The sequence below is a fragment of the Dermacentor variabilis genome, chromosome 4 (assembly GCF_050947875.1).
Source record: "Dermacentor variabilis isolate Ectoservices chromosome 4, ASM5094787v1, whole genome shotgun sequence".
In the NCBI taxonomy this organism is placed as follows: domain Eukaryota; kingdom Metazoa; phylum Arthropoda; class Arachnida; order Ixodida; family Ixodidae; genus Dermacentor; species Dermacentor variabilis.
In genome coordinates, this window is record NC_134571.1 from 148,302,391 (window position 1) to 148,424,403 (window position 122,013).

A 122,013-nucleotide genomic window follows, 5' to 3' on the forward strand; every position below is an offset into this window, starting at 1 on the left:
GATAAAGTGTTGCGGGGACAGCAAGAATTCGCTTTACCGTATCTAGACGACGTAGCGATATTCTCCGCATCCTGGTCTGAGCATATGACACACTTGCGGGCAGTGCTAACCCGCCTGCGCGAAGCAGGCTTGACAGTAAAGGCTCCTAAGTGCCAGTTAGCACAGGCCGAGGTTGTCTACCTCGGTCACGTGATTGGTCAGGGTCGTCGCCGCCCCTCTGAAATAAAAGTGGCCGCTGTGCGAGACTTTCCGCAACCGCGCACCAAGACCGATATTCGGTCGTTCTTGGGTGTCGCCGGCTACTATCAGAGGTACATCCCTAGGTACTCTGATATCGCGGCTCCCCTGACGGATGCTCTAAGAAAAACAGAGCCTCAAACAGTCGTCTGGGACGAGACCAAGGAAAGAGCTTTTAGCGCCCTAAAGAGTGCCCTAACAAGCCAGCCTGTGCTACGATCGCCAGACTATACAAAAGGGTTCATTGTTCAGTGCGATGCTAGTGAGCGAGGCATGGGCGTTGTACTGTGCCAACGGGAAAATGGAGAAGTAGAACACCCCGTCCTGTATGCTAGTCGTAAGCTGACCAGTCGTGAGCAGGCGTATAGCGCCACCGAGAAAGAGTGTGCATGTCTCGTGTGGGCCGTTCAGAAATTGTCATGCTATCTAGCCGGCTCGAGGTTTATCATTGAGACGGATCACTGCCCTCTCCAATGGCTGCAGACCATCTCTCCCAAAAATGGCCGCCTCCTGCGCTGGAGCCTCGCTTTACAACAATATTCCTTTGAGGTGCGTTACAAAAAGGGGAGTCTCAACGGTAACGCCGATGGCTTAAGTCGAAGCCCCTAACGTAGGAATCAGCCTCAAAATTGTTTGTTACTGATGTTTTTCTTCCTGAGGCAGGATTTTTTTTTAACATATTGCTTTTGTTTAGTGTTTCAAAGTGATGATATGCTTTCTAGTGCAATTTTTCAATTTGTGGACGCGTTCTGAGTGATGCTAGACTACTGTAAGGAACTAGGCAGTGGTATAAAAAGGGGAAAGAGCCTGGCAGGGCTTAGTGAGGGTTGTGCCGTGCTTGCTGACTGAGCGGTTGAGTTTCAGCGTAGTTCTAACGCTTGCCGGGAACGAGAACAAAAATGTGAACTCTCCCGAAGTCACTTTGCAGTGTCCCGTGCGAACCTGAACAAGAGAACGAGGCCTTCTCTGTGCGCTGCGCTCAAGAAACGTCGAGGGACGCCCGACTTCGGTTATGAGCATCATCGAGCGACATCCCTCCGGACAGCGGATGCAGTCCCCTGTCCATCGGGATCTCCTTCCCCCGGCGGGGCGGTCTGTTGCGTTTCGCCTGCGACACGTGGTTTTGCCGGCGCGACTGCGGCGGGGCGGCAGACATTTTGGCCCGATCGTCGTCGCCGCAACACTCATCGCCAGGTGTTTCCAGGCGCGTCTGCGGCGATGCGACCGCCTAGGGATCATCCTCGCATTCCAGTCATTGTGCCCGAAACAGGCGATGCCAAAGCAGGGATCTCATTCCAGTCATTGGGCCCGAAACAGGCGATGCCAAAGCAGGGATCTCGTTCCAGTCATTATGCCCGAAACAGGCGATGCCAAAGCAGGGACCATCCTCTCATTACAGTCATTGTGTCCGACCGGCAGCGCCACGACAGGGTGCTACGAGATCGTGCTCGACATGGTACTACGGCATCGCTACGACAGTGTGCGTCACCATTAGCCCATTGTACATTCACGTGCTCGTCTTTTGAGGGGTTCCTTCTTGCCCTCAACTGCGAGAGTATAAAAACAGCTGCCCCCGGACGCCAAAGGGAGGGCTCCGATTTCTTCTGTTGAGTGAAGTGCTCTCCCGTCTCTCTACTTCGGTCAAACCTGACCACCAACTCTTTGCGATGTTAAAATAAACAAGTTGTTTCGTTGTTACCAGTCGACTCATGCTTTGCCGGGACCTTCGGATGCTTCCAGTTGTACCCCAGGCCGCCAGGCCAACGCTACCCTTGGGGCTTGCGACCCAGGTACAACCACGGGCGTCAGCGCCGAGTTCCCAACAGATCGTACCAGCGGTCCGATCTCAAACAGCCGCAATGGTGACTGCCACGAATTTGCCTAGGCGCAAGACAAGTTCGAGGAGCCTTCGCTCAAAGGGCCTGACCTTCCCGTTTTGTCGAATATTAACTGTCCTTTTCATAATTGACCGTATTGAAAATGTGGCGCAGAGCAACGCAGAAACCAAGTGGAAGGAAAAAAAATTGGGAGGGGGGGGGGTTTACATGCCAGAGAGAGAAGAATACAGGAAGGCAGGGATGTTAACCAGTCAATAGTCTGGTTGGCTACCCTACACTGGGGGAAGGGAGAAGGGGAAGAGAAAGAAGGGGGAGAGAAGGTGTAGATACGTGTACGGACAGCACTTCAGTTAAAGTCGCTCGAGCAAACCAGAAGTGCTGAGAAAACACAAAAGTGCCTTCACTGCCTTCTGAGCCGATGATCGGTCGGGGCTGTGCTCTAATATTGTCTGTTCACTCAGAGGACGATCGTCTAGTTTCCTCAATGTGTCGGACAAATACTGTCTTTGTGCTTGAAATTGAGGACAATGGCACAATATGTGGTCAATGTTCTCCTCGCATGCGCAAACATCACAGGCAGGACTATCAGCCATTCCAATTAGTGCTGAGTAGGCATTCGTGAAGGCCACTCCAAGCCATAACCGACACAGAAGAGACGCTTCACGCCGGTGCACACCGGCTGGAGGTCTGAGTTGAAGTGATGGGTTTAGTCGGTGCAGTCTTGTGCGCCTTGTATGTACGGTAATCCACTCCGCTAAGGAGATCGTGCGTGCCAGAATGCCAAGTTGTCTCGCGGCGTCGGTCCTTGAGAGCGGAATGGGGACGCAGCGGTCTTCTTGGTTTGACGTCCGAGCTGCCTTATCGGCGTCATCATTACCAATGATACTGCAATGACCTGGTATCCACTGAAAAGAGATATCATGGCCTTTTTCTCTTAAGTGGTGGACAAGTTCCCCGATTGCGCACGTGAGCTGATCGTGAGTTCCATGTCGGAGAAATGAATGCACACATTGCAAGGCCGGCCTTGAATCGCAGAAGACTGCCCATTTTCTGGGACTTTCAGTATTTATCACTTGAAGCGCGTCGCGGAGAGCCGCGAGCTCTGCAGCTGTAGACATGCCAAAACAACAATGTGATTATGAGGCCTTAGTAACCTTAGTACCTTAGTAACTTGCGATTCGCTGATGATATTGCCTTGCTTAGTAACTCAGGGGACCAATTTCAATGCATGCTCACTGACCTGGAGAGGCAAAGCAGAAGAGTGGGTCTAGAAATTAATCTGCACGAAACTAAAGTAATGCTTAACAGTCTCGGAAAAAAAACAGCAATTTACAATAGGCAGCGAGGCACTGGAAGTCGTAAGGGAATACATCTACTTCGGGCAGGTAGTGACTGCGGATCCGGATCATGAGACTGAAATAATCAGAAGAATAAGAATGGGCTGGGGTGCGTTTGGCAGGCATTCCCAAATCATGAACAGCAGGTTGCCATTATCCCTCAAGAGAAAAGTATATAATAGCTGTGTCTTACCAGTACTCACCTACGGGGCAGAAACCTGGAGGCTTACAAAAAGGGTTCTACTCAAATTGAGGACGACGCAACGAGCTATGGAAAGAAGAATGATAGGTGTAACGTTAAGTGATAAGAAAAGAGCAGATTGGGTGAGGGAACAAACGCGAGTTAATGACATCTTAGTTGAAATCAAGAAAAAGAAATGGGCATGGGCAGGACATGTAATGAGGAGGGAAGATAACCGATGGTCATTAAGGGTTACGGACTGGATCCCAAGGGAAGGGAAGCGTAGCAGGGGGCGGCAGAAAGTTAGGTGGGCGGATGAGATTAAGAAGTTTGCAGGCACGGCATGGCCACAATTAGTACATGACCGGGGTTGTTGGAGAAGTATGGGAGAGGCCTTTGCCCTGCAGTGGACGTAACCAGGCTGATGATGATGATGATGAGGCATGCCGTAGTGGGGGACTCCGGAAATTTGGACCACCTGGGGCTCTTTAACGTGCACCCAAATCTAAGTACACGGGTGTTTTCGCATTTCGTCCCCATCGAAATGCGGCCGCCGTGGCCGGGATTCGATCCCGTGACCTCGTGCTCAGCAGCCTAACACCATAGCCACTAAGTAACCACGGCGGGTATGGGTTTACTGCAATAAAGCGTCTGTTCCACACCTGCACCCCTCTCGTGTGTGTTACAACAATGGCAGGTTGAAGCCTTCAAGCTCATGAACCAAGCATAGAAAGAGTCTAGAAACAAGGGATGCAGCTTCCCATCGCATATGAATTGTTTTTGTTAAGGAGGCCAACTTAACAGCAAATTTTCTAGGCGCGACAGAAAACACATAAGCTGCCGCATATGATTTAACCACAAAAAGCTTTATTTGGTACTTAGGGTTAGCTCTATTCCATTATATGCCGAAAACAATTTTCTGACACGCGAAATGGGCTCACTCCGCGCTCGATATGATATGCCAGTTTGTTCAAATATAGTACCAAGCAATTTCACTCTGTCAAGAAGCGGGGCTTCTTCTGAGAGTGTATCACGGAACTACCAAATGGCAAGCCTAAACGCCTTGACGGATTGAGCATAGCACCTGAGGTAGCTACACAGTCGTTGAAAATCGTCAAAGAATGCTCCAAACTGCAGGAGACACAAAGTAACAAGGAGATGTCGTCTGCATGGGCCGAAATATTATAGTGTCCCTTTAAGTTAGAGGAAAACCCATTATGCTGGTGCACAAAGCTACTGCACGTAGAAGCTAGTCTAATGACAATATAAGTAGGGATGGAGACAAAGATCCCTGCCCTATACACCACGGTTGACGTCAGATTTCGCGACACATTTCACAATTTCAAATGAATTCACGAATGATTGCAGAGGTCAAATATAATATTGATTAATCCAACGGGGAGGCCAGTGCACTGCAAAGCTGAAAGAAAGTAGTCATGCTCATCACGAATAAATGCTTTGGATTGATGACCGATACGAAGACGTCACTTAAAGACTTCGCACTAGCATAGGTAAAGAGATATGGAGTGACAGAGCGATGTGGATATTGTTCGTCCAGATACAGCAGATGCTTGATAATTATTTATTATTAGATAACAATATCGAACCGTCTAGTTAAAATAGTAGCGACAAGTTTGTAGTCCGTATTTCATACCGTTATTGGAGCCACGAATTGGGATAACCGGGGAGATAGTTGGGTTTCGGGCCAAGAACGATGCGGCCTTCCTTAAGTGACAACGATGCTACAACTTCAACAAAGAACAATTAACAAGTGCTGTTACATATTTCCCGAGTATTTCAAAGGAGGATGAGTAAAATCTTGCGAATAATCCATCAAGGCCGGGCGCTGATCTCTTGTTCATCGCTGACAGCGCTGCGAAAACTCACTCTATGGCCACTGGGCCACAAAGAACAGTCTCTGGTAGATGTGGCGTTGCAAAGGACGCAGCGAAAGGAGTCCGGATACCATGATGAAGGAGTTGGACATTGCAGCCAAGTTCAGATGTAAGTAACAACGAAAACGTCGTTCAAGCTCTTGTCTAACAATGACTAAGTCACTTGAAGATGGACAATCTCGAAGGATTAGCTCTTTTGCAAAAGAACGATAGTGTCGTCGTGTATTTCCAATGCGAACTTTCCCCTACACGTTTACGTCAAGTCTAGGTGTCATTAATTCCGGATCTGAAGTGCCATACTTGTTCTCTAATATCTTGTGGTAACGAACTCGTTGCATATAGGGGTGTTCTCACAATAAAATAGTGTTAGCTCCACCTGCTTGAACGATCATCCTACGACGCAGGACATCACTCAGCTTTTTCGTGATGCGGACAGCCCTGGCGCTACCTGAACAACATGGATCAATTAAAATTTTACGCCAAGAATTTTTGAATAAGTGCCAGGACCATGAGGCAATACCACATCATACAGCAGTGCCCAATCCATGCACCACATCCAATCATCAGTCAAGTGATCGTTAAACACTTGTATAGTCTTATAGGTAAGGAAGCGTGGTAACTGAATGACAAGGGCATCGCGAGGAGCAGCTCACCATAGACCACAAAGTGAGACATGGTGTCAGAGCAGGAGGGATTCACACTCTGACCAAACGACTAAGCGATCTGACCCGCCGCCCGGTAGCAGCAAACAATTCATTGTGCACACAAATTCATGCTTTCGATCGACAGCTGCAGTCCCTCGTCACCCCGGCTCCCGCGCATATTAGCTTGAAGTACCCTGGCCAGTGCCTCTAACACCAAGCTGAGAATTCGGGACGCAGTTAAAATCACCCAGGAGAACGGAGTGCTGGACTTCACTAAAATAATTGTCAATGGAACGAATAAAATAGAGACAGTGGTCCTGTGCATGGTCCCTGTTCGTAACCAACCAACTCTGTTCAAAGCAGTCGATAGTAACACGGGTTGGAAGAAAACATGGCAGAACAATGGAAACAGGTTTGAATAATACATACGCTCCGTAACTTGTATTATTGGCAACTCCAGAATACGTTACTTGTGCTAGCAACACTGTCCAAATAAACAATGATGGTTACGACATGCAGGTCCACGGCGGCGCTCTCGCTTGGAATACTGTGCTGACGTTTATCGTTTGCGGAGTCGAGTCGAGGTGTTTCGTCAAAAGGGTCCTTGCTGCCGATCACCTTATTTAGATTGGTCTCAGGGAGTTCAGCGACGATGATGATCGACTTCGGACTTTCCGAGGTAGTTCCCAATTCTGCTGCCGTGCTTGCGGAGAGAACTGCATTAATGAGAATATTCCTGCTGCTTAACGCATTAGTGAGGCTGAAGTAGAAAACTATAAACAAAACCAAATGAATCATGCTTACGAAAATTCAGAGCACACACAAGGGACAAAGAAGGAAATGCACACAGGAGTGCTGTGCACGTCACGCCTGCTGCGTCTCGAGCACGATCATAACACACAGCGTTATGATCATGCACCGGCCCCGCAACGCCATTTGCCGACACCCATCACAGGGTTTGGATTTGCAACCCCTTTGTGGAATACACAATGTTACGTTTGGTGCACAGTTTGGTGGTGCGGATTAAAAGGGAAGCATTCCCCTAAGGCACCGAGCGCCAGGGAAAAACCCTCGCCAGAGCATCTACGCGTTAGGCATAGTGAAGGAGTGTTAGGGCATTTTGGGAAATGACATTCCTTCTGACGAAGTTGTGTCTTTCACCTCTTTTTCCTTGATATCACAGGGACAATCTGGATGTGTCCGCTGTGTGTTACCCGCTCCCCGTTCGTGCTCGGTGACGTTGCGTGTGCTCTGCGCTAACCTTCCCTCCTCCGAGGCAGAGTGCTACAGCCCTCCTGATTGGCCGAAAACGACATTATAGGTCTCCTTAGCGTCTGATTGGCCAAAGGTGACATCACCTGTCTACTAGCATCGGATTGGAAGAAGGTGACATGGACCGCGGGAGAACAGAAGGAATTTAAAACCAGACGGTCGCTTTGTTGGGAGAATGGTATAGCTTGAGCTCGAACTGCGCTCACCTCATCTTCATTGCCATGTTCTTGTAAACAATGTAAATGCAAACGCACGTTGTAAACCAGTCCTGAATGTCAGGCCAAAGCCTACGTTCTGTACTCCATTAGAGTGTGTGAAGCCCCGCGTCTACAGACTCCGGGTCGCAACAATAGGGATATCGTATAGTAAGCACAGACTGCAGGTGCAGCTGCGAGGTTCCAGCCGCATCCCGATGAGGCCGCCCAAGTGTTTCCATCGATCGCTGCACCAGAGATCGCTGAGCCTAGTCATATTCAATTATGCATTGTTGTTATTTTAGTTACTTCAGTTATCGCATAGAATTGCCTACAAAAATTACTAGCGGAAACTCTGGCGCTCAAGTCGTTGAGCTAGCTACCACGGGATGGTAGTTAATACGTGGATTTGTCTAATCTTTGTGCTTGTGGTTTCAGAGTCTCTTGCGGCTTTATTTACTACGCTTTATATGCCATTATTGGCCCAAATTTTAAACCCATCCTTTTTTTTTCTAAGCGAAATAGGGAATAGTCTGCGTACATGCACAATTACTGCGAATTTCGGCATCTTTTGTCGCATTACATTGTTAGAATTATCAATGTGCAAATTCAAAAGGCCGTTTCAAGCCATAAGGGTGAAGTTTAGGCAAATCTATCCACTAACTATTTAACCATCATTCCCATGCTGGACGAACACCATGCTTGCAGCTTACGCACACACTAACGCCAGAGTTCCTTCTATTAATTTTTGTAGGAGACTATATACCCAATCAGCGTCAAGCGCCATGTCTGCTGAGTCACGGCAGTACACACTCCCTTTTTCTGGTGTGTTCTCATGCAGTTCTGTTGTGCAGTAGCGTAGTCAGAAATTTTTTCGGGGGAAAGCGGGGGGAGGGGGGGGGAGGCTTATGTTGCAGCTTGGCCTCCTCCTTATACAATTTGTTAAGGGATCAAATACATGAATAATAACTGCATTGCCATTTCCAAAGATTCTGCAAACGAATTCTTGAACGCTACGCACTGTAAAGACAAGAAAAATATGTATTAATTTTTCATAAAAGATTATACACGTATGTCCAAAAAATTCTGCCCGAAATAACTGATATCAATGCTTCCATGTTTTTTGTCGATTTAGTAAGCAAAGAAAATATCACACGAACTTTAGAACTATATCAGTTTGAAACCAGCAAAGCAGTGCATGCCGCTGATATGAAAAATGTAAAGGCCGTGAAATGAACAAGTTGAACCCGCCGTGGTTGCTCAGTGGCTATGGTGTTGGGCTGCTGAGCACGAGGTCGCGGGATCGAATCCCAGCCACGGCGGCCGCATTTCGATGGGGGCGAAATGCGAAAACACCCGTGTACTTAGATTTAGGTGCACGTTAAAAAACCCCAGGTGGTGAAAATTTCCGGAGTCCTCCACTACGGCGTGCCTCATAATCAGAAAGTTGTTTTGGCACGTAAAAACCCCATAATTAAAAACAATTAACAAGTTGAAGACAAATATTTTAATGAAGTTTTGAAGAAAGGGGGTTAGCCGAGGGGCCAGATTTTTATTAGTGATGTCAAAGAAGCCAACAAACACTGACACCGAGGACAACATAGGGGAAATTACTTGTGCTTAATAAATGAAATGAAGAAACGATAAATTAATGGAAATGAAAGTGGATGAAAATATAACTTGCCGCAGGTGGAGAACGATCCCACAACCTTCGCATTTCGCGTGCGATGCTATACTAATTAAGCTACTGCGGCGCCGTTTCCCCATCCACTTTCTTGGGTATTTATGTTTCCTAGCAGAACCCTGGGAGTGTTAGCCAGCGCCACCACTCATAGACCTTGGCGGCGGACGTGGAACATATTTCTGCCGCAGACGTCACGAGAACGTGATCTTTCTTTTTGGGTGAAGGCAACCGGTCCAATAAACCCACACATGCTGCTTGAATGCATCACTGTTGCCGGATTCGAGATCCTCGTTATGTAATAAAGGAGAAGAAATGGGGTTAACCGAGGGGCCCGATTTTCATTAGTCATATCATAAGAAGCCAACAAACACTGACACCGAGGACAACATAGGGGAAATTACTTGTGCTTAATAAACGAAATGAAGAAACCATAAATTATCGGAAGTGAAAGTGGATGAAAGAACAACTTACCGCAGCTGGGGAACGATCCCACAACCTCCCAGGGTTATACTAGGAAACATAAATACCCAAAGAAGTGGATGGGGAAACAGCGCCGCGGTAGCTCACTTGGTAGGGCATCGCACGCGAAATGCGAAGGTTGTGGAATCGTTCCCCACCTGCGGTGAGTTGTTTCTTTATCCATTTTCATTTGCATTAATTTATCGTTTCTTTATTTCATTTATTAAGCACAAATAATTTCCCCTATATTGTCCTCGGTGTCAGTGTTTGTTGGCTTTTTATGATATGATTAATGAAACTTTGTCATTCAAGAACTTTGTTTACATTTTTTGTACATATGTAACGGCCAGGTAAATATCTCAATGAGGCTGTCCTGTGTTCCAATGTATTGCAGGAGCAGCTGTCACCGGTCGTGTATTGTAATTGCACTGAAATTATAGTCGCAACAGCGAGCACATATAAAAAGCAGGAGCTCTCGAAAATATACGAGGGCGAGTCAAATGAAAGTGAGCCAAACGGAGCACTTCACTTAAAAGTAATCTCCATGAGCATTTAGACATTTGTATCAGTCACTAACGAGTCGCGTGATTCCCGTTTCATAAAACTCCTTGGGTTGCTGTTTCAAAAAGTCTGTAACTGACTCTTTCACATCATCGTCCGACACGAATCTGGTTCCCTTGAGCTGTTTTTTCAACTGCCCCAAAATGTGGAAGTCGCAAGGCGACAGGTCTGGGATGTATGGCGGATGTTGCAGTGTTTCTCACTTGAACTTTGCCAGTTTTGTATTAACCACATCAGCGACGTGGGGACGGGCATTGTCTTGGAGCAAGATGATCCCATTCTTCAATTTTCCACGTAGTTTCTTCTTCATTGCGACACGCAGGTGATCCGGCGTTTCACAATATCGGAAACGGTTGATAGTCTCTCCAGGTTTAGCAAATGCAATGACTATTGGCCCCTGACGATTGAAAAAAAAAAACTCCAACACCTTTCCGTCGGAAGTGATGGCATTTCCTTTCTTTGGGGGTGGTGAATTTGACTATGTCCATTGTAAGCTTTGCCGTCGTATTTCAGGCTCGTCGTAGTAGCGCCATGATTTGTTCCCGGTCACAATTGCAGACAAAAATCATCACCCTCATTCTGATACCGGATTAGATGAGTCAAGACAGCGCCAAACCTCTACATCTTCTGGCGGTGGTTTAAAATATTGGGCATCCATTGCGCACACAGGAGCCGATAACCAAGATGTTCATGAATTATGGTGTGAACCAGACCGTGACTGATGTTTACACGCTCTGCCAGTTTATCGATGCTTATCCTCCGTTCTTGTCTAACCAGCTCATCAACCTTTGCAATTGTGTTGGGGGTGATTGCACGGTGGCTTTGGCCCGGTCTTGGATCATCTTTGCAACTTTCACGTCCCTCTTTGGACCGTTTGCTCCAACTCTTCACAGTGACTAATGAAATGCAATGTTAACGTACTCGACAGCCATACGGCGACTATCTTCTTTTCAGGAAACACTTTCACCTGTCAGAAACCTCAAGACAGCATGCTGTTCAACTTTTGGAGCCTCCATTATGTCACGCAACCATGTTCAACCCGTGTATCAGACCATTAAAGAGCATTTATCCTCACACTTGCATGTCACTTTTGTAAATGAGAGATGCCTGTGTGCTACGGGCGTGCCTTGCAGATGATGAACCGAACCGTTATTGTGCGGGGTGAGTCAGCTCACTTTCATTTGACTCTCCCTTGTACATAAGAAATGAGAAGATACAGATTGATAAAGGGCAAAGAAGTGCCACTGGAAACAAAGTTCACTGCACCTATACACAAAACCTCGCAACAAGATATTTAAATGTACGTATCAGTCTCCAATAAATCTACATATCTAAGAAAAATTCACGGTATATAATGCATCAAGCAAGGCACATAAACATGTGGCGCAATCATAGATTCCCAGGTCCGAAAATCTAAGGCCCGACGCAACCCCCCCTCTCCTCCTCCCCGCTTCACTTGCTCGAGATGTATCGCGCGCGACGGAAGGCGAAGCGCTTCCTCCCCGCTTTTCTCCCTCGCGCAGACGAGACTGAGCCACCATCGTCGGCTTGCACATGCCCCCCCCCTCCCCAACGGTTTCACTCGCACATGCAGCATGCGGCGCGCGGTCACGATGTTATCGCTCATGGACTTTCTACGGAACAAGAGGGAGACGGCGACGACAGGAATCCACTGGAGTGTCCATATAATTGCTATCGCAATAATATTACAGTATCCGGCAATTGAAGCATCCCGTGGCCCATTACTTTCCGCGAAAAAAGTACTAAAATCGGACTTTCACCATGCGACAATTAACTGCGCCACAGCAATGTCTTTTCCTTCTTTTGTGGGGTGGGGGCACCGAAATGAAAAAAATAACGCAAAGGAAAGCATCTTGGCCACAATCGAATGCCTACTTTGGGCACCTACCGAAAGAATACCGAAGAAAACGATAGACGCTTGGTCCACAGAGAACAATACGCATAGTGGTCGGTTTCCCGGCGAGACCAGACCTTCCGGAGAGGTTTCTCTCAAGCGGACGCGGTGCAATCCGTCGAGTCCCCACAGTGATGGCGGCGAGCGTCCATTGTTTCTTTATCTAATCTGCTAGCCAGAAAGCGTCGAAAACTGCCAGGCGAAAAATCCACTCGACCAAAGAAAAAAAATTACCGACGATTACGTTACTTCCTAATGCGAAATTTGAGCGCAGCAAATAAGCTGTTTCACCTTTTCGATAGATTGAGGCAAAGAAATCGAGCAACACATGTATGCGCTATCACAGAATTTTTTTTTATTTTTCACACGTATTCCTTTAACAAAGACTCCACTAACAGTTCTTGACAGTCATGAAGGAAGCTTTGTGGTCGGAGAAATAGACTGATATATGTTCGACTTGGTACACCAATGCTTGATTCTCAAAGACGAGATCTATACAAGTGCCTCGCGAGGTTGTCACAGCCGTGGGACGCGTTATGAGCGAGAGGAACGGGATGTTCTCCCGCATAAGTGTTAGGAAATTGCTGTTTGTCTTTATGTCAAGCCGCCACCGATCTGGCTCTCTGATTGCCACCGCACAGGGCGAACGGCAGCGGCAATTTCGGCTCGGGCGGTGCACATATACAGATCCGCCGCCACCGATCTGGCTCTCTGATTGCCACCGCACAGGGGTTGCATTGGAGGAGGAGCGAAGAAAGGAATTAAGTTCGAGTCGGCGATTTGACAACCGGAGACTCGCAGGAAGAGGGGGGAGGGGGGCGGCGTGTACACCCAGCGGCAAACGATGGGGGCAGAAGCGCGCGCAGCAAGCGGACAACACGATAAAGGGAGGAGGGAAGAGATAGCAGCGACTGACTGATGCCGCTGACGCCGATAGTGAGTCAACCCCAGCTGCGGAGTTGGTTTCAGGGACAACGCCGCCGATGCCGACACAAACAATATGATACCCTCGCTTCCGCAGCGCTAAGAACCAGGTCTAGCCGTGGGAAGGTGGTCACGTATTCGTCGACGTGCCGGGGCCTACGTGAAATAACCGGCGCGTCGGCAACTGAAGAGCACCCTATCCGCCACACAAGAATAGGGGGGGGGGGGACCCTTTCCTCCTCTTTCTGCATGGCGGCGACGGTGTTCTATGCAGTCACGTTATCTTGACTCTCTAGCGGCGTCAGCGGCATCCAGCGGTATCAGTCGGTCGCTGCTAGCGCTGGGGGGATGAAAGGGGGGCGGAGCTGGTTACGAGGCCGACGACAACGCCGACGACGACGCGAAACCCAGGAACGGACGCCAAAGAGCTGCGCTCTAAAATGAGCGCGCACCGAAGTGCGCCGCGCGGTGGTCGGGGCAACACGATAAAAACGCAAGCGCTCTTTCTCCGGCAGCCCGCGGGTAGCGTGAATAAAAAAAAAGGAAGATACTTAATGTGTCCTCGCGAATAAAAGTCAAAGTAAAAAAATAAATAAGAACATATTTACGTACCTTTGCTGGCTTTAGTGTCTTGACATTGATGGTTCGGGACAGGTGAAAAAAAAAATGTTGATATTCTTTTCTGTGACATGACGGCCCAAATGAACCACCACAACGCTTTGTCTCATAGGAACTCGCAGCGTGCTTTGTGCACTTCTCTGATAGCGTGTTTATTTGGGTTGTCTCATTGTATGGTACGATGCACGACTTGATGTACGACGATGTACGACCTGAGAACAGGTAATGCACCTTTGGCGTCAAATATTAATAAGAAGATTAAACCCACAAAGTTCCGGAACTGAAAATCTAAACCACGACCTTGGAAATGTCAATGCATCAAACGCATCAAACGTTTATGAGAACGTTTTTACCTATAAAGTTTCGGAATTGAAATCCATGCGCTCCATAGATTCCGCGGATTCCGCAGGATGCCGCGACGAGCCCTCTCGCCATCGAAACGCCCTTGAAACTTTGTGCTAGGGTGGGGCTCCTGCGTTATGTTATTCCAGGTGCATGAGCGTTACCACGAAATCCAGATCGAGTTCGCCATGTTCGCGCCGAAATGACCTTTCAAGCGTGAAGAAGGCGTTCTAGACAAAATCCGGAATGATTTCCGGCACCGGGGGTTGTTTTGATCGGCAGTGCATGACAGCAGGAAAAAAATTTCTGGGGGGGAAGGTCTGAAGCCCATAAGCCCCCACCTCTGGCTACGCCCCTGCGAAAAGGTGCTGAGCCATGCTTCCTTCTTGGGCTACAAAAAATAGCGCCTTCTTACTTCAGAACGTCCCCTCCCCCCCCCCCCCACTCCTACCTTTCGCTCTGGCAATGCGAGGTGTAACCGGTGTGTGTTAAAACGTCGGTCAACTTTGCGAGGGACCTCATTACGAAGATACAGATATTGGCCGACGAACTCAATAGGCACTTCCGTATACACCTCTTTCTTTTCAGCGACAACCGTGGTGCAAGATTCTTCTAGAACTTGTCCATAAGCACCCAACTAATTAATTTTCAAATATTTCTCTGTAATAAAAAACAATGATACTTTCCGCAATGAGCGGTGAACTTTAATTCAAGCACATGACTAATAAATAAGCACGGAGGTTTACAACTTAATTATCACCAATGATCTGACAAGGTTTTTTTTATATTTCTTTCGGGACAGTTACCGCATGCTCCTCGAGAGTTTCTTGCATTTTCCCCATTTCGATGAAATTGACGGACCTGTCCAGCTGAACGACTTCCATTGCATAATTTTTCTAACAGCTGGTAGGGCCCTATTAGGCGGGACAATAGGAAGGTTTCCTGCGCAGTCCTACTCCCTGTTTTAGGGGGATGTCACATTTTGAAAGAGTCATGGAGGAAGAAAAAACTATGGAGAGGCCCTGACGTCACTCTCTGTACAGCTCAGTCACGCCGGAAGCTGGCGTTACTGCACCATCTTGTCGGGGCAGATTCTCCTCTCTCGTTTACATTTCTCGCCTGCGACACGCAACCAGACCGGGCTGCGCTGACGTGCGCGCGCCGTAGTGATATCCGACCAACGGATCCAATCGCGGTTTGTGAATACCATTGCGACACCGTTGCCCGAGTCATTTCGTCCGAATATTGTGCTCTAGCGTCGAAAGGAGTTCATAATGAACTCCGCAAATTATACTGTGAGGCCGGTCTCCGCTTCTTTTAGCGGCTTTCCTGAGAAGAAATCTGTGCATTCTCACTGTGCTGCAATAATGGACAGGCGATGACGGGCACAACATTTTACGCACATCAAGGCCTACGGTTAGCCCATCTTCAGTTTATGAGAACAAACACGTTTTCTGTCCGTGGCTTTGTATGACTTATTTTGCTTTATTGACCAAATTTCGGACGGCCGCGCACCGCGAAGATTTGACGAGCCACGGCGCGCCGGCAAAGAAAGACGCCAGCCGAACACTACGCGCGTATGCCTGTCACTTAGCGTGTTGACCGGGCCTACGTGCGAAGCCGTCAGACGCGCGCGCAAGCGTGCGTTCTTCTGTCGAGCCTTGTTCACCCTTGCACCGCATCCGCCAACCATTCACTTCCCTGCGCCCCTAGAGCACACAGATATTTGCGGTAAGAAGGCTTAGTCCCTTAATTACCCACAACAGCCGTTTCCTATCCTTTCACATGGCTGTTTTGCGTGCTGCACATGCATCAACCACTGTCAAAAGCCGGAACGCTGCACAGCTGTCACTGACCCGCCGTATAGACGGCAAATATACAAGCTCTGTTCTGAAAGTAGTAGGACTGTTTTTTTCCTGGGCGAACGGGCGGACAAGAGGCGGTCTGCGCGCGCAGGATCGGTGATGGGAGATATTGGGAACGATGGGGAAAAATCGGCAGTCGGCTCTCGACCGTTCAAGAGAGCAAGTCGCTTGTACTGTGAATCCCTGTCGAAACGCCTCGTCACGGAGAATCATGGAGGGTTTATAGATCAGCGATACGCGATTAAATATTGTGTAAAGCTTGGTAAAACGGACAAAGAGACTAACGACAGGATTAAGGAGGCCTACGGTGATGCTGCCATGGGTAGATCAGGTGTTCTTGAGCGGCACAAGCTGTTCCGAGAAGGTAGGGAAATAGTGGAAAACGACGACAGCTCCGGACGCCATTCGACCAGCAAGAACAACGAAAATGTGTCGCGAGTGAAAAATTAACTGAACAGTGATCGTAGGATCAGTATCAGAATGATTGCTCATGACTTGAGCATTCCTCAAACCCAAGTTTTTGAGACCGCGACCGAAAACTTAGCCATGAGGAAAGTGTGCGCGAAGTTCGTGCCGCGAGTGCTGCCAGAGGAGCAAAAGGCCAACCGGAAAGCGATCTGCCAGGATCTGCTTCATCACGTGAATGAGGACCCCGACTTTTTGGACAATGTAGTAATCGGTGACGTGACATGGGTGTTTGATTACGACCCGGAGAGCAAGCGGCAGAGCTCAGAATGGCACGCCCCTTTTCTCCCACGCCCCGGGAAAGCACGAATGAGCAAATCCAAGCAAAAGTCCATGCTCATCACGCTTTTTTGATCGACATGGAGTCATCCACAAAACGTTCGTACCACTCGGACAAACAGTTAATGCAGTTTTTTACGTGGAAGTCCTCAAAAGACTGCGAAAACGCACTGCTCGTGTCCGCCTAGCCATCGCCAACAATTGGCGGCTGCACCATGACAACACGCCGAGCCACACAGCGTTCCGCGTATAGTGGAATATCTCGCCCAGCACAAGGTGGCAACGCTGCCTCAGCACCCCTACAGCCCCGACTTGGCCCTGCCAGACTCTTTTCTATTCCCCAGAATAAAATCGACGCTCAAGGAGAAGCATCACGGATCGGTAGAGGCGGTTCAACAGGCCGTGACGAGGGAGCGAGACAGCATTCCGGTCCAGGCGTTCCTGGAGGCGTACAAAAACTGAGAAACTCGTTGGCCAGCAGTGTGTAGATGCGGAAGGGTGCTACTTTGAAAAATTCTAATCGTTTGTACTATTCCCATGAATAATGCAGGGTGTCTACCAAGTTGACATTTCCAAATTCCCTGAGTTTTCCAAGTTTTCCCTGAGTGCCTTTGCAAAATCCCCTGAGTGATGCAGAACTATGTTTTACGTCAAGACGAGCTGAAACCATACCGCCCGATGTTGTCACTCTCCAGTAAGCATAGGAAGAAAAAAATTAAATATACTTAATGCAATTTGAATACTAAGGAGTAGTGTTTGTTATTCAAAAAGAGAATAGAAGGGAGGGGTTAGTAAAATGCACAGCAAATAAAATGTCTTCGAAAAAAAATTGTAAATTCAGTCCTACATTCTCTACTACGAATAAAAAAGGAGATGCATACAAAAGCAAATATTTTCGAATATGAGCTATTTCTATCAACTGATAGCAAGCTCAGTGGTATGAGGCCCGAACTTGTCACAACTGAGGTTCTCCCTCAACAGCTCCTAAGTCAACCTCAACTGTCCTGACATACTCTCAGCCCGCGCATGACACCTCAGTGTTGTGTTTCACTGCTTTAAACAGTTCATTTTGGTTTTGATGAGGGACACTTGAATCTCAGCATCAGCCATCGCATTGCTTTTTGAGCTCAAGGTCCTTCGAAACGGCGGCAGCACGCTTCCTTTCCCGTTCATTCCTCAATGCGCAGATCCTTTCTGTTCTTGTGCTCCTTTCGCCACTCAATTGCCCCACAGACAATTCGAAGTATCCTCTTGGTCAGTTGCACAGTCCACGTCCGAGTTTTCGGACTCCATAGGGGCCGCGAAAACTTCCAAAAAAGCGGGCAGTTGGAAAAAAAATAAATGCATGTCATTTACTGCCCTTAAGGGCTCAAACCGCCACAGAAATTCGAAAACGCTCTGAAGGCCTGTCGGGTACACGTATTAGGCATATCGGTGCTCGTACTGGGACAGGAAATGCCGGGTACACACGTGTATAATTAAGGAATACATACTGAATCCCATGGCAATAGCCCCTTCCTACACTTGTTATGCTTCACTGCAATACTTTTGCGTATGCTTCACCAAGTAACGTTTGTGTACGGACGCGAAGCTAACTTTCGGAAACCGATTATGCAACTCGCCGTACTTTCCAAGCTTCTAAGCCAATCGCGAGGATCGCAAGGGCGGAGTCCGTACCATGGCTGACAGCAGCGAATTCTTTCAATAAAAAACACGGTACCCAACGGCAAGAAGCTTCATAGGGAACGTCGAAGCAGCTAGGCCTAGCGTTGCCGCAGTGGTGGCTACGGCTGCCAGCGGATCTGCGTGCGAGAGCGCCGGTTTGAAGCGGCGAGGTAATCAAAATGACAGCAGTGGTTGCTTTAATGCCGTTTTGGACCTGCGGTCACGGCAGAACGTCCAGAAAATCGGACGGCGAAGAGTTCTTGCGTCCGAAATTTCAGACGTTCTGATACATTGACTCTATGGGGTACATTGTGGCGCCGCGAAGCCGTCCAAATTATCGGGAATCCGGAAAGTCGGTCGTTGACTATACACTGGCAACTCCTCCAGCCGATGACAGGTCGTCAAAAACGATTCACTACGATTCCTGTCTGTTACTCGAGCCAGCACTACCGCGACTTTCGACCCTTTCAATAAAATTACAGCTAATTTTCCCTGATAGAGGCAAAAATTCCCCGAGTTTTCCCTGAGTTTTTCCAGACTACTCAAGATCCCTGAGAATTCCCGGTTTTCCCGGTTGGCAGACACCCTGTAATGTTTTTTTTTTTTTAATGAGTCCTACTACTTTCAGAACAGACCCTGTATTCCCAGATCATCCTTCGTCCGTGGCGTGGTGAGTGGTGCAGGGCGTTGCATACGCGCTCGTTTCACGCTTTTTACTCCTTCCAGTCCCACCTGGCCACAACGACAGCCGGGAGGGCACGGCCTAGGTAACACTGCGGAACAAAACAAGGAGACACGCAAACCTGCACACGCGACGCGTTCACCAAATCATCCATGGAAAGAGTACTCGACGTCATGGCTTGACGTAGCCCGCTAAGTGCTTGGCGAAATCTACCGCTAAATTTAGCTATTTTGACCCACAAAATAGTGCTATGCCAAGAGCCAAACCATGGTGCGATCGTTGGTGCAGTGCTAGTAATCACATTTCTTGAACAAGCTTTGCACCTGCAGCCACCAAAAAAAAATATAAGATATGTAAGTAATACACACGATACGTTTACTGCATAGTTAAATACTAATAAAAAGATTCCTTATTACCGAAGGCTTCAAAAAAAATTCATGTTCGGTCAACGGGACTCTCGAGACTATAATGCGTTAGCATTAGTTTTTCCCTGTTTTCGCCCCCTTTCTCCCTTTCCCGTTTTGCGCGGAATGATCAGGCGTGCTAGACTCTTCGTCGCATAGCCTCGGCATTTTTCCGTCAACACTCTTGTACAGGCTCTCATGACTCTCGTTGAAGGCGCGAGGTATATATTGTTCCCATCAACTATACAGAACACAAATGCAGCCACTAACGCAAAAAAAATTTGAGCGCGCGACACGTCCCTGGTGGGAACGAAGTGCGCCTATACTGACGGCCGAGCGCCAACTGTGCGGACCGCACACCAGCGCGCTGCACCGCCACCCCACCTACTTTCATTAGGGAGTTTTAGCGTGCCGGTATACCGCTAAACGCAGGAATATCAGGCGGAATAGCGGGTGAGCAAAGCCGCAAACGTGAGTATCCTGCACGATGGTGGCATAGAGTTCGAGCAGACAAACACAGATTCGTTGCTGCAGTTACGAAGTATATTCTACTTCGCTGATTATACAAGTATTCAACAGCGGCGTAAGCGTGAACACGATTACGCCGCTGGCGAAAGTTTACGCTAGCAGCGAAGTAGAACACAATCGTTACTGCCTATGTATAGTAACTAACAGCATATTTGTAAAATCTTAACTTAATAAACGAATGTTACGTACTTTTTTTTTTTTGCGATACAAAACATGCTTTGTGGTCCGTTATCTCGAATTTCTGCAGCAAGTTGTTGCCTGTAATTTCTCTAATACCTACTTTTTTTTTTAACGAGTCTTTTGCCAATATTGCTTTCAGCAAATATCTATCTGCCTGTCTGGTTTGAGAACGATCATCAGCCCTCAAAATGTTTGCGCGAACACTCGGATGCATGTTCCTGATAAAAGAAAGGCCTGGTGAATACAGTAAGCATAATTAAGGACCTTATTTCAGCCTACATATACAAGAACATGTAACAGGACCTGACAAACAAACACATATAGCACCACTTCATAAATGTAATTGCCTTGCTTGTAAAATAGCGTCAACAAGCATATTTTAGCTGCACGGGATAGTAGTAACGATTTATTTATTTATTTATTTATTTAAATATTTATTTATTTATTTATGATACCCTCAGGGTCAACAGACATTACAGAGGGGAGTCGTACAAAACACAGAAAAACAACAATATTTTAACTACAAGAAGCAGCACAATGTTTCTAATTGTGCCATAGTAGTTATGAAGAGGCAAAATACATGTTACAAAAAATACTATATATATACAAAGAAGCAGTGCAGTTTTTCTTATTATACAATAATAGCTATAAAGAGGCAGACAAAAACAAGATGTTACAGAGCATTGGTTAATGAAGTCACAAATGTTTCATGATCTGAAATTGTTACTACCAATTTGGGAAGGCAATTCCAATCATTTGATGTGTGTGGTATGTAGGAATGATTCTGTTTTACACAACTGAATGCCAACTTTATGAGCATGATCCAAACGGTGCGAAACGTAATGGGGAGGAAGTATTAGTAAATCACGCAAGTAGGGATGATGACACAGTTTGTGAAAAAGGCTTAAGCGAGGCATCGCACGTCGAGAAGCAAGCGTAGGTAGATTAAGGTTAGCTTTCATTACCGTGATGCTAGCGATTCGACTATAATTAGAGAGTATAAAACGGACCGAATTATTTTGCACCATTTCAAGCGTATGTACCAAAGTGTTATAATGCAGATCCCAAACAGAAGCGGCATATTCTAACTTAGGGCGAATGAGTGTTTTATATAGCATTAGTTTGAGAGACGAAAGTGATTTTGCAAAGTTACGACGAAGATATCCGAACATGCGATTAGCGTTGCAGACAACATGAGAGATGTGAGTATCCCATGTTAGATTGGTACTGATGTGAACTCCGAGGTACTTATATGAAGATACGCTGTCGAGTAGTGAATTATTTAAGTGATAAGTGGGTAAACTAGTAATATTTCTAGACACTCGCATGAATTTGCATTTTTTAATGTTTAGTTCCATGAGCCATGTATTACACCACTCAAAGACTGCGTTAATGTCAGCTTGAAGAAGAGCGGCGTCATTTGAACTTGTTATTTTTCAGAAAATTACGCAATCGGCAAACAAATGAACGGATGAGGAAACGCAGGATGGTAAATCGTTAATATAGATGAGGAAAAGAAGAGGACCGAGGACTGAGCCCCGCGGTACACCAGAATGGACTGTGCATTCTTCAGAATTCGCGCTTTTAGCTGAAACAAACTGAGAACGGTTAGCAAGAAAACTTTCAATCCAGATTAAAATACAGGGATCGAGCTTAAGTAGTCGTAATTTATAGATGAGCAGTTTGTGACATACTTTGTCAAAGGCTTTAGCAAAGTCAAGGAAAATGCAGTCAGCCCAGGACCTATTGCCAAGAATGGTGTTTAGTTTGTGTACAAAAAGTGTTAGTTGGTTTTCACACGAGTATGATTTGCGAAATCCATGCTGTGATGGTGCGAAAAATGAATTCGACTCCAAAAATGTAGCAAGATGAGAAGCCAAGGTACGCTCTAGTATCTTACAAGGTATACTTGTGAGCGAAATCGGTCTGTAGTTTAGAGGAGAATGCTTATTGCCTGATTTATGAATTGGAATTACCTTCCCGACTTTCCACTCGGATGGAAGAAAATCATCGTGCAATGATTGCTGGAAAATTTTAGTTAAGATGATTGATGTGTAACAAACTGTGCTTTGAAGGAATTTCACATTAATGTGATCACTACCCCGCGCAAAGGATGGTTTTAGTGACCTAATGATGCTTGCGACATTATCATAGCCGATAATGAGAGGGAAGATTTAGATTAGACGTGATCATGTAAATAGGAATGTGCCTATCTGTCAATTCAGTCACTTTATTAACAAAGATACTCCAGTTTGACTGAACATTACGGCATTCAAGTTCACGCAAGTATTAGTCAAGGAACACTGCGAGTTCATTATTCATTGAAAGAAAGTCAGCCTTGTTATAATTTCTGAATGTCTTGATCTTTTTTATCAGTTTACGTCGCACGAGGCAAACTTTAAATGAAAGTAGGCAATGATCGTTTGTACCTGGCAAGCATGTTAGGTCGGAAATGAGATCGGGTCGGATAGTAAAAACAAGGTCAAGTGTATTGGAAACAGACGTGGTTATTCTTGTTGGTTCCTTAACGATTTGGGTCAGCGAAAAGGTATTGCACAATTCCAAGAAGTCTTGCGCCATAGAGGAGTTAGGATACACTGTGGGGGGGATCATTGTACCACATATTTGGCATATTAAAAATTGGCACTGTGGTGTGACGAAAGCAAACACTATGAATGGCATCGTGCAAATCGCTCACAAATGTTGCAGTGAAATTCGGGGGGCGATAGACGACACCCACAATTATTTTTTGATGTGCTAGTTTATGATTTGCTAGTTTAGTATGGGCATCGTTAAGACTGCCCATACAATCTCCAAACTGGATGCAATTTTAATGCAATTTGAAGGCAGCCTTTTATTTATCGCCAGCAGTACACCGCCTCCTTGGCGCGTATCGCGGTCACAGCAGTAAACAGAAAAATCACACGAGTTCATGAATAATTCATGGTCCCCGATGTGTGGATGAAGCCATGTTACGGTTAAAGCGATAATGTCCGGCCTGCACGCTCGATGGCCGATTCCAGTGCAAGGCGTTTGTTGATAATGCTTCGGATGTTAGTAAAAAGAACTGAAGTATTCGATAGGTTGCGTTTGTTGACCCTGTCGCGTTCCTATCTCACAGAGCGAGCAGGGGACGTCGACTGCCCAGGCGCATGCTCTGTATTGTCTGCAGCTCTGCGTGTTCATGACGGCTCGTTTTCTTTGACACATTGACTGATCGAGTCACAGACGTATTGTTTCTTATTTATTAACTTTTTGTAACGCACTTGGTAGGCGGGTGCGCCAGGTTGATCTTTAGCAAACTGCAATAGTTTGCGCCTCACTTCACGTGTGGCTGCACAAAAGTCTTCGCTAACGCTTATATTTTTCTATTTTAGTATTGCTCTTGCCGAAATAACTTTTTCTTTTAATTTGAAATCAGAAAATTTGACGATCATAGGGCGGCATTTGTTTTGCGAATATGATCCTAAGCGATATGTGCGCGCTCGATCGCGTTGTCCGACAGGGCGTCAAGCGCACCTGCTATGATGGACTTTATCTTGGACGCGGATTGTTCCCACGATTCTTGAGAATCTGGAATGCCTCGAAGAATTATGTTGTTGCGTCGGGAGCGGTCCTCTTGCTCGTTCAGGTGGGATTCTAAATGGCCAAGATGGGCGTAAACCGACTTCACTGAGTCCTCTACGTGATCAACAGCGCGCTCTAGGAGCTCAATCGATTTAGTTTTCGTTTCAAGCTCATCAAGCCTCTTCTGGATTGATATAACTTGAGCTTCGATTTTCTTTTGGCTCGTCCTTATGTCTTTAACATCAGTTGTCAACTCGTTCTGGACTTTAGCGGAATGAGTTGAGCGCGTATGAAGGTATTTAATGAGGGTAAATATGACTCATCTTTTCGGAAGGGTCATCAGGCAATGAATCCATATCGAGCAGGGCTTTAGTTCACCTGTCAGGGCCCGGATTTGCTTCCACATCACCAGAATGAAGGAACAAAAAAAAAGCATCGAAAAACAATCACAGGCAACGTTAGCAAGCACTTCCGGGCACGGAAGCAGGACCAAACAACGATTATTATTTTTCTTAGCGTACAAAGAATATGGCTTACAGACCTGTAAAAGTGAGAAGCGTGGAAATTGAAGCATACTGCTCCTGGCCGTGCCTCCGTGCCCACTGAAGAAGCCGTTGCACCGCCGTCCATTTATGTCCGCTCCTGGCTGTGACGTCATCGTGCAAGGAGACCATGCGCAGAAGGATGGGATGATAGCGCTTGCATCTGGCCTTGATTTCGTTTGCGGCTGAAAGTCAGGCAGTCGGTAACTGCTGTTGCGGGACGGGAACGGCCATGCACGTGTGGAACATGGCGATGCTTGCACCGACGACGCTTGCAGCACCAGAAAAGAAGCCAGGTAAGCCTGTTAAAGGCAGAAGCGCGGAAATTGAAGCATACTGCTCCTGGCCGTGCCTCCGTGCCCACTGAAGAAGCCGTTGCACCGCCGTCCATTTAGGTCCGCTCCTGGCTGTGACGTCATCATGCAAGGAGACCATGCGCAGAAGGATGGGACGATAGCGCTTGCATCTGGCCTTGATTTCGTTTGCGGCTGAAAGTCAGGCAGTCGGTAACTGCTGTTGCGGGACAGGAATGGCCATGTACGTGTGGAACATGGCGATGCTTGCACCGACGACGCTTGCAGCACCAGAAAAGAAGCCAGGTAAGCCTGTTAAAGGCAGAAGCGCGGAAATTGAAGCATACTGCTCCTGGCCGTGCCTCCGTGCCCACTGAAGAAGCCGTTGCACCGCCGTCCATTTATGTCCGCTCCTGGCTGTGACGTCATCATGCAAGGAGACCATGCGCAGAAGGATGGGACGATAGCGCTTGCATCTGGCCTTGATTTCGTTTGCGGCTGAAAGTCAAGCAGTCGGTAACTGCTGTTGCGGGACGGGAACGGCCATGCACGTGTGGAACATGGCGATGCTTGCACCGACGACGCTTGCAGCACCAGAAAAGAAGCCAGGTAAGCCTGTTAAGGGCAGAAGCGCGGAAATTGAAGCATACTGCTCCTGGCCGTGCCTCCGTGCCCACTGAAGAAGCCGTTGCACCGCCGTCCATTTATGTCCGCTCCTGGCTGTGACGTCATCCTGCAAGGAGACCATGCGCAGAAGGATGGGACGATAGCGCTTGCATCTGGCCTTGATTTCGTTTGCGGCGCAAAGTCAGGCAGTCGGTAACTGCAGGTGCGGGACGGGAACGGCCATGCACGTGTGGAACATGGCGATGCTTGCACAGACGACGCTTGCAGCACCAGAAAAGAAGCCAGGTAAGCCTGTAAAAGGTAGAAGCGTGGAAATTGAAGCATACTGCTCCTGGCCGTGCCTCCGTGCCCACTGACATGTGACGTGACTGCGAAATATATTCATTTCTTCCGGTAAAACTATGTCCAATACATGTTAATTTGTGGTGACAGCGTGTCATGCAGTGCTCACTTTCAAAGCCCCTTCCTAGTCCTTAAATGAAAAAAGCAGACACAGAACAAAGGCTCACTCTCTAGGCTTCTTCAAAAAAATAATGAAAGGGAAGGTCTAATATGACTGAGACTTTCAAAAAATCACAATTTCACCCGAAAGGCAAATCATCGATTGCGATAGCAAACTATTTGACAGTTGACAGTTATACGTATAAGGATAGTATTTTTATCGGCCGTATAAGTTAACAAGCATGCTGTCACGCGCGCACAGGCAAACATGGACACATCTCACTCGATGACCGCAGACACTCGATGTTAAAACGTTGGCATGTGGAAGAGCGGCGGCCGCAGCAAGTGAATGAACCTTCGTGCTGCTTCTCGCTTCAACACGAACTAAGTGGCGAGAACAGCGCACATGAAGCCATCAGCCTTCGGCGCGCCTAGACTCTGTACTTATCTCATATCGCTTTCAAGAAATGATGACAACGGCATGCTTTGTTGGTCCCCGCAGGGGCGTCTGCGTCAGCAGGCGTTTGGTGTGTTGGACCCTCCCGCGAGGATTGGACCCTCCCGCGTGTAGCCGTGCGCAGCTTAGCCGTGTCCGGGGAAAGGGGGATCCTGGGGGTTGAGCCGATGCCGGGTGTTCGTACTTTAAGGCCCCCCGGCGGAGGCAACACACTTCTTTGGCCTCTGCTTCACGTAGACGGCACCCCCGGACTGACCCACCCGGGGGAAATCGGCAGTCGCCTTTTCCTGTCCTCCTCTCCAATCTTAGTCTTTCTCTTTCGCCTTTTTTATCTTTCCTGTCTTCTCATCACTTCTCCTCACTTCCTAGTTTCCCGGCGGGGAGAGTTAACCTTGTGTGGCTAGCCAGCCTTGGTTATGCCGTATTTGGTTACAGCAGCGATGTACGGCTGGCGTTGGCAGTTTCTCTAGGAGGAACTTCTGTCACGTCCCCCTGTTGGGCTCCATGGTGGGTGGTCGGCATCGCGGCCGAAAACCCAACTGCACTTATGGAAGACGCTTTTCCTAAACTCCTTGATCGCCCTCAGAAACGAGGGCGCACCGAAGAGGTCTTTCAGTTTTTCGGACGCCAAGTCCACAATTTTCCTCCTTTTCACGTGATCCACTCTGAAAAACCAGCTAAACCAGTACGAACTATCTCACCATTTCTTGTTTCTAAGACACTGACTGAAGTCTTTGCTCCAGGTTATAAGGCGTCGAGGATGGCAAGTGGTGATCTCCTCTTGGAGCTCCGCAATCAAACATTATTAGAAATTGACAAAACTAGTGTCATTTTGGGAAACCCAAGTAATTGTAACCCCCCACCGCACGATGAACACAAGCCGCGGTGTTGTCTCGGACGGTGACTTGCTGGAGCTCACTGAGGATGAACTCTTGGAGGGCTTCAGTGACCAGAATGTTATCAATGTTAAAAGAATAAAGATCAGGCGTGACAGCAAAGAAATCAAGACCAAACACCTTATATTGACTTTTGGCTCAAGTATTCTGCCCGAGTCTGTAGAGGACGGGTACATCAAGCTCCGTGTTAGGCCATATGTGCCAAATCCCCTCAGATGTTTCAAATGCCAACGTTTCGGCCACAGTTCGCAGAGCTGCCGAGGCCTTCAAACCTTTGCGAAGTGCAGTGCCCACGAACATACTTCTGAAGCTTGCATGAACAGTCTCCATTGTGTAAACTGTGAAGGGGAGCACGCCGCATACTCGCGGTCGTGCCCATCCTGGAAAAAAGAGAAAGAAATTGTCACGATCAAAGTAAAGGAAAATATAACTTTCAAGGAGGCACGCAGGCGGGTATCCTACCTGCCCAAAAACACATTTGCTTAAGCGGCGCGTCAGGGGGCAGCGCCACAACGGTCTCCGGCGGCTGTCCGACTCACACCCAGTGAGGCGGCAGTAACGCCATCCCCCCCCCCCCCCCAGGCGGCTGCAGCTAGCGCTGCTGCGCCTACCGAGCAGACGGGGCCATCTACCTCCGGGCAGGTGCCCCCGAAGGCCTCGTCCAATGTGCCGAGGCCTTCACGCCAAACAAAGCGCTCGGAAGAGCGCATGTTCAGAGCCTCGCAAGAGGCGATGGACACAACCACCAGCAAGACGGCGCCACCAGCGCCTAAGGAGCGGCGAGGCACTCTCGACCGCTCCAAAAGAGACAAAACTCCCGTCACGGCGCCTGAAAAAGGCCCGTGAGCTAACCTCAGTCTCTTAAGCACACAGCACCCAACACATATAGCATAATGGATACACAAATACTACAATGGAATGTGAGAGGGCTTCTCCATAACCTCGATGACATTAGAGAAATAATACACAAACACAATCCGAAGCTGCTGTGTGTTCAAGAGACACATCTCAAACCTACCAATACAAATTTTCTTAGAAACTACACCATCTTCCACAAAGACCGTGAGGAGGCTAATGCCTCCGGTGGTCCGGACAAGGCGGTAGCTTGCCGACCCGTCGCCCTTAACACGGCCCTTGAGGCAGTGTCAGTTCAGGCTATTCTTTTTAATAAACTAGTAACTGTGTGTTCCATATATATACCGCCGAACCAGCGTCTCGAAAAAAAGAGACTTTTATATGCTCATTGACCAGCTCCCCGAGCCCTATATACTCGTGGGAGATTTTAATGCTCATAACACAATGTGGGGAGACTCTCGATGCGACGCGAGAGGCCGACTCATTGAAAATTTCCTTTTAACCTCCGGTGCGTGTCTCTTTAACAAGAATGAAACAACGTATTATAATCCACATCATAACTCGTACTCATCAATAGACCTGGCGATCGGCTCCACTTCCATCTTTCCTGATTTAGAATGGTATGTAATTAAAAACCCATTCGGAAGTGATCATTTCCCAGTAACGCTGAACTTCGTAAACAGACATGACTTACGTCCACACTTCCCTCGCTGGAAATTGGCCTCAGCTGAGTGGGAACGTTTTAGGGAATCCACCCACATATCACGGGATTTTATAGATAATTTTACTATAGATAATGCTGTTTCATACTTCACCGCTTTTACCATTGATGCCGCTGAAAAGTACATTCCTCAAACAAGAGGCACTTCATCCAAAAGACGGGTCCCCTGGTGGAATGACGATTGTAGAGAGGCGCGGAAGAGACAAAATAAAGCTTAGAGCAAACTACGCGAAAGTCCTACAGCAGAAAATCTAATAGAATTTAAATAGGTTGAATCGCAGGGAAGAAGGACGCGACGACTGGCAAAGAGGGCAAGCTGGCAAAGGTTTCTATCTGGTATAAACTCGTATACTCAAGAATCTAAAGTATGGGATGGGCTGAAAAGCCCTAAGGGGCAAGAAATTCATCCGTTGCCCCTAGTAAACGGTGAAGCAAACCGCTTGGAAGACCAAGCAGACGCACTTGGCGAACACTTCCAGCACGTTTCCAGTTCTAACCATTACTCCAAGGCATTTCTAAAACACAAACAAATAGCAGAACACAAAGCTATCGACCGCAAATGCAGACAGAATGAACCCTTCAACGCCCCTTTTAACATCGCAGAGTTGAGAGCCTCCCTGACTGCATGTCAGAGCTCCGCACCTGGACCAGACAGGATCATGTACGACATGATTAAACACCTCCCCAGTGATACTCAAATTACTCCGCTAGCACTTTTTAACACAATATGGGCTGCGGGATACCTCCCTACCGCATGGAAAGAAGCGTCGGTTGTTCAGATTCTTAAACAGGGCAAAGACCCCACATTAGTAACAAGTTATCGCCCAATTGCCCTCACAAGTTATATATGCAAACTTTTTTAAAAAATGATAAACCGTCGACTTTTACAGTTCCTTGAATTAAAGAAATTTCTTGATCCGTATCGGTGTGGTTTTAGAGTAGGACGATCTACAACAGATCATCTAGTGCGCATGGAAGCAAACATTCGCGGCGCCTTCGTGCATAAACAGTCCTTCTTATCCATGTTTCTCGACATGGAAAAGGCGTACGATACAACTTGGCGCTACGGTATCCTGCGTGACCTATCGACGCTGGGCATCCGCGGCACTATGTTAAACATTACAGAAAGCTACCTGCACAACCGTACATTCCGAGTGAAAATAGGTAATGCGCTGTCGCATGAATTCATACAGGAAACTGGGGTACCCCAGGGAGGCGTACTGAGCTGCACGCTCTTTGTAGTTAAAATGAACACGCTTCGTAAAACATTACCGCCATCTATTTTTTATTCCATCTACATAGACGACATACAAGTAGGTTTCAAATCTTGCAACCTAACAGTCTGTGAGAGGCAGGTACAACGGTGCTTGAACAAAGTCTCCAAGTGGGCAGAAGAAAACGGGTTCAAAGTGAACCCAAACAAAAGTTCTTGTGTTCTTTTCACCAGGAAAAAAGGGCTTGCTGTAGATCCCGCTGTTGAAATACATGGGCAACGAATACCCGTAAACAAGGAACATAAATTCTTAGGTGTTATACTTGACTCAAGGCTTACATTCGTCCCACACATAAAATATCTTAAAGCAAAATGTCTTAAAACAATGAACTTACTTAAAATCCTATCCCACACAACATGGGGTAGCGACAGAAAATGTTTATTGAATCTGTACAGGAGCCAAGTTCGATCACGACTGGACTATGGCGCCGTGGTTTACCACTCTGCCGCCCCGAGTGCGCTAAAAATGTTAGACCCCGTCCACCACCTGGGTATCCGCCTGGCCACTGGCGCCTTTAGAACAAGCCCTGTCGAAAGCCTATACGTAGAGTCAGATGAGTGGTCACTCCATTTTCAGAGAACATACATCAGCTTCACCTACTTTCTTAAAGTGCGCTCTAATAAGGAACATCCATGTTTCACGACAGTAAACGACTTGACGTGTGAAACACTTTTCCGTAACAGACCCTCCATGAGACTTCCTTTGTCATTGCGTGTAAGAGAACTTGGAGAAGAAATGGATGTCCCGATACTCGAACATCGCCTAATGGCTCCTGCTAATCTATTACTGCCCTGGGAGTGGCAGGAGATAGAATGTGACATATCCTTTGTAGAGGTCTCGAAGCACGCTCCTGAGCTTGAAATTGCTATGCACTTCCGAGAGCTTCAATCGAAATACTCCTGCTACAAATTTTACACAGACGCGTCCAAATCCCATGCTGGCGTAACCTACGCTGCTGTTGGTCCCTCTCTTTCTGAATCTGACGTGTTTAACCTCCTAACAAGTACCTTCACTGAAGAAGCCTATGCAGCACCGTCTGCAGTAAAACATATAAAGACACTGAAACTTGACAGAGCAATAATATTCACAGACTCGTTAAGTCTTGTAAAAGCACTCATTTCTTTGCAAAAGCATACAAATCCTGTCTTCAATGAACTCTACACACACTTATGTAACATCTACTTATCACATAGACATGTAGTAATATGCTGGGTTCCTGGCCATAGAGGAATCTAGCGAAATGTGCTTGCTGACGAGATGGCCAAATCAATGGCATCGCAGGGTACTCGTTCTGCTGCAGTCCCTGCCACACACATGAAGCCTTTCCTCAGAAACAAACTGCGAAGCCACTGGCAACGCTTGTGGGACGCAGAAACGAGTAATAAGCTTCACGTAATTAAGCCTAAGTTAGGTTTCTGGCACCCAACAACGAAAACACAAAGAACAGACGTCCTGTTGACTAGACTAAGAATAGGACACACGTTCGACACTCATAACTTTCTCCTGAACGGTAACGAGGTTCCAACCTGTGGTAGATGCGGTGACAGGCTTTCTGTCCTCCACGTCTTCCTGGAGTGCCGGGAAGCCGAAAGAGACAGGAGGAAACATTTTCCTTTTGCATACAGCCATCTCGTCCCTCTGCATCCGGCCATGTTTCTTGGTGTAGAACCGATTTTTAAGACCAAAGCAGTCCTCGCTTACTTGAAAGATGTTGTGCTACACGTGACAAGCCCAATTATTCCGCATTGCATCCTCTTTCCAGAGGATACATCTACGACAGTGTTCTTTGTATAGCACATACCTCTAGGTCCTTGGCTTGTTGCGTACTCCAGGGTAGCGTACCGTACTGCTGCCGAGAAGTAGCGGCGCCTGCCTATCGAAGCTCGACCGACATTAATTATTGGGTAGCGTGGCGTTGTCGGCGGGCTGCAGACATCCGGTAGATCATGGCGACCAAGCAGGGCGAGACGATTTGCTAGTGCGAAACTTGCACTGTTTATTCAAAGGTAGTTGAAAGAAAATAAGAAGAGCATGAAGTAAGAAGTATCAAGTAAGAAGTATGAAGTCTCTCAAAAGTACATTTCGGAGTCCCTTAAATAGGCTCTCTACAAGTGTGGGCGGGATCTTGCTTCCGTCGATGACACGTGACAGGCACGGAGAGAGGGCCCCTCCTCCTGCAATACCGAGCACGACAAGGAGAAGTCGATCCTCTTTTCGACGAATCCGGGGAGAAGGTCGGGTGAATGACCTCTCCGGCGCCGTGGGGTCCGGCCAAGAGAGGGTAAGGGGGATGACGTAGTACCCACGGTGCCACGACCATGAGAGGTGAAGGGGATGAGGTAGCACCCACGGTGCTACGACCATGAGAGGTGAAGGGGATGACGTATCACCCACGGTGCCACGACCATGTAGAGGGTAAGGGGGGACGATCTGTCGCCCGTGGGCTCCGGCCCAGAGGGTAGGGTGAATGACCTGTCGCCACGTGGTGTCAGACGCCAACCCTAACAGCATCTCCGGCGGGGGAGGAAGATCTCGACGTGTAGGGGCCAGCAGCCGCTCTACGTGGGATCGGCGTTTCGGTATCAGGATTCCCCGTAGAGGTCACGAACCCTTCGTTCGTAGCAGGTAGATTCTTCCGGGGAGTGGTCATCCGTCCTCGTGGCGCTCTTGTGACTTTTCTCCTTGGTCCCGTCCGGTGAAATTGGTCTTTGCAAGCAGGTCTCGCAACTTTTCGTCTCCTGCGTGGGCAAGCAATCACCCCAGAACAGTGCCGGACCCACAACCACAAAGCAGCGAGCACAAGGCCACTCTCCCCCAAGGCACACCCGGCTTTTAACAAAAAAGAAAACCCGCTACACCTTTCCCATTTCCTACGCCCGTTCTCCCCCCCTCAACACTAAAACCAGCCATTTCTTGAAAGCGATAAGACGTGGTTATTAAAATCAGCTAACAATCGGCTTCACTTCGGAAAAACATATGAATGCACAAAAAAAATGCCACGGAAACCCGGATGAGCATGAGGCTTTCGATACTCTAGGGCAACGACTTAAACCGTTGGCACTGCCGTTAAGCTTACCCTTCTTGTAGCGAATATCGAAGGTGTACTGTTGAAGAGCCAAGCTCCAGCGCAAAAGACGACCGTTTTTCGTAGACATGGACTGCAGCCATGTGAGGGGACAGTGGTCAGTCTCTATGGTGAATCTTGAGCCAGCAATATAGCAAGCTAGCTTCTGTACCGCCCAAACTACGCAGGCGCATTCCTTTTCTGATGCACTGTATGCTTCCTCACGAACTGAAAGCTCTCTACTGGCGTACAGTACACGATGTTCGTTCTCGTCATCTTTCTTTTGACAGAGCACCACCCCCATACCCCTGTCACTGGCATCACACTGAAGAATGAATTGCTTAGAGTAGTCGGGCGCGTTCAACACTGGCTGACTCGTTAGTGCGTTCTTGAGCATACTAAAAGCCTTTTCTTTTGCGTCATCCAACTTTACCGTTTGTGGTTCTGTCTTTCTGAGAGCATCCGTTAAAGGATCCGCAATCTTGGAATACCGCGGAATATATCTTTGGTAATAACCCGCCAAGCCAAGGAATGATCTGACGTCCCGCTTGGTGCGTGGTTGCGGGAAGTTGTCTATCGCGATCAGTTTAACCTCGGAAGGCCGACGGTGGCCTTGCCCTATTACATGACCTAGATCAGCTACCTCCGCGCGCCCTAATTGGCATTTGGGAGCCTTAACAGTTAAGTTGGCCTCTCGTAGCCAACACAACACGGTTCGCAGGTGTTGCATATGGTCCGCCCATGATGAAGAAAAGATAGCTATGTCATCGAGATAGGGAAGTGCAAAATCCTCCATTCCTCGTAACACCTGGTCCATAAGGCTAGAGAAGCAATATGGCGCATTCTTCAATCCAAAACTCAGGACTTTCGGACGAAAGGTTCCCATCGGGGAAATAAACGCTGCAAGCCTGCTTGCCCTCTTGGTCAACGGAACCTGCCAATACCCTCTGACTAAATCGAGCGTAGAAATGAAATTAGCACTGTTCACTTTCTCAAGCCTTTCCTCGATATGTGGTATTGGATAAGTCTGGTCCTTCGTGATTAAATTGAGCCTGCGGTAGTCGATACATGGCCGCGGCCCTTTTCCTGGGACCTCAACCAAGATAAGAGGCGAGGTATAATCACTCTCTCCTGGCTCGATTACACCCAGCTCTAACATCTTGTTTACTTCAGCGGTCATGACTTCACGTTGACGAGGCGAAACGCGATAAGCTTTCGAACGAACAGGGTCCGACGAGGTTAACTCGATATCGTGAACGATCGCAGTCGTCCTGCCCGGTGTGTCTGAAAATGCGTCTTTAAATTCAAACACAAGTTCCCTCAGTTCGGCCCTTTGATTTGGATTCAACTCCGCCTGTTCTACTAACTTATCAATGGTCTCGTCAATGTCTTTTGTCTCCTTCACTGCTGCTAACTCTGGAAAGTCGACAGGCATTTCCTCAGATTGGTTATTCAACGAGGGTTTCTCGATCATTCGCTTTTCCCCAACTTCGAAGCGTCGCGTACGAGCCGTCCTGTCATAGTAATGCTCAGCATTGTTTTGTGCTATACGCATTTTTTGCTCAGCAATCACTGTGGCAGGGCTTACGTTTAACAACTTTCTCCTACATTCTGCCTCTCGCGACATTTCAGGCTCCGCTGCTTTCCTGGTTTTTTCATCAGCTGGCGTACTTTCCGCCTCATACCCTATAGGGCTATCCTGTTCAGTACTGGTTGACGAATCAGCTGTCAAACCTGTTTTCTCCACCACTGGACATTCGTACACTGCCTTGGAACGAGTTAGGGCTTGCACTGTTCCCTCACTAAACCCGATTCCCTTGCGTCGTAGCAAATCCTCTGATTGGTTAGAAAACAAATATGGATACTGCGGCGGGAGATGTGCCGAGACGGCGGCTTCAGTGTCCAGTACTCCGAAAGGGCCTTCAATACGAATTTTGGCCACCGGGAGACAAACACTGGAGGCCTCTACGGCTTGCCTTATCGAAGCACATTCCCCCGTGAACTGGCCTGCCTCTACGTAAGGCGGATGCAGTACGTCCATTGTGGCTGCCGAGTCGCGAAGCACTCTATACGGTTTGCCGTTTACCACGAGGTCTCGAATTTACGGTTCTAGCAAGTTCAGGTTTTCTGCGTTACTACTTAGTGACATCAACACTAGTTTGGGATTTCTGCATCCCACAGAGATATGCCCCGTTTTCCGGCAGTTGTAGCAAACTACTGGTTTCTTGGCCTCGAAAGCCTTTTTCTTTTGCTTTTCTGCCCTCTGTTCGGGTGACTCCTTTTCTCCTTCGCTGTTCTCGTCACTACTTTTCACTGAATCTGACCTTTCCTTTGATTTATTCTGATTCGACTTCGACCAACGCTCTGGCTTGTCGGCTCTGTATTTAGTCACCTCCTTCTTAAGAGCTTCGTTGCCTTCGAACGCACGGCGGGTTACGTACTCCTCAGCGAGATTGGCCGCTCTCGTGATAGTGTCTACGCCTGGCCTATCCTGAACCCAATGCTTGATGTTTACTGGCAGCCGGCGGTAGAACTGTTCTAAAGCAACGCACTGCATTGTCTCTTCGGCATCGCCGAGTGCACCCTCTTCTCTGAGCCATTCCTTCAGGTTTACCTCCAAGGTGTATGCAAAATCTGAATATGACTCACTTTTGGTCTTCTCGACTTCCCTGAACTTTCGCCTGAATCCTTCAGCTGATAACCTTTACTTTTTAAGAAGATTTGCTTTGACTTCATCGAAGTCCTCTGCTTCTTCTTTCCCCATGCGGGCGATTATATCAGCTACCTCACGTGGCAGTAACGTAAGCAAGCGTTGCGGCCACGTGTTTCTTGCGAATTTTGCCTTTTCACACGAGCGCTCGAACTGTACCAGAAAAAGACCTATGTCCCCTCCTACTGCGTAGGGTGCCATCAAGTCTGTCATTCTGCGCTCGCTTTCACGTGCCTCTGTGCTAGGTCTTTCGCTATTTTGTGCTTTCGGAAGCTCAATCTCTAGGCGTTTCATTTCGAGGTCGCGCTCTTTCTTGGCCTCACGTGCTGCCCGTTCGCGCTCCTCTTTTTCCTCTAGGCGCTTACGCTCTTCTTTTTCCTCTCTTTCTTTAATGCCCTCTAGGCATTCCGTCAGTTCCTCGTCGTCTGCCCCGGTCGCTTCGATAGCCTCGATGATCTCCGGCTTTCTCTCTGATTCGGCAATTTGGAGGCCCAACTCTTTGGCCAAGTTCAACAATTCCGGCTTCTTTAGTGCCTTCAAGTTCATGGCTGCCCTTAGTGCTGCTAAACCTTCACTCTATAGAACCTTGACGTACTCAAACTTCCGTCAACGGTTTAAAGAAAAATCACTGCAATGTACTATCCAAAAAATGCGTAAAAGCCAAGTGATATCTCAGTGAAGAAAAGCCGTGCACTCACCATATGCAGTCATGATCCAGACACCTTCCTTCCGAACGTTGTTGCCAGGACGAAGAGGCTACGATCTCGTAGTTGTCGTCCAAGTTGGAGTCTCCAGGATTCCGTATCCCAATCGCTGCCAGCCAGTTTGTTGCGTACTCCAGGGTAGCGTACCGTACTGCTGCCGAGAAGTAGCGGCGCCTGCCTATCGAAGCTCGACCGACATTACTTATTGGGTAGCGTGGCTTTGTCGGCGGGCTGCAGGCATCCGGTAGATCATGGCGACCAAGCAGGGCGAGACGATTTGCTAGTGCGAAACTTGCACTGTTTATTCAAAGGTAGTTGAAAGAAAATAAGAAGAGCATGAAGTAAGAAGTATCAAGTAAGAAGTATGAAGTCTCTCAAAAGTACATTTCGGAGCCCCTTAAATAGGCTCTCTACAAGTGTGGGCGGGATCTTGCTTCCGTCGATGACACGTGACAGGCACGGAGAGAGGGCCCCTCCTCCTGCAATACCGAGCACGACAAGAAGTCGATCCTCTTTTCGACGAATCCGGGGAGAAGGTCGGGTGAATGACCTCTCCGGCGCCGTGGGGTCCGGCCAAGAGAGGGTAAGGGGATGACGTAGTACCCACGGTGCCACGACCATGAGAGGTGAAGGGGATGAGGTAGCACCCACGGTGCCACGACCATGAGAGGTGAAGGGGATGAGGTAGCACCCACGGTGCCACGACCATGAGAGGTGAAGGGGATGAGGTAGCACCCATGGTTCCACGACCATGAGAGGGGAAGGGGATGACGTATCATGCACGGTGCGTAAGGGGGGACAATCTGTCACCCGTGGGCTCCGGCCCAGAGGGTAGGGTGAATGACCTGTCGCCACGTGGTGTCAGACGCCAACCCTAACAGGCTTTCAAGGTCTCTGGTGAGGCAGAAGTGCTCCAGACATTTTAGCATCTCACGTATTTTATATATTAACGCGATAGCGTTAAGGAGCTCGTGTCGCAGAAAAGCCGGTGTCGTCGGCGTCGGTGTCGGCGTCCGCGGCGTTGGCCGTGAGCGATAAATCACGGCAGGCACTTCATAAATAAAAAGCAACCTCCAAGATGGGCTGGGTAGGAATCGAACCAGGGTCTCCGGAGTGTGAGACGGAGACGTTACCACTGAGCCATGAGTTCGATGCTTCAAAGCGGTACAAAAGCGCCTCTAGTGAACGCGGTGTTGCCTTAGCAACGAGCTGTTTCTAAGGCTCAGGCGTGCGTCGCTTGCTCAGGCCCACATTTCGTTGTCGCGCCGAACGCTGCGTTGCTCGACGCTCACCGCGTCCGATGCGGTGCGCGTAGTCGCTGCGCCGTAGCCCATTGTCTTACACCCCTTGGCGGGTCGACGGGAACGCTGTCATGTTCCACTCTTGAAGGCGAAGCTTAAGCGTCCTCCAATTTTGCATCATTCTTTCTCAATGCCTTCTAATGTTCATAGTACAGGTCAATAGTCATTCCCATAATTTTATTACTCCTACATTTTGTGGAATTTGCATCAACTCTTTTAGGCCCCTTTACAGCCACGGCACATTAAGATCACAGAACCCATCTGTCCACTGCGAACTCATTAACATTAGCATGGTGCTCTTTGGCCACACCTGGCCCTTGCACCATTCAACATCAAACATCATCATGCTTTATTGGTGCTGCCTGCCGCCCCGGACTGCCTTGCTTTGTACTACACACGAACCTCGCTATAACGAAGTTGAAGGGGGAGCCGAAATTAGTTCGTTATATCCATTCCCATTCACTGTGATGTATGCCCAATGGGGTGCACCAATGTAAACAGGGCAAGAACACGGCCTTGGTCTACACAGCCACGCCAGCGATTAAATTTGAATGAAACAACAAAAGAATATTCGACCTCTGCAACAGACGACTTAACATCTGACGCGACAGCCTTTAGATAGCTGCCTTCTATTCCATCTTGATGTTCTTTCACGTCCGCTTTCCGCTTAGCTCTTTGCGGTCGAGCAGCGCATGGTAAACAATAGAAGGTAAGCAAACTCCGTCGCGCCGGCTTGACTTCGCCGCCTCGTGGCCTCCGAGATTTCACCGATGCCATGACCGATACCAATTAAATCTCGGAGACCGCGCCCAGCTGCCAGCCCGCACGGCGCGCCGCAAGGAGAGGGAGAAGTGAATGCACGGCGTGGGCGTGACCCCCGAGGGTGCGCGAGGAGGTCTCTGAGGCCAGGCCCAGCGGCGGACGCCTGTGTGGCGTGCCGTAGAGAAAGGTTGAAGTGAAATGCACTAATCCTTAGCACCGCCGCGCGTAGCTGTGCAGCATGGCGTGGTTCGCGCAGGCTTGCGCGTGACCCCCACGAGATTGGGCCGAGGAGATCTCGACGGCAACGCCCAGCTGCGCCTGCCTGCGCAGCGTGCATAAGTGAATGCACTAATCTATTCCACCGCCGCGCGTAGCTGGGCAGCGAGGCGCGTATCGCGCAATCAGGCACGCGCAAGAGAAACAGAAGTCAGTTTAGAAGTGCGATAGTGAGCTACTGCTTGTGCGCAGGCGGGCAGCTAAGCGCAGCGGTGAGAAAGACCAGTATTCTTCGACAACGTATTAGACGCGGGAACGCGGGAGTATTGAACTGCCGCGGCGAACAAGTACCGAACCCCGCGGGAAGTGATGTACTTGGCGCGCAAAGCTCGGGTTTCGGAGACGACTCTATCTCGTTATATCCACTGACAGGACAATTTCACTTTATTAAAACGAGGTTTTAAATATATGAATCTGTATGGTGATTTCAAGGGTAATTTCGTTTACTTCGTTATTTCTATTATCTCGTTATATCCCGTTTCGTTATAACGAGGTTCGAGTTATATCTAGTGCTTGTTTGCACTATGAATGCTACCAGCCATTCGTGCAAGACAGCACCTTTGTATACATATCTACAAATATATTTGCAGAGATAAGTACCAACCAAGCAGCAACTAGCACCAGCAACTGCCATGCCAAACCTGGGAGGGTAGGCAAAAAAAGTTTTACTTTAGCGCATGTGATTAAACCGGTGTGGCACATTGTCCCATCATTTTATAGCATTTGCGCCCCCCCCCCTTTAATATATCTCATGTCACAAAGATGGTTGCATTCACTGAACACCTTAATCGTTAAAAAAAGAAACAATTGAGACTATTTGATTTCTGAATCAAAGTAGGTTACCACAGGTGCTGCAGCTGCTGAGTGCCACAGGAAAAGTTAAAATAGTGACAAATAGGTTTGCAAGCATATATCTAATTAAATTCTGTGTATTAGAGCATAGTCGCCAATCTGCATCGATGTTGAGAGCCAATCTCAAGAAGTCAGCACACAATAATGTCTAAACTTTGCTGTTAAGGTAAATAAAGCATAGTGGAAGTCTACAGACCCTACACTATTTACTTCCGTGTGAACTTGAAGAGAGCAAATGGATTAGAGGACGGCTACTCGTTTGGGCTGACGTGGGCCAAATGCCATGATTTCCGTTGCATTCAGAGGTCCTCAGCAAAACTCGAGAAAAACCACTTTTCAGGTAAAAAGAATCTGGTTGCGCAGTACCAAGGACGAAGCTAAGGTAGCATCAAAGGAGAGGACGGATCATCAATACAGATAGAGAAGGTGGGAAAGGGCACTTGATGATGAAGAATGATGTTCTGGAGAACAAAATAGGCAACATTACTTGCAGAGGAATAATGTAAGGCTGAAGATTAAGCGAAGTGCATTGTGAAGTAGGTGCCAGATACTATGACCCATAGTGGTGGCTGCCTGGTGATCTCGGAAGGAGTCCGCACAAATCAATGCCAATGCCAATAGGGCTTGGTAGAGGCTGTGGTGAAGCACGGGAAAGACTTGGAGGGTTTTCCTTCAGCATTTGCAGGGAATGTAGTTACATATTGGCAGATGAAAGGGTACATTCCGTGCCAATAAAAGTGCTCACATACGTGCTTAAATGTTTTTCAGAAAGCTGGCCTGCACACGCTAAGGGTCAGTACAGAATGGCCCATATCGGCGTATAAGTTTGAGCAGATGCCAAGGAAACATCAGCAACCATGTGCGGGTGCTTGCAAAGTAGCGCGGTAGTAGAGCAGTTCATTGTGGAAAGAAAAATGGTGTGCTTGGCAGCTCAGTCTATTGCAAAATAAAGGCAACCATGTGTCAGCCAAGCAAGCCAAAAGTCAAGCAAACCATATTAAACTTCTTGGGTTGATGTTTATATGCAGGGATTGGGAGTTTATATTGGTTCCCACGTTGTGCCAATACTTAGTGGAATATACCTGAGTAGGACTGATCGTGACCCTGCAAATTGTCTTGGAAGATGTGGTGCTAAAAACGATGCACTATATTGACGATTATCTTTTTGTTGAGGCGAACAGCTGTGTCGGTACTAGTGTGAACGCGCTCAAGCTATTTAACGAGAAGGGTAGTGGTTTGAACTTTACTTTTGAAATACCTAGGGAATTGTGCATCCAGTGTTTTTTATCTAGATATTCTGATTGGGCGCGATTACACATATTTGTTGTATCCACCGAGGTCTGTGAAGCCCATTCTAGATTTCCGCTCTGGTAACTCAAAGTTAGTGAAGAACGGTACTGTCACGTCTTGTGTGGAGTCTGCTTTTCACAAGTCACGCATGCGTCGAATGACTGTAGTCTTTTTCTAATCAACTCATCCGACTCAGGCAGTCAAATTATCCGGTGAGTACTTTGGCTTCCCTCAGCAAAAGATTAGTAAGGAAGTGAAAACCGGAAATAAAGGGTGCCGTGACCAGAGCAGCTAACACAAAAGAAACGCCAGTCACTAATATTATGTATCTGCACGCTTTGTCTCACTGCATGAAGAAGATGGGAAGCCGATTTGGTGTAAATGTCATGTTTTCAGCAAAAAATAAGTTGGGCCATATCAAAACAGCACTAGAAAGAAAGGTTGAAGGAGATACACAAAAATGAAGCGATTGTGGTGTTAAACACTGTAACAGGTTGGTTGAGTGTGGAAAGGGTGTAGTGTGTCACATTCCTCTGTCCTGCGGGAAGTGGTACATCAGCCAAACCAGACAGTGTTTGAATTACAGATTAATGGGCCACAGAGCTTCATTGAAAAGGCTTCCAACACCTAACTTGTGCCTACATTTCAAAGAATACAAATGCAAACCGTTGCTGAAAGAAACTAAGGTGTAGTCAAGGCACAAAGATAGGACTACGCAGGGGATTGCTGCAGCACTCTTTATTCAGAAATCCAGTGAGATGTGTGTCGCTGTCTGTGATGCTGCACAAACTAGAAATAGATTATTTTGGCACTATCCTTTCAGCTTTTAAATGTGTTTGTGCTACGGTATATGTATGTCTTTCTGACAATAAACTACAGTCACTAGTCTGTGCTTGTATCGCGTTCCTTTCTCGCCCCTTGTTTCTTTATATTTTTTATGAGCGTGGAATACCAACTCATCCAGCATTCAGTATGTCTAATAAACACCATTGCGGTGCATTCTACGGGGCCTTATGGTATAGGGGGAGAAATAAGTAGGCCGAGGCTCAATGAGTCGGGTAGCAGTGGGTATTGGGCTTGTGACTACTCGGCATAGCAGCTGCCAGCAACCATAAAGAGGGCAAAAGAGGCAAGAAAAGCTTTGCTCAAAAGAAAAAAGAAAAAAAATGACGTAGCACGAGTATCAGCATGACTGATGCTGTGTTTTGCACGAATGACAGCATGGAGGGTGCTCAAGGTGTTTGAATGAGCCATACAAAATCTTCGCAAGAAGAAAGTGACACAGAGGAGATATAAAGCAAACCAGCAGTTTATAGTGTACCATTATGTGCAGAAGCCATTTTTTTGAAGAAGGCAATGTACTCTGTCTTGCAATCGCTGCCTGTTGGTAGGAAATGACCACCTGGATGGTAGAGGACACTTGGGGACACGAAGAAAGGGAGAATTTCCATTGCTTGCACTGGAAGCAAAAAGCATGTGCATGTCAAAGTTTGAGGAAGTAAACAGAAAAACTTACAAATTGATCAAGAAAAGCATGATAATTCAAGGCAACAGGTTGGTTAAAAAAATATTAATAAACTGCACTGCATCAAACAATGGGCCTCAAATTAGGACCTGTAGATCTCTCAAGTTCATGAAGACATTTCTACACTTGGTGAAGTCATTGTTGTAATCAAAGAATCACATTTCTATTTATATACACAACAAAGCCCACATAGTACCACAAGCAGCCAGTGCGACTAAATCTGCACCCAGTGGAAGGTGCACCTTCAACACTCATTTTTCTTTTGTTCATGATGGTAACATAACAGAACTCAAGAAATCTTTTTACAGCAAGGGTGTTAGTGTGACTAGAAGCCCTCAAAAATGTTGGGTGCCTGTTCTCACAAGTTTTCTGAAAAATCTAGATCAGTCATTAAGTTTACATTTTACAAGAATGTGTTAACTGTTAGCACTTCATCATCATCATCATCAGCCTGGTTACACCCACTGCAAGGCAAAGGCCTCTCCCATACTTCTCCAACTACCCCAGTCATGTACTAATTGTGGCCATGTTGTCCCTGCAAACTTCTCAATCTCATCCGCCCACCTAACTTTCTGCCGCCCCCTGCTACGCTTCCCTTCCCTTGGAATCCAGTCCGTAACCCTTAATGACCATCGGTTATCTTCCCTCCTCATTACATGTCCTGCCCATGCCCCCCCCCCCCCCATTTCTTTTTCTTGATTTCAACTAAGATGTCATTAACTCGCATTTGTTCCCTCACCCAATCTGCTCTTTTCATATCCCTTAACGTTACACCTATCATTCTTCTTTCCATAGCTCGTTGCGTCGTCTTCAATTTAAGTACAATTCTTTTCGTAAGCCTCCAGGTTTCTGCCCCGTACGTGAGTACTGGTAAGACACAGCTGTTATACACTTTTCTCTTGAGGGATAATGGCAACCTGCTGTTCATGATCTGAGAATGCCTGCCAAATGCACCCCAGCCCATTCTTATTCTTCTGATTATTTCAGTCTCATGATCCAGATCCGCAGTCCCTACCTGCCCTAAGTAGATGTATTCCTTTACCACTTACAGTGCCTTGCTACCTATGGTAACCTGCTGTTCTCTTCCGAGACTAACCCACCGTGGTTGCTCAGTGGCTATGGTGTTGGGCTGCTGAGCACGAGGTCGTGGGATCGAATCCCGGCCACGGTGGCCACATTTTGATGGGGACGAAATGTGAAAACACCCGTGTGCATAGATTGAGGTGCATGTTAAAGAACCCCAGGTGGTCAAAATTTCCAGAGTTCTCCACTACGGTGTGTCTCATATTCAGAAAGTGGTTCTGGCACATAAAACCCAATAATTTCATTTTTTTCTTCCGAGACTGTTAAACATTACTTTAGTTTTCTGCAGATTAATTTTTAGACCCACCCTTCTGCTTTGCCTCTCCAGGTCAGTGAGCATACATTGCAGTTGATCCCCTGAGTTACTAAGTAAGGCAATATCATCAGCGAATCGCAAGTTACTAAGGTATTCTCCATTAACTCTTATCCCCAATTCTTACCAATCCAAGTCTCTGAATACCTTCTGTAAACACACTGTGAATAGCACTGGAGAGATTGTATCTCCCTGCCTGACGCCTTTCTTTATTGGGATTTGAAAGGCGTGAGGCAGGGAGATTAGGCAGGCAGGCAGGCAGGCAGGCAGGCAGGTTAGCACTTATATTCAGGCAAATTTGAACTGTGTAGGCTAATTAGTGGTTGAATTACAATTGGTAAATCTTCTTTTGCAGCCTATTTAGAGGTGGTTTAGATTTAAAAACTTAAATTCTGGGATTTTACATGTCAAAACTGCAATCTGATTACAAAGCACACTGTATTGGGGAACTCTGCATTAATTCTGACCACCTGGGGTTCTCAAACATGCATCTAAATTAAGCACACAAGTGGTTTTGCATTTTGCTCCCACTAAAACGAAGCCATCATGACCAGGATAGAACCTGTGACCTTGTGCACAGTAGCGCAATGCCTTAACCACTGGGCTACTCCAGCGAATTGGCAGCATTTTCATATTTAGTACATGACCGGGGTTGTTGGAGAAGTATGGGAGAGGCCTTTGCCCTGCAGTGGGCGTAACCAGGCTGATGATGATGATGATGATGATGATGATGATGATGATGATGATATTTAGGGAAAACTGGGGCTATGCCATGAGCGACGTGTACTGAAAGTTTGAAGTATGTAGGCTAAATATGTGCCTTAAGAATAATTACTGAATACTTGTCTTACCCGCATTTTTATACATTATATGAAGCATGTACAGTCAACAGCAAAAGTTTGCAGGATGCGCGAGAGCATGGCAAAGTGACCCTCCTCCCCTTCTAGCGGTGACCCCTGGTGTCGAGACCGATGCCTACACGCATGCGCGTGCCTCCCAGACTGCAAGGTGCATGTTTTCGCGCTTCCTCCTTGCGCACCGGCAATATTCGAATGTAGCTGCGAGGTAGCCCTCTTACGATATGCGCTGTGGCAGCTTCGACGGGCGAAACTATGTGAAACGTGTTTAGAAGCATGAGCTTGCGGGCGCCACTGCGGCTGCTTTTTGTTGAGTCACGAGCGCTGACGCATAGGGCCGGCCCGGCGGCGAACGCAACAAGTCATTTTTTTTTTTCTGGGCTGCACCTTCTCGTGGCCAATCTTCGTTGTTTCTTTCTGTTTACGAACGGTGCGTTCTACCGCACAAGAGCGTGGCAGAAGACGCACTCTATAGAAGGAGACTGGCAAGACGAAAATGGACAATTGATTTCCGTTGTATAAACCAAGTTCTGCCCGTCGAAGTCGCCACGGCGCATATCGCAAGAGGGCTACCTCGCGGCTACATTCGGATATTGCCGGCGCACAAAAAGGAAGCGCGAAAACATGCAAGCTTGCAGTGTCAGAAGGACGCGCATGCGTGCAGGCGTCAGTGTCGACACCAGGGGTTCACCGCTAGATGGGGAGGAGGGTCGCTTTGCCACGCGCTCGCGCATCTTGCAAACTTTTGCTGCTGACTGTACATACTACCGGTAGTTGGGTTTCCCAGTCTCCTCGGTTAACTATGCAAAGCATGTTGCGAGTAATGAGTAATAAATGTTTAATCTGTGATGGTTAATTACAGCTTTCCTAAAAAATTACTCATTGAAGCATTCCAGAATGTCATACCGCCGTTTTCTGCAATGTCCCCTAGAGCTCTAAAGCAACTTTGCACGACAGCAAGCTCAAATTCGGTGAAAATGAGGGCCATATTAACAGTGCGTGGCAAAACATTAAAGTTTCTGGTTCAATAAAATGTGTCGAGATTAATTACTTAGCCCTAATTTTTTTCTTATCTTCATGCGTTAAACGAGATTCACATTCTGCTTTCCAAGCATAACCTGCAAATTAAACAAGGTACCTTGTTTACATGTGCTTAAACTAAGGAGCACATTATGAGTAATGTGTTCACAAAGTTCTAAATGTGTGGCCCGAAGATTTCACCAGTTCCATCAGGGTCGAATTAATCGAAGTCAACTACATGTGTCACCGAAATGAAATTTAGTGAAAAATGAAGGAATATTATGCCAAAAGCCCTCACAAGGTATATGTGTGTGGCTAAAATACTGCTTTTGTAATAAAATTCCTTAAAAGGTGCTCAAATGTGTTATATGCAGGTAAGGCTTCAAATGGCACAGCCATGTGTGGGTTAAAATATCTGTCTTAATTACAAGTAACTAAAATTATTATTGCAACTGCTCGAAAGAAATGGCTTCACTGGAAATTGTGTTGCGATTTTTCAAGGTCACACAAGTCTGCTGTTCTTCTGTTTAGAGTATAGCTCTTAGGCGCCCACTCCTGCGTTGAGCGTCTGCCTAACCGAGCGAACAAGCACAGCGAAGGATCAAAGTGCGAATGCGGAGCACAGAGAGGGATGCAATACGCGAGGAGGAAAGTGGCGGAAGAGGGTATGGCAAAAGAAGAAAAGCATAGCGCGGCGACAATAGCTATGAGGTGGCGTTAGAGTAGCGCGCATCGTCTGGGAGGTCTTTCTGCGATAGGCTGCTGTGAATCGCGTCCACCCATCACCCACGTGCTGCCTCTCGTGGTCTCCAGATTAGCGAGGCAGTTTGTAACTTTGCTCCATTCCCAACATGCCACATGGGACAGGTTGTCTGCATATTGTGAAATGAAAACAGGTACAGAGCTGTGCTCAAATTTTGCTTTAGGGAGTATCGTAATCATCGGTGAATTTTTTTCCCCTTTTGCTATGCAATACTGCAATTCATTCTTATTTACATATGTTTTCAGTGTCAAATTCACACCCTCTCTGGCAAGTAGGTTTCTGGAGCAGAAATTGGTATGCAAGTCACACCAAGATGTGCCTATCCTTACTCCGAACATCCTTGTACTATGTTCAATGCCAGCATTCCAGCATAGGGTGACTTGCCACAGCAACGTCAGCTTACAGAGTCAATTTACTAACTTTAGAAAAGGCTCGGCAAGAACAGCATACAGCTACTACAGTATGGAAAACAGTGATAACTGCAGTTGTGCAAGTCTAGTGCATAGCTTGTAAATAGCCCTGCAAGTCGTCTCAATATATAGTTACACCGTTATACTGAGCAACAAATGTAAAAATATTCTACTACGTGACAAGAAAAACTCACTTTATATGGGCAACGTGAACATAAAGCACAAAATGGGCAATAAACTTGTGAAACGAACTTGCAAAGAAAAAAAAACAGTATGTTTGCAGTGCAAATATTACATGAAGGCTTGCAAATTAGGTAGAGGGGAACTGACAACTATAGTCCTAAGCAGTTTAGCACTCTTCAGTCCCTGGTGCCCTTTTGCCAAATTGTCACAATTGTCAAAACAACTTTATATATATAGAGTAAGGTACATGTAAATAAGTGATAAATGAACAATTCACATCTAAAGATGACCACCTGCGCTCCTTTACCAGCAGTTTTACACTAGGAGGGCTTGTACAAAGATTATCAATTTTCGTAATGTGGGCTGCCTCAACTACCCCTCTTTCTGTTTTTGTTTTTGCATGCAGTAGAAAGTTGAGTACACAAATAAAAAAGCTATTTGATGCAGCCCAGATATAAAACGAATGGCAAATTTTGCACAATCATACCTACTGTAAACATCACTGATAAAGAATTGCAGTTTTTAGATCGCCACCTTTAGGCGTGAACTGTTGATTTGGTTGCTAGTCTGCGTGTATAAAGCGTATTTAACGATTTCTAAATAAAGAGCTGGAAGTGAGAGCCCTTGTAATACATTGTTTGTGTGACTTCATAATCTGCCTATTCATGCTTAAAACACTCGATTTTCAAGAAGAATAGTACTAACTAGCGCCCCCCATGAACGACTTTGTTTTGAAAGAAAAGAAAAAAATCAGTGAGAAAATACAAAGCAGTTGACGTTCACCAAGTAGTGTTTGTGTTCCAAATGGTTAAAACACAACTTGGTTCCTCTTACCTTTGGGTATAATGTTGTCTGTTTCGCCCAAAACGTGCAGGGTAGGCACATCTATTGCGCTCTCTTGTGCAAAGAGGTAGTCATGCGCGCTGGAGCGGCTACGAAACCCAGCTACCAGGACACCAAATTTGAAGCTGCACTCCACATCTGCACAAATTTCATAGAATGGAAGGTCCACTAACAGGCAAAAAGGAAAAAAAGGCCTTAAATTCACATAAGCACACATGTCATAGTCAACTATGCAATCTCTAAACCACTCGCAGTGTATCGATAATAAGTGCTTAGTGGAGCTGCAAGGAGTTCATGTAATGAAATGCTGATTAAGCAAAGAAAAAGAAGCAAGGAAAGGCAACGAGGTTAGCCAGGTGCCCGTCTGGTTAGCCTTCCTGTGATTAAGCAATCAAACTAAGGAATCCTAGCGTCTGACAGTGAGAAGTGGGCAGAAAGATCAGCCATTTGGAAAATTTCGACTGCGAGGGTTATCACTAACAAGAAGGGTGCTTCTTCTTGCTAGTGCCCTCTCATACAATGTGGCATCAGCAGTCACATTTCAGCAACATCAAGCAGCCACAGCATATTGGAGATTTACTAGTGCAGACATACACCACGAGACATACACGCAAGAAGCAGTGTTGGTGATAAACTTTTAGGCCACCGCATTTAACCAATGCACACAGAACTTTCACAGGGATGACCGACCTTATTTCTATTATATGAAAAACAGTGCAACATGTTCCAATTGCCACGTATTACTTTGCTGGAGCACCACCCTCCCTGATGACACTCAACCACTGTCAGCAGAAATCACCGCTTCGCTGTGTTGGTTCCAGGAAGCAAAGCTGTGCCAGGGTTTCCGCCTTTTTTAGCTGTGCGAAGTGGGGCAAGCTAAACCAACCAATGCTAATTAGTCCTTTGTTCAGAGTCCAGGACAACTGGACCAATTCTCTGCTGGCTAATTTGCGGGTAAGAGGAACATGACCTGTGCAACCTGATTTTGCCTGATTACAATAACTCCTCTCTTTTATTGTAGCCAGCGAGACAAGAGTACGACGACAAACACTGAAACACACAAGAACTGAAAATTCTGTATAATTGGTGTGAATACATATTTGGCTTTACAACACAAGAAAGATGGAGACAGAATTCATTATGCCAAAAAGAAGTGAGGCATGCAGAAAGGACACAAGAGTAGAGAAGTGGACAACACGAACGGAAGAGAACAAAATGGACAAGCACACCTCACCTATATCGACATATAGCATATCGACCACCAACTAGCCTGCCTATCCCTGTTAAATTATGCATTCCAATATGGACAAGCAGCACAGCTGAAGCATAGTTAAGGTTGTGCTAACCTACTGTTAGACAGTTGCTTCACCAACTGCTATATGTAAGTGCTTTCTGTATAAATTTACCTGCTCTTTCCTCAAAGTCCAAGCCTCCATTCATCTGCCTGGTCACATTGGTGGTAGAGTCTGGCCACAATGCATTGGCATGCAACCACCTCAAACAGCTGTGACTTTGCAGTCATCACAGTAATCACATTGTTTCTCATAATAAAATTTAGCTGGACAGTAGCACTAGTTCTTGACTGTCCTGATGGTCCCCCTCTGGGTTTCACACCCCACATCACCTTTAATCATTATGAATCACAAACCAGTCCAGTACCAGGCCTTGTTTTAGCTATGAAAATCCTGAGTGCTCGAAAATTTCACCACTTTTCATCTATCTTTGTTTTCTGCACTTAGCTTTCCTTCTATAAGCTAATAACTGCAGGCATCAGATTCTATAAAATATATTATAATTAAATAAATAAATGAATAAATAGCCAGATAGTAGGCAGCCCACTCACTATATTCCGTCTGATGTTTAGCAGGCAACACAATGGTAGCTAGACAAGTAGTGCGCTGATAGAAGTTTCACTCTGTGTGTTTTGCCATTGATTTTTATCCGAGACACTTTTTAGAGAATACCTGTTTTCTATATAACGACCAGAACTTGGGGACATGAGGTTACTTTCGGGCCTGTGTGTTTCCAGTATGCGGTGTACCATGTTTTGGCCGTGACTGCAAGCAGTGTGCTGCGGCAGCTAATCTCTGAACGCTCGTTTGGTGGTACACAGGTTCAACTATGCGACACCTTCCATATAAGAATTAGGCCATGTGAAATAAATACACGATACTTAAAGGGACATTAAAAAGAAACCCGAAATCAATTGAGACTGATTAAATATTCACTGAAAACTACACTTTCATTTTCACAATAATAGGTTGATTATTTGAAGAGAAAATGAAGGTCGAACAGTCATTTTATTTAATTTTGCGCCAAAACCCGAGCACTGGTACATCCATGTGGCATTGCAGATTTTCAAAGTATCATTGCATATTTCAGCTGCTTTGGCTCAGTAAAAATTTGAGTAACTTGCCATATTCAATACCTGTCTCCTTTAGAATGCAACATACTTAGTCTGTTTCTATGGATAAATAATTAACTAGGCTCTAGCAGACGTCGGCAAAATTAATGATGTCACAGTGAGCAGGTGTGGAAACTTCGATGTGGCGCTGCTACCCATCCTTTCTAGTTGCACCTTTGCTGGTTTACGAAGTGTCTTCTTGCGGTGAGAGTGGCATTTCTGGTACTGTAGAAGCGTAATCTATTACTAATACAGAGGGAATCATTCTTCTACTTAATATCTCTTTAATGTTACATTGAATTACATGACACGTACCTGCATCTTTCTATCCCACGTGACACATTGTCTTTTTGTCGCTAATGTGAGCAGCGAAAGTAGTCTCTACACTTCGTAGCATTGCCTACTACACATGAAACAGTGCATAGCTCAGACCTTGGAAGGCTCTGAAAACTTACTCTTAAGGCTCTGCAGAGAGAGAATCATGGCTGTCATGGCAGCACCCTGGCTGAAGCCCAGAATTCCATCAAAGGGACCCTGCAGGCAGGAGCAGGCTTTTAACGTGATTAGCATTCTTGAGATACTTTCACGCACTTTCCGGTACCTATCTACCTACCTGCCTATTTATACCTCTAACCATTTTCCCGCCAACTTGAGTAACTGGGCAGTTCATGGTCTAAAGGGTTTATTATTTATTTATTTAATTTTGTTGTACCCTCAAGACCGAAGTATTACAGACGGGAGTGGGTAAAAAACATACACAAGTAAATAAACAAAGCAGCAAGAAATGGTTAGCTATTACAGCAATATTGATTAGTTAATTGTATCCGGGAGTGATGATGTCTGATATGGCTGAACGAAACTTTGAGTTGCCCTTGATTGCGACAACTGCGCCGGGAAGGTGGTTCCATTCCCGAGAGGCCCTAGGAATAAATAATTTATTACAGATTCTGGTGCGGCACTGAATGATTCCAACCTTATGGCTATGATCAATGCGAGAGGAAATGTAGGTAGCAGATGACATATGATTATCGTGCAGATAGGAATTGTGGAAATATAGTTTATGAAATAAAGCAAGGAGAAAGCACTTACGCCGGGCTGAGAGAGGAGAAAGCAGCAAAGTGTTTTTCATGGCAGTTACGCTTGATGTGTGGCTATAATTGCTATGAATGAAATGTGCAGCATTGTTTTGGATTAGTTAAAGTGATTGAATAAGGGTTTCGAGTTGCGGGTCCCAGGTGGATGAGGCGTACTCCATTTTATTCCTAATAAGCGTTTTGTATAGGATTAATTTTAATGATGTAGGAGCAGAAGAAAGATTTTGTCAAAGATAACCTAGCATGCAATTAGTATTGTTAATTACGTTGTCAATGTGCAACGACCAGGAAAGTGACGAGGTTATTGGACGCCTAGGTATTTATAGGAGGTTACGACCTCTATAGAAGTATCATTAAATTAATAGTTCGGCAGAGGAATATTGCTGCGAGTTACACGCATACATTTACATTTAGTTACGTTAAGTTGCATTAACCATACGTCACACCAGTTAGAGATAGCGTTTATATCATCTTGTAAGAATTTGTTATCAGATTTGTCCGAGATTTCGCGGAGGATAAGACAGTCACCTGTGAAAAGGTTAATATTAGAACAAATGTCATTGGGTAAATCGTTAATGTAAATTAAGAAAAGAAGAGGGCCTATAATTGATCCTTGGGGCACACCAGAGTCTACAGGATTAGATGGGGACATGATTTTTTGACACTACATACTGTGACCGATTAAGGAGAGAATGCTCAAGCCATGTAAACAGGTTAGGATCAAGGTTAAGTTTACTAAGTTTAAATAGAAGCAATTTATGACACACTTTGTCGAAGGCCTTGGCGAAGTCAAAGAAAACAAAGTCTGCGAACGAACCTTTGTCGAGAATAAGATGAAGGCTGTGAGTAAAAGAAAGAAGTTGGGTTTCACAAGACAAGTTTTTTCGGAAACCATGTGCTTTTGTAAAAAATGAATTATTGTCTAAGTGCTTTGCTAAATGTGAGTACAAAATATGTTCAAGAACCTTGCAAGGAATGCTTGAGACGGAAATGGGGTGGTAGTTGAGGGGCGAACTTATGAAGTGGGACCACCTTCCCGACCTTCCAATCTGCAAGTAGCTGATGGGTGTCTAAGGATTGCTGAAGAATTTTCAAAAGCAGGACAGATAAATAAACAACATTATTTTTCAGAAATTTCGCATTAACCAAATCGGCACTAAGATTTGATGATAACTTTAGACCTTTTTGCAATGGAAGAGATAAGTTGCTGTCGTTTTTGCGCGTACGCGGGACACACGCAAAAGATCCATGAGAGACCGCTATCGGACGAGCTTCTTTTAGGTCCTTGGCCTAATGCAACCAACGCAGCCCTGGTAACAAGTGCCGCTATAGCTTTTCTCCAAGCCACTGGGCTGGACGCATGGCTTTAGGGATGCCACAATTCTGTGAATTTGTATATACGCATCTCTTCCTTATACCATCATCATTCATCAGCCCTTTCCCTCCCCATCCCTTTTCCCCAGTGTAGAGTAGCAGGCCAGAGCAAGTTATAGCTCAGGCCGACCTCTCTGCCTTTCTGTAAATAAATTTCTCTCTCTCTCTTAGACCTTTAATTACATTTTCGACTCCAAGCGGTTCAATGATAATAAAGTCCATAGGTGGGTAATTGCAACACTCGAGAGTTGGAAGCACAGGGTTACTACATACGACAGAGTTGTTACAGAACACAGAGTTAAGGATATGGGGACATACATCTTCGGGTACCGGTGAACCACTGGAATCAGTCAACGTGACTGAATTATCTTTGGAAGGTTTAATAACACGCCAAAACTTTTTAGGGTCATTCGCAAGCATTGTGGGCACAATGTGTACTTAGAATGCCTTTTTGGCAAGTTTCATAGCTTCTGTGTAAGTACCGTTCGCCTCCTTATAAGCGTCCCATTTCAATACCAGTGAACTTTTATTTGCTATTCGATACAGTAGTTTTTATTTGGTTGGAAAGCTTTTTTAACTTGGAATTGAACCAGGGTTTCTTAACATTGCAGGATATTACACTTAATAGAATAAACTTGTCGGTGAGCTCATGTATATTATTTTTGAGAACGGTCCAGTTCTCATGAACCGTGCGATCGTCAAATTGGCTTAGCAAAGGATCAAGAAAATTAGCTAGTTTAATATTAATAGCATCAATGTTTGCCCTATCGTAGCGGTAAAATTTTTTTTTCAACAATTGGTTTTATCACAGGAGATAATATGTTGAAAGAAAGACCCAGGTGATTGCTTAATAAGACCAGCAAGCATGAAACGTTGGTAACTATGTCAAGATGAGAGCATAAGATTAAGTCAAGGAGGTTAGCAGCACTTTCCGAGATCCTAGTTGGTTCTAATACTAATTGTGTTAGGAAAACAAAGAGCAGAGATCAAGAAAGTCGTTACTTTGTGAAGAAAATGGATAACAGTGCGGAGGTTCAGTAGTCCAGCATATGTTGGGGAAGTTGAAATCCCCCAATAATATAATGGGGTTCGAAGGATGCCGCAAAGTAAGGGTGTTAAGCACATCGTGAAGCTGAGTGGTGAAAGTGGATGGGTAGGATGGAGCGCGGTAGCAAACAACAATCATAATTTCACGGTAACCAACATCAACACACGCACACACAACTTCTAGGTTACAGTGAAGGTGGACTTGATGACATTGCAGGGATTTTGAAATAGCGAGTAGTACACCTCCACCTTTGCGATCAGTGCGATCGCAACGGAAGATACGAAATCAAGGCAAGTTAAAGATTTCGAAATGTTGCACATGGTGTTATAGCCACGTTTCCGTTAATGCAATAATACGAGCATTACAGCTATCAATTAGTGATTCAAGTTCCTTGCATTTGCAAAACACACTTCTAGCGTTTGCAACAAACACGGAGGCTTGGGGTGTTAAAGATATGCCATTGCTCTTTGCGCATTGCTATGTAGTAGGATGATGACGCAGATTGTCAGGTGCGCTTGCGTGATCTGGAACACCACTTTTAACTCGCTTAACACTGTCACTTGTTAGATCATACATGAAACATTGTTTATCAATGAAAAGCTTGTTAAAACATAGTTTAAATGAGGGGGAATTAGGCTGGTTTTTACCAAATGCGAAAAGCTATCTTCGAGCGAGCCTTGTCACAGGCGAGAAGTCCTCAGTTACTGAAATGTTACTACTTTTAAACTGGCTGCGTGACGAAAGTGTGCTCTCCTTAATTTTGAAGTTTGTTAGTTTCATTATAACCGGACGACACTTCGTACTTGAAAAAGTCCCGATTCGATGCGCCCGTTCAACTGAACTTGGTGGCAAGGCATTTCCAATCGCTGACGACAGGGCATCCATAGTTTTGCTGTTCAGTTTGCAGCCACGACTCATGGGAATCATTTGTTGACTATTTGGCTGCTGTGCTGATGGAACCGGATTCAGAATCAGCTGTCAGACCAGCTTAGGTGCCTGGGCATGTGACAGCGGGTATGTGACACTGGATATGCGTCACTCTTCAATGAACTTCTTTGCCTACTTGGGTGACTGGGTATGTGCCGCTGGACAGCCAACCTCTTTAACATCAACTTGAATCAATAGGTATGTGCCGCTGGGTATGTACAACTCTTTGATGACAATAAAGTCTTGTAAAATTTCTCTGGTGCTGGGTGGAACTGAACTAGCATCATATACATTCAGACAACCTTGTCTGAATACAGTCAAACCTCAATATAACGAGCACAGATATAACGAATTACCGGATATAACAAAGTAAACATAAAAATCATCTCACCAATATCTGTCTGCAGCGAATACACACTCATAATGAATATCAGATACTACGAAGGTATTTTCGTGTCAGATGCGACTTCGTTATAACAAGGTTCAACTGTGTGTATGCAGACATGCACCACATGCGAACTTTGAGGCAACTAGGTAGTACGTGTCCTGAAGATGGTGCGAGAAGTTCAACTGCATACACACCTCGTACATGACACGTCTTGATGTTGGCAATACAGCGTCGCTGCATTGCTTCAATGCTAATCGCATTAACGTCATCATTCACCATGAGATTGGTTCTGCCAGAATTTTTGTGTAGTGTGCACACATGGCAGGCTGGTAAAGCTTTCAGTTGTGGCTATAGCCGGACTTCAGGTTTCAGCCACACATCATTTACCAATTGTCTATCAGTGTTTTCATAAATTTTTATTAGCGTTTCCATCAACAATTTATCAAAGCTTTTTACAGCAAAGCTTTTAGCCTCTAGTAGGTCGGGATTTTTCGTGGGCTTGTGCCCGCCTAAGAACAGTACCACCACATAGCGGCCACGGCCACTCAGACAGACCTCAAACAGCAGCTGGAAAAAGGATTTATCTTTGAGTTTCCACATAACAGAATTATGTTTTCTAGTATGTTCGAATTACAATCTGAAGCTATCATGTCTGCAGTTTGTGTGTACATCGTACCTCACGAATTTTCTAATGCAATTTACTAGAAAAATTCAATTAGTTCAATAAGGCACTTGCCCCTGGCGGAGGGCCTAGAGGAATGAGGATGTATATGGCACTTACGCACACGTGTCTGAGCGGGTGACATACCTTGTTTGTGGTGGTGGTGGTGCTTCTCTAATGTCAGAAACAGCTTCGCTGTGGAATGGAGGCGGATTCTCTTTCTTTTTTTATGATGTGTAGTCTATAGAAGGCTTCGTTCAATAATGTTTATCAATAACTCATTCATTGCTGGGGATTAACATCTCAAAGCAACATGCGGGTTCTGAGAGACACCACAGTACAGGGCTTCAGATTAACCTTGACCACCTAGCGGTCTTTAACATGCACTCTAAGCTTGCCACCAACAGCTTTTTTTTTTGTATTTTACCTCCATCGAAATGCGGCCGTGGTAGCCAAGGACCATGGTGCAACATTTTAGGTGGCGACACTTGCCACAAAGCGCAACCAGATAGCATTTGCAGCTTCAATCACCATGCTGCAGCACTCCCGCTGTTGCCATGGTCAACAACTGTACCACAGAGTGGTGAATCGTGGCGTCCGAGATAGCACCGGTGCACCTATCGCTATGCTCGGATAGATGGTCGAAGCGTTTTGAGAAAGGCGTAGTACATGCAAACAGAGAGTGCACTACAAGCTTGCCTCTGTTTGGATCTGCATCTGAAAGCTTGCCCTCAGCAGGTGCCTTTCGTGGAATACATAAGCACTTTATTAATATTAATGATGATTTAGCTTTAGGCACAGCAGGAAAGCAGCAGAAGCAATCTCAGAACAGCAGAGACTGATAAACATGTTGCATTTAAGTCATGGTGACCTTGTCAATGACATTGCTGTTGCTAATTTCGCCTGCTTTGGGAACTTGTCTGTACAAACTTTCTCAAATCAAATACTTCTCTCGCCTCTTTTCACCAGCAGACTTCTAACGGGAAGGCCACAGAATGATGTGCAAACCTTTCTATCCTAACAAAATTTAGTTTTCGTAAAACTCGACGCAACATTAGTAAAATCATAGAACGAGCCCGAATTTGCAAATTTTAAAGAAAATTAGGAAGAGTTGGCAGGTGTGCAGTTCGACAATGTGTGAGATCTGCATAAGTTTTTTTTTCATGTTCTGTTCTATTACATGCGCTTAGTCATGCAACTTGAATTTTCTTCTTTTTCGTTTAAATGCTGCTGTAGGCATTTTCGTTGTTATTACAGCATCATTCCCTATTACCTCACTATAAGTAATGTTATCTGAGCTTTCTTACAAAGATTATCCAGAGTTTGTATAGCCATGACATGCTTCATTTTCTGTTTACTTGAAACTAACTTCCTTCTGCAGTCCCTTGCCAATACAGAGTATGGAAAGCAAAATAGGATGTGTCATATGAGCAGACTTACCTGCTCCTTAAATGCCTGCTCAATGGCTTTGACCGATTCCTCAAAGCCACGGCACGTGTTCGTGTACTCCTTGGAACTGAACGTCTTTTCGCTTGAAAACCACCAGGCACGGCCACCTGGACCACAGTGCAGGTGAGTAATTGCATTTATTGTGTGCATTTTCTCTGCTTCAAAAAGGCAGTCTATTATGTGCACACGAAGTCAGCAAAGGAATGGACACGAATTATAAGGGGCATGTTTGTGCACAGTCAAATCTACTTACATCGAACCTGAATATTTCTAATAATTGCCTGTATTAAAAGATGTAAATATCCCCTCAAAAGCCAAATGTAAGAATTTTCGGATATTGTATGCCTATATTGACATCTGCAGGCATACAAAATTATATATAAAACAACATTAAGCACTATGCCCCCATAATGACGATGGGAGTGGTTGTCACGGCAGAATTCAGTAACAGGGGAAGCACAGGCTACAAGGGCCCGCTTCCCCAAGATGCATTAACGCATCAGTTAACGTTTGTCAGCACTGCATTTTCCACAGTGCATGTGAACATTTCTGCATTCTAACTCTGATCAAAATGCTGCCACCACGGCTGGTTACTGAACCCTGCCAGCCTGTGCTCAACCGCAGGTGCTGTAAGCCACTGATCCACCCTGATGGTCAGAGTGGGCTATACCAGCCCATTACATTTCGGCTACCTGTCTACACTTGTCATGCTGTTGCTTGCAATTCTACATAGCAACTGCAGTCAGAGCTTGAGCGCAACCCTGTCCTTGAAGTGCAGCCTTAGTGCATCAGGTGGCAGTGCACTGGAGAAGCAAGTAAGAGGCGACTGGAAGATTGGTGGAATAAAAGTATGGAAACGACAAACAATGGAGGCCTACAAAAACAAAGTTCACAAGAGCGGTTCAGAAACTTTGGCTATGGGAATTCATCGTGGGTTCTATTTTTCCTTTCCTCTTTTTTTTTGTTTTTTAACATAAGTAGGACACTAGGCAATAAAATAACAAGAGCTTGGTGGTGCAACCCACCACTCCGTTCCAAAGGGGATGTTCATAACATACATACATACATACATACATACATACATACATACATACATACATACATACATACATACATACATACATACATACATACATACATACATACATACATACATACATACATACATACATACAAACATACATACATACATACATACATACATACATACATACATACATACATACATACATACATACACCGACCCACCCACCCATCCATCCACCCACCCACCCATTCACCCACCCACCCATCATATGCAGATGCCACAGTGCCTATTCTAAAAACAGCATGCACCATCTAAAGTGCAGCACACTGTTCAGTTCCTAAAAACCTTGAAGTCTCCTGGTCCTCAGTATTGTGATCTTGAAGCTTCAACCATTGGCATCACTGGCAATTAACTGAGACTGGCACAAGATTTAGCCATGTGACCGCTGATGACGAGCTACCTCATCATGACAAAGGTTCCACTACCTTGTAATTTTGACACATAAATAAATAATAGACAATGTTTCTTGCCATTTTTTTCAACAGGAGCAGTAAAGTGCTATAAGAATTCCTGGTATCATATATTCCAGAAAAAAAAATAATAAATCCAGATTTTAAAATAACCCGCGCTTTTAATCACTCAATAAAACTTGTAATCAAGTTCTACTGCTATCTGGTCTCTTTCTTATGCACAAATGTGCTCGCATATGCTGGAAATTTCCTTAAAAAATGGCCAGGCTTAGCTTGCTTAAGCCAAGAATGCGTTGCATATTGCGCGGTCAGGTGGTGGCTGCGGCCGCGCGCGACCGCGCCAGTTGGGGCCCAGCTTTTCCTCCGTGACGTCACGCGCCGGCGCAGCGCCCCTAGCGGGAGGAGCGGGAGTCAGGTGGTGGCTGCAGCCGCGCGCGACCGCGCGAGTTGGGGCCCAGCTTTTCCTCCGGCTGTCATGACGTCACGTCACGTGGTTGCGCTAAAGGTCAATGGTGGCTGCCCGGCCGCGCCCAAGGGCTGAACTGAGTGATTGCAGTATGCAACGCATAAAAATGTGCCTGTCTTCTCTGAGTAAAGTTAGTTGCAAGTAACACTCTTTAATTCCTGTCAGGCTGTTCATTTACATGTTATTGCATATCTTCCACTGCAAAAAAAAAGGTATGAATCAAAATCAATTACCTAGTACTCCGGAGTAAAAAATTTACCGTTCACTATACAATGAAAAGCATAAAGGCAGAACGAAGGTGGCAACTGCACATAGTGCTGTGACACCCTTAAAACAAAGATCACATTGTAAAAAAAAAAGAACAGAAAGAAACAGGCACATGATACGGCACAGTGGTTGGCTAAGGCTAATATATAATGGCTGTTTTGCTATATATTTATGGTTATAACCAAGATTTCTGCTGAGAAATCATTGCCTTAAGATAGTTCATTGTTGAGCTTTTACAGGTTCTGTTATTGTCGCTTTTCAAAGAAGCAACGAGAGTGATGGTTTATAATGCACTGTGCAGTCTTGTCTGTAGAGTAAAATGCTATCATCAGTCCATCGCCGCTCCTGTGTATATGCATCTTTTACTACCATTTTGTCTTCCCACATGTTCACAGCAGAAGTGCCTACCATTTCCTACAAGTGAACAGACAGACAATGTAGAAGTTTTAAATGTGAATGCAAAATCATTTTCTTTCACAAACATCAAATGAATCACGGGAACCTGAGCTGACGAAAAGCCTTGACACGCACATACTTCTTTGAACATATGACATCCCCACAGTCTGTCACAGCACCTGTAATGAGATCACACCTGGTCAAAAAGCATCTGTGTATTGCTGTTCTCACCTTCAGTGTCTCCTTCGCCATAGACTCCATTCTCTATGAGGTGGGGAGCGTCGATGAACACTAGAGAAAGCAAGAGACACAAATAAAAATTGTGGCAGAACCAATCTCAATATGACTGTCGATGGTGGTATTCAATCAATATAGTGACACAATGTATTGCCAGCGTTGAAATGTGTTACGTATGAAGCGCGCACTGCCGCGGCGCTTCTCTTTCGTAGTTCTCTGAGAACACTCAGCGCCATCTAGCGCCGCCACCACAAAGCCTGCGCATGGCCTCCGAAGTGCCAGTGCATGCAAATGCTGAGAAACAGAGCATGCGGCAACCAAGCTCCTCTCTCTTGTATCTTTCTGCACAGACAGCGCCACCTAGTGACACTGCCGAGAAGTCCATGCATGGCCACCGGGATGAGAAGCATGGCGAGCCATGACTGCGACCCTGAGAATTGTTCCTTTGCTTGGCTGCAATCTCAGTGGCACATACTCAATAACCCAAGTTGGCAAGAGGTTCATTGAAAAGAGGCGCACACCCAGCACATTGATGGCGCAGCTCGCTTAAGTGTTGGTGTGAAAGAAATTTATGGAAAAGCGGCACATACGTAGTGCATTTGTGCTGCAGCCTGCTAATGCGTCGGGTAACTGTTTCCAAGGGACCTTTGTGACATGGGTTCAATACTGCCCAGAATAGGAGAAATTTAAGGAAACTTTTTCGCTATAGTGTGGCAGATTCGCAGCGGCACATACCTAGTTATCCAAGTTGACGTCAAAAATGTTCATTGAAGAGCAGCACACTCCTTATAGCACATACCATGTGACCCAAGTTGGCAGGCATCGAAGAGGCTCATTGCAGACCATCACAGTTCGAGTGGCACAACCTAGTACTCCAAGTCAGTGTCAGACTTTCTTTGAACAGCAGTTTTTACCCCGCCACGCGCCTACAGTGATCCATGTCAGCGTAAAAGAGGTTCGTGGAAGAGCAGCACGTATGTACACACTGCGACATATTCAGTGAACCAAGCTGGTCCAGTGGTTGTTTTCGAACCGTGTTACTTTCGCACAGCAGTCCGATGTGCTACCTATTCCACCAACTATCTAGTGACCGAGGCAGGCGGGAAGATGGTTAGATACAAACATACATACAAACATAGATAGATAGCCCCCAGAAAGTGCATGAAGTATCCGAAAAATGCTAATGCGTTTAAAACGTGCAATGAGGACTGGTGCAGCACAGGATAGTATGCTTCCTGTTTGGCAACAGAGAACAGACAAGCTAACACCGGCAGAGATTATCCATTCCCACAGCTGAACGTGGCTACAGCAAACGGTGAGGCACAATATTGTTGGGTACAACAAGATAGCCCTCGTGAAAAAAATTTTCCCAAATAAAGCATGACCAAGGCTTCATTGCGTTCCAATGCAAAAAAGGGACACTTGCACTGCTACACAATAAATGCACTGCAGTTCACCTAGTTCACTATTCTTGTGCCCTTACTCTGAGCACTTCGGTAACTATATTGGGGTGTACCAAGCACTCCAATGTTATTGAGAGTCAGTCAGTGGGTTTCGAGGAAATTTTTTTCGGAACAAATACGGCCCAAAAATATGAAAAGATCTTTGAAATCTCCTATTTTAGTCTAATGCACTGTCCGAAGCAAAAGTCCAGGGACCACAGGAGCAGTGGCCAAGTTGTATCACCACATTCTCAAACGGTGGAGCCTGCATTGCAGGCTTGCATAAAGCACACACACTCGCACACTTCTTAAATTTCTAATATGCTCATTAGCTCCGTTTAACTTAAAATGATATTGAAAGTGCAAGGTGTTTCAGTAGCCTCTGAGCGCACATCACTCGATGCTATCAAACAAAAAGGGCGCACATCTCCTTCATTCCTTTTCTCACTATTGTTCGTTTTCGGAATAAATAATTTGACACTATATTCCCTATGAGTTCTGTCTTAACATCATTTAATGCAACATTGAATGCATCTTTTGAGATGCATTATATATTTAGAATGAGCATCTCGTGTCTCCGGATTATCTGCGAATGCCCGTATCGGCACACAATATGCAGCGTTGCTGGAGGGGCTTATCAGCGAGATCGTTTTGCTCAAAGACTCAAGCATGTAACTACCATTTTGCCATCAAAATGCACCAAACAGCGGCACATGCCAGGTAAGCTTTATTATTTCAGTCTTCAATAGCAACGAGTGACGTACGCTGCCTTGTCTGTCTGTTTTTTTCAATCTGACCACTGATAACAAGACAATGTGTCATGCCTTGTTACACTGTTTTTTGCAGGCTGAAGAAAAAAGAAGAGCAAATGCAATATAATCTGGTTTAGGCACAAAGCATAGAGCAATGAGCTGTTAGACTCAAAGCGCTGCACACTCTTGCCCACATGGAAGCTCTTGCCCCACATGCAAGAGTTCCTCTTGTTTACTAAACTCCATCAGCTGAAGCAGTGAATTTAGTGACATCTTTACTATTTCTGCAGGTCTCAAAGCTGTAATTCTCCTCTTCCCCTCCCCTGAAAATGGTATAATGGAACAGAATAAAGGGGCTCTGAAACACCTTCTATAAAAGGCATGGAATGTGTTGCATATTAATTACAATAGATATGGTGTGTGTATGCTTTTTGGTTTGTTTTTCTTTCTCTTTTTTTTCACAATACAGAATTTTAAGAAATTGCCAGTGGCAAATAGCATAATACTAGTCCTTGAGCAGGATTATTCAATGTTGCGGACATTACTTGCGTGAGGAGTCGAAACATCTATTCAACTAATTAACAAAAATTTACTATTTACCTTCTCAATTAATTACATCACGACACGTATTGCGATTTGCGAAATGTAGCCGGCAAGTTTGCGAGTCATATCCACTTGAGATTAATTTTCAGAATGACACCAGTTTCGAGACATTCATTCCCAATGTGTGCGATGAAATGCATGGGCATTCCAGTTGCTTTTGTGTTTCAATGCATAGAATGATGGTTTGTTAATAAAGTGAGTGGAATAATAGTGAATTTTTGCTGCCAGTTTGACTGCGCACATCTCCAAACCAGTGCAATCCCTAGAAGTAATTCCAAGTGGATAGGCCTTGCAAACTCATTGGCTATAATTTGTAAATTGTAATATGTACCATAAAGTAATTTAAAGGTTAATTAGTGATTTTTGCTAATTAGTTGATTATGCACTTTAATTTCTCATGCAAGTAGCATTCACTGCTTGAGTAATCCATCTCAAGGACTACAATTATGCTATATGCTACAGGTTATCTTGAAAAATGATGTGTGGTTCAAAAAAAACACCCTGTATACAAAAGGGCAAAGAGAATTCCAGACATCACCATAGTATGCACATTTCAATGCTGGTGCTAATAAATGATTGTGCTAAGCACAGCCTTTTCTGAAAAGCTATTAAAAAGCAGAACAAGTTACCTGATGCTACAGTAAGTTCATTGGTGCTCGATGCTTTTTTGTAAAAAAACTAGGGCTGTAATTCTTTACAATTACCTGAAGCGTGTGTCATTACTCTGAAAATTTGAAATTTCTATTGCTTTCTGCTGTGTAGTTTATTCGTAGATGACACATTCGTGAAAGACTGCAATGGTATTGGTAAATTGGCCACACTGTTTGTCTCTATCAGCACATACTATCATCTGGCACTTTGACTGCACTTCTTCTTTGCCTTCGTACCAGCATTGTAGGAGTTGTGTATGAGTAATTTGCATCCTAGTGTTGTACGAATGTTGATGGCTGTAGTTGATGTTTGGCCTGCATTCCTGTAAAAGGCTAACAATGCTGACGGCATAAATAATTGAAAAAAAAAATCACATGAAAAGCCGTCTTCTCATGAACATTTTGCAACAAAAAGTTCTAAATGCTCCTTATAGTTACGGGGTTAGTATCAGCAAATAAAATGCCGCTGCTGCCGCACCCTCACAGCCTTTTCTTCCCCTTCATCATTCCTACTGCACCCAAAGCTATGTGCTGTGTCTACATGGAACAGTGCCTCCACACGCTCCAGTCATCAATGCACCAAGCATTTGTATCTGCCTGACCTCCTGATTTTGCAACGCAACTCTCCACTGTGCCTCCCAATCTCATGGCCGTAGTATTAGTGCCCTTAGTATTGGTGCTCTTAGTATTGGTGCATGGTATTGGTGGCCATAGTATTGGTGCATTGTTCTCCGAAACCAGATGGCACCACCATCACCCAATCAGTGATGGGATTTCTTCGTGTTTGATTATTTGGAGCATTCAAAGAAATCTTCCCCAGAAGCTATCATGTTTACTATTGCATAGGAGCGAGGAAAGAAACAGTTACGGGGGCCTTCAAAAGGTCAGGTAGCCTTTTGATCAAAACTGTGGGCTCCCAGCTGCACGTACAGGTATATATAACATTTGCCTCAGATGCTGATGCCAGTACTGTTAAATGACAAAGTAAGCTTATTTACCATGTCCAACAAGCGTTGCAAGGCCCCTTCGAGTGCTTGTCATGTGAAATCTGCTGCTATTACAGCATTCGCGAAATAGTTTTAGATCACAAGATCCTAGTCTCTCGCTCCCCCGTTTATGTTGTCCTTTTCCTGCTACATACTTTTGTCTGTGCCTGCACACCTGCCTTTCCATACCACAAAACTCCTTACACTGCACAATGCAGCCGCCCCTATTCTTGGATATATGTGCTGCTTGTGACATAAAGCCCCTTGTTAACTTATGAAATATAGGAGATATACTATTCAGGCACTCACCTAGATCCAGCAAGGACTTGGTTGCTTTACGAAAGCCTCCCAATTTAGATTTGAATGCAGCAGCATCTTGCCTGAAGAAAGAAGAAAGAGAACAGGGCTAATGTACATTTCTTACAAATTTCTTTTTTTTTTTTTTTGCTGGCATCCTATAGCTTGGGTTGAAACCCCCTTAAATACTGGTCAATAAACCCACACATGCTACCTGACGGCATCAATGTTGCTGGATTCAAGACCCTCGTTATGTAATAAACGAGAAGAAAAGGGGTTAACCGAGGGGCCCGGTCGCCTTCACCCAAAAAATCACGTTCTTGTGACCCCTGCGGCAGAAAGGATTTTCCACATCCGCCACCAAGGTCTGAGAGTGGGGGGACACTCCCAGGGTTCCACTAGGAAACATAAATACCCAAGAAAGTGGATGAGGAAACGGCGTCGCGATAGCTCAATTGATAAATTGGTAGAGCATCAAACACGAAATGCGAAGGTTGTGGGTTTGGTGCCCACCTGCGGCAGGTTGTTCTTTCATCCACTTTCATTTCCATTAATTTATCGTTACTTTATTTCATTTATTAAGCACAAGTAATTTCCCCTATGTTGTCCTTAGTGTCAGTGTTTGCTGGCTTCTTATGATATGACATATTTTGGCTGGTAATACAGTTAGTTCATTGCACAGTGTGAAACGTACACGCCAACAGCATATGGCATCTCACCGAAAATGTGTTCAAAATGTATTTCATGCGGTTGTCGCTTCATTACCTCTAAAAATATCTGCAGGAGTGCCATGAAGCCCTCACTCCCCGGTGGACTTCGGATTCCTCACAAATCGTCAATGGACCGAGGTGCTATCACATGCTCAGACAAACATCACAAGTGGTTTGGACTGTACAACTAACAAACATGGGATTCCGGAAGTTGAGTGTCAAAGTGCAACCATGCCTTGAATAAATCAATTAGTGAGTAAGTGTCTGTATAAAAGATGAGAGGGAAATGAAATAGAGCCCTTTTTGCTGGCATCTGTATCGCAACTTGTGTGCTGCTCTGAATACAGATAGGCTGAAAGGAGTGAGAGCTGCTAGGGAGGGGCAGAAAAAAAATTGTGTGAAAAAGATTGACAACGAAATTTAAAGGTCGAACAAGAGAAAAATTAAAGCAGTGCATGACGCTGGGTTAGTTGGTGCTGCATGGCTTTTGAATTGTGATACCGCACTTGCGTTGTCTCCCCCCTATTTGTCTTGCTGCACTTTTCAAGTGCAGTGACCTTTCCAAGAAGGTGAATACTGGAGAGATAAGAAGTTCAAAGCCTGCCACTGCTTTGAAGGGCAAGGCATGGGACCAGAGATACCACAAAGGGCCAACAAAACACAAAGAATAATTTCGCCATGACACTTTTTACCAGTTTGTTGAACACAACACACGAAGCATTCAGGCTGTGTGTTTTCGATTTTCAAAAAAACTAAAGTAGTATTATAATACTTTAGTTCGTTGATAATACTGTAATATACTGCATATTGCAACATGGATGGATGGCTTGCTCTGAGGCACAGATAACTGTTTATGAATGCTATGCCCAGTTGATGCTGATGCTACTATGTATTCAACATGTGGCGGCAGTTTAATTCCAGCATACAATATGTGTTGTGCATGTCTCTGCATTGTCTGCAGCACTGCATCCAAAAAGTTAACCTGAGCCAATTCACCCTACTTTGAGCTTTTGTGCTTATATAACAGTGATAAACAAAATTGTGCCATTATGTACGACACAATTACTCGATTGTGCCTTCTCTTGCAATTGTGATGCTATTGTCCTGTTTTTATTTCAGCCGTATCATAACAAAACCATTGCTTTTGCTTGTAATTACATTTTATTCACTCTGTCATCCAATGTGTGTGCCAGGTCTGTAGCCTGTGAGGCTTGTATATTTCGTTTTATGTATTTCTATCTTGCTGTGCTGGGCTGAATAATTTCTATGAAGAAAACACAACATGAAAAAGCTGCTACAAAGAGCAGCAATTATGTCAACTGCCACAAAGTGTAAAGCATACTATTAAATTAGCAAAAGAACCTGCCATGGTTGCTCAGTGGCTATGGCATTTTGCTGCTGAGCACAAGGTCACAGATTCAACGCCCAGCCACAATGCCGTATTTCAAAGAGGGAAAAATAACCTGTTCACGTATTAACTTTATGCACATTGCATGACGAAGTGCCATCAAGTATTTCTTAGAGGAAAAACAGCTCAATGCTACAGTGGCTATGTATTTAGTTGCTAGAGAGGAGATCGATTTTGAGTAAATATGTAGGATTTTCTTTATTTTCAATTCTGGTAAGGTAGAAGTTCTAGGCATATCATACGTGATACGCCATGCGGCAAGGAGTTAAAAAAACCCAGGCGGTCAAAATTAACTTGGATCTCACTACTATGGCTGCTTTCACAAACCCAGTGTTGATTTGGGATGGTAAACACAACGAATCAATCAATAAACCAATTAGCAAAATATAGCCGCTGCCCCTGCTCCAAATGTTGTCACTTACCTATAACCGTGTAGGCAAAGAACCTGGAAATAAGAAGGGCACCACATTAGACTGCGATGCTTTAAGACAGAAACGTGCTTAAAATCCACTGCAGCTGCTACAATGTCGCTATGCACCACCTTTGTGTTTAAGTGACATCAAAGTAAATTACTGGTACTAGTAAATTATGGTAAATGGTAAATTACTTGTAAATTACTCAGGAGGACAAGCTGATCTCACCAGCTTATGCTACAAGGAGACTTTAGCTCAACTATGTTCCATTTCATACATAGCAGGCAATGCTACAAAGGCAGTCATGACCAAAAAATAGTGAGTACACATGAAAGTATAATGCATACGGGTTAGCAAGAAGCTGGTGCGCAGACGCAGACACAAGAAAGAAACAGACAACACAAACGCTGTGTCTGCATGCCTAACTTTTTTTTAAAGATGAATCCCTACTAACTAGGTCAACTCTTTGTTGTTACGATACATAGGTGCGCATCTTGTAATTCCATACAACATACTTCCTCAATTCATACTTTTATGCCACAATATATGATATAATTGTTACACGGAAGGCGTCACGGATCTGAACCTATTTGTCACCAATCAGAACAGCAGTTAAGTTGAACAATAATATTCAGTTACACTTCCAGTAAACATAGTTGACATGCATTATACAGACAGTATAAAACAAAGAACAAGAAGGAAGTAAGAGACATGGTCAAATGTATAACAGACTGCAGTACACTAAGTTAAGCATAGCCAAACTGGACAGTATATCTTACTACATTTCATCCAAATTTAAAGTGACCGAATTTTGAGTTTGTAACTGCAAGCAGTGTTACTTCTTTGTGCCAGTTCAATTAAAGCAGGGTACTCCTTACACAAATTCATAATTCACTATTCTATTGCTTGCTCTCCACAATTTGTGTGCACTCTTTTTAAAGCTATGTACATTTTACGCAAATCATGACCAGTATTCCTGCCGACATAGGGACGAGAAAATTCACTGCAGTCTCTTGTTACATCACAATATATATACACTGACTCTTTTATCTTTTAAATAAGGCAGAAATTTGGAATGTTCTGCTTTGACTTAAACGCAATGTTCATATGATGTCTTGAGTTGTCAAGTAATCCAACTGCTTATCTTTGCAAAGCAGAAAGCTTATCATCAACAGCATTTTCTTAGCGATACAACACTTGTCAGTGACAGCACCTTCTCTGACAATTTCTTTCCTCCCTGTCTCCATCAAGCAGTTTGCAACTTTCAGATTCACAGTTAAGGAATTGTACAATTTTGTGATTAAACAAAATTATAATGGTTTTAGTTCAATTAAGGTAGAGCTCCTTATGTTGCATAGTTTTGCCACAATGATGCATGAGCAAGAAATAACAGACTGCATTATATTGTACAATATTTTTTTTTCCTAGAGACGGTGATCTCACTTGGAAGAAATAAAAATAAAAGGTATTGCAATAATTCAAAGGGAAACGCCTTTCAAATTATTGAATTATTGAAAAGCCGGATCAGGGTGGTCGGCAAATGCAGAGTCATGGGAGTGATCAATCAGACAAAGAGAATGCATGGTATAGCGCATGGAAATGGTGGAGATCAAGATTTTCTCAAAATATTAAAAATTAAATTGCAGAGTTAAATGCACCGAAGCAGCAGCATGTGTTATGAGGGATGCTGTAGATGGAGGGGTCTGTGTTTTCTTTTTTTTTTTTTTGTACTCCGCCCCATTTGGAATGCAGCTGGGATCATTCTAACGATATTACAAGAAACTATATAGATGCAGAAACCACTGAACCTAATCCAGCTGTGATAAATGTGGATGCTGTATCCTGCTGAGACCATGGCTTTATGGACATTAGGGGAAACATAAATGAATTCTAGGTGTCTGTTAGAAGAGGGGCGCAAATTAACACATGCACGTGGCCCTCTTCCAATAGATATGTACATAGCCCACGAATCCTACGAATCTGCAGTAGAAACTAATAAGAAATGGCTGCAAGATTGGTAGCATAAACTCGTCATTCCCCCCCTTTTACTCTCTCTCCTTACCTTGCAAGGTCAAACCTCCTTAAGTCTTCCTTTTTTTTTTCCCCCCAAAATCATAGAAGAACAGCATGCCACACCCTGTCACCATCTTAACTCTGCCGAATCACTAGTTCGATAGTTCGTTATAGGTCAAATTGCTGTTTTGTGCTGTCTTGCTAGTTTTCTTATGGTTTCATTTTTTTTTCTTGCAGCATTATATTAACGTTCTAGCTTATTGTATTGCATATTTAACAGTGTATCTTGTTCCTCCTGGGTAGGCCACAAGCCCTGCAGAATTGACATGAATAATTATATAAAGTAAACAAATGAATAAAACTTGCAATGAAGCGAACTTTTTATTTTGAATGTGTTAGTAAAGGTATTTCAGCATCAGATACGAGAAGCAAAAGAAGTCAAGTTTAATAATAACGATCGAGCTTGGCAGCGTTTGTCACCCCCCCCCCCCCCCGCCCGTTTTAAAGCGGATGTCATTAGACAGAGTGACAGTCTAGCTGTATATGGCTTTGGGAGAACGTGCAGCAGATTTATTGGTAAAGCGACTTCACGTAGGGAAAGGCTGTGGTGACGGGTTCGATCCTCGGAAATGGACGAATCATTCCATTTGAGGATGGGGTCCCCCTTTCTCACGACTGATATTAAGTAAGATAACGAGTAACCGTTGAAAAGAGAGTGCCGTTACAGTGTCGCAAACATTTTGGCGCTAATCAACCACCATTTTCTTTGGGTAGTATCCCAGGTGTCGAAGACCGTCTTACCGCTGCACCATTCTGGGCCAGTATATAACATGCAAATTCTTTTCGCTACATTCTATTTCTTTCTTGTCATCCACCACTCACGACCGGTAGATCTTGACGATAACGCAAACGTAGCGCCATTCCGACCATTAACGAAGCACAAAAAGGAAATGAATTGGAATAGAATCGTTCGACTACCCGGGCTCTGAGACATTTAATCGACCCTGCAACTTCTAATTACTTTTACGGTATTACTAAATGAAGTTTAATTCAAAACGTTGCGTCAGCTGGATGTCTGCGTGCCGACCATGACGAGTTCCTTCGGACGACAGTGCGCCGGCACATTCGTCGCCGTTCGTGCGACAGTTGCTCGGCAACAACAAGAAGCTCTAATGTCACAGCAGACAAAGCGATATCCGAGTCTTTGTTTTTCCCATGGCGAAAACCGATAACTACCGGCGATGGGCAGCTCGCACTCACCCGCAGCTTCGTGACGTCCGCCATGATGGTTGCCATGGCAACAAATGCTTGGCGTCGAGTGGCGCTGCGATCGCCGCCAATGTCCTCGTTTTAGATGGTTTCAGTTTCAGATATCCGCTTGCGCTAGTTGATCTGGCGGTTGCTCGGCTTACTGACCTCCAACTGCCATTGTCCGCTGTATTTCACCATCAAAAGACGTTACAGGCGTGTTTACACAGGCACACAAGAGACGGAAAAGAAAATGTCTATTGGGTTTCTTGGGGCCGGACGAATTGCACAGGCCCTGGCCAAAGGATTCATTGAATCAGGTATGTGCCCTTCTACAATTTTTATTGCAGCTGTTTACAGCGTAATTAATTAAGATAAAGATACTAAGTATTTCTTGCCTGTCTATTTATATCCGTGAGCTCACTACACGCATGGAAAAGCAGGAATAATTACTCGCGGAAGCGTGCGGTTGAACTCCGTCCGTGGAGAATTAGAAAATTGTCCAATGCTCGTTGCGCAATTAAGTTAGCTCGGAGAACTATATCACAAACGTTTAATCAGGAATGTATTTGTACACTTAAACACCCTTTATTAACCAAGTATGCACAGCAAAAACAGCGTTTTAAAATTTTATGTTTTCACTGATAATTTTATATGAGCGTTGAAGACTCCACCGTGGTGCGTGGAATCTTCAGCAAAGAAGCGATATAGTGCAGTGGCATTTGTTCTAATTCGCACTTTTGACTGCTAATATAGATATGTGACACTCTGAGAAAGGCAAACGTTAAACGAGAAAAATCAGTGCTATTTTTAATTTTCTAGACTTACTGTACAGGACCTAGCTTGTCAAGCGGTTTGTCGAGTCATTCGGGTCATACGAGTCATACGAGTCATTCGGAAAATTAAACTTGAAAAGACAAGATTTTGCAGAGGTCGCCGGTGGCACCGAAAATGAAGTTGCTAGAGTGATCGCGACTATCGCACGTGTGTGAATTCTTCCGCGATTGATATGTATTATATATACACAAGCGAAAATGCATTGAGCCCTCGTAGCATCGCCAAGATAGAACAGACTATTGCTCCTATCGGGTACACTTTCACTGCTGGGAGAGAAAAAACATGCATGCCTGTAGACACGCGCAGGTCAATGGAGACGATACGGGTACGTGGCCTCGCAAACTGATAGGAGCGATTCTCCAGAGCTATAGGGCTCTCAAACTCTGCTAGCAGGAGATATGCGCCCGATACGCAGTGTCGCTGTGTCAAAGTGCGCAAGACCGGACTTGCTCAAACGCTTGCGACTGCGTGAACATTTGCAGGCAGCGTGCACGAAGGGAAAAAGGACAAGGCTATGTGGGCGACACTTTCAAATGCGACGGGAATGCTTTGGTATGTCGCGCACGATGTCACTGTTCGTGTTCTTTGCGACAGCACGTCCAGCTGGCGAATATATTCGTATACACAAGTACACGGAAAAAAAAAAGTATTATGCAGCTGCTTTATCTTTGCAACATTCTGTATTCAGATTTGAACGAGTCGGAACCCATGCAACTTGCAATATGAATAAGCGTTAGTTCACTATCACAAGGTGTGGGGCAGTTTAATTTCTACCAGGTTCGCGCACGAATATATATATATATATATATATATATATAACTTTTGCTACATGCTAGTAGACTATATATAAGATTTTCGCCCACCATCATCAGCCTATTCATGTCCACTGCGGGACGAAGGCCTCTCCCTGCGATCTCCAATTACCCCTGTCCTGCGCCAACCGGTTCCAACTAGCACCCGCAAATTTCCTAATTTCGTCGCACCACCTAGTCTTCTGCCTTTCTCTACTGCGCTTCCCTTCTCTTGGTAGCCATTCTGTCACCCTAATGGTCCAACGGTTATCTAGTCTGCGTATTACATGACCTGCACAGAGTCATTTTTTTTCTCTTAATGTCTATTAGAGTATTATCCTCTATACCCGTTTGCTCTCTGATCCAAACCGCTCTCTTTCTATCTCTTAACGTTTCTCAAGCTTCTTTGTCAGCCTCCAAGTCTCTGCGCCGCATGTCAGCGCCGGTAAAATGCACTGATTATATACTTTCCTTTTCAATGATAACGGTAAGCTCCCAGTCGGGAGCTCACGATGCCTGCCGTATGGGATCCAACCCATTTTTATTGTTCTGTGAATTTCGTTCTCATGGTCAGGGTTCCCTGTGACTAGTTGACCTAGGTAAACGTACTCCTCCATAGACTATAGAGGCTGACTTGCGATCTTGAACTCCTGTTCCCTTGCCAGCTAGGTTATTTTTTATCCTTATCTTTGTCTTCTGCATATTAACCTTCAGCCCCACTCTTACACTCTCATTGTTAAGGTCCTCAATCATTTGTTGTAACTCGTCTGCATTATTGCTGAATAGAACAATGTCATCGGCAAACCGAAGGTTGTTGAGGTATTCGCCGTCGATCTTTACCCTTAAGCCTTCCCAGTTTAATAGCTAGAATAAGCATTAAGCATCCTTCCTTCTAAGCGCGCAGTTGATTGTCACCTAGTGTTGTGATAATCGTAGGTCATGCTGTATTTCTGGCACTGTGTTCAAATAAATGTACAGGCGGCAATGTGTTTTACAGTGTAGCCTTATCAGCTCCGCATCAGAGGGAAAACGACACAGATACCGAAAACGCGCACTCGATCATCGCATACTAACCGCGAGCGGCAACAAGGCTTGGTTAAAAAGGGCTGGAGGTAGTTCAAGTACGAGCCGGATTGATGTATGCAGATGATATTGTACTGCTTGCTGACACCTGAGTAGGGCTACAGGAACTAATGAGGATATGTGGAGAGGAAGGAGAAAAATTGGGACTGCAATTCAGTAGAGAGAAGTCTGGGATAATAGTATACAACGAAGAAAGGGGGGAACCATTGGAAATACAAGGCACTAAGATTGATCATGTCTAAAAATACAAGTATTTGGGCATATGGCTAAACGAGGGCAAAAAGTACTTGGAAGAACATGAAAAAATTATGATTGAAAAAGTGAAAAGGAACTCAGCAGTAATAAAACACAAGGCACTATGGAAGGAACTATAATAGGTACGAGGTGGTTAGAGGGGTATGGAAAGGGGCTATGGTACCTGGCCTCACATTCGGAAATTCAGTACTGTGCATGAAATCGGAAGTTCAGGCATGCATGGAAACAAGACAGAGAAGTGTAGGCAGGTTGGCCTTAGGAGCGCACGGGAACACCCATATTGAAGGAGTGCAGGGGGACATAGGATGGACGTCATTCGAAGGTAGAGAGGCAATAAGTAAGCTAAACTATGAACAGAGACTCGCAGCACTGGGGGAAAAAAGGTGGGCGGGAAAAGTGTACAAATATCTATTCATGAAAAGTTTGAACACAAAGTGGACGCTTAGAACTAGGAAGCTGAGGATTAGATACCTACAGCCGAGGGAGGGGGTCCAACGTGGTTCTAGTGTGGGAAAGGAGGTGACGGAGACGGAAAGAAAAATGTGGGAAGAAAGAATGCTCGGAAAGCCAGCGCTATCTATGCACAGGAAGCAAAAACAGGATATAAAAAGAGAGAGCTCTTATTTGATAACTCGCGGGGCAGCTCACTATTATTCGAAGCTAGGACGGGGGTTTTGTGAACGAAAACATACAGGGCTAAATTTGAAGACGTGGACCTTTTGTGTACAGCTTGCGGAGCCGGAATTGAGACCACAGAGCATATAGTGCTGAGATGCACAGACCTTCGCCCGACTCTGGCTGAGGGAACAGTGACAGATATAGAAGGGGCAGTAGGGTTTCCCGGGGAACGAGGGCAAATAGACGAGAAAAGAGTGGCAGTAACGAAGGGGAGGCTAGAGGATTGGCGGAGGAAGTCAATGGAGAGATAATACCATAAATCGGGGAGCTAATGTTTTCTATACTATTTTAGATATTTATTTTGGGGGAAGAGCGGAGTGAAACTAGTTTAAGGAGAACGGGATATAAAAAAAAAAAATAGGAGGGGCAGCAAAAGGCTAGGTGGCGCCAGCCGCCGCCCCTTACAAAGGATGTGGCCGCCATTCATCTATCCATCTAACAAAAAAAGAAAGTTTGTAGTCGAGACATGATCCAATCCGATCCAATCCAGTTCATTTGTGACGCCATCTTAGTCTGGTGCGGACGGTGAGGTGATTTACGCGCATCTGCCGCCTCAATTCGCCGACGTCGTTTGACAGCCGAGGGAGCCCGCTGACATGAAGCACGTGGAAGAAGCGGCCGTTCGCGCTGTTGGAAAGGTCCTCAATGACCGGAGCCGACCACTGAAGGAACGCTTTCGTGCGCTGTTCACGCTGCGCAACTTGGGCGGCGCGTGTGCGATCGAGTGCATCGCCAGCTGCTTCACGGACCCGTCGGCGCTCCTCAAGCACGAGTGCGCCTACTGCCTGGGCCAGATGCGCGATCCCCGCGCCATCCCGACGCTCGAGAAGCTGCTGAGAGACGAGAAGGAGGAGGCGATCGTGAGGCACGAAGCCGCCGAGGCGCTCGGGGCCATCGCGGAGCCGCAAAGCATGGATATTCTGCGCGAGTTCGCCGCCGACCAGACGGCCGTCGTGGCTGAAACGTGTCAGCTTGCGTTGGCACGCATGTCTTGGCTGGCTAGCGCCGAGAGCCAGCTCGAGGCTTTCGCCGACAGTCCGTACAGTTCCGTGGATCCCGCGCCACCGCTGCTGTCGGACGATGGGGGAGGCGTCGAGGAGCAAGCGCAGCGTCTGATGGATAAGTCGGCGCCGCTGTTCGAGCGCTACCGCGCCATGTTTTCCCTCCGGAACGAAGGCAGCGAGCCGGCGATACGGGCGCTGGCCGAAGGGCTTCGCTGTCCGAGCAGCGCTCTGTTCCGCCACGAGGTCGCGTACGTTCTGGGTCAGGCGAGGCACGAGGCCGCCGTCGAGCGGCTCGGCGAGGTTCTGGCCGACGAACAGGAGTGCGGCATGGTGCGTCACGAGTGCGCCGAGGCGCTCGGCTCGATCGCCACGGGAGACTGCTTCGAGATGTTGCGCCGCTTCGAAGCCGACGACGAGCCGCTGGTGAGAGAGAGCTGCGCCGTGGCGCTGGACATGTGCGAGTACGAGAACAGCTGCGAGCTGCAGTACGCCGACACTCTGCTCAAGGTGCAACAGGAGGCTCTCATCTGAATCTTTTTCGTGTTGCGTCGCGATGCTCCCCGAATCGGTCGTTTCGTGTGATTTGATTGCCTCTTGCTGCTTTGAATTTCGGGCGCGCGATGGTACCGAGGTTCGCACAGTACGCAGTCATCGATGGCCTTGCATTTAATGCTATATATTTTTTTCACATTTCATCATCTTTCACACGAATACGCATGGTTATGATTATTTAAAAATTGTTTTGTGTGTCAGGTTGTCGCTTAAACCCCACTAAATCCAAGTAGTGGTGTTTGCCGGTAACGTTCCATCAAAGGCATGTGGTGAGATTGAGGTTTACATAAATTGCTAAAACTGAAAGTAGCGCTGGTTTCGGCTTTTGATGAGACTCGTTACCACCTGTTCCTGCGAGAGTGTCTTCGTGTGTATCTGCGAAGGGTCAGATGCACGTGAGAGCATCAAACTTTTGACTGTCTACAGGCATGGCTCGCACTACACACCCAGCTTAAACCTGTAGCACACACACAGGGCACCTGCGATGGTAATCAAGTATGTAGCTTTTATTTGCTGTTAGCATAAAATGTGTCCTCGCAAAGTTTCAATTGCCATGACAGCATTGACATTAGAGTAGTTAATATATTTTCTCTCAATATGTGCATTCCTTACTTACCGCAGCATCGAGTGTTGATTTCTTGCAGTGGTTGTGATGCATTATGTACCTTACTCTTGATTGGGTGGCCATGCATTCTGCGCATGTTTTTCGCATGCATAATGCATGCTCAGTTGTGAAAATGCAGTGCATTATAATATATGCAGCCATTTCATCTAGAAAGTAGCCAAAATATTTAATGTTAAGATGTCCATAGGATCAAGTTGGGACATGGGGGGGGGGGGTAATTACAGGGGCATTGCTTAACATTTTTGGTAAAAGCAGATTTGGTTAGTGCGCCTTTCATGTCTCACCCCACCCCACTTTTTAGAGCTGAAGGTGATGCAACCCATCCTAACTTCTTTTGACAGCTGCTCAATCTTTTTTTCTCACAAAAGAGTAAGCTGAAGTAGCGAGCCTTGCTCAGGTGAGCCAAGAAATGACACTGTCAGAAAGCACAAGCACCCATCGTGGTGATTAAGCCACTTTGATATGTAAGCTCTGGCACACATTTATGAAAGTGCCATTCTTATTGGTAAGAATTTATGGTGCCTCTAGGTGAGGGAAATGTGGAGAAAAGCGGTCTGCTTCAATTTTTGAATTTTGAAGTAGAGCTACTTTCTTTTCCAGACACGAGTTTTGTCAATCTTTTATATAACTCGAAGGGGGATGGGGGGGAGGGGGGGGGGGCTATACAAAGCATTCCTTGAAACATTATGCTTCACTGTCAGAATAATGTCGCAGGGCTCCCTTAATATTGCTGTTGTTTGCACCATGAGTAAGCAGTGACTGACTTATGTTACAGTGATGAGCTGGCCCTGGTAAAATGTGTGAATTTCTATTTGGTTCACAAACTTGTCTTCATTATGAGTGGCTCTTATTAGTATTAGACAGTTGTCCTTGTTACTGATTTGCATCCTCACTGGCACATCACGGGTGGCTTCATCTTGCACTAAATGTGACAGGCTAGGCTACGTGAATTTGAGGCTGTGGAGGGGAGGAGCAATTTATTATTTTTTTAAGATTTACGATACCTTACACATCCTGTGGGGAAGCCTTGAGTAAAGGGTTTTACAGTGATATATAGGCATTCTTTTTTGTTTTTATTGTTCAATATTTGAGACCACAGGTCTGAGTGAGAGAGGAAAACATGTTAAAGGATAGAAATACATACAATATAAACAATACAATAGCACCAAAAGCCACCACACATGTGTAACAGTGCAATACCTTTTTTTAAAGCCAGAAATGCAATGACACAGCATCAATATGATTTTAACGTTTTACACTTAACACACCAGGTTGCAGAAACGCAAAATTTTAGGGAAGCGTATTGCACAGGAATGCGTCCGCTCATAAACATACAAAAGTATACACAACTGCTACTTGTAGCAAAGACAGACAAATAGAAGAATTTTTAGTGTAATCTCGCACTGCAATGCTTGCTTGACTGAAGACAGTTTGGGCATTGCATGTCAGATGACATTTCTTGCAATGACATTGATTCCACTGCTACACAGGTACTAAACCTCCTGAACCTTCGCATGATCTTTATGGAAATACTGGAATGCCAAAGTATATTACCCACTGACAGCTTTGATAGGCACTGTGAAATTTTGTGAAGGGGCCACAATGCCTCTGCATAATGGCTGCTTGCAAACACAAAGCTAACTTGTGGCTGTTAAGTGCAGCATGGGCATCCTGCTTATTTTCTTAAGCTTGCATTGCTTGGCCTTGTTTAACCTGTGTTTACAGATGCCCACTCGAAGTCCATTGTGTATGTTCACATTATTTCTACGCGTCTAAGATAAGCACTACTTGATTTATAAACAGCATTTGCATACGCTGACAGCATTCACATGTGGCTTTTTGCTGCTTCACTGTGGCAGTGAAGTACTGCAGCGTCATGTCATGCCCAAGTGTCGCTAGATACAAACATGACTTGCCGACAAGTTTTTGTACACTATAGTTACTGGGTTGTGCTGACATGGTTGGTGTCATCATCAAGTCTCCACTTCGCCATGTTGCCTATAGTTGCTATGGAAGCTGTTTTGACACTCTGAGGGCAGTCGAGATGCAGTGAGTTCGCATCGTACCAAATGTTGGTCTGTGTAAGTTATGGCTAGGTAAAGCAACACGTAAACTTGTAGCACTCGACAAAAGAGTGGGAGGATCAGCGTGTAGTACGTGCGTGATGTGAATACATCTAATTCGCTTGACACGGCTATTGAGTGCTGTAGGTTTACACCTTAGAGCTGCAGGAGCTGAGGCATCCTGGTTCATGAAAGGCTTTCATCCATTTGTTGAAATAATTGTTCTGTCTTGCGGAATATTGTATTGGTGAGTGCTGAACAGCCTAACTGCCCTAGACAGGTGGTGGACTCTTGATTCCCCATGCTATGAACTTTTTCTCTCCAGCTTGAAATGTTGAAGGATTGCTGCGGAGTGAGCACATAGTAACATATACCTTTGATCTGTAGATTCCCGCATAACTTGTTTGCAGAAGTATTCTGAAAACACATTCTAAATTTGTTTCATTCAGCAATACCTCGTAAAAAAAATGCATGATATAGTGTACTGTGGGACACCTCGTTTAAGAGTGAGTGTTGATCAATAGCTTAATCAATCGACATCCACTTAATGTGGTTGACTTAAAATAAGAGCTCTATAATTGTTGAACATCAGTAAAACAGACTAACCTACACATGGTCTTTAGCTGTTCAACTTAATGGGACACCAGCTCCAGAAGTTATCCCTGTATTCTGTAGCTTTTGCTTGCAAGGAATACTGGTGTGTCAAGTGCCAACCACAGTGATAACATTGCAGTGTTGTAATGCTTCCTGGAGCTGGAAAGAGCACTGCTTTATTGCCCAAGTGAAAAGATGTCATTCTCTCTGTCTCTCCATCATGCTCAGGAAACAGAGTATGTTTACGTACATGAAACAAGCTGTTGGTCAGTCTGAGAAATGTTACTTTGTGTAAATGAGTGCAGTGGAAATCATAGGCATATTCGAGATGTGCGTCAGTATGAGTTATAATTTGTCATCCTCTCACCTCCTTGACAGTCAGTACACTCCCTGCATCATTTTATTTTTTCTTGGGTCATGTTTCTGGATGTGAGCTGGTAGGATTAGTGTTGTGTTGCACAAAAGTGACATAACTTCACTAGATAATGCCACATTTAATATGTGCATGTGGCAGCAGATGGGGGGAGCCAGTCTGTTCTGTTCATTATGAAGAAACATGCCAGCTTCCTCATCTTGGTGTTGATAGTCATTGTTGAACAAGCAGAAAAACAACTTTGAAACCATTGTTCTTTCACTTTGCAAACATGCTGAGATCAACGAGCAGCCTTAAGAGTACACCTGAATACATTGCATACGGAATGTTTGTCGAAAGCCTTGTTGTACATTGGGTAAATGTGGGGTCATACAGTGTAGCCTGTGTTGTAGGTAGCTCTGCAGTTGTTTTCATCATGGTCATTTACTTGTCCATATATAGCACAGCCTGCCTTACCTTAGACTGTGGCTCCTTCGACAATCTTCACTTTCTCTGTTGCCAACTCCCTGCTGCACAAAGGCTATAAGCCGGGCTGGTTGGCTTTACGTTAAACAGGGACACCGCAAGAAAAATAATGAGCAAATCGGAGCAAATAAAAAAGAAGAGTGTTGAACATTTCTTTGTCTTATCAGCTGCTGAACGTTTTGGGGTTTCTTGTTGTACTCTCATGGCTATCATGAATCTTGAGTGCGCTTTGAATCTTATGTGAATGGTACCTCTTGCCAGACTTGAGAAAGTTGTACTTCTGAGAAAAAGCTCTTTTGTTGACTACTACCTTGAAAAAATGCCAAATGTGTGGTGGCAACATTTAGGTGACTTTACCTTGTGCTGGAGCATTTGTGTCGTATCTGTACTGTGCAAGTTCTGTATAACACAATTATCTATTATGCCTTGGACTAGAGCTATTGGTAATGACTTTGTTACAGTACATTAGCCACTAGAAAGAAAAAAGAAAAAAAAACAGGACTGCTCTGAACTAGAACGAATATGTCTTCAGTTAGGTGGATGACAATTTTCCCTTTCAGTAACTATAACGAAGCAGTTATGTTACCCTGACCGTACAGCTGTTAAAGAAAGAAAAAAAAAAGTAGTGGTGGTTGGGAAGGTGGAGGGGGGCTGGGCAGTGGATGTTGAGTAGAGTGCTACTGCCTTTTGCATTCAGTCATGCTATCCATCAACCCCTTAGATAGTTGAATTTGTTTCCCTGCTGCTGTTGCTCCTTTTGCCAGGCACATTTCACTGTATTCAACCTTAGGGTAATATCGCACATGCTGAGGTAGAAGTAGCTTGCTTTTAATTAAGTTAAGCATGAATGCACCATAGGACTTCACAGGCTTCAAGTTTAAGCTAATTTACACATATTTGCTGCCTATTCTATTTCCTTAGCATGCCATCTGTTCATAAATTAATGGCAATGTAACTTTCACCACACAGGAATAAACTTCAGGCCACCTCACGCCAGTCATTCTTCATGACTAGGAACTGGAAAAAGGACCATCTCCCATACTTTTCTTTTGTATGAATTTCATCAGGACAATGTTGTTGGACCAGTGGTGTAGCCAGCAAGTGGCGCACCTGGCATATGCTCCCCCTGTTGAAATTTCTGTGTTAGCACGTGGCCTACCCAGCCCCCACCCTCTTCCTACCCATCCGCAGACAAGTGTACGCCCCCACCCCCTAAAAAAAAAATCTCGCGATGACGTTGCATACCACACAGTGTTCATTGAGGGCAGCCCCTGGCAAAAGTTGTAGTTTGAAAGCCGGTTAAATTTGCCCAACTGCTGTAGGTCACACTTTAGGCTTCCTTGCTGAGGATCATTGTCACCTGTCTTTTAACAATGTACTTTTTGAATTTGCAAGACGCATGAAATTATCACTTCATGCCTTTTATAGCCATTGCATAGCAGAATGGGTTTTCTCGTACATTTCAGGGCAGGCAGCTCAGACAAGCTACCAAATCTGTTAGCCTTCAGGCATTGTCAGTCCTTATAGCCTCTAAACAAAATATTGGCAAAAGTAGTCAAGAAGTTTGTCATTGTGTTCCTGAAGAAACGACTGAAAAGTCAAATGAAGACAGATAATGGCAACTTTTCAAGTAGCTCATTCATTCCATTCTGCACAGCATCCTCTTCGGGGCAGCATAGGCAGAAACGGGAGCCTGCAACTAAATTTGAACACTGCCATATGACATGAAGCATTGATGCCAAGTTTTTCTGGTGGTGTTGGTTTGTGTTCTTGCAACCTCCAGCAGCTGCACTCTAACTCAGGTTTAATGTTAACAGTTATAAGAGTGTTGTCTGAATGGATGTTTGAATATTTATTGCATAAAAGGGTACTATATCTGCCAAATCACTTATAGCAACTGTAAAGAGCATTTGTCCCAATAAACAACAATCAAAACTATATGTAGAGTTTGACTTTATTTTCATGGCTAGCTTATTGCCAACTGGTGCACGGTCTTTGTACAGCATCCCAGCACATGACAGAGTCTACCCTTTCTCTTCCTTTTAAAGGAGCCCGGACATCTAGGTTGGGAAGCGTGATATATTAAATTGTTACTAAAGTTGATCTCGGGACCTGGTGTTATTGGCATGTCAGCACATCGTGACATGCTGCAGCAAGAATTTATTTATTTATTTATTTACATTTATTTACATTACCCCTAAGGGCCCTCACATGAGGGTATTACATAGGGGGGGGGGGGTACAAACATGAAATATACGCAAGAAATAAAACTACATAAAATAAACATACACACAAGGAACATAAAATATATAGATATGAACAAGGGGTAAATGCACTTAGTCATGAAAACACAAGAACATTTTACATATGTTAATATGTGCATATAGGCATAAGTAATATCTAATCTGCTACCACTAACCGTTTTCTTGCAACAAAGTTTGGAAAGATGGTAGGCTAACTTCAGTAGCTATGTGTGATGGTAGGTTATTCCATTCTATTATTGTGCGAGGAATAAAAGATTTTGCGTAGAGCGACGAGCGGCACATTATGCGTTTTACTTTGTTAGCGTGGTCACGGCGCGGGAAAACTGCAGGGGGTGGTGAAAAGAAGTCTTCGTGAAGCGTGGAATGGTGATAAAGCTTATGAAATAAGGTTAGGCGAGCAAACTGGCGTCGACGTGATAGTGATTCCAACTCGGCACGTTGTTTTAACGATGTGACGCTGGTGAAGCGTGAATAATCGGAAAAGATGAAGCGAACAGCACGGTTTTGCAAAGATTCAATGTTGTTGATTATGTATGCTTGATCGGGATCCCATATGGCAGAAGCATATTCGATTTTTGGGCGGATCAGCGTGATATAAGCAAGTTTTTTTAAGTGAGAAGGTGCGTGCTTGAGGTTACGTTTAAGAAGACCGAGTGCTCGGTTAGCTGATGCTAAGATGGTATTAATATGGTAATGCCAAGTTAAGTCAGACTGAAGATGAAGGCCAAGATACTTGTAAGTTGGCGCAAGTTCTACTCTAGCATTATTGAGAAAGTAGGTGGTAGGAAGTCGAGTGGAATGGTTGGTAAATGACATTAGCTTGGTTTTAGATGTATTTAAAGACATTAACCACGAAGAGCACCAAGCGGTCACAGCATCAAGATCAGTTTGTAAGGAAAGTCGGTCAGCGTCATTACTAATATTACGATATATAACACAATCATCTGCGAATAATCGAATTCGAGATGAGACACATTTGGGTAGATCATTAATGAAAATTAAGAAAAGTAGGGGACCGAGGACGCTGCCCTGGGGGACTCCAGATGTTAAAGGAACAGAAGAAGAGTTACAGCCATTAGCACAGGTAAACTGTTGTCTGTCGGAGAGAAAATCTTTAATCCATGCAAGAACGTTTGGGTGAATGTTTAAGTGTGTTAATTTGATTAGAAGCCTGTGATGAGGAACGCGATCAAAAGCTTTAGAGAAGTCAAGAAACACTGCGTCAACTTGGAATCCTTCGTTAAATGCGGAAAATATATCGTTAGTAAATCCGGCGAGCTGAGTGTCGCATGAATAACCCCTGCGAAAACCGTGCTGGTACTTGAAGATGATATCATGGTCTTCTAGGTAGTTGATGACTTGTGTGTGTATGACGTGCTCGAGAAGTTTACATATGTTGCTAGTTAATGAGATAGGACGATAGTTAAGTGGGACAGAGCGATCACCTGATTTAAATATTGGTATTACTTTAGCTATTCGCCAGTCATGAGGAATAATGCCAGATGATAATGATTGTGAAAACATGGCTGATAACACTTGAAAAATGTTTAAAGAAGCGTTTTTAAGTACCTTGTTATTGAAACCAAGATGATCAGAGCTAGTAGTAGTTTTGAGGTTATTCAACAGGGCAAGAATACCCGAATCACTGATGACAATTTCTGGCATGGAAATGTTAGGCAATGGCTCTAATATAGGCGAAGAAGTTATATCTTCATTGGTGAATACTGATGAAAATGAATCGTTTAGAAGCTGCGAACACTCAGTTTCAGTGACTGGTTGTCCGTCAGCATTAATTAGTACTATATCAGGATAGGAACTCGGATTGATAATGCGCCAGAATCTATGAGAATTATTGGTTAACATAGTAGACAGGTCGTGAGTGAAGAAATTACGACGGGTTGTTTTAAGCAGGGACTGATACTCTTTATCACAATTTTTGTACTTGTTCCATGATGACAGGAGACGTGTGGTCATTGCTTGGCGTTCGAATGCTAGGTATCGTGGCGTTGCCCAGGAGAAGAGTGTGTTGCAGGCACGGTGATGTATCGCCAGTATCTTTTCCTTGGTCTGAAGCGCTTGGGCCAACAGTTAAAAAAACATTGTGAATGTGACAGTACTTTTTTAAGTGAGGCTGACCTCTCTGCACTTGCTAAAATAAATCTGAAATCTCTGCATCCATACTATTTCGTATTTTATGCCAAATTAGTCAATGAACTGACTACAGAATTTGCATATTAACTGCATAGAGTTCAGCACGAGCGTGGTGATAACTGCTTGTCAAATGAGTTACATGTTGCTATAACTGCAGATGCTCGTACTGGATGTAGTGCACCGTTTTCCACTGATTACGTTTCAGTTGAGGTGAACGCTGTAGCCACCACTTCCTTCCAATTAGGGGTGACGGTCGCAAACGAAGATTGCAACGTCAGTCAGTTCTTAGTAGCCTAGTTCATTGTTTTAGTTTCACAAGTGACGCCTAAATGCAACAGTTCTGGCTCTGCTGTGCAGGAGGAACCAGCACCAAGATTGCTAAGGCCTGTAAGATTTGGCATCGTGCCACGTGGAAGGTCGACAGCCTAGCCATGCCTTCTGTGGGGGGAGGGGGGGGGACGTCTCGGTGACTCCTTGTGTGATGGTCCCATGGAGGAAGGGAAGAAACTAGGAGGTGGCGTCACATGATGAAATTGAGCTGGGGAGAAAGTCTGCCCAGTACTTTATCATGTCGCATTAGGTCTTATTGTCTCCCACCATCGCGCTCTTCCATGGGTTTGACAACAACGTGCAGCTGTCACACGCTCGACCTAAGGGAAATGTACACATTGCAAGGGACATCAGGAGAAAATGTGCGTAGAGTGTTTGGCAGAAGGGGCACGAACAAGTAAGTTTATTGATTAAAAGCTACTGGGGATTATACATAGTAGTCCAAGACCGCTGAGTGCTACCGAGACCATGGATGAAGCCGGGAATAGCAAGTCGCATGTTAAGCTGACATTTATAGGCACGAGACAGAAAAAAGGCAAAGTGGTCATCTCTTATTCAAAGTGACCACGTGAAAGACAGAATGGTTGCACATGGCGAAATCTTTATGCATTACCGAAAGGCAAGAATGAAGTACCCACCTCCTGACAAGTCACTCAATAAGTACAGTTGACAACATGGCGATTATTACAGACACGCACATTCCCCACACCCTTGCTCTACAGCCACATCTACCATGACATGACACAGATGTCATGGTAGATATCATCACATGACACGCATCTAATAAATTATAGGTCATGACATGCATGTCATGTAGGTCATTAAACAGCCAGCTACGTCTGGTATGTACCAAAATTGGCATAGTATGACAAGAGTGTACGATGTACATGAATGATAGGTCGTGACATGTGTTTCATGTAGGTCATTAAACAGTCGCCTACATCTTGGTATGCACCAAAATTAGCATAGTATGACAAGAGTGTAGACAAAGGTTGTGACATGCATACTGTGTAGGTCATGAAACAGCTGCTTACGTCTTGGTGCTCTCGTGGTCGTTCTGTTAACTTTGTAGGCTCGCAGCACACTACTTCGCATAACATCGATTCTCACAGGGTGTGGGTTCTGCCGGCTTTTTTTTTTTGTCTCTTTCTCTATTTGAAGCAGCGCCACAAAAAAACATGAAATTGGAATGACACTACGAACACGCACAGGCATCTTGGTCAGAGCTGGTTTGCGAGACGCTGGCTGCTTGACGTCATGCTGTGCGGTGGGCGCTCTTGCGCTGACATTAAAGCAGTGCAGTTCTTGTTTTGCGCAGTGCGTCTTAGTTTCGACTCTGCAGTGGCACTTTCGCATTAATGTTATGGATGTGTTAATGTCTGTGAAATTGTCAGCTGCATAGAATTTCAACACACGTCCCCGCTTGCTCTCTCTACCCCACATGAACGCACTCGCCTACTAGCACAAATCGCTACAATAATGGATGTTATAGAATGTATACAGGGTGTCCCAACTGTCATGCACCAAGGTTAAAAAATATGCAAATGCAGCATAGCTGGACAGAACCAGGGCAATGTTTGCCATCACTTAGAGATACTCAGAGTATTTTGTGCATTCCGCCTGATTAGATAGTTCATATTAATTAATTAACAACTCAGAAATATTGTAATTAGATGAAAATTGTCAATGAGAAAATTTCAGCGCAACATGAAAAACTCCCCGATACAGCTTTCTGCTGCTCAGCGAGTGCTACATAAAAGTGTTTTTCCAAACGGGAAATAAGTCCGCGAATACACGCAAACTGCCGCGCCACTGGCCGCTCGAGGCACTTTTAGCACTATGAGATTCACAGTAATGTTACTGTAACGGAAGTCAGATTCAGCATACACGCAACGGTGTGTTCCAGCATTTACTGAATCGATGATCTGCGCAACCTTCAGCTGCTATAGAACAAACGTTCCGCGGTGTGGACAAACTGACTATTACATCGACATATCAATACTTACTAGGCCATAAGTACATAGGAAAGTGTTCTTTAGCCGTCGCTGTGGCATCACGCGGTCAGGCGTGACCTTCCTTGCCGTCACCGCTGAGCACACCAACCTTCGCGACTGCGTTTCTGGCCTCGCGGACAACCTTCTAAGTGGTTCTTGTGGGGGAAAGAAGGAAACGCTGGCACTATCTTCTGCAATCCTTGCGCGAGCACGGCTCAACGCCAACATTCTGAGGCAAATGAAGGGAAGGAAAGCTGCGGAGGCAAAGTGCGAAGAAGCGAGAGCGGTGCCGAAAAAAGTCCAAAATTTTCACCCGCGTTATAGTGTGATGCGGAAGTGAAAACAAACACCTTATTTACAACAGCTGAACTGGTTTAAACACACGGCTGAGTGTTGAAGTCGACTTATTTTGCGGCTTTTCCCTTCCGCGTCTGAGCAAATGCGAAACCGTCGCACTTGGAAGCTGCGTCGATTCGGCGTCCTTTCGATGCGAAGCCAAAAGCCCTGCCAAATGTTGCCGGTCTAATTGGCGCGATGACACATATGCAGAAGATCCGCCACCGTAGCTTTCACTTCATTGCCGCGGAAAGTTGGCGTGGACGTGCGTGACAGTAAGATGTCTTCTCTTGCCGTGGCACACAGGGGACAGGAACTAAGCTGGTGATGATGACATACACACAAGTGTAAAGAAGGTTTTGTTGAAAAAAAAAAAGAAAACGGCGCAATTAGCTGTGGCAATTTCCCCATGGGAGGGACCCAATTTTGATGCCGGTTACTTTTTTTTTTCAAGTTTTTCTACTCGTTCATCATGGTCACTACAATATGATGATCAAGTATTGTTGCGGACGGGACATGGTTGCGCGGCTTTGGCGCGGAGTTAAGAATCAATGAATCGCTGTTGGATGTAAGAGGTTGTCTTACCGCAGACGTTTACTTCCGGTGCATCGCTAGCTCCACGGTTCATTTGCGTTGCTAATGAAGCATTAAATAAATTTAATTGTACAACTTTCGCACATTTCCCTTTTTAACAGTGCCTTTCACCGACGGTTCCCCGGAAGCATTTGGCTCATGGGAAGAGACCTTCGGTTTGCTCTCGACGTGCCTAAACTTCGCGCACATACTCCCGACAACTTTCACGCTCACCCCCTCCGCCATACACCCTTTATTTCAATTTCTTGCTTCACTCGATAATAAGAAGTTTTAGGTTTTGTCCACTCAAAGTTAGGGGACGCAGACGACCGGGCGTACAAAAAAAAAATGCATGCAAAATAATGCAAGATGAGTACAAACGAACGCGCAAGCAGGGAGTGGGGCTTTGGGTATTCAAAAACGCTTGGGTGCGCTATTTCTAAACTCCCTAATACTTCACCGGGCTACACTTATCACGTTGTTGTCCAGTATGCGACATGGGCACTGCATGTTGCATCACGAGACGTGAGATCATAATACGCCATCCACGTATTCTGTGTCCTGGTTCTGCGATAGGTCGTGCTACAGCCTCGCAATCCGAGAAACACAATTTATATACATACAAGCTCATGTATTCGTAATAGCTCTTGCTGTTACCGTGCTAATGTTCTACTGGTACAACCGAAAACAACACTTGTATTATCTATTTCTTGTCCGTATTCCTTCGAAAACGTTTATCGTTTGACTTCTCATAATTTGCGGTACTTTATTGAGAAAACGGATAACCCTTAAACAGTCGATTGTTACGAAATATTAGTTTTACATATTCACAAATACCGAATTAGTTACTGTTCTAATGCGAATACAAATAGCGTGTATTATTGGATTAGTATTCGAAACTTCGAATACTCACCGACCCCTAGTATTGAAAGATCCAACCAATACGAATGGGATACCAGAAGGTGACTTCCCCACAGTATTTGTCTTGTTGTGGAGAAGCTAGCTTTCACTGGAGTGCAATGCTTTTCTTCTGTTTGAAACTTTAAGAACCTCGTCGATCCGAGTTTCGCCGTCGCCATCCAGTTGGCCTTCATTTGACCGCAGCTGTGCCCTATAGCCTTGGCAACGCATCACCTGACTCGCCGCTGCCGCCGGCTTGGCGCTTGCGCTCTCCGCAGCTGGGTCGCCGCCTGACCACGTGACTCGTCGCGCGCCTGGCTATGAGGAGTGCCTCGTCATTGCGAGCTCGGCCATGGATGAGAGCGAGGCCGGGCCGTCTTCTCTGAGCGTTGCGCGGGAGGCTTTGAGCCGGCGTCGCCAAGCAGCGTCTGATCACGCCGCGCATTTCGCCCGGCGAGCTGCTTCACTTCAACAGGCGTCGCACCGTCGAGATCAGTGTAGCGACTGCGTTCGCTCCCTGTCAGTTTGTGCAATGGTTTGTGCTTTGACGCTGCGCATGATCGCGGCGTCTCTTCCATGTCTATACTTACGGACAACTTTGTGTGGCAATGAAGGGCGCGTGGCTGCTGCCCATGTGTTAGAACGCTAAGTAGTCTGCCAGCGTATGACAGAGCTTTTGGTTGCTCGGAACAGACGCTGAATCGACGCAGCTTCACGTGCTACGGTTTCGTGTTTGCCCAGACGCGGAAGGGAAAAGCCGCGGCATTTTACATTCAGTGGTGTCTTTTACATTATTTAACTGTTGATAATAAGGTGTTTATGTTTTCTCTTCCCCAGCTTAAGCTAACGTGAATGAAAACACGGGACACTTTTCAGAAGCGCTCTTACTTGTGCGCGCTTTGCCTCCGTAGCTTTCCCTTCATTGCCACAGAAAGTTGTCCGTGAGTACAGCACTTGCGCTATCCCTGTGGCACAACAGGCGTCGCGCCGTCGAACGATGCGTGTCTACCCAAGCCTTATCACAGTCATGTCTAGCCACCGACCTAGGCACAGCCGTCATACCTGGCTTAACGATGATTCTATACCCAAGTACAATAACTACAGCTAAATCAAAGGTTAACCAAGTGAAACCAAGACTTAACCAGGCTAAACCAAGCTTTCGCTTTGCATATCCCAGGTTAACTGAGCTAAGCCGCCGCCAAGTATTTGTTTTAGTTGAGTTTTGGATAACTTGTGTTGGGGGACTGCTGGTGAGAATCCGCTGGATTCAGAATGGCTCTCAGTTGATTCCTACCCCTACCCGCCGTGGTTGCTCAGCGGCTATGGTGTTAGGCTGCTGAGCACGAGGTCGCGGGATCGAATCCCGGCCACGGCGGCCGCATTTCGATGGGGGCGAAAACACCCGTGTACTTAGATTTAGGTGCACGTTAAAGAACCCCAGGTGGCCGAAATTTCCGGAGTCCCCCACTACGGCGTGCCTCATAATCAGACAGTGGTTTTGGCACGTAAAACTCCATAATTTAATTTTGATTCCTACTCAATAGAGCAGAAACTCTTGACTGAACCCAGGCCTTACGTTCCTGGCCAACATTGGCGAGGTTTGCCCAATGTCAACCGCCATGCGAGGTACAAATCTTGCGATTGACAATGACCCAACGTCGTCGGACATTCAACCACCAGCTTAAGGCCGACCACACTTGCCAAAGTTACGAACTTCACTCTATTACCTTAATGAATGCATTTCAGGGGTATTACATAAGGGGTGGATAATACAGTAAATATTAGAAACATGCATTCATGTTGAAGTATGGGTGATAATAGCTTCGGCAAAGGCAGATGGCTGTGATGGCGGGTTGAAGGCCGTTTCAGTCTTTCGCTGCTCGAATAAAAAATGGTGCTCGAAAAGTGGTGGTCCGGACATGTGCGCACGTAAATTGAAGCGGATGATCGGTGCGATGAGATATGTATGAAGGGGGCGTGATGTACGGTGGATGATTAAGGGAACTGTAGAAAAATAAACGGAAGAAAGAGAGAGTGACAACCTTTCGACGGAAAGCAAGCGACCAGATTTCGCTTTCAGTGATGAAATGCTGATATCATATGAAAACGAAGAAGAAAATAAACTTTATTTTTTTAAAAAGAATGGTGCGGCAGCTTGATTGTAGTCCTTGGACTCGGGCGGCATCTTCAGCTTGCCGGATGGCCCAGAGCTGGTCTTCCAGCTCTGAACGTTTGAGAGCCACCTCCCAGAAGCGGCGGCGACGCCGACGGAGAAGGTCCCCGGCGGCCCCCGCAGCCGGGACGGCTTCGGGAAGGAGCGAGCTCGAGGTTTCTTGTACGCTGTTAACGGCCGCGGTTATGGACGCGTCGCGAACGGTGGCGGTTTCAGTACCGTTGTAGCCGGCACATTTCCAGAGCATGTGTCGCAGCGTTGCTCTCTATCCGCACGTGTTACACGCATCAGTCGGGTATAATCCTGGGTAACAGCGTTGTAAGAAGGCCGGGCCAAGGTAAGTGTGTGTTTGCAGTAAGCGTAAGGTTACGGCCTCTTTCCTGTTTAATTTGTCGTGCGGTGGCGGGAATGTGCGTCTTTCGAGACATCAAGAATGAGTAACCCTAGTAGCATGATATTTTACTGACTCGAGTGCATTTGTGACGCAAGTTTGATGCGGCTTCGAGAGGGGAGATGCATACATCTTAAAAATTATTTGTAGGCCATAGCTTTTATATGTTGCGGAGTATGACGTACATGCCGCCTAAGAAGTCCCAGTGATTTATTAGCAGCTGAAATGATGTTAGTGGTGTGCAAGCACCAGGACAGATAATAAGACAGAATGACTCCCAGGTATTTGAATGATTGAACCGATTCTATTGGATCATCATATAGCGATTGAATAGGTCAGTCGGAATGGGTTACGGCAACGAGAGAAGGACACAAGTTTACATTTCTTAGGATTTAAGTTCATTAGCCAGCAGTTGAACCATTCTTGTATTTTGTTAAGGCCGTTCTGGATAGATGTGTGGTCAAATGTTACGGTAGCTATGCGGTAGATTACACAATCGTCTGCAAACATGCGAAGGTTACACGATACATGCGTTAGTAGAATGTTAATACAAATTACAAAAATGAAGTGGTGCTGGACAGACCCCTGCGGGATGCCTGGCGTTACGGGGAGTCTGTTAGTATAATGGTTATTACGAAGACAGACTGACAACAGTTGGTCAAGAATGCTGCTATCCACTTTATTACGTCGGAGTGTAAGTCTAACTGACACAATTTTAGAAGCAAACGCCAGTGAGAAACGATGCCAAATGCTTTTGCGAAATCCAGGAATATATGACATCAGTCTGAGGGTTACTGTCAAGGTTAACGTGCAGGTCGTGACGGAAGATGGCCATCTGCGTTTCGCAAGAATACCCTTTGCGAAGCCCATGTTGACAAGGTGAAAAACAAAAACAAAAACAGATTAAGTCTAAGAGATTCATGATATGCGAGCATATGACGTGTTCCATGATTTTGCAGGGGGCACTAGTTAATCAAATAGAACGGCAATTTAATGGGGTGTCTCTGGCCTGATTTAAAGACAGGAATGACCTTGTTTACTTTCCAGTCGGATGGTAAGATGCCTGTAGAGAGTGACTGCGAAGACAACAAAGTTGGGTACGTGGCAGATACATGTTTACTATATAGTTTTTTTAAAGTTCGGAGTTAATATCGATCACGTGTGCTGATGATGAAACTTTGATATTATCAATGATCGAGGCGATGCCGTCTGAAGAAAATATAATTGGAGACATATGCACGTTTATATATAGATGTCGGATAGTCTGCGGTTGAAGTCTCATCAGTAAATACGAAAAATAAAAGCTGCGCTAAATTTGTCAGCACAATCGCTGTCGCTGATCGCTTCGCCATGTGCATTTAACACGCTGATCATGCGCGCCTCCTGAGGGTCTAATAATCGCCAAAATTGTCGAGGGCTGCTTGTAAACATTTTGTGTAGTTTCTTGTGAAACAAGGAGAAGTTCGTTTTTTGCATAGCTCTCAGATGATCGTCTTTGATCATAAAATATTTTCCCCGAGCTTATGAATGTCCGTTTTGTTTCTTTGAGGGGAAAAAGACGTTTCTTTGTTCTTTTTTTAGCCACTTCAGTGTTTTTGAGCACCATGACTCGTTTCGATTTGCGCGGAACGTTATTCTTGGTATACACTTATCATCGAGTTTGTTTTTAAATATGGTCCAGTTTTCATTAGTAGAGCGCATAGAACATAACCTCTCCAATATAGAAAGAAATACGCCCAGATCATCATTAACAGCGATGAAATTACCCTTGTTGTACAGACGGATCGTTTTGCTGACTAAATGGCGTATTACAAGTTGAAATTAAAATGTGTCATGAGTTACTTTGTGGGCACAGACCGCAAATATATGTTATCGACGAGAAGCTTTCCGAGTTACTGGTTATTATGGTATCTAAGATGCTAGAAGTACTCTGTGTAATTCGCGTAGGTTGCGATAGAAGCTGGGTTCAATTTATATTAAGGAACAAAAATTCACATCTCTAGCGGGCTCACTGCCCATGGTTCAGCTGTAGTCTACTTGAGGAAAATTGAAATCACATAAAAAAAGAAAGAGGACTTCTGCTCGTGGATGTTGCCTGCCAAGTCAGTGAAATTATTATTTAGTTAAATGTAAAATCTGGAATATTATTCAGAGGCCTGTAGGGGCGGGGGGCAGCTAGAATGATAGCATGGGGGAAAGAAGATCAGAAATGACATTTTCTGCTAGGAAACACGGTAACTGCTGGTGCGCAGCGATCAGCACCCCCCCCCCCGCCCCCTCCCTTTCTTCCGTATGCTTTTGCGTTCCTTTCGATAAACTTGATAAGTAATTGTAGGAAAACCTTTTTTATTACTAGAAAACAGAGCGTTCTAGTTACTGCTTGTCTCATGTGTTAATAATGTGCCAGCAACGGTAGTTATAACAGTACCGTTAGTGTCGTTTACGTACTAGAATAGGTAACAAGTGTGGCTCAGTTACTAGCTTCAATACATAGTAATTCCGTTGCAAATACAGCCGCACTGTGACTATCACCAATCCGACGTACAAGCACCGCATTCACGGGCGTATATAGGTTGCTTCCATTCTACAAACCTATCCGTGAGATAAAAAAGCAATAATAATAATAATATTTGGGGTTTTACGTGCCAAAACCACTTTCTGATTATGAGGCACGCCGTAGTGGAGGACTCCGGAAATTTCGACCACCTGGGGTTCTTTAACGTGCACCTAAATCTAAGCACACGGGTGTTTTCGCATTTTGCCCCCATCGAAATGCGGCCGCCGTGGCCGGGATTCGATCCCGCGACCTCGTGCTCAGCAGCCCAACACCATAGCCACTGAGCAACCACGGCGGGTGTAAAAAAAAAAAACGCAACTGAACGAAAGCGGTCACATTACGTCGTGGTCACGCAAATAAAAGTAAGCTGGGGCCGACTGCCCCGCATACATATGAACAAACCGGAGCACAAGATAACAAACTATAGGCATCACACAATGCAAGAAACTGGACACTACGCAACATGTCTTTGAGAAAGAGCTAAGGTGTATTGATAGCCACACTTTTGGAAGCACATCTTGTGACGGTGAGAGAGAAAGTTTAATGATGTCTGGAGAGGTTAGCCTAGCGACGGCCTTGGCATGCCAGGCGCCTGGATCAACTGTTGAGCTGTTCTGCACTGCGAAAAGCCTTCGTTGCGGTGAGCACCTACGTGTGTTGAGAACTATCACGTGAAGTAGTGCAAGTTATTGTGAGGTGTGAGGCTGACGCACGCTTGCTGCCAGGGCGGTTCGCCTCTTTACAGGGCCGTGACATCACGATCGTGTGTAGCGATGCTGAGGCCACGTGCCCACATTTCTCGTAGCAGCAGCGCGCGACAGGCCGGTAGCTTGGCAACCTCGCCGGCCGCCCTCGCGATTGTTAGGAACGGCCTGCAGAGGTGCCGACATGCAAAGTTTTCCCAGCCAGCTGCAGCAGCGAGGTTGGCATTTTATAGGAACCGACCGTCAGTCTCCAGCCGAACGGCGCCACTAGGTCTACTGTGGAGACTTGCTTTGAAAGGATGACAAGGCGTCATTCCGCAGCCTCTTGGCGTCACGATGTTTGCTGCGGCGACTGACTGTGTGAGGAGGACAATACGCCGAGTCAGCAACTCTTCGTCGCCGGAATGCCGGGACGAGGTCGGCGAACCAGGCTTCGTTAGTGAACTCGCCATCAGCGACCTGGTCTGTCGGGAGCGGGGGAGCTCCTGAGGGAATGTATTTGGCGGCGCCGTCCCACGAGCCTTTCAAGACGCAAGACAATGGAGAACCACGGCGGCCACTCTGCGGGGGTCAGCTCGGGGATTAAGAGGCGCCTCCTTATGGCAAGACCCAGTTCTACGAAGACCGTCTCGCCTCGGTGGGGGCAGTGAAACTTGTGCGGAAGTGTGTGTGTAAGCCCTCCCCCTCAAAGGCGGCTCGGCTAGGATGACTCTGGTCGAACGTTTTCCATCACCTAGGGATCTAGGGAGGATAGAATGTATTTAAAGAGGTGTTGGGCGGCTCCTAAGTGTGCTTTCTCTCGCAGTCATGCTAGACTGATGAACTGCAACGTCCTTACGTTGATACTGTAAATAAATCCATATTCTTCGTTCTCGATGAGAACAAATCTCTCACTTCAACAACGTCTTCAGCGAGGATGAGTTTGGCGACGGCATGTGCCAGCTACCATCTAATTCATGCCCGACTCCAAACTTTACACTATTGCTCCGTGCAAGATGCCCAACCTGTTGTTGTGAAATGCCAACGCTTTCGTAGATTCGATCCCAGATCTGTGATGGCGTCGATGTTGCGCTTTGAGGCACGCTCGCTGAACTTGTTTGTTTTCAACACCGTGGAGCTCGCGATCCGCTCCGAGGAGAAAAGCGGAATCAACTTTTGTGTGCTCTTGTGTGCACGCCGAGTGCGACTTACATTGCAATGCGCGTTTGGCCTAAGACACCTAAGCAGCAAAACACGATATGGAAGTTACGATACTAAAAATGCGGCGATAGTGACGGCTATTCCAGCGCAGGAAAAAAAAAAAAGGTAGCCATCGCTCTTCCACGACACTCGGAGATTCTACGAAACCGCTTTGACAAATGGAATACGAAGTTGCGAGAATCTCTAGTTGCGCGAGTTTCGCTGAAAGAATGCACGAATAATTGTCGCCGTGTTTTCGAATGCTCAAAGATCATTTAACGTGCCGGTTATCGGACGAGAAGGGGGACGCTCGGGGTGTGTGCGCCTGATGTTGTTATTGCTTGTACTTTAAACAGCGTCGAAGCGTCTCCTTTGTTTTACAAATAGGTGGCCTGCGGATCCCTCTGCGATGTCTAGGTCTGGTACTCTTTCCGGCGGCTATCTTGAAGCTACGCTACACGTAGCCAAGTACACCTTTTGAAATCTCGACCGCTCGAGGTAGACTGGATGACAGCGCCTCGTCGGAGAAGAGACCGCGTTGCGCAAACCACATTGCTCCGCTTAATGAAGACATGCGGACTTTGTGGCTGAGTTTGAGTGTTCGCGTGGTGCCTGTAGCTCCCTGTGCACACTCTTATTTTTTATTTTTTCTCAAGTTCCTCTTTATTTCATTTCGGGTCTCCTATATTTTTCGGCTACTATACCTGTTAGCCCAGAAAATGATAGCCAGCTTGTTCATCACTGGTCAAACATCGCGTCTTTCCTTTTTTTCCCTCTTACACCCCTTCTCCTCTCTCTCAGCCTTTGGGCGCTGCTGGAAGCTCCAACTAAGGGTTGACCATTAAGGACTTTGGAATAGAAGACTGGCTGGGTTAAATGCGTGATACACAAAGACACAAGGTAGTATAAAATGAAGGAGGAGTAGGGCAGGCCATGTAAATGCATATAGCAGGTAACCTATGGCCTGTTAGAGCAACAGAGAATGGTTGTCAAGCGGGAGGAAAGCGCAATAGAGCACGGCAGATGGTTAGATCGCGCAACGAGATTGGGAAATTTGCAGGCACGACGTGCAGTCCATTGATACCAGACATGTGTAACTGGGCATCGCAGGCAGAGGCCTTTGTCCTGAAGTGAACATTAAATAGTCCGGTAAAGATGGTAATGACACTTGGCTGGGCAACGACAACGACGTCAAGACAAATATCGATCTCTGCAAGATTAGGCGCGATATAAGGTTTGACGTTAAAGCGTTTGCGCAACATTACTTCTCCAACAACCTGTTCGTTCTGTTCCCTGCCAAGGCGTGACAAACGCAGCGAAGATCATGGCCAGCTGTCCCGTAGCCGACAAGCACCTCTTGGACGAGATCAAGGCAAGTTTTATTTTGTACGCATGTGTGTGTGCGCGCGTGCGTGTGCGCGTGCGTGCGCGCGTGTCTAAAGATGTTTTGCATTGCAACGACCACGGTTCACTATCTTACGTCGACGTGTTCGGTCAGCGCCGCTGAAAGTGTCAGACGATTAATAATAATAAATTCTGGTACGTTAATCTCTACTAGAGCTCGCAACTAGCTTTCTTTTCTTCATTTTTTTAAAGAAAGAGCTTGAGTAGAATATAGTGCAAGACAGTGAATGGGCCTCTTTTGTTCTTTAGGCTTAAATTTTCTCTGTTTGGGCTGACCGCTCATTGGCCGATGCGTTCGTGCCACAGGGTATCTCCCACAGGGTATGTGCCCATTCTTGACCAATTACCCAGGATGACTTCGTACTAAGTAAGCCTCGAACGTATTTAAATATGTACCGTACTCATTTGTGCACACACATGTCTCACCAAAATTCCCCTGAGAAGCGTCAAACGCCACTTTGATCCTGGTGACATCGCGGCGTCGACTTTTCAGTGCGGATCCGCCTGCATTGGAGTTCACATTTTAGCATAGATCCTGAGCGGTGTACTTCTTAAACGTAGACATTTCAGGACATTAAAGTTGGGACCTGTGTGGTGCATAAACAAACAATGCGTGAAATTACACGTTAAAATTAAATTTTGAGGCTTTATGTGCCAAAAGCACATTCTGATTATGAGGCACGCCGTAGTGGAGGACTCCGGAAATTTTCACCACATGAGGTTCTTTAACGTGCACCTAAATCTAAGCACACGCATGTTTTCGCCCCCATCGAAATGCGGCCGCCGTGGCCGGGATTCGATCCCGCGACCTCGTGCTCAGCAGCCCAACACCGTAGCCACTGAGCAACCACGGCGGGTCCGAGAGATTACACGTTGCATAGGGTGAAAATAAACTGCACGCATGGCATTTACTTGTAGAGCGTTTAATTAACCGCTTCACGAAAGTTTCGCTTTCATAGATTACTACAGGCGCGTTGAATCTGCATATTTGTTATTTTTTGTCATTTGCATATTTGTTTATTTTTCACTCGGTGTGCCGGTAGACGGCAATCGCGTTGCAGGGAGCACCACGGGAAAATGCGCCAAGCTAGTCGGACATAATGGTAATAGTCGCCTATTGGACGTTGTATATATAGCGGTCACTGCAATAAAATCGTCATTTAGTAGTCAGTGGTACGCCCTGCATCATTGGCTCTTCGTGCTGTTTCTTCGTCACCAACCAGATCACGTGAGCAATTTGCTGCTATGTACGCAAACTCTTTCGGGGGATTGTACTCGAGCAAGCTTAAGGAGTGGTCAACTCGGAGGTGACACACAGTTCAGATCTTGAAGGAGGCAAATTTCGTTCACCTGAGAATATATCGCGTTGCTACAAAGGAAGCCAGGACGGTTCTTTTTTTAAGAAAGAAAGCTCCGCGTTAAAAAAATTCGTCCTGGACCTGGAGATTGAACCCGGAACCGCCTTTCCGGTGACGTCGCTCAACCACCAGAGCTAACCACGAGGCTATGGAAGATTGCAGAGCGAGGATTTGCGGATTTCCCTGCGGATTTTCACCTTGCACTCTCATTTGCCATTATTGTCTGTGCGCTTCGAGCTGTCGATTAATTCACCTTCTCCCTGCAATCTGCCAGCCTCCTGGTTAGCTCACATTTGTAGGGCGACCGGCCCGGAAATGCGTTAACTTCAATTTCAATCCCCGCACCAGGACATCCTTTTTTTCAGCTTCGAAACTTTCTTTCTGAGAAACCGGCATGGGATTACGTTGTATTTCGTAATACTCTCGGGTGGGTGGCAATTTTTCTTTTCATGAACATTCCTTCACTTTGCGAGCTCCCGATGAACTCATCTGCCACAGTTCAGCCATATTGCATACTGGCTTCCCTCTATACTTGCGTTGCCATGGGTAACGGTGGAAAGTATAATAAAAATCTGGCGTACGCCGTCCCGAGGAGAAAGGTCATTCTAATTTCGCCGGCACGACGAGAAATCTTCTAGTAATAAATTCCCCACAAAACGAAACAGGCGCCGCACGTTTCTTGAACACGTCATCGCCAACGAATCTTTGATTCGCTAGCATAATCTAAAGCCCAAGACTATACGTACACTCGACCATCGGACGCACATTTGACTTGCGAAGAACTTCTTTGATCCGCCATAGGCCCTCATCTAAATTTCATGCGCGCATTACATGATATATGCTTCCTTAACGACGCCTCTCTCTCTCTCTTGTCTCTGAAGCCGCGAGGAAAAGAAAAAATCTAGCTACCTGTAACGTCACATAGAAAAAAAAAAAGAAAAGAAAATTATGCAGGTCCAACGCACATGCAATCCATGCGAAGCGGCCAATCGAATGCCATAAATTTGCCCGTTTCATTGCTGCGTCTTCGGCGCAAAGGAAACCGGCGTGCGCGCACGTGCTGTCTCTCGCGCACCCGTGCTGCGCAAATATTTCATGCGTGGCGATCATCTGAACGAGCTATAGTTGGCAATGGCACGATAGCAGTTATACGGATTTAGGTGCGCGTTATAGAACCCCCATGTTGTCCAACTTTTCGGAGTCCCCTCCCACTACGGCGTGCCTCGTAATAAGATCGTGGTTTTGGCGCGTAAAACTCCCATAACCTTTTTTTTTTCGTGGCGTCACGAGGCCGCGCGCGAAGTCAGTCTCACGCACGGATATCGCTGTACCGCGCTGATTAAGTCCATTCGTCGAGCGGGATCATGCACCTTTGGGGATTCCCGTTCGTCTAACGGAATTGCCTATGGCGACACGCAGCAGCCGTACTCACACTAATGCATGCAAGGTGCCATAAGAATATAATTGAGAAGCGCATTTGATCGGGCTTCGCAAGTTTTAACGTTAGCTTATTTTAGCATATAGCATTACTGTCTTGCTGTTACTGAAAGCGTCGTAGATGCGTGCGCGCTAAGTCCTGCCCATGCACAGTCAGCGACGCGAAGTGCATACCGGTAATGTTAGGACAGTAACGCTAGACTGAAATAGTCTTAGGACGTTGTTCTAGGCCACTGTTTGGCACGTAATCTATAGGCCACTGTTGCAACAGTGGCCTAGATGCTAAGCAACAGTGGACGAGTTTTTTTTTTTTTTTTTTTTTGCTATCCGTGCTTGCGGAAACAGTTCGACGAAAACCGGCCGATTCGGTATTGTGCGTAGGGGCTGATAATAAGAAATATTTGTCTGACCATGCTGCCCGTCGCGAGCCTACCGTGGACTCGAAGGGGTGCCACCAAGTGCCCTACATTAGTTGCGTGCGATTATTCGAAACATTTAAATAACATGTACCGCATTGTATTCTTTGAATCAATATTGCACTAGTCGATCTGGTCTTCGAATGGAATGCTCACTATTGGCAAATACGAGTATTATTAAAATACTTTTCGAACAGTTCAAATCGATAACTTTGCTCGCTAAAGCAGGAATTTGGAGCAAAATTGTCATAAATGTCATCCCGATGACGTAAAGCATGACGTAAGGCACGAGACGTTACGTATAATGGAGCACGCTACGTCGCTCAAGGGGCAAGACATTTCCGGCTATACAACAATTATTCGCAGTCACTATGAAGTATACTATTTAACTGCTTATTTGATTATGATGCTCCATTTGTGTTTTTAATAAAGAATGTTTCAATAGCAATGTAAGTTGAGCTAATCGGTATGAAACGTTCACTGTGGCAAACACGGAGAACGAAGGACAAGACAAGAGAAATCAACTTAGCGCCTTGTGATTAATTCTCGCTGTTTCCCTTGCGCTATTTAGCCACAATGAACGTTTAATAAGTTGCGATGTAATGACACAAACTATAGCTAACGTTGTGAATGTACCAGTATGTGAAGGTAGTTTTATAAAAACGGGAAAGTAGCTGTTTAATGTTCGAAAAATATTGGAAAATTATGCGATTCGCTTCTGGCGCTATTCGATTCGTAATTGATTCGGCATAAAAATTATTATTCGCACACTTCCATGCACTATACTGAACGTAGCAGTTTGATCATGACGATGCGTGGTACGATGCGAAAATGTTGTAGAGCTTAATGTGTGTACTCTTTCTTAAATTTAAAATATTCACCGTTTGACAGGAAAAGCGCGTCTAGGAGAGGTCATAAAATTAAAATTTTGTCGTATCCACGTCTGCAGAAACGACATATGCGCAGTCACTCTACAGTTCTCTACAAGAAATGAGCAAGAGTGCAAGGTTCAACGGAGTGTAGCCGCACCAAATAAATTTTGAGCCGTTACAGGCCGCACTGTAAAAGATGTGTCTGATCGTGGCATAGTTATCGTTGGCGGCTAAACGAGTTCTAAAGAAGGTGAGAATCGCCGACGCACAAATTTCAGACGTGACGTCGTGACGGGGATGTAGCTAAAACTTAAGCGAATTAAGAAAACATCGCATGTAGTTTGTGCGATCCCAAAGATAACTATGCGGAATGCCTAACGGCTCGATGCAGTCTAAATATAAAATTTGGGACCGACCTTTGCTGCAATTCTTAGGCGGCATCGATCTTGACTCTAGGCTCTGAATATGCCCTCCAGTCTAAATCATCCCCACTCCGTCGCTCCAAGTTCTTTACCGTCGCTTGTCATACTCACCCCCTTCTCCTTATCTAACACGTGAATAGCTGGCGAGCTGGCCTGTTTCTCTCATTGTAAGCAAAGGCGTTCTGCTGCTGAGCAAAAGGCAGCAGGTTCGTTTCCAAGTCGCGGCGACCGCCGGTGAGGGAATGCTTAAATTCGCATGTACTGCACTTTGTGCGCCCGTTAAAGAAATGGCAATAAAAATAAGACTGTAGCCCTCCTCTGCGGCGTCTCTCATAGCCGTTGCGATGCGTTGGGATGTCGTCACCGTCAACCATGCACAACGTTCCCGGGCTTACAAAGCGAGGCGGGTCTCTGAAATCGTCTGCCCGCCCTTGCGTGTATAGGGTAGCGAATCGGCGAGCGCGCGCGTCTCGTTGCCAATCGGGCAAATGCTGCCCGACCGCTTTTTTTGGTGCCGCGAGAGTCCATGACACGGCGGTTCCCTGCCCAGGCCCTGGGTTGCCGGACGACGCACGAGAACCTCGACGTGGTGGACCAGTGCGACACGATCCTGGTGGCGCTCAAGCCGAACGTGGTGCCCGCCGTGCTCGAGCAAGTGGCCCCCGCCGTGCAGCAGCGACACCTGGTGGTCTCCCTGGCGATGGGAGTCACGCTTGACGACATACAGCAGGTGCTCTTTCTCCGATGACCTCCGCGATCGCGTCTGGGCACGAAGTCCTGGTGTAATGCAACTACAGTTGGTGAATGCGCGTTCTTTATATACGTGTGACAACACTAAACGCGCACTGTTGATCCCCAGTGGCAGTTGCGTAAGAAAAACTATTATTCGAGGTGTGAACAAAGTGTAGTTGATTACCCACTGGATGATGAAAAAGAGCGTACGTAAGTTTAGAACGTCTGTGTTCCGGGATACATGCAAAATCGAGAGGCTGAAAGCAGCTTGAGATGAAAACAATACACCAGTTTCGTTATTGATATTACTGTAGCCGCTATCTTTGTTCCAAACTCGCTGATTCAATCCGAAGTTATATTTTTAAATATTTGTGTGTGGATCGAAGAGAGTGCGAGCACACGCAGGCGTCCTGATTCGACAGATGGGTGCTTCAGCAGCCGACTGCTTTTCCGCTTGCTATGTATCCTTAATGGGAGCAGGATAACACTGCCAGCACACAAATGCTGTTTTTGGACAGCGCGCAAGAAATTCCTCACCACAGGTTAAGAGGTTCGAATGAATGCACGAAGAGAGAGAGAGAGAGAGAGAGAGAGAGAGAGAGAGAGAGAGAGAGAGAGAGAGAGAGAGAGAGAGAGAGAGAGAGAGATGAGAGAGATCAGTTGAAATAGAATTGGAGTGTCTGATGACTGTACTTCAACTGTCTAGAGACCAGCTGGCACCATCTGAAGGCAACAATAAATCTTTGCGAATAAAACACACAAGGTATGCCGGGACAACGACAGATGCAAAGTTAGCAAAAACGAAACTAAACCATGAATTCCAGGTAAATGACTTTCAAATATTCCCCAATAAAGCTCTGCCAATTCGCGAAGGGGTGAGAACGCATCGATACACGCATACTCATCTCTAGTCAGCGCCGCAAAAAGAGAAGGTATAAGGCATGGATAATTAAGTTGCAAATACCCACGTGTTATATAATATCTTGACGCCTAAGTGCCCTAATAGTCTAATAATACACAGTGCCTAAGAAATGCACTATTTGACTGCAGAAAAATTTAGAATGCGACGTCACAGAAAGGGCTGACCATTACTGAGCCCGAGAGACAGGGCGAGGTGCCCAGGCACAGTCCACGCTGAAGACGCGCCCATGCGCGCGACGAAGCGGAAAGACACGCGTATGATGATGATTTATACGGATGAGGAGGAAGTGCATAATAAGTGCGCACACAGAACGTGTTTCTTTATCCAAATCTTACTCCTGAAGTCTGGCACATCAGCTTAATTTCAGTCGTGAGCCGTGTGTATTTTACTTTCTCTTGGCACCGTGTAAGTTGCGACCTATCCCCATGCACCATCTCCAAATACCAGCACTCTTGCGCGCCACGAGAGCACTTGCCATAGTGTGTTGGCACCCTGACAAGAAACTGCACCGAAATTCACTGAAGTATAGTGAACGTCTAGGCCACGAGTGGCGCTGTCTAACTTTCCCAGGGACTAATCTCGCGCGAACATCCAATACATTGGAGCGGAGGATGGCCTGATTAATAAAGCACCACTCACGCAACGCGGACAGACTTGTACGTATAACGAATTACACGCAATTCGTTGCTTGTAATCAGTAACGTTTTTCTGTAGTTTCGTAATTTAACGATTACTCTGTTTACTAGGCAACGCTCATAGTAATTCAATTACTTTTCTTCTGTAACAAATTGCATGTAACCAGCGAAATTTTTGAGGAAACGAGTTCTGACAGGTGACGCTGTTTTGAGCACCTACATTTGACGGGAACTACAAAGTGCAAAGGGACGAAGACGTGCGCACGGGTTACCTCCTAGCCACAATCAGATTCCTGCAGCTACACCTCAGTCACCTTAACATGGCAGGCTTGCTGGTTTGCACGCCTCTCTTGGAAGTCCGATCACGAAGCTTTTTCTCTTATAATCAGTTTCTATCCCCTTCTCATGGAAGCGCTTATCTGGGGCCGTTATAGGCGGCAAGCGCTGCTGCTCAGTTCTTCGCTTATCACAGTCTATGACTTGTCTTATATAAACAGAACGAGAAGAAAGGGAGCTAACCGTGGGGCCCGATCTTTATTAATCATATCATGAGAAGCCAACAATGACACCAAGGAAAACGCAGGGGAAATTAGTTGTGCTTACTAAGTGAATTAAAGAAACGATAAATTAATGACAGTGAAAATGGATGAAAAAACAACTTGCCGCAGGTGGGGAACGATCCCACGCCTTCGCATTACGCGTGCAATGCTCGAACTAATCGAGCTACCGCGGCGCGGTACATACATAGTACACCACTCGTTCTCACATAACGAGGGTCTCAAATCCGGCAACGTTGATGCCTTCAGGTAGCATGTGCGGGTTTATTGACCAGTTACTTTCACCCAGAAAGATCACGTACTCGTGACGCTTGCGGCAGGAAGTATGTTCCCCATCCGCCGCCAAGGTTTCTGAGTGGTGGCGCTGGATAACACTCTCAAGGTTACTTTTAGTAGTAACATATAAATACCCGAGATTGTGGATGGGGAAGCTGCGCCGCGGTAGCTCAATTGGTTAGAGCATCGCACGCGTAATGCGAAGACGTGGAATCGTTCCCCACCTGCGGCAAGTTGTTTTTTCATCCACTTTCATTGCCACTTATTTATCATTTCTTTAATTACAAGTAAGTACGTAATTACGGAAGTAAGTAAGTACAAGTAATTTCCCCTATGTTTTCCTTGGTGTCTTTGTTTGTTGGCTTCTCATGGTATGACTTATATAAACAGAAGCTTTTGGTCGTTAAGCGCATATGATTCTATCTGTTTGATATTACGTGACTCGTATATATCTATTTTTCCGATTGTAACACACGAACAGTATTTTTAGGGGTGAATAATATGCAGCTTTATAATAGAAAACATTAAAGATTTCGCCGCCTTTCGAAGGCGCACGTGAAAGTTTGCTGCCATCCGTTAGAATTAGTCGTTTATGTCTAAATGTCGGGTGGAGGTCCACCAGATGTTGACTGACAAGTTGTAACTGCGCTACCGTGGCTCGACAGCGACGGTTGCTTCGGACGCTGATGCCAGCAGATTGCCCATGTAGGAGTTTTCAGTTTTTCGCTGGCCCTAAAGGGAGCGCGTTCCCTTGGCCCCATCAACAACGAAGCGCTGCGCTTCATAGAAAACCCAGACCCGAGCATCGCGGCATTCGGTGACCACCACACTCCTGTGAGCAAGGTGTTCGTACGTTAGTACACTGCTCTTCCCTCCAGCGCACACATCGAACCAGTTTTCAGTTATTATAGAAACTTAGAGCGCTACAGACACACAGGACGAAGAAAAAGCAACTCACACCGCACGCGCTTTTCAGTGTCGCTGCAAGTGTCCTTAAAAAAAGAAACAAGAAAAAAAAGAGAAGAAAGAGGGAAGATTACTGAATATAAATTTGAAAAGTAATTCTTACTGAAAACAAAGAAAGTGTGAAGGGCGGCAAGAGACGCAATGAAAGAGCCAGGCCATCTCGTTCTATTATTTTTGCAGTGTCAATAAACGTAGGGAGCAAAGTAACGTTAAAGTAATCGGATACTTTTGAGTAACTGCTCAAATTGTTTCGTGGTGAAGTGATTGGTAACCGCAATCAACTACATTTTTTGAAAGAAGTAATTGTAATCGCTTACTTCTTTTTTTCTGCAACGTCTGAATGCGGAGGATTTGGGCTCGTCAACCCACCCGCGGAAAGTTGTGCGTCTCGTTGACTGCCACTTTCATTTACCTCGTCATCTCTGCATTTCAGTTGAGCGTAACCATTCGCTCGATTCTTGCCGCTCAGCTGCGAAATGTCGTCGCCGTGCCGTCTCGCGCGCGCGCAGAGGCTGCCCGCGGGGACGCGCGCGGTGCGCGTGATGCCCAACACGCCGTGCCTGGTGCGCCACGGGGCCAGCGTGTTCGCGCGCGGCGGCGCGGCCACCGCGGACGACGCGGGCCTCGTGTGCCGGCTGCTGGCCAGCGTAGGCCACTGCGAGGAGGTGCCCGAGTCGCTCATGAACGTCGCCACGGGACTCAGCGGCAGCGGACCGGCATACGTGAGTGCATATAATGACGATGAGAAACGCACACGCAAGAAAAAAAAAGGGTTATCTGTTACATACCCACCGTTTGACAGTGCTTGCTTCTTCACCGTCGCGACAACGTATGCAGCACGGCCCGCACGCATTGTGCTCGCAAAATGTAGGAACGGTGCCGAAGGCGCCGTGGATAGCTAAATTTAATATTTCGGTCAATAACTGCATCTTGCGACCTACGCAAAGCTAGGGAAACCTATAGTTGAGATGATGGAACCCTGAGAGATGGGGCAGGGCACTTCTCGCGACCAGCGCTGAAAATTCCATCGTTTGATTCGCAGAGAGGCCCTACGTTTTGGACCAACTCACTGCAAGACAGGAAAGCTTTTTTCTCAACCTATAAAGAGACGCGTCAGCGCTGGTGTAGTCATGTCATTCGTGGAATTCTGTGAAGCAACAAACCTCATAGCGCGGCTGTAGGCCCCGCAAACGCTTAGCTACATTGTCTTTCTTTTTTTACTATTCCGGTCTCTCTCTCCTTTTTACTTCCGGTCTCTATCTCCTTCATCTTTTTCTCCCCATACCCCTTCCCCGTGCAGTGCTGTTGAGGTGTCCTCCTGTGAGAGACAGTTACGGCATTGCACCCATCTCTTCCATTTCTCTTTAAAAATCACTTCATACACACACGGCGAGAAACTCTTTGGCGCTCTGCGTATATAGTTCCAACGAAACAAGAACTGGCCAAACTACGAAATTCTCAACGAATGATAATCTTCAGAGTATTTTGCTTAGACACTGTCTTTCGCCATTGCAGAGGCCACGGTTAGGATATATTTGAGTATATAGTCCGCAAATTTTGAAAGAACGTAATGGACGAGGAAGCGAGATATTTCGAATAACTTATTTAGCTCGCACCTCCGTGCATGCCGCATAAGTGAGCACTCTCTGCAAGACTCCGGGAACTCCGGAAATGCTGCCGTGAATTAGAATGCATTACAAACAGTTTCCTTTTCAATTTATGGTGTGCATTTCGCGCGATACATTGTTCTGTTCATGTTGCAGCTCTTATGTGTGCGTTGTCGAGCCGGTTTTACTATAGCGCCTTCACAAATTGTTCAACTTTAATCAATAGCTAAATGAGTCGATCGAATTTGTTCACGAAATACTGGTACCACCCGGCATGAACCAGAGCTATTAAATACAGCTTTTTTATGGCTGCAATAGACAGCTTGCACGCGACGTCGTGGATGTAGCTCTTCACGCGCTGGTTCTCCAACGTCGTGGCTAGCATGACGTCAGTGCAAGCCATCTATAAAGTTCCATTTCTCTCTCTCTCTCTCTCTCTCTCTCTCTCTCTCTCCTTGCAGGTCTTCGTCACTATTGAAGCCCTCGCTGATGGTGCTGTGAGACAAGGGATGCCGAGAGATCTGTCCTACAGGCTAGCAGCCAACACTGTCTTGGTAAGTATGCGACAGAAAACCGTTGTGGCGACAGGACTGAGCATATAATGGGCTAGAAGATGTTAATATGTAGGGGAAACTTTGTATTTGGAGAGTATCCTAACTCCCATTTCCCCCTGCGACCTGCCAACAATCTAACCACCAAGTATAAGCAAACCTCGAGATGTCATCCTTAAACTTGCGAAATTGATAATTAGACGAGATTGTGTATGGTAGGTCCTACGGCATCATTTCAATTTGAGTGAAAGTAACTATAAATATAAAATTTGCAGTCTATTTGCATAACACACTCAAACCCTAATAAAAAAAAATCTGCTAAGAACTGAACCGTGTCATGCAACAATCTAGGTATATTCAGGAAATAGTTAAAACCAAGTTAGCAGAAAACCGCCTTCTGAGGTTGGCAGCATTGAGAGCACGTATGTCACAAAGAGCTATGACAGTTTGGCGTTGGGTATCGAACGCACAGCGCAATGCGAGAGAGCGCGTTAGAAAAAAAGATGAAGAAATTACGCATAAACCCTGAACGATGATTGTCAATGTAAGTGAATAGCCGAACGCTTCCAGAAAAGGTATTCGCTGCATTAAACTTATGGTGGGCTCGACCACATGTACTTGTTGCTGTGATGATATTTAGGTAGTACTTGTTTCATTGCCAAATTCCATGGAGAACATAGCCGTTAACCAGAAAATCTATAGCGGCAGTATAGATGGACAGCCCGATTGCGAGCGTATCGTGCCAAGTAAACGACAGGATGCGAATGTTCTGGGCTCGATAACGAGGTACTGTTGCTGCATGCGATTTCGCCGTTCCTACCTCTAGCTGTGCTGACAGTTTGTGCGCACTCTTAATTAAATATTATATTTCGTGTGCGCACTCTCAAGTAAGCATTTAGAGTGGAAATTTGGGCTTGTTGGTTCGTGATCATCGGGTTGTACAGCGCGGAGGGAACGAGAGCTCTGCGTGTCGTCTCGTTTTTTTCTGGTCGTTCCCTCCGCGCTGTGCAACCCGATAGGCATTTACATGCCACTGGCGAAACAAACGTGTGCTGCAGCACCAAACAAAGCAGCACGGGCAAATCTTGGCGTATGCGGACACACGCCACTACCTAGGGCAAAAGAACCCCACAAGGTGCCGTTCTATCACCCACCCTTTTCAATATTGCTATGATGAAATTACCTGAGAAACTCAACGCAATACCAGGAATCAGGCATGCAATATACGCCGATGACATCACTATCTGGACCACCACTGGTTCCGAAGGAGAGAAACAAGACGCCCTTCAACAAGCGACCGACGCCGTCCAGCAATATGCAAAAACAAGTGGTCTCCGGTGCTCCCCCGAGAAGTCAGAACTATTAGTCGTTCGACAGAAATCACGAAGAAAACTCACTGAACTACCCCAAATCACACTCACCCTCGACGACAAAGAAATACCCACAGTAAACCGCGTCCGCATTCTAGGACTCCACATACAACAGGACGGCGGAGGCGCATACACCATCCAACGTCTCAAGCAGACCACCTTCCAAATCATGCGAATGGTCAGCCGTATCACCAATACGGACTGAAAGAAGACGACATAATACAGCTCGTCCGGGCCCTGATAATCAGCCGCATTGCCTACGCTGCCCCGTACTTTCCCCTCACTCCCAAGGAACTTGATCAATTAGACGTACTTCTTCGGAAAGCCTACAAGCAAGCACTCGGCCTACCACCAGGAACAGCGACACTCAAGCTTGAAGCCCTAGGAGTCCATAATACTATAAGAGAAATTATAGACGCCCACCTCACAAGCCAACGAGAACGACTAGCCCTCACACCAACAGGAAGGACAGTCCTAGCGCGCCTAGGCTACCCCACACACGGCAAAGGCCACGAACAAGCAATTCATCTGGCCCCCAACTTACGGGAACACATCAAGGTAGCCCCTATCCCCAGAAGCATGCACCCGGAACATCATGCCGATCGTCGCCAAGCTCGCGCAAAAACTCTACAGACAAAATATGCCAGTCTCCCCACCACACTATACACAGATGCCGCGCAGTACCCCCAAAAGGCAGCCATGACGGCCAGCGTTGTCGACTGTAACCTACAAGAGGTGGTCTCGGTGACGGTCCGCACTGCCAGCGCCCTCGTAGCGGAGGAGACAGCCATCGTCTTGGCCATCACCTCTAGTACGACCAACGAGTACGTCACAATCATTACTGACTCCCAGGCAGCTTGCCGTAGCTACGCGAGAGGCAGAATATCTTCAATAGCCCACCGACTCCTCAAACAAGCCTCCCAATTGCCGGACGTTGAAATAGTGTGGACTCCAGGACACGAGTCCCTCCGTGGAAATCAGCGTGCGCACGCTGTAGCCCGAGCTCATGCCTCCCGGGCGCCACAAGAGAGGGATACGGCCGCCTCCATGGAGCCCGTACCTTTACGATACAACGCCATACTACAACACCACAGATTGAACAGACGACAATACCCGCCTCCACACAAGACCCTCTCACGTGAAGACGCCGTAACATGGCGACAACTACAAACCAACACATACCCCCATCTAAGCAGACTACACGCAATACACCCTACACTATATTCATACAAATGTCCCCTTTGTAATGATTACGCCTCCCTATATCACACCACATGGGCGTGCCCCAACGTGAAGGCGCAAATACCCAACCCCACACCCGAGCAGTGGGAGGCCGTGCTGACTAGTTCGGACCCTCGTAACCAGCAGCAACTGGTGCGGCGGGCCCGGGAGACAGCAAGAGCCGCAGGAGCCCTGGACTAAGGGCGCCTCCCGCACAAGCAGAAAGACACCTGCTTGTCCTTTCTTTTTAATAAATGTTTCTCCTCCTCCTCCTCCTCCTCTAGGGCACCGAACACGACAAGGCGGTCGTGGCGCTGATTGCAGCCGACTAGATCGTGAACTAAAATAGACTCGGAAGCGTCTATGGACGGAATAGCCTTGGTTTAATTCCCAGTGGTGACGTGCTTGAGTGAGGCATGGAGGAAATGAAAAATGAAATGAAAATTACGCGTCTGAGTGCCTCGCTGCGAACGACGCGTAAACGCTTAGGCGTGGTGATGGTGCGTCACTGTACAGCGTGTGAGAGAAATTTATTGCTCATCTTTTACATTGGTGTACGTTGTGAAGTTTTACGCTGTTTTCACACCGTTACATTTTGTAAGGGAGGTCTGGCACTCATCTCCCATACAATTCGCGTAAGGCTTTTGTGTCAGCCTTGCATTTTCTTTTTGTCCGATTTTGTTTTTGCATGTAGAGCAAAGTATAATCATACCGATGTATGATTATACATAAATAAATACTATAACGCTTCAAACTACTATACTACTATACTACGCTACTATACTAAATAACGCTTCAAGTAAGGGGGAATTGTGTTGTTAGCGTAATAGATTGCACTATGACATCATTTCAACTTGAGTGACATTAACTATAAATATAAATATAAAATTTGCAGTCTATTAGCATAACACACTCAAGCGCCAAAAAAAGAAAAAGATCTGCTAAGAACTGAACCGCGTCATGCAACAATCTAGGGATATCCAGGAATAGTTAAAACCAAGTTAGCAGACAGCCGCCTTCGGAGGTTGGCAGCACTGACAGCATGTACGTCACAGAGAGCTATGACAGTTCGGCGTTGGGTATCGAACAGGCAGCGCAATGCGAGAGAGCGCGTCCTTTGCGTCTGCACTTTTTGCTGTTGTAACCTCCGGCCAACAAACACTGCCTGCCAAGTACCGACCACGAAAACAAGCTAAAGTTTTATTTTCACCGAGAAAATCTGGATGGTCTTCAGGCTACATACAAGCTGCTCAGCTTAACTAGGTCCCCGAACACCCTCACATAGGCAGCATGCAACGGTCCACTGTACAACTACACATAGAAAAAAAAAAGTCCGCAAGCACAAAGGATTTCAGTGCTTACTGTAGCAACAATATAACAGTATAAACACAATGTACTATAATATGTGAGATATACCACAGCCTAGGTAAATTTGTGGTTTTAACGTACACACTCTGAGCAGGCAGAAACATACGTTGTATAAATAAACGAAAGAAGGTTGAGTTTGCAATGAAAAATAGAAGATTTAAATGTACGAGGACATATCGTGCACTAGATGATAAATCAAACTAAAAGTAGCAAAGTTAAAACAGTATGCAGAAAAAAAGACACAAGTACATGCTGATAAGGATACAAAATGGCGGCATAGCTGCTTGCGTGTAGCAACTGCCATTTGAGGAAAATAAATTAAAATGGATGTCAGGCTGAAATGTAATGCTTGGAAATTGTAACTTGTTTGAAAACAACGCACGGACTACGACGAAGTATGTCGAGTATGCGTATCGGTATTTTTAAATTTTAGGCCTGTCATATTTAAATTTTAGGCATGACGTCGTTGCAAGGAAGGCTTTATAATTAGCTGAAAAGGAATATAACCGTAAGACCCTATATTTGTGAAGTGCCGAACTCATATTGCACTCCTGAAAGCACTCCTATAGATGAGGAATGTTTGCAACATGTCGAAGTGTCTTCTAAAGTGTGAAAACGCCAAAGAAAGCTATTCAATTTAAAAACAAAATGAGCAAAACAAGACAAAGAGGCGTGGTCAATGGGATTGAACTTTTCGGCTTCCTCACGAACTCCTTCTTCACTCAGTGAGCTCAGTGAACAAGGCTTCCGCATGGATTCCGAAACGTCCAACCACTTTGTCAACACTGGTTTGGTCGACTCCACTTCTTTCTCCTAGCGTCTTTTATTCGCATTGTTACGTACATTTTGTCGACAACAGACCGCCGATTATCTGTCCTTGGCATGTTGATCCCTGCTCATCTCCACTTCGTCATCCTAACTTGACTAGGCTACCAACAGCTCTTAGTTTTTTTTTGTGAACGCGACTTTTTTCGTTCGTTAACGTTACGCCTGCGATTTTCCTATAAGCAAGTGCCATTGGCGGCAAATAGTTGCAATATTTGCCGTCCCGGCTAACAGCGTATGTTGACAGAGAGAGTGAAAGAGAAACAAAGTTCCCATGTACTGCTTAAGCTTGTTACAGCGACAACGGACGGTGTTTGTTGCTTCCCTGCAGGGCGCGGCTAAGATGGTGCTGTCCACAGGGCGGCATCCAGGCTCGCTAAAAGACGACGTGAGTTCACCGGCCGGGACAACTTGCGAAGGTCTGTGGGCGCTCGAGAAGGCTGGCTTCCGAGCAGCGCTCATAGAGGCCGTCGCTGCGGCTACCGCAAGGGCCGCCAGAGGTCGCCACTGAACAACCGATGCGTACGGCTCTGACCAGTGCCAGAGAGTACATTTACCACGCTCTTGAATGTAGAATAGGCGCAGCGACTAATATGATGCAAGCGCCAACTTTATCCAGCGCTGTAGCGTGTATCACCAGACGCGTGTATAACTCCGCGTGTTTCTTTTGAATCCTGGTCGTTTATGGCCACAAAGATTTGTGCGAGACGAAGTTCAAGTTCCAATGTCTTGTCTTGCCATTATGTTCGGTACTTCAACGTGTACAGATTCTTTACTTTAGATGCTAGGCGTTCAGTGAAGGCTTGGGCACGATGTAGTCAGTTCTCCTGCTTTAGGAGACCATTATGGCGTACATGAGGAGAGTGATTTTGTGCGTGCAAAGTAAGAATCTTTTGTCATGGTAGTTTGGATATTCTCAGTGACTTTTGCGGCCAGGTTTTAATGTCAAGCATCAAAGATGCCTCGCTTGTGCAGCTAGACATTAAATTTTATTGCAAGTTGGTGTTTGCCGCTGTGCCACGTCCGTGGTTTTTGTTATCATTATAGACAGCCCATTGTTTACATCTTTGCTAATCTATGACTTGCGTCGTCATGCTCTGAACCTTCAAGGACTAAATCAAATACAAATTTAACTCTCCGAAGTGCCCACGCTTCTTAGATCTATGCATGCATATACTGCCTAAAGATGATGCACACGTAAGCACCAGAGTAAGGACCATAATATTTCGTTGTTTTGGCAGATTTCTATCTATTATATATACTGCACACGTTTTTATTGTTATACATTATGCATGATTTCTGTTTTTGTTGCTATTATGAGAGTGTTTTATGCTGCAAAATGCAAGAACTTTGTCTTCGTTCCCGCGACCCATGTCAGCAGGAAAAATAAATCTTGCTGTTCTCTACTTCACTGGAGCGCTTTAAAATTTGCAGCAATATTTCTTCAGCATCTAATGTGCGCATTAGAAAATCCCGCCATTGCGTACGTGCGTACTATCATATTTCTGACTATCATGTAGTCGCTGCGGCCACTTGATATCAGAGACCATTTTATATGCACACTGAGGTTACATATCATTTGACATTGAGGTCGGTCAGACCTATGGCGAGTGTCTAGGTGCATTCTTGTCTTAAATAAAAGAAAAACACGATTCATGCACTTCACGCGTCACTGTTTTCATAATGCAAAGTACGGTCCACGCATCTCTAACTATTATTCCGTACGCCATTATGTTACTCGACTGCAACACAAATCAACAACTTGGGTGCCAACCGTGAATAAGCTACCCACCACAGTGGCTAATTGACTATGACGTTCGGTTGCTAAGCACAAGATCGTAGGTTTCATTCGCAGCCGTCGCGGCGGCATTCCAATGGGACAGAATTAAAAAAAAACGTTGGCGAAAAGATCGAAGATGATTGTCGAAGTAAGCGAATAACTTACGCGAGACGCAGACGTCAAACACACACGCACACTCCGAAGTACACCGCTGACCTTGATGAAGGAGTTTGACGATGCCAGCACAAATTATCGCCGACATGTTTTGGTAGACGGCATGGCAGCGCGATTTACAGCGGCGGCACGACGGCAACGGTGTAACGACGGTGGAATGATGACGATGGAGATGACGGCGTGAGGACAACGGCAGCATGACCAAGGCCACATAACGATACGAAATCAGGACTTTTGTCACGACGACGACGACGAAGCGATGACGGCGGCATGAGGACAACGGAATGAGGGAAGCGTGAAGACGACTGCACGACAACAGCTGCGCACCTGCGCTTCCTTTACAGCTTGTTTATTCCACGGAGTAAACAACCGTCGTTGAAACGAAAAGTGTGCAATTCTACCGGTGCTAACACATGGAGCAGAAACTTGGAGGTTAGCAAAGAAGCTCGAGAGCAAGTCAAGAACCGCGCAACGAGCGACAGAACGAAATAGCTGTAGTGGCAGTATGCATTGAATCGAAAAACGAGCTGTTACGCTAGGGATCCTCTGTTTGAATACTGCCATCGGACAATTTCTTTTAGGTTTAATAATTAAAGCCAACGTCTTTCTTAGCATCTTTACTACCACTTTCTTGTATCCGGTATATTTCAAGTCTCTTTCCTTGGCCGATCCCGGAGGTTGCACACAGGCGCGCCACTAAAATTACATCATTTTTATGTTTGAGCTCCGTTATTTGTTTCGCACATTTAATATTTAAGTCTGAGATAACTTAAGATAAAATGCATGCTCTTTCGGTGTTTTGTTAATGAGATTTGTTTGTGGGCTGCCATTCTCAAAATTCTGAGGAATAATTTTCCCAAAAATGCAAGACCAGGGGACGTATTCTGTAAGAGTCCACCGAGTGTACACGCCCATTTCGTCTGCTGTTGAAATTCTGATTGGGTGAGCTGGACTGCGCGTCCGCAGCAACCAGGCGTCATAGCCAATCAGCACTTCAGCAGCAGGCGAAATGGAAATCTCCACTAGGTGGACTCTTACACAATACCTTCCCTGGTATGAGCAACTTTAGTGACATAATAGTGCGGCAATATAACTCGCATATACCACATGTAATATAGCATGACCTGCCATATTGCATACATATACCTAAATATATGCGAAACCTCATGGCGACGGCGACTCCAAATTTCGCTTGTAGTGTCCAGATCATTGTTTTTCAATAAAATGTTAGGTGTTACGTTAAGAGACAGGAAGAGAGCGGTGTGGATCAGAAAGCAAACGGGTATAGCCGATATTCTAGTTGACATTAAACAAACATGGAGCTGAGCAAGCCATGTAATGCGCAAGGTAGATAACCGGTGGACCATCAGAATTACAGAATGGGTGCCAAGGGAAGGAAAAAAACGCAGTTGAGGACGGCAGAAAACTATGTGGGGTGATGAAATTAGGAAATTTGAAGGCGTAAGTTGGAATCGGCTAGCGTAAGACAGGGGTAATCTGAGAGCGCTGGGAGAGTCCTTCGTCCTGTAGTGGGCTTAAATTTAGGATGACGATGATCATGATGACGACGATGATGACGACGACGACGACGACGACTCCACGGAGACCATCTACTCCTCCGACAATTCGCTTTAATATCATGCCAATCCCACGCCCCGTGGGAGTCGATCTTGAGCGATTTGATTTTAACGTCTTTTAAGGCAAAAGCCTTATATGCCCCATGAAGGGGAAAATCCGGCGCCCGGGCGTTAACATCCGGCGTTAACATCCGATGGTACCAAAACCCACGTGACCAAATGTTTCCGGCGCTGGACCTGCTGCGGCTCGCACTACGAAATCCCACGGTGAAGTAAAAAGAATGAAGGTAAATTAAAGTGCACGAAGGTGGATTAAGGTTGCTACAAGTTAGAGCAGGGTGGAGTAAAGACAATTATTGTGGATTAAAGTGGCTTAAAACTTGTCACGTTACTGCAGGGGGGTTTAAAGTGTATTAAGGTTGGCATAAATCAGAGCGAGGTGTATTATTAAGGTAAAGTTTTAATTTAATGGTAACTTAGAGAAGTCATAGCATTTTCGCATTCAAATCACGTAAACATACTTAAGCGACTGTCAACTTTTGTTAGCAAAGCGTGCGGCGTAGCTCCACAAGAAGCGCGCGCCCAGCGGACTTTGGCGATCAACGCGCCCCCAGGCGGTGGAGAACAGCGATGCAGCGCCACCACCGACCACGTCACCTAAGCCAATCAGACGCCACGAGCCTCTTCGCGACAGCACGTCCGTCTCAAAGGGCTGGTTGGTGCTCGGCGGCTAACGTGTCTCGCACCACTCGGTTACTCTCTCTGAGGAAAAGACCGGCCGCCGGCAATCCAGAAAACTGCCGAAAGAGCCGAAGAAAGCTGTTCACTTTTAAAACGTCATCGTGTACCGTGCTTTGGGCGCCGGTTGAATAACCCCAAGCGGTCTACACTGATTCTGCAGTGCGGCTTGGCTCGTTCTTCGCGGCATTTGCTTGCTGCGCCAGGTCACACCGACAGCCGTCACTTGTTTAAAACGTGCAGCGATAACCACTGTGCATTGGTGTCCCCGACGACCACTGCGAGTATATGCTGTAACTACCGCACTACTGCTGTTTTCCTGGTATTCAATAAGATGGGAGGAGGGAGGGAACGGGCCGACAGCCTAAAAATTTCCGTACCTCAAAATTTAATTTATTTCTTTATCAAGCAATATTGAGAATCAGGTGTCGCATTGCTTCCAACCTCTCCGGTTGGACCTCAGTTAGCCCTACTTACCTTCTTTGCCTCCCTCTGTCACCTTTTACCGCAGTCGTCTGCATTTACTTTGCAACCGTGGAGCCTGTGATCCGAATAATGTAACGGTCAAATGATTGGGTGATAAGGGTACCCAGTTAAGTAGAAAGCATTTTATTTATGTTCACCTTTCTACTGTGCTGCTACTGATCAGGAGCAGAAGACAGTTTTCTTAAGAGCCGTTATACTGCAGACTTTGAATTTCCTGCTTCCCGACAGCCGGTGCGACCCAGTGCATTTATTCGCCAAATGGGATACACAGTTTCATATCCGTGGACTCGACAACCTCTGCCAGGCGGCTCTACTGTGCCAGGATAATAAGACAGTGCATGGCGTCCTTAGTGCGGCCTTTCCCTGCGCTTGGAGCGTCCACCTACCAGAAGCACTGGTTTTCAATGCTGACAGTAGCGTTAACTCTAGAGGTGAAGACAAGGAAGAGACGACTGGAGTATTGGTGAAAGAAAAAGAGCAGGGAAAGGGAAGATATGGCTAAGGAGTTGTCACAGGCATAGGTATACTTTATGATAAAGCCGAAATTATCATCGATATGGTAGCATATAAGTGTACCTCACACATTTCCGATGATTATTTGTCGCCACACCGATGTTATGTCGTTAGTGATCATCGTCATTAAGGGCGGACCCCTGGGGAAAAGAATTCCCGATAGTTCGCTTGCATTGTGGCTGCGTACTTCCGCTCTCTTGTTGGTCGTGGTGCTCGGGTTGTATTTAAATCATAGTGGGTGGTGAGGTTATAAAACGGCAGTATTTACGCCTTTGAACGGTTTTGAGAGACTGTCTGGCATGGTTAAACATATTTCGCCGCGGCAATACCAAGAAAGGCAAGTGTCTACTGCGTGTCTCGTTTAAAGTGTCGAACAAAATGAGGAAGACGAGATAATATATGTCTTGTACGTCAGCAACAAGATCTGGATCATCGAGCTTGAGGTACACGCCTATAATTCAGTGCAACACACACGCATCTGTGCTTACGAATGTCTGCAAGAGGTAAGAGTACCAATTCATTCTTTCTGATGATCACATTCGTAATGTAATGAGTAATATTCATTCCTTTGGTAGGTGCATGTGTATACAAACGACGACTCGTCTCCTGTGGAAAGATGGTCACGCTGTTTTACGTAATTAATTTCAAAGGCTTTGTCTTCTTTAGTCACACGTCTCACTACGTCCATCTGCTTGAACTACAATTGCATTTGGTGAATTTCAGTGGTGCGATTTTAGCGTAGTCACGAGTGCTATATAAAACAAACGTTAAATAACTCATACTCCCGGCCTTGTTCTTGCTGCATAGTTGGAAACCGCTTGTCACCGCTTATTAGGGGAACAACATATTTATCATAATGATGAATGATAATTTTTTGCACGATGGTTACATGCTATCACGGCAACTAATTACAAGCGCGTATGCAAAATATCACATTGAATGTTTAGCGATAAAGTGCGCACAATTGCCGATTGTGGACACTAATACGATTGTAGTTCTTGCGAGACAGGGCGGCGTCACAGTATTCGGAGACCATGGATAGAGATTAAAAAAAAAAACAAATTGTTTTTTCCCATTGCCGCCAATACACGCTATTGCACCAACAGCGTTCAGAAGAGACAACGTCGGCAGGTTGCTTGTTCTTGCAGCGCGTTTCATCCTGAAAGGGATCAGCGTGGAGTGGACGGCGCCGGTTCGTACGCAGGTTTTCGAAGCTCTCTCGCTATGGCGCGTAAGGGCCACTTGATTTACCGCGAGGCATAAATGAAGGCAAGACGCGCGAAAATAAAAATAAAATGTGCGATTTGACTCGGCAGACAGTTTCGCTTTTGTCTGTCATTCGCCAAATGTCCGGTAATTTGTAGAAATTTACGGGCACGTCCTGGCATTTCGCTTTCTCGAGACTGTTGTGGCAGTAAAAAACACAGCCATGCTGTATTGGCCTCGAGCTCCACCACTGGAAAAGCTGGCGCCACCGTCGGCGTGACGTGCTAGGAGGGATCACGTGGACATAGCGGCCGCGTCGGCTGCTTCGGGCGCGCCGAAGCGAGCTGAAAACGAGAGTTTAAATTCCCTCGCACGCTGCGGTCCTCATTTAGTGGCGAGATTTTCCCGCTTCGAGTGTCTCCTTTACAACGCTTGAAAGCACTACAATAGGTAGTGGCTGCTTCTGAAGGCGCGCAACATGGTAGGCTACTGCTCGGTGCCGCATTGCCGGACGTACGCAACGAAGCCCGGTGTCAGCCTGATTCACACGTAGCCGCAGGACAACAAGCTACGTGAAGCTTGGCTCACGAAACATAAAACCGGCAAACAATTATCGGCTACAAATCGGGTATGCAGCAAGCACAGACGCGAGGAAGATTTCTGCTATGGCGCCCGGTCTGCGATGTTCGGAAAACGCGCACTGAGACGCTCGCCCGAGTCCGCTGCCCGACTAACGTGATGACGGTTTAGTCTATGAACTTGTCGATGCTATAGATACTGGCAAGTTCACTGGAGTGGAAAGGGAGCGGTAAGAAGCACATTTTTATAAAAGCATGGCATATGGTCATGTTTGTGTTATGAATTAATGCACCGGATTACAAAATAGAAGCAGCGGGTTAATGGCACGCTGAAAACACCGATAAACATACAATGCGACGCAACTCGAGAAATAATATTGAAACGTCCAAGAATTTAGACGCAAAAAAAAAGATTGAATCGTCGCGACGGCACATCACAGTCCCCGTAGGCGTCGAAGTCTCTACAATGAAATTATTTTTGAACAGGTCTGATAGCGCCCACGCAAAGAATATTGCTTGTATACTGTCAAATGCTCATATTCTGCGGCCTAAAGCTCATGGCACGGTGCGAAAACGAGCACGCGGCGAAAGCGAAACAGTGCGCGGACAAGCATGCAGACGCGCAGTCGGTCGCTGCGAACCTGTGCGATCGCTGCATTGAGGCTTCATTCTATTACGCTCCATTTAGTTATACAAACACTATAAGAACATATTTCACATAGTTTGCTCTCAGCGTTTGCCTACCTTTCACGTAAGAAACCGGTTCGGGGGACTCCATCGCGGCGACCACGCGCGCGCAGTGGCGTTCACTGTACGTATTCGGTAAAGAGATAGCGTCTGTAAACGATTCTGTGCTTTCAGTTTGACCAAGATTAGAATTTAGACAGTAAAAAACTTCTCTCGTTTCGAAAGTATTTACAGAAATGTCCGGGAGAGCTCCCGCGTGGTGTCTTCAGTGAGCGCTGACAGCAAAACCTATGAGGGTCGCGCCGCGTGATCCCTCATACTACGCCAGCGAGGCGCTTCCGATAGATGGCGACTCCGTAACTCCTCGCCGCCAATACCAGAGTTGTCGGATAAGGAAGTCACACTTACGTTCGCGAAAACGAACCCTCAAGCGTCATGCCTGCGGGCGCGCTGTCGCTCCGACAAGACACGACGCGACTGTCTATGCTCCAACTTGTCCACTAGGGGAGCTACTGGCGCTGGCATCGTAGGCGAGAACTTGAGCTTGCCTCTACAATTCCTACGCACACAAAAGGAATGTCCCCCAGACGACTTCCAACTACGCTTGAAAGCTGCCCGTTTACTGATGAAAGGGGACAAATATCGAATAGATTTGTAGGCGATTGCTCCTCGGAAGGTGTGGGCAGTGCATAAGAGTGTGAGGATGTTCTGTGGCCAAGTTGTGTTCGGCTAGTCGTAAAATTTTCTCTAATTTTAAGACAAAGAAAAGACTCGAGGCAGAAGAGACAAATATACAAGACGGCTTTGCAACACATGGCTTTCCAACATGATGGATAGTTTGTGTATCACACCGATTTATGGATGTCACGCAAATGAGGCTGGCTTTTGTGCTACGTATGAAGTGGACATTTAGGAAGTAATGAATGAATTGTCTTATTTCTGGATGGAAAGATAACGGTGTCGTTGGTGGAGGGGAGATGGGCCAAGGGTCCGTCAGCACGGTTCTCACAAGAATGAATACAGAATTGCAGTCTTGTTGGCGTACCGCACGAGCACTAGCGTCACCTTTGGCTTCGTTACCTCTGGGAGTGAAAAGTGTGTTTCGAGGGCTAGAAAGATGAACGTTTAAGGTTGGACTTTTAGCACTAAGAAGGTTGATCAAGTAGCAGTTAAATTTTCAAATTTCGGGCCACTTTAATCTGAAACATATACAAGGGGTAAACATTTTCCAGAAGGCTAAGTTGTGTCTTGAGAAGTTAACAAACTGTGTACAGAGCGGCCATATTAGTAAGCCGTATAGCATAAGAGAAAGAAAATGAATCACCACCGTGAACGTGTGTACGTCAAGTGTTGAGTGGAATGCGAAGCGGTCGATTCATGTTCATTGGTGACATTTATCGGTTTAAAAGGTTGCGTTAAATATAGCAGGCACGCAAGCATAAACGGAATAATCTCCCGCGGTATCCTGTCTCTATAGCAGCAAGAAATTAACAATCGTCTCGCTAAAAAACTATAGGAAAGCGACGAAAATGTTAAAGAAACGTTACAGACTGTTCGTTCGGGCATGTTGATAGATCTTGTCACACAACAGGTAACTTCAACAGCATGCCACAAGACGAAGGAAATAAGGAGAGGATGTAGCACTCTGCCTCTTTCCTTCGTTCGATCTGTTGAAACAATCTGCTGTGTGTCAAGATAAAGAAATCAAATTACGGGATTCCTCATGTTATTCATTGAGAGTGAGGTGTATGCGGAAGCAGTCTTACCATCCGGTTACGCGAACAACGCACTCCCACGACATGAGGATTCCGAGAGGCTCAGGCTGTTATTGTACGCCGGTATTCAATGCGGCGCCCGCTGCTCGGGAGTCTTAGCCGCGTGACAGCGTTGGTCGGTGTCACCGACGTCAGTCAGAATTTTTTTAAGACGTGCCAT

General features: G+C 45.8%; 3 protein-coding genes and 1 non-coding gene across 4 annotated transcripts; 3 read left to right on the top strand and 1 right to left on the bottom strand.

The window, feature by feature from the left end:
- Positions 1–42,092: 42,092 nt before the first annotated feature.
- On the bottom strand, positions 42,093–70,646 carry LOC142579892 (esterase OVCA2). Its single transcript, XM_075690561.1, has 8 exons — positions 70,541–70,646; positions 67,277–67,299; positions 64,749–64,819; positions 60,001–60,060; positions 57,135–57,250; positions 50,658–50,736; positions 47,790–47,936; positions 42,093–42,260 (listed from the first exon to the last, which is right to left on the bottom strand). Exons 1-8 carry the CDS (start codon positions 70,574–70,576, stop codon positions 42,112–42,114), a joined length of 681 nt encoding a protein of 226 aa, XP_075546676.1. The 5' UTR covers positions 70,577–70,646; the 3' UTR covers positions 42,093–42,111.
- Positions 70,647–70,668: 22 nt separating this feature from the next.
- LOC142579891 (pyrroline-5-carboxylate reductase 3-like) lies at positions 70,669–113,999 on the top strand. The gene is made up of 6 exons (XM_075690560.1): positions 70,669–70,848; positions 96,702–96,772; positions 101,860–102,039; positions 105,907–106,119; positions 107,466–107,558; positions 112,671–113,999. The coding sequence occupies exons 1-6, from the start codon at positions 70,782–70,784 to the stop codon at positions 112,848–112,850; spliced, it is 804 nt and encodes a 267-aa protein (XP_075546675.1). The 5' UTR covers positions 70,669–70,781; the 3' UTR covers positions 112,851–113,999.
- nero (deoxyhypusine hydroxylase nero) lies at positions 74,608–80,346 on the top strand. Its single transcript, XM_075690559.1, has one exon. It carries the CDS (start codon positions 74,769–74,771, stop codon positions 75,705–75,707), a length of 939 nt encoding a protein of 312 aa, XP_075546674.1. The 5' UTR covers positions 74,608–74,768; the 3' UTR covers positions 75,708–80,346.
- On the top strand, positions 104,591–104,663 carry TRNAT-CGU (transfer RNA threonine (anticodon CGU)). The gene has a single exon. It is a non-coding gene; the product is annotated as a tRNA-Thr (tRNA).
- Positions 114,000–122,013: the final 8,014 nt, after the last annotated feature.

Excerpts from the sequence above, each read along its gene's own strand:
- LOC142579892 (XM_075690561.1), bottom strand. The coding sequence starts at position 70,576 with ATGGCAACCATCATGGCGGACGTCACGAAGCTGCGG. Across the intron at positions 50,737-57,134 it reads AGCAGGCATTTAAGGAGCAG|GGTCCCTTTGATGGAATTCT; the intron begins GTAAGTCTGCTC and ends TCCTGCCTGCAG. Across the intron at positions 42,261-47,789 it reads AGACAACATTATACCCAAAG|TGCAAGCAATGGAAATTCTC; the intron begins GTAAGAGGAACC and ends TTTTGCTTCCAG.
- LOC142579891 (XM_075690560.1), top strand. The coding sequence starts at position 70,782 with ATGTCTATTGGGTTTCTTGGGGCCGGACGAATTGCACAGGCCCTGGCC. Across the intron at positions 96,773-101,859 it reads ACCTCTTGGACGAGATCAAG|GCCCTGGGTTGCCGGACGAC; the intron begins GCAAGTTTTATT and ends TTCCCTGCCCAG. Across the intron at positions 102,040-105,906 it reads CGCTTGACGACATACAGCAG|AGGCTGCCCGCGGGGACGCG; the intron begins GTGCTCTTTCTC and ends GCGCGCGCGCAG.
- nero (XM_075690559.1), top strand. The coding sequence starts at position 74,769 with ATGAAGCACGTGGAAGAAGCGGCCGTTCGCGCTGTTGGAAAGGTCCTC.